At 42.2% G+C, this 144,179-nt stretch overlaps 1 protein-coding gene and 1 pseudogene across 1 annotated transcript; both read left to right on the top strand.

The window, feature by feature from the left end:
• Positions 1–27,581: 27,581 nt before the first annotated feature.
• LOC124593999 lies at positions 27,582–117,888 on the top strand. Its single transcript, XM_047132351.1, has 7 exons — positions 27,582–27,810; positions 107,937–108,154; positions 112,248–112,505; positions 112,600–112,723; positions 117,084–117,328; positions 117,415–117,663; positions 117,757–117,888. The coding sequence occupies exons 1-7, from the start codon at positions 27,582–27,584 to the stop codon at positions 117,886–117,888; spliced, it is 1,455 nt and encodes a 484-aa protein (XP_046988307.1).
• A 14,839-nt stretch (positions 117,889–132,727) lies between these two features.
• On the top strand, positions 132,728–132,845 carry LOC124597373 (annotated as a pseudogene).
• The last annotated feature ends 11,334 nt before the right edge of the window (positions 132,846–144,179 follow it).

The following is a 144,179-nucleotide window of genomic DNA, read 5'->3' as shown; positions in this document are numbered from 1 at the left end:
TTTAATCCTCTCTTTTCATTTCAAACCAGCCTCTCTTCTGGGACTCACAACCCATCCCTCTCCCATCCTTGAAGTAGGCTGCCTTCACATGAGTGTGATCTGTGGTGTGATCTGTACATATTGGTGTCAGGAAGGGGCCCAATGGGTGGCTATGCTTTTAGTTTGTTTCTATTATTGTGTAGTTGATTAGAGAGAGTTGTTGCTGTATTTCACAGTGAGTCTGATTGCTGTATCATGCCAGCCTTCACTGGGCATACACTGGATCTGCACATTCCAGTGCCAGGGCAGATTCTTCTGCTCCATTTGCTGCCTCATCACTTCACTGCCTGCCAAAGCACTGGATGAGTCTCAACGAGTGTGCAGAGCTGCATTGTGGAGCATGCCTAAATGCTGTGTTGAGCACCTGCTCATTTTAATGTTGTAGCCAACAGACCTTCTCACTTGGTGCATGCTAATGCTAAATAAGGTGAGGGGGCATGAAAAATATGTCTGTGCAATTTTCATGAGCTCCCCACCATTGCATGGGCAGAGCCGAGTGCACCATTGCTGTGTCCATTTGCCACAGCTCTCCTGCCACTGCCGTCACCCAAAGCCAGTACCCTCCAGCTGCATGTCATCCCTTCTATCTTCTCCTCCCCCCCCCCCCCCCCCCCACAATGTCATCCACTGGTGCTGCCCATCCATTCAGTGCAACAAGGCCTGTGAGCAAAGCTGCTTGCATAATGGGACACCAAGAGTGCTGCTGCCCAACTGTGTGGCCCATCTGCCAACACACCTCCAACAGAAACCACCCCACTTTCACTGACAGGCATCCTCTGTCAGCCACCTCCTTGGAGGCCTGTTGTCATTGCTGGGAGTCCCCTGCTGGCATTTCTATGAGGGTCCTATTCTCAATGCTGCTTCTACTGCACAAGCTGCAGCCATGTGGGCACTGCATGCATACGGTCTTCAACCACCTACAAAAGCCAAAGTCCTCAGCAAGCTGTTGTCCAGCCATCCCCCACTGCCCCCCAAGCATCACACAGCACTGCACTGATCCACAGTTAGATAAGTACCCCTGAACACTGAGACCGAAAAATTAAGTTTTGATGGACAGTGTTCATGATAATAGAGAACAGATTGACATAACTGTATTGTATGGAATTAAATACTGAATTCTGGTGTTAATTTGTATTAGCATAAAGGAACTTAAGTCCTGAGAGTGCTAACAATTTGTCTGTAGAGGTTTGCTTATTAATGGGTCCATGTTTAAGTCAATTTTATTAAGTTAATATAGAATGAGACATTGATTCCAGAGAATAGTAAATCTGTCAGATGGCCAAGTGGGCCACTTCATCATACAATGACTTGATTTTAAGCAGATATATGTAGGCACGTTTGTTTCAAAGGAAATGTGAATAATGATTTAGGGAAATGTTTGATTTTATTTGTAGAATATGAAGCTCTGTTATTATGATTTTTAAGTACATTTTTCAGCCAATCTCCAGGGACTTGTGGCTAGTACAATGTGATAGGTAGCCACAGAGTCTCACAACTGTTTGTGGTATCCTCCTCCACTTTGCATTCAACCCAGGATCCATCTTATTTCCTTTAATCTTTCCTATAAGCATCATTTCTGAATTTCTGGTGAAAAATGGGATCCTGCTCCTTGTTTCACAGGCATAAGCACCTCAAGGGCTCTGTAACCTCTGCAGATCCATACTGCATCTGCAAGGCCTTCAAAATTATTGGTGCACTAAATCATTTGTAACTTCATGGGAGTGTACTTTTGTTTCAAAACCAGGCACAGATGTGACATCCATTTCTAGGTTTTCAAAGAATAGCCACAAACAATAAAATTTTTTCATTTGCACTTCCTAATGAGATTAGAAGGTTATCAACCTGCAGATATCTGTGCAGTTGTTATCCACAATTAGCATCTGCAGCCACAGAAACCTCTAGCATGCTGTTTTGCCTGCTTGATTGTAAGACGAAACGATTATTGAACTTTCTCCACTTTCCCTTTCTTGCCTTTCTACATATGACTACATTCTCTCTCCCAACCTTGTATGCTTGTCTGTTTGTGTCTTTTCTCTGTAAGTGTGAAGTAGTTGCCTAACAAATGTAAAGAAAGCCACTTGAGAATTAAAATCTTCAAGGTTAAATACTGCTGGAACTCGACATGCATAGGAACATAGTGTGTTGCACATGAAGCGACGATTTTATGACTAGAAGCTTTAACAAGTTTTGAAGCATTTGGATACTTTAATTCTATGGATGATCAGTCTCTTTTCAAGATGTGATGCTGCCAGTAATTGTCAATACCTTTATTATCTACATCTGGGTCAGATTTTTGAAACTGTAGAACATTCTACCTGTCTACTAAGTAATCTTGCTGGAAAGCCAATGGCATCATTTTTGCAATCTTTAACGTATCACTGCAGCTTTTTCTTTCTGTTCTTTTGATGGAATCTAACAACCTAACATTTTTCAGTGGTGTACTTAATAAGCATGCCTTTTCCACCACATGTTTCCAAGCTGTGATGTAATGTTTTTCGGTATTCTTTAGACCCCACAACTTGTCATGTTCTGGTTTACTAAGTCTTCTATTGCTTGCCTGCTAACAACTAGTTGTTCACGAGGTAGCAGATTATCCAATGTAAAGGGTTCATTATGAAGAACTTCAGAGATACTCTCAATTTTTCTTCAAGCAGAAACCTTTCAAACATGAGACAAAAAGATCTGAAATAATACCAGAGAAGAAAAGCTGCTACTCACCATATAGTGGAGATGTTGAGTCATGATAGGCACAATAAAAAGATTCACACAATCATAGCTTTCAGCCATTAAGGCCTTTGTCAGCAGTAGACACACACACACACACACACACACACACACACACACACACACACACACACACACACACACACATGACGCAACTTGCACACACGTCTGCAGTCTCTGAGAGCTGAAACTACACAGATCTGAAATATGTTTTTTTTTTTTTTTAAATTCTGTATGAAACTTGAGAATCAATTTGAAAAATGTTGTGTGAAGTTACTGAATAGTTTTGCAGATGAAATATGAAATGACATTCTGTTTTCAATAAAAAAATTTATTTTCAAGCTTTCATAATAGTACTGTAGGATATGGATTGAACAGTGTCAGATTTTATTTTTAGAAGTATATCCTTAAGAAAGTAATATTGAATGCCATATCAATGTTCCAAAACCCAATCTACTGAAGGTGCTAAAGTAATCCACATTGTGGTTGTATGCACCAAAAACTTATGATGTGAAATGTTAGACTGAATTCCTTAAAATTCTTTACTGTGAGCAGGTGATCCATCAAAATACTGATAAATATTTAGCAGAAATTTGGATGCATCTTCACCTAGACATTGTAAAGACTTTGTATGGGCTTCCTTCTATTCTTTTATTTATTAGCCATTGACCACATGTAGCAGAATGGGCTTTGAATTGATATACAACAGCAATCACCCTATTCATTACTGTTCACATAGCATGATAAATAATTTAACTATATTAACCTGTTGAACAGAATTGTAATTATAGTCCTAAAACTCAATTTCCACACTACTAATATTCAGGAATTCTCTTAAATTGTAGAATGGATTATTTATTAACCATTTATACAACTTACTTGCAAAGTTAATAAAAAGTGTATTGATTCAGAATGTGGCAGTTTATTAAAAAATTTAAAACAGTTCACTTTGTGAGAATTGCACATTTTTGTCAGCCTATACCTAGGAATGTCAATACTCTTCTTGAATGAAATTTTCACTCTGCAGTGGAGTGTGCGCTGATATGAAACTTCCTGGCAGATTAAAACTGTGTGCCGGACCAAGACTCGAACTCGGGACCTTTGCTTTTTGCAGGCAAGTGCTCTACCATCTGAGCTACCCAAGCACAACTCATGTCCCATCCTCACAGCTTTACTTCCACCAGTACCTCATCTCCTACCTTCCAAGCTTTACAGAAGCACTCCTGTGAACCTTGCAGAACTAGCACTCCTGGAAGAATGGATATTGTGGGGACATGGCTTAGCCACAGTCTGGGGGATGTTTCCAGAATGAGATTTTCGCTCTGCAGTGGGGTGTGTGCTGATATGAAACTTCCTGGCAGAGTACAACTGTGTGCTGGACCAAGACTCGAACAGACTCGAACTTGGGACCTTTTGTGAGCAAGTGCTCTCCCACCTGAGCTACCCAAGCATGACTCACGCCCCGTCCTCACAGCTTTACTTCCACCAGTACCTTATCTCCTACCTTCCAAGCTTCAGCGAAGCTCTCCTGCGAACCTGGTTCACTTTGTTTATCACAGTGTTTGTGTGGTGTTTATGTCTCCCTGAGGGATTAAAAAAAAAAATTCAATGTCACAAGAACATGCCCATAAATATTAGTTAGACTCATTGGATCCTGTTTGTAAAGTAACTCAGTAACACTCCTTACACCAAAAAGCTTTCTCGATTTGGGTACGCTAATCATAAGCATTTCAATACAGATTTTCTACCACTTCAAAGAGGCAAGGGCTAATAGAAATGTAAAGAAAGTTTCAGTTGTCCACTAATGGTTTTTGATCTTTCAAGACCTTTAACCAAAACTAAATTATCTACTTTGAATGGTGTCATTTTTAATTTCTTATGTCTCTGGCTTCTAATTGCCCCTTGCTTCTCCATACTTGTTCTAATAATTTCTTCTTTCTCCAGTGGTATAATACTTTTTCATCCAGGATACACAGTAATCTCTGCTATGAGGTGAGTTGGTTTACTACTGAAAAAAATTTAATATGGGAAAAACTGGCTTTTTTTATCATGTGTTTCTGAAATCTGACCAAGTTTGTTTTGAAATTTTAGTATCCATTTGGTAATGTTCCTTTCAAATCTTAGTATTTACATGAAAAAGGTCTTCCGACATTTGACTGGTTAGTCCATATTCTGTTTCAGACATCAATTTTCTCAATTTTTCGAACATCTGTTGTAGCATGGACTTCCCTACCCTGATAAAACCATACCAAGAATTTGAACTAGTCCTGAAACATCCCCAGGTAACAGTTCATGCTTCATGTCCTCTTTCTCAGGTCGGTAACCCATATTGAAAAATTCAAGTAATCCAAATAGTAGAAAAAAATGACCATAAATACATGCTTGTTCATGTGTGAATGATGTGTGTATGTCTCTCTTTTACTGACAAAGGCTGTGGCCAAAAGCTTTATGTGAGAGTCTTTTAACTGTGCCTGTCTGCAAATTTGCGTGTCTCTTTTTACGGTAAGTAGCAATCTGTCTTTACCTACACTGTTGAACATAAACATATATAATCACAAGTAATGTTCCCCATACTTTCACAATGCAAAAGACAACATAAAAATTAATCAATTATATTTTACTTATCCTTGCCATATGTAAACAGTTGTCCACAGTTTAATCTTCAGAGAGGTTATCTTGCTCTCATTATAGTCAATACTTTTTAAAAAACCCATCATTGCTCTGATTAACTCAAATCTTCATAAATTATTCTACAAAAGACAATAAAAGCCATTATTCTCTGCAAAAATATAATCCTACTCACAGTACCAGTTGTGACAAGTCCCTGAATTCTCAGCTGGAATTATCATGTGCCATCATGCCTGACATGAGTTCAGCACTACAAACTCTGCTTCTAATCAAGAAATTTAAGGATAAAAAAATGATTAGCTTTTTTCTCAATGATGTCTAGAAGTTAAAATTATGTAGTTTGTATCTCCAGGTTTGCAGTGTTAGATTTTCAGGAATTTGTATAATTAATTATGGTAATTGCAGTAAATTATGACCCCAAAAAAATTCTATCCGAAGAAAACACACATGATGAAATTTGATACACGAACAATCAAAGAAACCAATCTGAAGGAGGAGTGGGAAAAGGAACCAGCTGACTCTTGGGAAAAATTTCGAACAAAAATTACAAAGAAGGCAAAAGAACTGATCCCATTGAAAAAGAACACAAAACACCCCTGGTGGGACTCTGGATGTGAAAAAGCGCTGGAAGAAAGAAAGAAAGCCTTTCTGAAGTATAACAGTAAAAAATCCCCAGAAAATCTAGCTCACTTCCACAACACCAGAAGACAAGTGGCAAAAACAATCAGACAAGTCAAGAGGAAGTACCTCAAGGAACAGTGTGAGTCTATTGAAGAAAATTTCCGTAACTATAATGTACGAGACTTCTATAAGACCTTTGCTGGGAGAATCAATGGATACGGCTCACGAAATCTATGTTTCAGAAAACCAGATGGAAAACTAGCGCTCACAAATCGGGAAAATTGTGAGGAGCTGGCAAGATACTTTTCCGGACTCCTCAATTTCCCTGAACCTTCTTCAAGATTCCCTCAAGAAACTGCTATCTACACAAATCCAGAATCCCCACCACCTACACTAGAGGAGATCCAAAGACATATTCATAGACTGAAAAACAACAAGGCATCCGGAGAAGATAATATCACTGCAGAACTACTTAAAAATCTTGGACCAAATTCCCTCAAAGAACTCACTCAAATCATCACAGACATTTGGCAGACAGAAAAACTACCAGAAGATTGGAAATGCGCCCTAATTCATCCACTGCATAAAAAGGGAGACATGGCAGATATAAACAACTATCGAGGAATCTCCCTTCTCCAAGTCACTTATAAAATCCTCTCAGCTTGTCTTCTTCAACGAACACAAGAACAACTCGAACACAGTATTGGTGAATACCAAGCTGGCTTTCGCCCTCACCGATCCTGTGCAGAACAAATTTTCAATTTGAAGACAACACTAAAATACAAAGCAGTCAGAAACAGTCCGATCATTTGTTCCTTTGTTGATTTCGCAAAGGCTTATGATTCAATCGATAGGCAATCTCTCTTTATTATCCTTGAAGAGCTAGGACTCGATCCGAAAACCCTAAACCTTATCAAAGAAACGCTCACAAACACAACTTCTAAGATAAAATTCCTGGGTGAAATATCAGAGCCCTTCCTGATCAAAACCGGCGTCAGACAAGGTGACGGCTTGTCTCCACTCCTCTTCAACCTTGTCTTAGACAAAGTCATCCGAGAATGGGAAAAAGAACTGAAGAATCAAAATTACTGGAAGCCTATACAACTAGGAAGATCTAAAGATGGTATTAAAATTTCATGCTTGGCATTTGCAGATGACGTGGCGATTCTAGCAGAAAACGAGACCACAGCAATTAAACAGATAGACATTCTCAAAGAATGCACCGAAAAAGTTGGGCTACAAATTTCCTTCCAAAAAACCAAATTCATCTGCTCAAAATTTGAAACTCAAAAACTGACTACAAAATATGGACAAATTGAGAGAGTTCCATTCTTTAAATACTTAGGCAAGGTCCTAGAACCCACAGGGGTAGAGAAAACTGCACAAAAAGTTCGACTGCAAAAACTGAAAAGAGCATACTGGAAAACCCACAACATCTACAATAAAAAGTGTCTCTCCATTCACTCAAAAATATGACACTACAATTCAGTAATCAAGCCCGAAGCACTATATGCCAGCGAAACACTCACACTCCATAGAAAAGGCGACCTGGAAGGCATCCTGAAAGAGAAACGCAAAATTATCAGAAAGATTCTTGGCCCAAAAAGAACGGAAGATGGATACAGGTTACAGTCTCGGAAAACTACAGAAAAATTATCTAACCTCGCCGCAGACATCCGGAAAAGAAGACGAAAATCTTACGGTCATATCCACAGACTCCCAACACCCAGACTCTCCCACAAAATTTTAATATACATTGAAAAATTGAAAACCATACCCTGGATACAAGAAACCAAAACAGATCTAGCAAATGCACAAATAAATTCTTCAGAAGTTATAAACAGAAATGTATACAGGCAAAAAATCAATAATTGGAAAGTACAACCCGACAATGAAGTTTGCAAGAGACAGGGGACAAAATGGACAGAGGAAAGAAAGAGAATTCATGGGGAAAGAATGAGAGAAGTTTGGAGAATTAAAAAATTGAATCGGAAAAGCTTTGCGTGATCCGTATGGGTCCAATCGCACATAATAATAATAATAATATAATGGTAATTGCAGTAAATTATGACATGTTCATTAGTTTTAATATTATTCATTATTTATTGGGGATTATTACTACATACATGTATTAGAACCATTAAGGCTGTGATTAAGTGCAAACAAAGTGCAACACTATAACAGAGTCAAAAGAATTTATACAAAATGACTGTCTCCTATCATATGTTGCAAGTGGTTCCCTGTCCATCTCCCTGTGACAAACATATCACACTTCTCAAAGCCAACATAATTCTTACATACGGCCTATCAATTTTTTTAAGCAGGTTACTGATAATTCTCGAAATTTAGGTTAAATATTAAACAAATATTGGTAATTTCAGCATAATATCTTCATTTATTCACAACAACAATAAACTCTAAAAACAGTATAAATATCTGTTCTTAATAGATCAAGGATCTTGATGTGGTGGTTGTTGTTGATTGTCACGTAGGCAAACTCACACTTTAAAATTCTCTTCTTTCTGAACATGAATTTGCAGGTTTTTTCTACTGTTTCCATGTTACAGAAATCCAAACATGACATTAGAACTATTATTTGTGTGAATTAAGTGTGTTTTAGAATTCTGATTTGATATACAGTTTATGTATTTAATACATTTAACACCCAGACTTTATCTCAACTTAACAATTTTGACACAGTCTAAAATGCAATGAGTTCACTTTGTCCTGTAAGTATATCAGTGGGATACCATTTATTGAAATATAATAACATTTGCAAATATACAATTCTTGAAGTTATTTTTTTTTTGTCAGATTATGTAGCAGTTTGTATTCTTGAATAGTTTGATAGATATTTCTGCTTTTTTACAGAAGACTTTGTCTTTGTCAAAGTGAATCAAGTATTAGCCACAGTTAAACTTCTTCTCAAGATATCGTCCTCAGATATGTACGTGTTGCAAACAGGATTATAATTACTGTTCATCAAAAACTTTTCTTCCTTTTATCAGCCTCTAAGAATATAAACTGCACATTGTGAACTTACATAAGTGTAAGTGTCAGAGAAAGTATTCTGAAGTGCATTTCTTCATTTATGGGTTTTATTTCCTGACATTTGAGTATGCAGACTCGTATTATAGTAACCAATACATAGCAAAAAGTGTTGTAGTTTCTGATACATGATCTAATTCATTATTGTAATATTTGATATGAGACTTAAAATATTATATAGTGTAAAAGATAACAGTGATTCTGATCCTGTGTGCATTAAATAAAGAGTAGTGCACCTCGGTATCCATATTTGATAAGTGACTTAAAACATAATATAGTGTAAAAGATAACAGTGATTCTAATCATACGTGCACCAATTAAGTATAGTGCTCCTCAGTATCCATATAATTAATTTTGATAAATACTGTTTCAGGAAAGCTGTAACTTTATTCCCAAAGGTTGAATCAACTCCATATAAGGAGCAAAGTTTTTAATAAACAAAGAAAACAAAATATATCAAAGAATAAACACCAGTCTCTGTTCTCCATAACAACGGAGCTCCTGGGACATAGGGGTACTTGTCTGCTATGCATCTGCCAGCTTTTGAAAGTCACAGAGGCCACTGTGGCTCCTCCTCCAAGGCTCTTGAATTCATTGCAGGTAGAGGGCTCTCCACCTGCATTGTCTCTTTGTACTGAGGTTCCAGTGGTACCTCTTCTGCATTGCAGTCCTGCCTCTCCTTCAAGCTTCACTCACCCTATGGAAATGGTTTGTTGCTTTCCATGAGTCTCTATCTTCATCAAGTGGCTCTCTCTTGCTAATACTTTGTATGGTCTTTAGTAAGATGGTTGCAGGGGTGGTTGTATTGCATCTGTCCATAACCAGACATGGGAATAGTGCTTCAGGTCCTTGTGCACAGTCTGGTTGCCATGTCCATGCCAAGAACCTGGTGTCGGACGTAATTTGGAAATGTGTTCTTGTACTTGCTGCGGAACGTAAGGCATGCCTCTCACCATTGCTTCCAATAGGGCAGCAAAAAATTCTGCTGGCAGGATTATGGCTTCTCCATAAACCAACTCTGCTGTTGAAGCTGCTAAATCTAATTTGCAAGAGGTCTGTAATCACAATAACACCTCTGGTAAGACTGAAGTGCAGTCTCGGCATGGTACATCAAGGCAGCCTTCAAGGTCCTGTGCCAATACTTAACCATACCATTACTTTCAGAGTGGCAGGCTGTCGTGTGGTGGTGCCAGAATCCACACAACTCCACAACTCCGTCAGCTCTAAAAATAAGGTCAATTGAATTGGCAGCCATGGTGTGTGATCACATTTAGGGCGCAACTGAAACGAGCAATACAAGTCACCAAAAACACTCATGCAGATGTCTCCACCAACATGTCAGCCAATGGAACTGCTTCTGCCCATCCTGTGAACTGGTCTACAGCAGTGAACAAATAACAGTACTCCTCTAAGGGTGGCAGAGGTCCTACAATGTCTAGGTAAACATGTGCGAACTGCTCCATAGATGGTGGAAGCTCTTCTACTGGTTTGTGCACATGTCATCCAACTTGGCATATTTGGCATGCCATACACATTTTTTCTCACCTATGGCAATCTCTCTTAATGCTTGACAGTATAATGTAAATGGATAGATAATGAATCTACTCACCAAGTGGCAGTAGGAGAACATACACAAAAAGGTTTAACTTTTACAAGCTTTTGGAGACAGTGGTTCCTTCTGGCAGAAGAGTTGAAGGGGAAGGAAAAGGGGTGAAAGAAAGGGATTGGAGACGTTTAGGAAAAGGGGTACAGTTCAGAATAATCTTCCAGAACCCCGGGTTGGTATGAGAAGGAGAGACTGATTGTTAGGAACTGCACCAGTCAAGATTTGAAAACCTGAGAGCTTAACGATGGCAGACAGGGTACTATGCAAGACAGAGATTACTACTAAAACATCATGCATGAATTACTAAGAGTCAAAAGCTAAGTGCATTGTATGTAACAGATGTGGGAGGGTGAAAAATAGACAGGTCAGGAAATGACAGATGTGGAAAACTAAAATGGAGTGAAAAAAGGAAAGAATTAATGTAAATTAAGGCCAGGTGGTTGGCAAGAATCAAGGACATGTGGTAGTGCTAGTTCTCACCTGCGGAGCTCTGAGAAACTGGTGTCTGAGGGAAGAATCCAGACAGCATGTGATAGACTTTCCAAAGTAGCTGATTAATACATTAAAGATGAGGATAATACTGATTGACAAGTGGTGTGCTCCAAAGAGCAGCACCAGGATTGGATGTGACAGCTTGGAAAATCGGCTTTTGAACTAGGCTGTTGAGGTAATTACATCCTGTAAAGGCTGAGGTGAGAATGGTGGTATATTTCTGTAAAGAGTCTGCATCCAAACAAATATGTTTGCATCAAATGCCAAGGCTGTATGGGAGGGAACGTTTGACTTGCCAAGGATGGAAACTGTCAAAATGTAAATGCTGTTGTTTGTTAGTTTGTTTAATGTGGATGGAAGTGTGAAGCTGGCCTTCAGTGAGGATTAGATTTACATCAAGGAAAGTGGCATGTGATTTGGAATAGGAGCATATGAAATTTAAATGGGAGAAGTTATTTAGAGATTCCAGGAATTTTAACAGGTCAGCCTGACCATGAGACCATACGCCAAATATGTCACCAACGTTCGGCCCTTTACATCAGCATGACTACCAGGCAGGTAGCAGTCAGGATGAATGGATGTAGGCAGAGGGTTATACCAGCAACACACAATATCCTGTTGCAAAGCATGCTCTACAACATGACAGTAATGACCTGAGTGTCTGTTTCACCACACACACCATCTGGATTCTACCCCCATACAACAGTTTCTCAGAATTCTGCAAGTGGGAACTAGCACTACAACATGTCCTCGGTTCCTACCACCCACCTGGCCTTAATTAAGGTTAATTCCTTCCTTTTCTCACTCCATTTTAATTTCTACATCCCTCATTTCCTGGCCTGTCTATTTTTTGCTGCCTCCCCCCCCCCCCCCCCTCCAACATCTGTTACATACAATGCACTTAGCTTTTCACTCATAGAATCTTATGTGCAATTTTTTAGTGTAATCTCTGTCTTGCAGTCATACTGCCCTGTCTTCAACTGTTAACCCTTCACGTTTTCAAATCTCATCTGGTGCAGTCCCCAAAAATCAGTCTTTCCTTCTCATCCCTTCCAGTAAGTCTCCCATGACCTGAGGTTCCGGGTGACTTTTCTGAACTGTAACCCTTTTCCTAAACCTCTCCAGTCCTTCTCCTTCGCCCCTCTTCCTTCCCCTTCAACTCTTCTGCCAAAAGAAGAAGCCACTGGTTCTTAAAGCTTGTAAAAGTTAAACCTTTTTGTGTGTGTTCTCCTGCTGCTGCTTGGTGAGTAGAGTTCGTATTTATCCATTTACATTATATTGTCAGTAATTGATTATTTTCATTTCTTAATGCTTGGCCACACAGAACGGTCCATCAGCAGTTTTACAGTACTGTTTGCACTGGGGTGTGCCAGCCTGTGGATGCTATTGAAGATCGCCTTCTGCAGCTTTTCAGGAACAAAAGGTTGAGGTTTGTCTTGTGACATGTCACACCAAATCCTAATCTTTGTCCCTGCTGACCTCACTTACTGAAGTTTTAGTCCAGTAGTGATGTCCTGCTGGTACACAGTTGGGTACCTGTGGTCTGCACAGCTGCCAAATGCTCGTAATCGCTTGTCTGTGAGATGCTATTGACCCTTGACCAGAAATCTACCACAATGTTTTACGCTCCCATAATACGACACAAATCTGTCATGAACTGGCCAATGAACTCTAGTTGTAAGGCTTGTCATGAAGAACAGTCATCATTAGATCTTCTGAATGCAAATTTAGTAGCTTTGTGGTTCATGTAAATAGTGAATGCTCAGGCCTCAGTATAGGGATGAAAATATTTTTCAGCTTCATACATTGCCAGGAGTTCTTTGTTGTGTGCTCTCCATTTGATCTGTACTGCTGTGAGTTTGTGTGAAAAGAAATCCAGAGGCTGGCAGTGGTTTTCTGGAAATTGATGGAGGGCTGCTCCTACTGCCTGTTGACTTGCATCAACTACCCTAGCCAATGGTGTACGCAGTATCAGTGTGCCAAGAGAACTGCTTCCTTCAGATCCACTTTTGCTTGATGAAGTGCCTTTTGTATGTCTGAGGTCCACTTCAGGGGCTGCTTGACAGACGTGTTTTTTTCCCACCAATGCTGCTGTCAATGGTGCCTGAATCTCAGCTGCCCGTGGCAGGTGCTGACAGTAGAAATTTACTGCTACTAAAAATCTTCCAAGTTCTTGGTAATTGGTTGGTCGAGTTATTTCTTTGATAATGGCTATTTTATCCATCTGGGTGTGTATTCCATGTGCCGACGCTGTGTGATCCAGAAGTGTCACCTGCTGCTGTCAGAAGGTGCATTTCTCCTCATTGATAACCATTCCATATTGCTTAATTCTTTCTAAAATGGGCCTTATGTGTCTGAGAATACCAATATGCCATCCAGGTTCACAAAACAAAACTTTAAGTCCCACAGTACCTCATCCACAAATGTCTGACACGTCTGTGCAGTGTTTTTAAGGCCAAAAGGTGCTCGGATGTACCCGAATAACCTGAGAGGTGCTGTGACCGCCATTTTTGGAATATCTGCCTCTGTTACTGGTGTCTGATGGTATGCCTTCTCATAGTCAATCACGCTGAAGACTGTTGATCCTGCAAGGACATTAGTAAAATTGCTGTGGTTGGGTGCTGGGTAATGGTCTTGAACTGTGCAGGCATTCAACTTCCAATAGTCACCACAACATCTCCAAGTACCATCCTTTCTTTTTACTAATTGTAACAGCGATGCCCATGAGCTCTTGGAACTACAAAGCACATCTGCTTTTAAGAAACCCTCGAATTCGGCCTTTGCCACTATAAAGCAATCTGGGGCTAACCTTATTGGTCACTGTGACACTGGCTGACTGGGCTTAGCTCTAATGTGGTGCACTGTGTTATTTGACACTGTTGGCTGAAGTGTCCTTGTACTGCCATTTTTGCCCTGTGCCACCTCTTCGTGAATGCAGCCTGTGGTGCGACACATGTCTCGTCCATATATATCTATGACAACTCCACTTTGTCATCTCTTTTAACCAGTGCAATACTGATATTTATCTAGATTCCCATATTGCACAGGAATTTGGTGACTAATAAGATCTCTTAACACCTATGCTGTCACAAAGTTCCAGTGGCAACTCTGTCTAAATCCTAAATCCACCTCCATATCACAGGTGCCATAAATGTTTATTGGGGACACATTTGCCACCATGAGATACACCTGTGAGGTTGTGGTGGTAGTCTGATAATCCTTGAATGGCTGTATGCCGACATCTGACCCCGAGTCAATCAGATAGTAACGACAGGACCCACATATTCAATATATAACCTCTGTGAAGGAATGGTTAACATTGACAAATTACTCACCATCCTTGGTCCCTTGTTGTGCTCACCTCCATGCTGACGGCACCTGTGCTGGTTCTCACAGCCTGCCATGCCAACAGCCGACCACCCTCGCCATTTGGGTACACACAAGGTCTTGTAGATCTCATTGTCCTGTCACTGAACTGCTGGTGCTACCAACACATCTTCTCCTGCTGTCTGCCACTGTTAGTCCTGTTGCTATCTTTCCTTTGACCGGATGGTCTCCTCCTGTGCTGTAACAAGTGTGACACTTGTTCTTGTAATGCGTCAGCTTGGCCCGTAAGTTCATGCAGCTCTCTGGCTAAATCTGAACATTGGCTCTTCTGTATTGCTGCAGTCTCTTGCTGCACACAACCTTATACAACCAGTGTCATACATGCAGTATGTGTATTGTCCATAGTCATGTTAACTTTGTCTGCTATCACTATCAATGTCTGGACATCATTTTTGAGCAGGTAACTACCACCACCTTGACTGCATTGGTCACCTGTGTTATATGGGTCATTCATGTGGTTTAGACATTCTGTCGATCAACAACTTTTTAAAAATCTGTATTGTCGTTCCATTGTGGGTTGAAATATGTCCATGGTTGTAATAGCAGCTTTGGCATCTAATGCATTTGCAGCCATCACATACCTCATGTGTTCATCAGTTATTCCATTTTGCTTGAATGAAAATTCAAGCATTGTGAACCAAAGTTCCAATTTTTCCAGCAGGAACTGCAGCATTTGTACTTTCATCTACGGCTTCCTACTCATTGTACATCTGCTGCCAGATGCCATATGTGCTCATCGCTGGACTATTTTGGTCTTCTATTGCCAACTGCAAGTCCCTGACTTTCCTTTGTAGCTCATCTTGAATGACTACTCAGTGTTTTTGTGAATACGTTTGCACCATCCTTGGACCTGGCAATATCAACCCACGCTGTATTTTTGTGTGCATATTTCCACTCATTTGTGGGGTCATCACTCTATAGCACGGCTCAGTACCCATATAGGCAATTTTGACAAATACTGTTTCAAGAAAACTATAACTTTATTCACAAAACTTGAATCAAGGCCATACAAGGAGTGAAGCCTCTGTCTGTTTTCTTTCATGGAATAAATAACAACATTCACTATATGCTCAATCTGGTGATGGCCATTCCCACAAAAGAAATGAAGAATTTGAGCTGAATTCTGATGTACTCCCCAGTATGTAAAGTCAAGCAGAAATGAAACATCAGGGGGAGGAGTAATGACAAGTAGTACTTACCATGAATATGTGATTAATAATTTGAGAGGTAATGAAGAAATAAAGACTGGATGTGATCCAGCTGATTATGATTTAGTACTGGATGGGTCTGATGATAATGCATTGGGGGGAGGGGTTGAAGAATATTGGACATGTAATGTTAGTATTGATGCTGATGTTGATGAGAATAATGTTGTCACTGATAAAGCTGATTATTCTGAAGATATTGATGGGTAGAAATTAAGGAACAAAAAACAGATGATAATGATTTAGGGTGTGGTGATGAAGAGGATGGGAAAAGTCAAATTAATGACATGAATATACTTTGGGGTCTTGCCAGTGGAGATTAACAGGTCATTAGTTATTTGGAGGTTGATAATACAATATTAATCATTTTGTTGAAGACTGTGGGGAAAAATAAAGATTATAGGTGTTTTAGAACAGTCTGGAAGAATTGGAGCCATCCTGACAAAGACAATCACTATGAACCATGGACCTTGCCGTTGGTGGGGAGGCTTGCGTGCCTCAGCGATACAGATGGCCATACCGTAGGTGCAACCACAACGGAGGGTTATCTGTTGAGAGGCCAGACAAATGTGTGGTTCTTGAAGAGAGGCAGCAGCCTTTGCAGTAGTTGCAGGGGCAACAGTCTGGATGACTGACTGATCTGGCCTTGTAACACTAACCAAAACGGCCTTGCTGTGCTGGTACTGCAAACAGCTGAAAGCAAGGGGAAACTACAGCTGTAATTTTTCCCGAGGGCATGCAGCTTTACTGTATGGTTAAATGATGATGGCGTCCTCTTGGGTAAAATATTCCGGAGGTAAAATAGTCCCCCATTCGGATCTCCGGGCGGGGACTACTCAAGAGGACGTCGTTATCAGGAGAAAGAAAACTGCCGTTCTGCGGATCGGAGCGTGGAATGTCTGATCCCTTAATTGGGCAGGTAGGTTAGAAAACTTAAAAAGGGAAATGGATAGGTTAAAGTTAGATATAGTGGGAATTAGTGAAGTTCGGTGGCAGGAGGAACAAGACTTTTGGTCAGGTGAAAACAGGGTTATAAATACAAAATCAAATAGGAGTAATGCAGGAGTAGGTTTAATAATGAATAAAAAATAATAGGAGTACGGGTAAGCTACTACAAACAGCATAGTGAACGCATTATTGTGGCCAAGATAGACACGAAGCCCACACCTACTACAGTAGTACAAGTTTATATGTCAACTAGCTCTGCAGATGATGAAGAAATTGATGAAATGTATGATGAGATAAAAGAAAGTATACAGGTAGTGAAGGGAGACGAAAATTTAATACTGAGTGTAAGATGTCGTCTGCCACTGAAGCTACAGAAGCTGATATTCTGGTTTTTAGTTCATCAATGTCACGAAGTGAGGGAGTAACGTAAACACATTGTTTAACATATCCCCACAGGAAGAATTAACATGGAACATCTGTGGTCATCAGTCCCCTAGAACTTAGAACTACTTAAACCTAACTAACCTAAGGACAGCACACAACACGCAGTCATCACGAGGCAGAGAAAATCCCTGACCCCGCCGGGAATCGAACCCGGGAACCCGGGCGTGGGAAGAGAGAACGCTACCGAACGACCACGAGCTGCGGACGGCATTGAGGAAACTGCGCTCGTAGTGACATCTAGCGGATTTTTTCTGAAACTCTAGACCATGCCTATTACATCTAGCACTGTTTCAGTTACCTAGTGACATTTTCCTCTAAAATCGGGTCATTCTTTTTGGGACGCCCTGTATTTTGTCGCTTGCAAAATTTAGTTTTTGTTGCATGACATGTCTCAAAACTGGCCAAGTAATTTTTATGAAAAATGGCAGTTTTGAATCTTAAACTCCACCCCTTTCTGGAAAAATTTCTGCCGGCGGCTATGGTACAATACTAGTCAATAAAGCATTTAGCGATGAATGACAGTGAAGATATTCTTAGCCCATCGCAGTCACATACGATTCCGACCACGCGAAGAGTTTGAGGAAAAAAAAATACACGATGTGACATGGGGCACGGAGTTAGATGTTTAGTAAATGCTTCAAATGTCATTTGCTTCTACTAACTGAGCAATATTACTACTGAAATTATAAAGGTCATATTCATTACTACAAATAAGCAACACATTTGAACACGAACGTCACTATAATATATGAACGGCTGTCATGTTCACTGGTGCCGGCGCAGTAGCGAGTTCTAGTTACGGTGCAATTTAATACACGTGTACTACTTCGATTTCTAGTGCCGACTTTCTCCAGCGAGTAAGAATCGATAAAAAATCCCTGGTAGGCGCCAGAACGCTGTTCCGACGCTTTTCGGCCGAAATTAAGTCATGGTTCAGTTTGTACACTACTGGCCATTAAAATTGCTACACCAAGAAGAAAAGCAGATGATAAACGGGTATTCATTGGACAAATATATTATACTACACTTGACAGGTCGTTACATTTTCACGCAATTTGAGTGCATAGATCCTGAGAAATCAGTACCCGGAACAACCACCTCTGGCCGTAATAACGGCCTTGATACGCCTGGGCATTGAGTTAAACAGAGCTCGGATGGCGTGTACGGGTACAGCTGTCCCTGCAACTTCAACACGATACCACAGTTTATCACGAGTAGTGACGCGTATTGTGACGAGCCAGTTGCTCGGCCACCATTGACCAGACGTTTTCAGTTGGTGAGAGATCTGGAGAATGTGCTGGCCAGGGCAGCAGTCGAACATTTTCTGTATCCAGAAAGGCCCGTACAGGACATGCAACATGCGGTCGTGCATTATCCTGCTGAAATGTAGGGTTTCGCAGGGATCGAATGAAGGGTAGAGCCACGGGCCGTAACATATCTGAAATGTAACGCCCACTGTTCAAAGTGCCGTCAATGCAAACAAGAGGTGACCGAGGCGTGTAACCAATGGCACCCCATACCATCACGCCGGGTGATACGCCAGTATGGCGATGACGAACACACGCTTCCAATGTGCGTTCACCGCGATGTCGCCAAACACGGATGCGACCACCATGATGCTGTAAACAGAACCTGGATTCATCCGAAAAAATGACATTTTGCCATTCGGGCACCCAGGTTCGTCATTGAGTACACCATCGCAGGCGCTCCTGTCTGTGATGCAGCGTCAACGGTAACCGCAGCCATGGTCTCCGAGCTGATAGTCCATGCTGCTGCAAACATCGTCGAACTGTTCGTGCAGATGGTTGTTGTCTTGCAAACGTCAGCATCTGTTAACTCAGGGATCGAGACGTGTCTGCACGATCCGTTACACCCATGCGGATAAGATGCCTGTCATCTCGACTGCTAGTGATACGAGGCCGTTGGAATCCAGCACGACGTTCCGTATTACCATACTGAACCCACCGATCCCATATTCTGCTAACAGTCATTGGATCTCGATCAACGCGAGCAGCAATGTCGCGATACGATAAGCCGCAATCGCGATAGGCTACAATCCGACCTTTATCGAAGTCGGAAACTGATGGTACGCATTTCTCCCCCTTCCACGAGGCATCGCACCAACGTTTCACCAGGCAACGCCGGTCAACTGCTGTTTGTGTATGAGAAATCGTTTGGAAACTTTCTTCATGTCAGCACGTTGTAGGTATCGCCACCGGCGCCAACCTTGTGTGAATGCTCTGAAAAGCTAATCATTTGCATATCACAGCATCTTCTTACTGTCAGTTAAATTACGCATCTGCAGCACGTCATCTTCGTGGTGTACCAATTTTAATGGCCAGTAATGTATTTGCCTCCATCTTAGAGTGTGGAAATAATCTTGTAACTCACATTCAGTGATTCCAGCGGTGCAAGCGCCTTGAATCTCGTCGTCAGTATACACAGCTAGTCTCACAGATTCTTAACAGTTTCCATCGCTTTTAGTTTCCATTGCTGATCAAAAGCATTGCCACAAAATGGAGATACATAAAAATATTCTGCTATCAAAATATGAGTAATACAAATATTCAGTGGGCTATTTTACCGATATAGATATACACCAGAGCGCCCAATGACAAGCATGCGTATCCTCTGCACTTGTCCACACTACGCAGGAAAATCGGCTGCTGGCCCAACTGGAGAGGCATCCAGTGCTGGCTCAGAGTTACCAACACTGGGCAGCCCCTCGGACCTGTTCCTAAGGCGTAGGGAGTCAGCCGCGCGACCTGCTCCCTGTTTCGCCTTTCGCCCAGTGATACGCGAACCCACCACCGTCTGCCACCCACCTCGAATGGTTGCGGATGGGGGGCTCTGAGCACTATGGGACTTAACATCTGTGGTCATCAGTCCCCTAGAACTTAGAACTACTTAAACCTAACTAACCGAAGGACATCACACACACCCATGCCCGAGGCAGGATTCGAACCTGCGACCGTAGCGGTCACGCGGTTCCAGACTGAAGCGCCTAGAACCGCACGGCCACACCAGTCGGCTGGGACGGATGGGTCAGATGTTGTGTATCAGAAGATGCAGCGGCACCAGGGTCAGCAGGGGATTCCAAAGGCACCATAGATGTCGCAGGTCTCGTTACCAGCGCCCCGATGGCGCCACAACTTGGATTTTTAGCCAGAAACATGTCGATGGTAGGCAACTCAGCTTCCAGCTGTTTTACAGACGGCAGCAAATTCGCTATGTGTCCGCTCACAACACGCATAGTCCCTAGCCATATCGTAGTGTGTTCACTTCCCATTGATATAAGACACAGTATCATCACTGACCAACACACAGTCTTAAGTAAAATTAATATTTTCATCCAATTTATCTGAAAACCATTCACACACCTGCATGCATGCGTCTATCGGGGTCATATTCATTTAAGTGATGCCGTATCTGCAACTTGTATGGATGAAGCCTCTCCTCATCCAGGATTTTGTGGATGGTTGACCTTGGATCACCCAACTTCGAGGATGTCCGACGAAGCGATTTCTTAGGGTTAGCATAAACCTTGGCAAAGACAGCCTCTTTCGTTTCGTCGGAAGTCTGTGGTCGTTCGGAAAGGGGCTTCTTCCAACGCACTGCCAGTTTCTTTAAACTTGGTGATTAATTTCCCGACGTCAGTGAAACACATACGTTGACGATAAGGGTGTAGAGGGTTAAAGTCTTCCGCCATTTTGCAATACGACCATCCTTCTCGTCCACTTAGGAGTATCAAATCCACTCGTTCTTCTTTAGATAAGGCGTCATTCAACCTGGAAAAAACAAAATTTATTAGAATTATTAGAATTTATAATATTATTATTTATTAATATTTATAGAATATGGAATATGCATTAGAATGTATTAGAATTCCTTATGCGCCCAGACTTTGTGGACACACTGTATGTCTTGTGATTGAATTTAGAAAACCACTAAATGAATGGAAAAATTTATTCGAAATAGTTTTCAGTGAAATTTATGTAGCGTATCTTGATTCATAATCAGCTGGAAGCGCCAGTTTTCGGAAAAGTGATCCGTTATGCGTTATTTGTCGCGAAATTTTTGCCAGTACGTGAAATCTTCAGCAATGTTCACCACGTTTCTTTTCCGAGGGAGATTCACACGAAGAAATGTCACCTGCCTTCGTGCGATGCTCGTGGCGTTAGGAATTTCTATATTCTGAATGTTTCTACGATCGGTATCTTCCTGACGAATAAACAGAAGAATATTCCATTAAGTTTCGGGTGTGCAGCCGCAAATATTAGAAGAAGAAGGAGATTTCTTGCGGCTGCACACCCGAAACTTAATGGAACAGTCTTTGCGCCGCCAAAACCTGATGATTCACATCAAAACAGAAGAATAAATACAACAATTAAGAATTTAAATAAGAATGAAACATAAGAATATGAGAATTTAAAAAGATTGTGATCCCTGACAATGTCACATACACAAATAGTATGTCATAAATATATGACAATGTGAAACCCAGCTGTAATTTTGCCATTAATATATCTCCTCTTGTGTCTCTTAATTTAATAAGAAACATTCGTGTGTGAACCTTATACGAAACTGGGTAGATAAATTAAAAAACTAAATAAATAAATAAATAAGTAGAAACAACAATCAGGTTTCAAACACGGGACACGAAGATACAGGCAGCGATGCTAGCCACTATCTCACATTTGGGCTGAGCTTGTCGCACGCTAAAAGGCATCTAAATTACGTTGAAAACTTTGACGGTCGTTTTATCAGAAACGGGTAAACCGAGACACGTGTTCGTTTATTTTGGCTCCATCTCCACTGAGAGAATTTTTGGGAAATCGGGTTATAGCACTTGCCGTGTTCTCTTCAGTGTATTGAAGATCACTTCAGATAACTGCAGTTGGTCCACATTCTTTCGCATGGAGGACCCAAAGCTGCAGTCAGCTGATTTAGTAAAATAAATAAATCACACTTATACCGCTTTTAATTGCTTTAATAAAAGGAAAGAAAGAACATCACAACAACAGCAGTTCTGATGGCATAATAAATCACCCAGCTACTTCTTTTTAATATTTTTGCATTATGTGACACTAAATTAAATATTTATATGCGTTGAAATGCAGACTTTTGGTTGTATACAACTCACAGAATTCCATTTTAAATTTTCTAGTCTCTTTCACATTTTGTATTTCTCAGTTTTCTGAGCTTTAGCCTGCTGCTGCATAACGTAATAGTAAAAACCAGCTCAGCTCATTTCGTAATTAAAAACACATTTTACTGTTGCTGTAATTGTTGATATTTGTAACCTTTTTCGTTTCTCAGTCCACGGGACATTCATGATAGAGAATACTCTTCCCACGTTAGCGTTTGTTCTGGAACGCTAAAGATTAATTTGCACCGATTTACTAATTGCGAACACTGCTCTCCGCGCCCAAATAAATAGGTCCATTTCTCATAACACGACTTACTTCACCAGTTATCACTATTCTTGCTGACGTGTGAGACAGTGAACTGCTTGAGGAAGCAAAACTGTCCAAACAATGATCGTCTACTGATAAACTTTTATCTTGCAGAAATATTACTGTCCTTATTACTTTACTCCAAACAGGCTGTGGGACCATTTCATTTGAAAACGGAAGATTATTTCAATTTCGTTGCTCATTTACACTGAAGCGCCAAAGCAACTGGTATAGGCATGCGTATTCAAAGACTGAGGTAAGTAAACAGGCAGAATGCGGCGCTGCGGTCTGCAACGCCTATATGAGACAACAAGTGTCTGGCGCAATTGTTTGATCAGTTACTGCTGCTACAATGGCAGGTTACCAAGATTTGAGTTTGGACGTGGTGTTATAGTCTGCGCACGAGCGGTGGAACTCAGCATCTCCGAGGTAGCGAGAAGTGGGCATTTTCCCGTACGACCATTTCACGAATGTACCGTGAATAGCAGGAATCTGGTAATAAGTCAGATCTCCGATATCGCTGCGGCCGGAAAAAGGTCCTGCAAGAACGGGACCTACGACTACTAAAGAGAATCGTTCGACGTGACAGAAGTGTAACCCTTCCGCAAACTGCTGCAGATTTCAATGCTGGGGCATCAAGTGTCAGCGTGCGAACCATTCAAGGAAACTTCATCGATATGGACATTCGGAGCCGAAGGCCCACTCGTGAAACCTTGATGACTGCCAGACACAAAGCGTTACGCATCGCCTGGGCACGTCGACACCGACTTGGACTGTTGACGACTGGAAACATGTTGCCTGGTCGGACGGGTCTCGTTTCAAACTGTATCGAGCGGATGGACGTGTACAGGTATGGAGACAGCCTCATGAATCCATGGACCCTGCATGTTAACAGGGAACTGTTCAAGCTGGTGGAGGCTCTGTAATTTTATGGGCCGCATGCAGTTGGAGTGATATGACACCCCTGATACGTCTACATACGACTGACAGGTGACACGTACGTAAGCATCCTGTCTGATCACCTGCATCCATTTGTATCCATTGTGCATTCCGACAGACCTGGGCAGTTCCAGCAGAACAATGCGACACTCCACACGTCCAGAATTGCTACAGAATGGATCCAGCAACACTCTTCTGAGTTTAAACGGTTCTGCTGTCCACCAAACTCCCCACACGTGAACATTATTGAGCATATATGGGATGCCTTGCAACGTGCTGTTCAGAAGAGATCTCACCCTCCTCGTACTCTTACGGATTTATGAACAGTCCTGCAGGATTCATGGTGTCAGTTCCCTCCAGCACTACTTCAGAGCCGGCTGCGGTGGCCAAGCGGTTCTAGGCGCTTCAGTCTGGAACCGCGCGACTGCTACGGTCGCAGGTTCGAATCCTGCCTTGGGCATGGATGTGTGTGACGTCCTTAGATTAGTTAGGTTTAAGTAGTTCTAAGTTCTATGGGACTGATGACCTCAGATGTTAAGACCCGTAGTGCTCAGAGCCATCTGAACCATCTGAACTACTTCAGACATTAGTCGAGTCCATGCCACATCGTGTTGCGGCACTTCTGCGTGCTCGTGGGGGCCCTACACGGTATTAGGCAGGTTTACTAGTTTCTTTGGCTCTTCACTGTGTTTAAATAAGCCGCAAATGTTGTGTATAACTGTTCAATATCAGAACGTACTTTCTGAATAACACTAGCTGATGCAACCTCTATTTTGTGCAAGATAGATGTCACTTTGAGTGGTAAGAATTTCTTCTCTTTACGCCGTCCTATCACTTCTACATGCTTCAAAATCACAGTTACTTCTGCAGTATTGCTACTGCCTTCTCGAATTTAAGTATTGGTCTCTGAAATACATTTGTCTGTAAATATGGCTCAGTTTGCGGATTCTGAAACAAGTTGTCAGAAATTTGGGTACTTTCTCATCTGAGAGGAAAAATGACTTAAGAGCATCATATACATTCCAAGATAAAGAAAGCTACGCACTACGGAGGAATTACCAGAAAGAGACGGAAATAGGTAGATGTACATGCTTTGCTTTTACTGTGGCATCAAGCAGTCAGGCTTGCAAGATGAGTGGTCTGCCAAGCGAGTGGATTTATTCTTATTTCTCGAGTAACATCAATGACTGATTATGAGCTCTAGTACCCACAATTAAGCTACAAATTATTCTCCCGTTTGAATATTACAGAACGGAAAAGGATAACGCAAACCTGACTATTAGGAATTTACACAACTCTGATTGTTCACTACGCTCTGGGAATACCACGTTTTCTTTCTTACCCAACGGCTTTGATCAACACGTGGCCATCGCACTGAATATGAATGGCGCACACATTATAAATTCTGGATATAATGACTACACACTATTCGAAGAACAAGGCCACCAATCTTTTTCTTTTCACTATCTTTTTTATTCCGATAAATTCTATTATGATTCAAAGATAACCTAAACACACCATTACATTTTATACAACAATTACACATGAGAAACTCCGCCCAGTGGGCATGGCTTTACATTGGTGATTCTCTATCTTATGGTCTCATAATTATCTAAAGCTACAGTGCACTTTCTGGATAGGATGGTGGATCTTTTGCTATATCTCACACTTCGACTCTCACACCCATCATCACGAAAATTTACTCCAGACCAAGTGGTACAAAAAGGAACATTCATAACCCACTGCCTCTGAACCTGTATTGCTACTCTCCCATGCAAACCACACATACTTAACTTACATGAAATACATCACACTGGCAACATAGAATACATCACAAAGAATAGTCACAACATTAGAATCATTTCACTTTCAGCTTTCCCACTTCAATTAGTATTCATCCCAGTTTCACCCAACACTGCCCCACTTCATAACTTTTCTTTCCTACTATGAACTCTGGAGGATATATGCACGTCTTCCGGTGCAATGCAAGCCAAGTGGCGTTGCTGGATAGACGGCTGACTCACCTTGCTTCTCTCTCAGAGTATTAGAGTTTGAATCTAGTGTCACACGGAAACATAACACGCAAAGTAATATTAAGATCATATGCATCACACACGCGAGTCCTCAACTGATACCTTGGACGAGTACTTCTCTTTATCCTTTCTCTCATACACAGTTTGAGACTCACACAGTACTCACCATGTGGAAGTGCTCGTCTCTAATTTCAAGTCCTGCACACGCCATTTCTTAAATATTTCCAACTTATAGTACACACGCCAGTAATTCAGCTTAACTTTAGCACTAGGAAGTATTTCAACTTAGTACTAGCACTCGCAAGTATTTCAGCTTATTGCTACACGTGGTTTCATTGTGACCGTTGGTCACTTTCGCAGATTACTACGATCCCCTTAATATTACCTGCCTGTCATTTAATTCTCCCCCCAAAAGTTCCTGAAACAGAGAAATAATTATTCCTAACTACTCTTAAGTATTTCACATGCATACCATTCTCTCTACTCTTTTGTCTTTACGGAGCACACCTAAGACAGGTCTTACCAACACAAGATCCAGCGATAGAGTGCTGAAACATGGCCGTTCTTCAGGTCATCTCGCACCTCCGCCGAGGTGAGGAAGCACCATGCTACCGTATTAGTCAGCCATATTTCAGGCGCTCAAAGCTCAGGTAAATTTCATCTCTTTGGTCCCACCAAAGGTGACCAAAGGACTGTCTCAAAGATGATCATATATTGCACATTCACTATCTGCAGTTAGCAGACGACCATACATTCATTCATTTCACAGATCTCACCAAATTGGATGTATGGATTTATTTTGTGGGAGCGCACATGTGATCAATTAAATAAACAAATTGTCCTTCTTTCCTACACTGGTATCCGGCTTCGGTGTATTAAGTGAAATTGAGTTATTATTACAAAAAATATGTTGTTCTGACAAGAATAACGAAGAGTGTTGTACCTATTTTCAATGTCGGGCGGTACTGCACCCTTTCAAGACAAATAAATGATTACAATTTCAGAAAAATTGGGTGATTCATTCAAGAGGAGGAGCTTCACAAAATGAACAAATCAGTAAAGCATTGGTCCACCTCGGGATCTTATGCAAGCAGTTATTCGGCTTGGCAATAACTGACAGAGTTTTTGGATGTCCTCCTGATGGATATCGTGCCAAATTCTATCCAATAGACGCGTTAGATAGTCAAAACTCCCGTGTTGATTAGAGGACACTGCCCATAATGCTCCAGAAATTCTCAGCTGGGAAGAGATCCGACGACCTTGCTGGCCAATGTAGGATCTGGCAAGCACGAAAACAAGCAGTAGCAACTCGCGCCATGTGCGGGGGGGGGGGGGGCATTATCTTGTTAAAATGTAAGCCCAGTATGGCTTGCCATGAAGGGCAACAAAACGAAGCACAGAATATCGTCGACTTACCGCTATGCTGTAAGGGTGCCGCGGTTGGCAACAAAAGTTGTCCTGCTATGAAAAGAAATGGCACCCCTGACTATCACTCCTGGTTGTCAGGTCGTATGGTGCGCGACAGTCAGTCCCACCACTGCCAAGGCGCCTCCAGACACGTCACCGGCCTGGAACCTCATTGACTGGCGTATTGGTGTCTTCAGTGATGAGTCCCGCTTCAAACCGAGCACCTATGACTAGCGAAGGCTGTCTGGAGAACTGCATCACTAAGGACAGCAGTTTGCAGCTAACCACAACCTGGGACCCAGTCATCACGAGATTGAAATGGGACGAAAACATTACCATATTTGGTAAGGAAGCGAGCATCAGACACATCACAGCCAGCAGTGCGCCTATATAGCGGCGAGGCAATGGCCGAGGAGAGCTCGATCGAAAGCTCGTGGGATTTTAATCAGTTGTCCTGCCACGCTGCCGGGATAAGAACATGGTTCCACTATTTGCCGTGGTGAGCTATCATTTCCAAGCAGCCAGAATAATCCAATTCAAACGGTCATGAGTTACCGGTTGTCCACCTGCAATTGCCAGAAGTACTCCCGGAACTAAATTCGGAATGGATCGATGCGGCCGCTATGGCACAACGGGCGACATCACAGAAGAGGAGCACAGAGAAACTGAAAGGGAAATTCATCGCGTTCTCTCAACAACAACCCGGGCAGAACGAAAAACAACAGAACGAAAATCAACAGAACGAACTGTTATCAATATGACGGGGAGAGATATCGACGTGGGTGCCATTTTGGCAGTTAAGGTAGGTCTTAACTTTGCACCAGAATCAAGAAGTATCCCTACCTATGATATTATAAGTGGGCTTCAGCCCGGAACCGCGCGACTGCTACGGTCGCAGGTTCGAACCCTGCCTTGGGCATGGATGTGTATGATGTCCTTAGCTTTAAATAGTTCTAAGTTCTAGGGGACTGATGACCTCAGATGTTAAGTCCCATAGTGCTCAGAGCCATTTGAACCATTATAAGTGGGATTGAACAAGCAATTCTCAAGAAGTCTGGTGAGGGTGGAGACGAAATTCGTTGCCGAACGTGTTGGATTATTTCAAAGCCTAAACTACTGCCCCTAGGTTGGATAGGGCTGAACGCAACGGACTTGGCACACTGCGCAATGATCCTCTCCTTATGGTCCTGCCAGCTGACAAAGGCAACGTGTCCTTCATTCTGAATAAAGCTGACTGATTCTCGAGGAGAATACTTATCGAAAATTGCCACGGGATCCAAAGTCAATATTAAGAATTTCCTCCCTTAGGTGCCGAGACCAGCTGTGCTTCATGTGCTACCAAAGGCCCACAAAACGGACTCTCCTCTCCGTCCCACTGTGAACGTCATTGCGTCATCACCTTACAGACTGGCATAACATTTGGCCAGTTGCCTTACAACGCATGTGGATCGTTGTGTGCATCGCATCAACAACGCTGACGATTTTATCAACTGATTTAAACATTTGCACCTTGGGCAAGGTGATATAACAGTCAGTTTTCATGTGGTCTCCCTATTTATGTAGTATAATGTCAGAGACTGTATAGATCTCCTTTCCCAGTATGTGTAACACGGTTGTTGGGCTGTTTAAGAACTGTTTGACATCTCCGTATTTCCTATATGGCGGCCAGTATTTCGACCAGTTGGGTGGTGTGGCCATGGGAAGTCCGTTAGTTCCATCCATTGCCAACCTTTTTACGGAGAAATTTGAAGACAGCGTCCTGGGCATGGCTCCGGTTAAGCCAATTGTTTTTATCGTTATATTGACTATAGGTTGCTGCAAGTAAGTGTCTGTGAAATACGCAGTACATTAAAGTTAACTGACAGCAGCATGTCAAGAGATAAAAGCAGTCATAGACACAGCTGGCACACCAAAAACGGTCCCAAGAAATTCAAATGGATAGAATAAGAAATACAGTTAACAAAAGCTCTAAAACTTAAACCAAGATATGTTAATGACATGTCATTTAAACTTAAAAAGCTAGTTTCTAGTTGTTGTCTGTGACGTATACAGCGCACAATTAAACGATCTGAAAACAGCATATCAAACCACAATTAAAAGGCAGCGGGCACAACCGACTCGCCGAAGTCGAGACAAGGAAACGTGAGCAGGACGAGGCCGGGAGGGGAAACGGAGGTCCACCAGTATGTAAGACGTACAACAACCTGTCATACGACGAAAAGTAGTCGTAGGCTGCAAATTCAGAAGTTTACAAGAGTGGTGTTTCCTATTCCTGTAAATCTCTGGTCACATACTTAGCAATTGCGAGGCACTGACGGGTTCGCTAGTAAATTACAAATGTAACAACAATTTTTTGTATCGAATTATTAACTTTAATGAGAAGGATGGCACTTTTGTGTCCTCAACAAGTTTTTTTAACGTTAGGAGAGTAGGTAGTTGCTGCCATTCGAAGACAGTTGTCCAAGTGTTCATCTGTCAGTCTGTATCTGCATTTCTTTCTTTTTTTAAATTATTTCCAAAACGGAAAAATAAACCTCACATCGATTATGTCGAGTTGAACATTGCCTTCGCTTTGAGAACAATTGCGACAAAAATTGGGTATTTTACTTTAGTAACCGTAGCCAAATATTTTCAGAACGTGAAGAAAGTGAAACTTTCAGAATGAGATTTTCACTCTGCAGCGGAGTGTGCGCTGCTATGAAACTTTCTGGCAGATTAAAACTGTGTGCCGGGCCGGGACTCGCACTCGGGACCTTTGCCTTTCGCGAGCAAATGCTCTATGTCTCATTTTGTTCGTTTTCGTTCTTTGTATCTGCTCGGTGCGGAAGTCGCAAGACACCCGTTTCAGTTTGTCGTTGACCCATTACCTCAGTTTTTTTATTACAGAGGGCGACTAAACCTCTGACCGAACACGCTGAGTTACCGCGCCGGCTTACTTCTGCCAGTATCTCGTCTCCTACCTTCCAAACTTTACAGACGCTCTTCTGCGATCCCTGCCGAACTAGCACTCCTGAAAGAAAGGATATTGCGGAGACATGGCTTAGCCACAGCCTGGGGGATGTTTCCAGAATGAGATTTTCACTCTGCAGCGGAGTGTGCGCTGATATGAAACTTTCTGGCAGATCTCTTCATGAAAAAAGTGGTTTTAAAGACAAACCATTTTGAAAACGAGTCAGTTCCAACTCAAATGCAGCATCCTCTTCTTGAAAATCAAAATGCTCCATGATACAAGTAGAACACTTAAGCATCAGCCGCTATTAAAAGCGACTTGACAAACTGTACAACAATTGAAATGCTTTTGAAATCTTCGAAGCATTTGTTGAAATGACTTCTTGAATTTCACTGTGTTGTTTGCTATTATAAGGAACAGCTTTACTTTTGATGAGTTCGTTTCAAACAGGCAAAGTATTTATATTCACTTTGAAGGACATTTTTTCCCCCACAGTCCAGTTTTCTTGAGAACGACGCAACATACAACATTGTTGCGCTAGTACCTTTATCCTTACCCTGAAGCTGCATGTTATGAATATTCAACTTTTCTATGATGTCCGCAAGAAAGGCAAAATCCTGCAGCTACACTGGACCTTCTAGTTCGTAGAAAGATTCGTGTCGATCTTTCAAAAATTTCAAAGGGAGTGGAAGCAGCTCTTAAAAACGTTGTAAAACTCTGCCTCTGCTGAGCCATCGAACTTCCGCACGAAGCAGTAGATTACCATACTGACAATCTAGTTCATCAGTCAGTGCTCTGAGTTGCACGTGTTCTAATTTTTTATGACAGTCTTCATTACGTCTTCCGTACTTCAAAACTTTCCGCACAGTGGCTTCTGGTTTGTTACACAATGGTAAGACAGGAGTTTCGGAAAGCTGTCGCCTTCACAACACAATGCTACGAATCCTTCATCTCCACCCACTATCGCAGGAGCCCCAACAGCTGCTAAGCGTGCCAACATCTTTACAGATAAATTTTAAGGCAAAACAGATCTCTAACAGCTGAGAATATATTTTGTCTTGTAGCGCATCCTGTTAGAGGTTAACCTTTAACAGCTCCTCTCTTATTTCGAAATTATGACACGCCATTCTTGCAAAAACGGCCAACTGAGCTGACTGTCTTCATTACGTCTTCCGTACTTCAAAACTTTCCGCACAGTGGCTTCTGGTTGTTCTGATCTATCCGCTAAGTAGTTGGGAAAATAGCTGGAGCGATCAATGCCAGTTTTCAGTCGTGAAGTAACATCAGAATTCTTAATATCAACCCTCCTCATTACTGTATTTGCAGAAAGCTGTATAGACTTAATAGCAGTCATTATCACAGTTTTAATATTGTCCGTCTTAAGGACCGGAAGCAGCCGTTTTTAAGGTAATCGTTATAAATATTTTAGCATACAACCACTAATATTAGAAACATAATCGACAGCAACACGTTTCCTGAGTCAGGCTCCCAACATCTGGCTGTCTAAGTTAAACCCACGTGAAATGCACTTCAAAAGCATACAGTCAGAATATAAAAACAAATAAAATTATTCGGACATGAAGTCCGCGTCTTACTTTAGGAATTGCAACACCAGATTCTCTTCTCCACCAAAGCAAGCGTTGCTCCCGTAATGCGGTAAACAGCGGTAACCTCAGCTGCTTCTCCGTGCTCCGCTAGTTAGTAAATTCCTAATATTACTAACTGTATCCTAAAATATTTATAATGGTCTCAGATTTATTTTTGAACCAGTCAAATAATGAATTAGCAGCTTCTAAGGCTGAAGTCTTAGTTAATTCACTGTCTTCTCATAGTTTATTATTCTGTGCAACAATTTTTGAAACTCGGGATGACGTCTCAGTTGCTGTTTTATTCTTCTATAATGGTTTTAAAAAGTTGATTGCTCAGCATTAAATCTGGATTTTAGCTGCCTTACATTTTCTTTGCTTAGAGCAGAATCCTGTGGTAAATCCTTTTCAGTCCACGAGCGAAATGACGTTCGACGTTCCCTTTCTTCCCAACTGCTAAACTTCTATAGCAGAGTAAGAACACACGTATGTCTTTTACCTGGGTGAAGAAGTATTCAGCTTCCCCACCGAAGGAGAGTGATAAGTGAAGTGGTACTGTCTGAGCTCATAATCAGGCTGAAAATGTTTACAATTTATATCGTTCCAACAATTTATACAAGGCACACACTGGTAACTTGAGCTCACTTAATTATTAATCTACGCACTCGTAAGACAATTATTGAATTGGTTAAAAGCGCCAATAAATAAATCAGATCCTATAAACAAGAAAATAGTTTAAAAGTCCCAATAACAACAATAGACAATTTGAATATCCAAAAACCTATTTAAAAGCGCAAATAAATAATAAGACATTGCAAACATAAAAATAGATTTAAAGGTACGTTTTATGATGGTCCTCTGGACATTACAAAAGTCAGGACATGGTTGGGTGTTTGATCGCTACGGACGGCATTACAAGTTCTGCGACGTGCTCCCATGGTGCCCATAAGGTTAGTCAGGAGTTCTTATGGCAGGGCGTTCCATTCCTCCACCAGTGCGGTTGACAACTGCTGGATAATAATTGATGCCTATGGAGGCGCTGCATTACGTCTCTTCAATGCATCCCACGTATGTTGGATGGGATTCAAGCCGGGGGAAACGGACAGGCCAGTCCAGTCGCCGAATAGCTGTTCGAAGCAGTAACGGATTGTCATCCACAAAATTTTCAAGGCCGAATGCACCGCTGAAAAGACGCACCTTGGGAGTGTGTAGTGTCACAATAACGTTGATCGATGAGTGTACCGTCTTCATAGATTTGGAGGCCGCTACACCTGTGCAACATTACGAGTTCCCACACCATAACATCTGGACCACCAAAACGATCATTTTATTTCTTTTTTATTTACACGTCTAGTTCAGTAGGACCAAACTGAGGAGCAAATCTCCAATGTCATGGAACGTGTCAGTACATGAAATTACAACATAAAAGTAATAAGAGATAAAATAAAGTGCTTATGAAACCGAAAAAAGTCAAGCCATAAGTTTGAGTAAACTCAATCAACGATATAACAAAGGAATCAGCTTAATTCCTCAAGGAACTCCTCGACAGAATAGGAGGAGTGATCCACGAGGAAACTCTTCAGTTTCGATTTAAGAGCGCGTGAATTACCGCTAAAATTTTTGAATTTTTGTGGTAGTTTATTGGAAGTGGATGCAGCAGTATACTGCACGCCTTTCTGCACAAGAGTTAAGAAAGTGCGATCGAAATGCAGATTGGATTTCTGCCTACTATTAGCTGAGTCAAAGCAGCTAATTCCTGGGAATAAGCTGATATTGATAACAAGAAACGACAGTAAACAATATTTACATTGACAGGCCAATGTCAGAGTACCCAAACTAGTGAACAGGAGTCGACAAGATGTTCACGAACTTACACCTTTTATTGCCCTAACTGCCCATTTCTTAGCAAAAAATATCCTTTGAGAATAGGAAGAGTTACCCCAAAACATAATACCATATGACATAAGCGAATGAAAATAAGCAAAGTGGATTGACTTTCGTGTCGAACGACCACTTCCTTCAGATACCGTTCGAATAGAAAAAATGGCACCGTTAAGCCTTTGAACAAGACCTTGAACGTGGTTTTTCCAAGACAATCTATCAGAACACCAAGAAATTTGAACTGTTCAGTATCACTAATCATATGCCCATTCTGTGAAGTAAAAAAAAGTTCGGTTTTGTTGAATTGTGTGTTAGAAACTGTAAAAACTGGGTCTTACTGTGATTTAGCGTTAGTTTATTTTCTACAAGCCATGAACTTTGAATTGCACTATTTGAAACAGAGGTAATGTTGCACACAACTTCCTTTATACCAAGCTAGTGTCATCAGCAAACAGAAATATTTTAGAATTACCTGTAACACTAGAGGGCATATCACTTATATAAGTAAGGAACAGGAGTGGCCCCAACACTGATCCCTGGGGCATGCTCTACAATGTTTCTGAGTGCATTGCGTGTTCCCGCCTCTCGCGATATGAGGCTACGTAATGCACCTGGGGACATTATCGAACATGATCGTTATGGTGTTCCACGGTGAACGGACCTCCAAATCTCTGAACATGGTACACTCGCTAGCCGATGTTATTGTGACGGTGATATCCTCCCCCACGTGCGATTTTCAGGGGAGCATTCGATCTCGACATAATTTTTATGGATGACAATGCGCTACCGCTTCGGACTGCGCAGGCGGAGGTGCTCTTGGAACAAGAAGATTACTCGATGAATGGATTGGCCTGCCCATTTCCCTGACTTCATCGAGCACATGTGGGATGAGGTGGGGGGACATACGCTACTGGCCATTAAAATTGCTACACCAAGAAGAAATTCAGACGATAAACGGGTATTCACTGGACAAATATATTATACTAGAAGCGACATGTGATTATATTTTCATGCAATTTGGGTGTATAGATCCTGAGAAATCAGTACCCAGAACAACCACCTCTGGCCGTAATAACGGCCTTGATACGCCTGGGCATTGTGTCAAACAGAGCTTGGATGGCGTGTATAGGTACGGCTGCTCGTGCAGCTTCAACACGATACCACAATTCATGAAGAGTAGTGACTGACGTATTGTGACGAGCCAGTTGCTCGGCCACTATTGACCAGACGTTTTCAGTTGGTGAGAGATCTGGAGAATGTGCTGGCCAGGGCAGCAGTCGAACATTTTCTGTATCCAGATAGGCCCGTACAGGACTTGCAACATGCGATCGTGCATTATCCTGCTGAAATGTACGGTTTCGCAGGGATCGAATGAAGGGTGCTTCCAATGTGCGTTCACCGCGATGTCGCCAAACACGGATACGACCATCATGATGCTGTAAACAGAACCTGGATTCATCCGAAAAAATGACGTTTTGCTATTCGTGCACCCAGGTTCGTCGTTGAGTACACCATCGCAGGCGCTCCTGTCTGTGATGCAGCGTCAACGGTAGCCGCAGCCATGGTCTCCGAGCTGATAGTCCATGCAGCTGCAGTCGTCGTCGAACTGTTCGTGCAGATGGTTGTTGTCTTGCAAACGTCCCCATCTGTTTACTCAGGGATCGAGACGTGGCTGCACAATCCGTTACAGCCATGCGGATAAGATGCCTGTCATCTCGACTGCTAGTGTTACGAAGTTGTTGGTATCCAACACGGCGTTCTGTATCACCCTCCCGAACCCACCGATTCCATATTCTGCTAACAGTCATTGGATCTCGACCAACGCGAGAAGCAATGTCGCGATACGATAAACCGCAATCGCGATAAGCTACAATCCGACCTTTATCAAAGTCGGAAACGTGATGGTACGCATTTCTTCTCCTTATACGAGGCATCACAACAACGTTTCACCATGCAACGCCGATCAACTGCTGTTTGTGTATGAGAAATCGGTTGGAAACTATTCTCATGTCAGCACGTTGTAGGTATCGCCACCGGCGCCAACCTTGTGTGAATGCTCTGAAAAGCTAATCATTTGCATATCACGGCATCTTCTTCTTGTCGGTTAAATTTCGCGTCTGTAGCACGTCATCTTCATGGTGTAGCAATTTTAATGGCCAGTAGTGTATTACAATACGTCGACATGCACCAATGACCATTCAGCACCTGTCAACCGCTATGGTGGAGGAGTGCAACGCCCTACAACAAGTAATTCTTACCATTCTAGAGGCCAGAACGAGAGAACGTTGTACAGCATGCATTGCAGTCCGTTGTGATTGTACCCTCTGTTAAGAACCATGTCCCAACTTTTGTAACATCCAGAGGACCATCACAAATCGCGATGGATTCAGTATAATTATTGCCATCGAATAAAAGTGTCATTTTTGTTCGTCTCACAGGGCGTATTTTTCAGTTATCTTCTGTACTATACTGTATGGTTTCCTTCTAAATGTGATCCAAGCTGCGTCGAGCTATGTTACTTGGCAGTGACATATGATGCAAAAGTTACTTTCGCCTTTACGTTTTGCACACCAGTGTATATACGAAGCATGTTTTGTGTAGACACCGTGGGACGGAAGGATGTTGAACACGAGAGAGGCGACGGGAATTGAGGGTACCTGCTGAGTCAACAAAGTGGCACGCCGTAACCGGGTGCTTTTGTCTCTTGCAGTGGGCTTCGCTACAAGTGTTTTCGCAGCTGCACAGGATTTCGCAACGTCGCGTTGACCGTTGCTCTCAGCATGTGCTCAAGCTCAGATAACAGCCTCTCGTTCCCTACACCAGACCAAGCAGACGACATGACTCCTTACTCTGCGGACACCTGAACGTCGTTGAGCTCTCAAGCAATGATATCAGTACCATCTCTGAGAAACTGTGTCAGTTGTAAGAGATTGTAAAGCGCACAGCGAAAAACAGTAGTGTGTAATGCCTTTTCTAAATTACAAGGTCCATTTGTTTTCCAGGACGAATCTTTCAGTCTGCATTGAGTGCTGATTTCAAACTTCCTCGCAGATTGAAACTGCCGGACCATAACTCGAGCAGGGAATATTTCCTCTCACGGACATTGCTCGTACCGTTTATCTACGTGCGACTCACCATCAGCTTTCACATTTGCATTAATTTTTGGGATAAGCGAGATACAGAGGTGAAACTGATGTCCGGTTGTTGTAGAACTAATATAGATAGTTGAACAACAACAAACCACGTCAGTAAATCTACAGAGATAACTTGGAACTTAGCCCTTCTAGTCTACAGGGCGTTCAGAAATTCCGCTACAAACTTCTAGGACTTGTAGAGGGGAGTGAGTACATAACATTTTAAATAGGAACCCATGTCCGGAAATGTACCGTTTCCGTTCTACGACGGTTTCAGTTCAGATGTTTAACTCGTCCGCTTATGCTTGAGGAACTGAATTGGGTATGACGCACTGTTACTAGTAGGTTATAATTCGAAAGTAAACATAACTAAACATCCATTTATCATTTAGGCACATTTGTTTGCCTTAACACTTAAACGTTACGTATTTACGCCATTCCTGAACAATAAAGAATCCAGAATACCGTAAGCACAGGACGTAGTGTTTGAGTGTTAATGCAAACAAATGTGTTTAAGTGATAATGGATGTTTCGGTATGTTTCCTTTCGAAATGGTGCGTAATAATAGTACTGCGTCATGCCTAATTCAGTTCCTTATGCAGAGGTGAACGAGCTAAACATCTGAATTGAAACAGTCGTATAAGGAAACGGTACGTTTCCAGACATGGGTTCCTATTCAAAATATTATGTGCTCACTCCCCTCTACAAGCCCTAGAAGTCTGTAGTGGGAATTTCCAAACACCCTGTATATTCTACCAGTAAAACCTCTAATCTTTAAAGAATCGAACACCAATGCATAAAACTTCTTCACACACCTGATTTCTTCACAAATGACGGCTCCCCCCGTCGGAGGTTCGAGTCCTCCCTCGGAACATTTTCAAGGTTTTTGGTCCTAAAATTTAAGGAAAAGGAAAGTTTAGGCAATTTAGCATTTCAGTAATTACCTCCAAATATCTTGAATGATTTTCAGTTTTTTAAAAGGTTATGGGTTCTGATGTTAAAAAAAAGGGAAATTTCTAAAGTTTAGAACTCAGTCGACATTCTAAAAAATTGGCGTGATTTTAATGCTTTAAGGATTACTTGCTTTAATGTTTAAGACAAGAAAGTACGAGTTTTCTGTATACCTATGAAAACTAAGAGAAGCAATGCTACTGCTCTCAGCTGTTTATCCTACTAGAACCACTGGATTCTAGCTTGACCAGCTCCAAAGCTTATTTTCCCTTTCGAAATCTTAAGAGAAGGTTCCAGTTTAATATGAGGCATCAATGCAGTACATCTACATACATGTCTTAGAGGTATAGGTACAGATATTATGATCTATGGTACCTTAATATGTAACCAATTCAGTGTGTTAATTGTTTATTTCTCTGCATCTAACAGTCTTACTGCAAATATATCACATATTTTACTACCTAAAGTTTTCTTCATGGTCGTAACTGCTCCTCGGACTACGCCTGCTTGTATAGATTTCCCGTTTTTCTTCCACGGGTGTACTTTTCAGTATCTAACTTTCTGCCCATTGCTCAACGAAAAATAAACACTAATGGCTCTGGCTGTGCCACCCGGATTTGGAGGTGCCAACCAACCTAAACACATACTAGTAGTAATAGGTAAATTATTAATCTGCAGGCCGTCCGTTGTGACCGGGCGGTTCTAGGCGCTTCAGTTTGGAACCACGCGACCACTGCAGTTGCAGGATCGAATCCTGCCTCGGGCATGGATGTGTGTGATGTCCTTAGGTTAGTTGGAACTTCCGGGCTGAGACGGGGTGGTTGATGTATAAAATTTCCACCTGACGTTTCCTCTCCATCTGCGGGAGACACCTTTTGAAATCGTCCGGCTTCTGCCACTGAGGCTCCGGGTACTCTCGCATTTATGGAGCGCATAGAGGGCACCACCATTCGTCACGTGATCCCGACGGTATGCCTATCTTTGGAAGGCGTCATCATTCTCGATTAAGAGTAATCGATTGTCATTCCGCTGGCGCAACGTCGACATCCATATTTTGTCCAACTTTAAAACTTCCTCTTTTCTATTACAATTGTTATGGTGTTTGTGAATTTCTATTGCTTCTCTATACATGCGCGCATGATAATGGGATGTTCGTGCTAGAACGCTTGTCTCATTAAATTTAATTTCGTGATTCCCATCTCGGAAAACATGCTCAGCTACGGCCGATTTTTCTATGTGTCCTAAGCGACAGTTTCTTTTATGTTCGGCTAAGCGGGTGTTTACACTTCTTTTCGTTGTTCCAATATATACTTGTCCACAACTGCATGGAATTTTGTATACTCCAGGTGTTGCTAGGGGATGTCGGGCGTCTTTTGCAGTTCTTAAATATTCCTTAATCTTCTTGGTGGGTCTGAAGATTGTTTCGATCCCATACTTGGCCAGCACTTTCCCGATACGGTCTGTGACCTTATTAATGAACGGCAGGAAAACTTTTCCAGTAGGTGACCGTTGTTGCTCTGGACTTCTGGCTTCTTTTCTTCTTTGATGGAGGGCTCGATTAATTTCCTTGCTCAGTGGCAGTAGCCGGACGAACTCAGAAGATGTCTCCCGCAGATGGAGACGAAACGTCAGGTGGAAATTTTATACATCGACCACATCCTCTCAGCCCGGAAGTTTCAACTGAAGACAACGCCGGCCGTGAAAGCCTACATTGTATGATTGTCCTTAGGTTAATTAGGTTTAAGTAGTTCTAAGTTCTAGAGGACTGATGACCTCAGATGTCAAGTCCCGTAGTGCTCAGAGCCATATTAATCTGCAAACGAAGTAAATGTTCAAATGTGTGTGGAATCTTATGGGACTTAACTGCTAAGGTCATCAGTCCCTAAGCTTACATACAACTTAACCTAAATTATCCTAAGGACAAAAACACACACCCGTGCCCGAGGGAGGACTCGAACCTCCGCCGGGACCAGCCGCACAGTCCATGACTGCAGCGCATCAGACTGCGCGGCTAATCCCGCGCGGCAAAACGGAGTAAATACTGATGTAATGTTGTTCAGTACAAAGCAAGAGAAATATGTGCACTTTTACCCGTGACAACCTGTACGTGTCCCGCAAGCCAGTTCATGATGTGCGGTGCGATGTACGTCTGGTATCATTGTTATTTGTTATTTTTACCCCCTCCTGTTCCATTTGTGAATGGTGAGCGGAAAGAACGGTTCTCGGTAACTCTTTGCGTGACCTCAGATTTCCTTGTGTTTCAAGACCATGTTATTTCGCAAGTTTTTTAAAGAGAGGAAATGATATGTTTCTGATTCTTGACTGGAACCGCCGCACTCAGAAGACGAAGGTATGCTCTGTAGCTGTAAGGTGCCTTTGCATGGTCAGTTCAAATGGTTCAAATGGCTCTGAGCACTATGGGACTTAACATCTGAGGTCATTAATCCCCTAGAACTTAGAACTAGTTAAACCTAACTAACCTAAGGACATCACAAACACCCATGCCAGAGGCAGGATTCGAACCTGCGACCGTAGCGGTCTTGCGGTTCCAGACTGCAGCGCCCAGAACCGCTCGGCCACCCCGACCGGCTCATGGTCAGTTACCATTGCAAATAACAATCGGAAAGGGTCTTAAAAAGCTTTCGTCTCATGGTGCTGCTTCACATCATTAAGACACGCAGACCACACACTGGGTGTTGTGTGATGTCCTTAGGTTAGTTAGGTTTAAGTTGTTCTAAGTTCTAGGGAACTGATGACAATATATGTTAAGTCCCATAGTACTCAGAGAGAGCAGACCACACACATGCTACTACATCTGCACCTCCGATTATGGACTATTTAAAACAAACGTCGCTAGAGTCGCTTTAGAAATATACATTCTTCTCATAGTCTGTCCGCTTGAATCTCACTCTTTTCCGATCCTCCCGTTACACACGAACGACAAACGACAGTAAACCAGTGCTCTATACAAATGTTTGAATTAGGCACTGCTGTAAATGACCTGAAGCTTGCTAATGCCAACGCTTTATTTTTCTAGGTCACCTAAGAGGTAACGATAGTGAGAAATTGCCCCCTGCACACAGGTAAACAATTCTAAAGCATTTCATCGATTCAACAATTCGATGACAATTTATTCTTACACAGACTTTGGAATTAAAAACCCAGAGGCGGCTGTTGTGTAAGAACACAAGAACGTGTGAACACCCTAACTTTTGACCCCTTGCGGATTTATTGATTAGTTTTCGTCGATTGCTGTTAAACGTAATGTAGATGCGGTAATCTGAAATACATGGCACTGAATCTACCGCGCTATACTACACTGCTCGGTGAAACTTGGCTCAGGGTCGCATGCACATCTTAAGTTGTCACGTTTTAAGGAGCTTTTGCGCATGCGCAACTGGCGTGACTGCCTTACAGGCCAGATACATACTTTGATAAATGACGTACAAGGTTCACGGCGTGCACACTGCACAGATAGCCCTTACTACTCACAAGGGAATCTCCCCATCGCACCCCCCTCAGATTTAGTTATAAGTTGGCAGACTGGAGAGGCCTTGAAAAACTGAACACAGATCAATTGAGAAAACAGGAAGAAGTTCTGTGGAACTATGAAAAAAATAAGCAAAATTTACAAACTGAGTAGTCCATGCGAAAGATAGGCAATATCAAGGAACGTATAAGCTCAGGGTTGCCGTGGTCCGGTGGTTAGCGTGAGCAGCTGCGGAATAAGAGGTCCTTGGTCCAAGTCTTCCCTCGAGTGAAAAGTTTAGTTTTTTATTTTCAGACAATTATCAAAGTTCAGGCACTTACACATAATCAAATTCGCTCTCCAGAATTCCAGGACACGTTCAGATTTGCTTGGACATATGCAGGATTTGACGCTCTACACACGGAAAAATTTGAAAATGTTAAAAACATATGTTTTGACAGAGCACAGGGAAAACTGTGCGACTGTGAAACTGTTGCATCCATTTGTTGCAGTTTATGTGACAAACTGTTATGTTTTCATCACTTTTTTTGGAGTGATTATCACATTCACAAGAAAACCTGAATCGGGCAAGGTAGAAAAATCTTTCTACCCATTCGCCAAGTGTACAAGTTAGTTGGGTCGACAACATATTCCTGTCATGTGACGCACATGCCGTCACCAGTGTCGTATAGAATACATCAGACGTGTTTTCCTGTGGAGGAATCGGTTGACCTATGACCTTGCGATCAAATGTTTTCGGTTCCCATTGGAGAGGCACGTCCTTTCGTCTACTAATCGCACGGTTTTGCGGTGAGGTCGCAAAACACAGACACTAAACTTATTACAGTGAACAGAGACGGCAATGAACGAACAGACAGATCATAACTTTGCGAAAATAAAGAAAGTAAACTTTTCACTCGAGGGAAGACTTGCACCCAGGACCTCTCGTTCCGCAGCTACTCGCGCTAACCACCGGACCACGGCAACCCTGAGCTTAGATTCTCCTTGATGTTGCATATCTTGCGCATCGACTACTCAGTTTGTATATTTAGCTTATTTTATTCATAGTTCCTCACAACTTCTTCCTGTTTTCTCGATTGATCTGTGTTCAGTTTTTCAAGGCCTATCCACTGTGCCAACTTATAACTAAATCTGAGGGGGGTGCGATGGGGAGTTTCCCTTGTCAGCTACATGTTTACGTCAATGCCGCCAGGTGGTAACACACTGCACAGGCTTTTGTCCCCATTTGCTTGGCATAACTCCTCCTGGTCGGTAGCACGTTGCTCACAAAAGATACGCCAATTCTCTCACTATATAGTAAAAGTAGGTATACGATGTTATAGTTATACTCATAGAAAAACCTATTTCGTGGGATTCTGAATGAGATAGAATATATTAAGTTTTGGATTTTGTCATACAGTAACCCATTTGAGGCACTGAGAACCATAAAACACATCATCGTTGATTGTGAGACTGTAGCATTTGTTATGCTTCTGACATCTGTTAACCTTATGGTGGTTCAGGTTTATCTGTACTGTAGGGCCACATTGTATGTATATATGAAGATCCACGAAAAGCTCTCATGGGTTTCGCTAATATTCACTTGAATGTGGAGTCGAAGACGGTGTGTATTCGGCCCTTATGGCTCTCAACGCCTCTTTTCTATTCTAGTCAAATAACCTTGTTGGTAGATACTACTTCTTGAATTTAACCATATCCGCAAACGACTATTGCCGGCCGCTGTGGCCGAGCGGTTCTAGACTCTTCAATCCGGAACCGCGCGACTGCTACGGTCGCAGGTTCGAATCCTGCCTCGGGCATGGATGTGTGTGATGTTAGTTAGGTTTAAGTAGTTCTAAGTTCTAGGGGACTGATGACCTCAGATGCTAAGTCCCATAGTGCTCAGAGCCATTTGAACCATTTTTGACAATTTGTTCAAATGGTTCAGATGGCTCTGAGTACTATGGGACTTAACATCTGTGGTCATCAGTCCCCTAGAACTTAGAACTACTTAAACCTAACTAACCTAAGGACATCACACACATCCATGCCCGAGGCAGGATTCGAACCTGCGACCGTAGCTGTCACGCGGTTCCAGACTGAAGCGCCAGAACCGCACGGCCACACCGGCCGGCCGACAATTTGTAGTTGGTTGTTTAATGTGCAGGAATCGGCTTTCCTGTGCAGGGTCAACATGAACTCTGGTTGCATCTGCTTTAAGTGCTAACAGAAAAGAAAATTACCAGGAAAAGTTAGCCGTAAAAGACTAGCGCCTCCCAGACCAGACCTGATGTCCGAGAAAGTGACATCAATTACGCGTGACTACAAACGAACATTTAACAAAGAAGTGTATAATAAGCGTAAGTTGTTGTGTGGGTGCAACGTAGGAATGATTTTCAGCCCGGAAGTTAATCCGTTAACTATACTTGTATTAGGGATACTGTACATTTGTCCAAAAAACAGAAAAAGCATGAAAACTCCCACTTACACAAAAATGGAAAACGGTGAGTTGTGAAAGCTTAAACACTATTTTGTCCTTGCCGTAAACTGTACTTAATCAAGTACAAAACATTATTATTATTATTATTATTATTATTACTGACAGCGCCTGAAGTCGTATAAATATGTTGATAAGCATAACTATTATACAGGATATGCTATAAATTTTACACTCCCATAATTATCTGAATTTAAAAATCTGATCACCCAGAACGTACGCTTACTAGCCGCCACTGTAAAAAGCTTTAAGCCATGGAAATGGGCATAAGAAAAGTAAGCACCATGTGAAAATGTCATTAAATACAGCTAAAGAAACCAAGGAGGAGTTGTGCTACGTAAACGAAAATTGGTACGCATGTTTCGACATCTGAAAGATGACATCTATTAAAATTTCGCGACAGTCGCATTAGTGCCGCTAGCAGCGCCACTATGAGGATGCAAATCAGGTATGTGCTAAATACACGCTGTATCGGTCGTGAGATTGGACGTGGTGAGTGATGTTGGTCAAGAATGTCTTTAAGGTGACAAAGATGCCACTATCAACACCTCACTGAGTTTGAACGAGGTCGCGGAACAGGTCTATGAGAAGCTGGATGTTCCTTCTGCGATAGCGTGGAAAGGGTTGGCAGGAACGTACTCACCCTACGTGATTGCTAGCAGCAATGGTCACGAGAATGTAATCACAAGAAGACCGGGCTCTAGATGGTCACGTGGCACTACCGAGAGGGAGGATCATGGCGTTCGGCAAATGGCACTGGCTCATCGTACTGCATCTGCAGCAGCAACTTGAGCAGCAGTTGGTACCGCAGTGACAACGAACTCTTACAAGTAGGTTATTTCGAAGACAGCTGAACCAGACGCCCTGTAGCGTGCATTCCACTGTCCGCAAACCACCGACATTCGCGACTTCACTGGTATCTGTTGTGACTTGGCAAGACAGCCAAGCCACTATGAGATAGCCGAAAGGCACGCGTTTAAGCTCACGCAGGCTGGCGTGAGGTCTGGAACAGTTAAAGGAATTGAGTCTAGTAAAAAAAGTACGGAGCTTATGGAATACTTAACTTTAATCCATAATTTGTGAACATCGGTCTGACGGTACATGCATCACAAGATAAATAGCAAATGATAATGGCGCCTTGCTAGGTCGTAGCAAATGACGTAGCTGAAGGCTATGCTAACTATCGTCTCGGCAAAGGAGAACGTAATTTGTCAGTGAACCATTGTTGGCAAAGTCGGCTGTACAACTGGGGCGAGTGCTAGGACGTCTCTCTAGACCTGCCGTGTGGCGGCGCTCGGTCTGCAATCACTGATAGTGGCGACACGCGGGTCCGACGTATACTACCGGACCGCGGCCGATTTAAAGGCTACCACCTAGCAAGTGTGGTGTCTGGCGGTGACACCACAGTATCAAGCAAGAGCTCATTGGAGGGCAGGGTGGAGGTCTGTTGCGTTTCTTACACGCAAGTGGAACACCGTCAAAAAGTGACGAGGAACAGATCGTTCTTAGCATTTTTAGCAGGTTTTCCGAGAAAATCACCCTTTGAACTTTTCTGAGGACCTGTATTTACTGAAATTAAGGAGCTTTTGAATACGGATGAATAGCTGAATCGTTAGCGTTATAGAATGATAATGCAGATTTCATCCCTTTATCGAGGGTTCAAATGTCGGTGTGGATGTTTTTTTTCGTTGAATTTTGAATAACTACATCTTTCAGTTGTAAAATTCATCGTATATGTTCTAATTAACTTGTATCTAATGATTATTTTAATTTGAACATTGTTAATAAAAGTTATTTATAATAAGGAAACATCAGTAATTAAATTTTTAGGACGAAAATGAAAATTAAATACTCTTTATTTGGACTGTGCCCACCGTTTTATAGCACAGATGTGATCTCCCACGAGCCAGACTGATAAACGTCGTGGAAACATGGAGAAAAATCACCGAATCACTGCAACATGAACTCAACAGATGTGATCTGGAGCCAAGTTTGTCGCGAGAAATATCAAGACATATAAGCTGCTAGACGTAGTGGAATTAATGAACAAAGCTTTCGCACACGTCACTATCAAACTGGCGGGATACAGAACGACACGCCATACAAGGAGAAAAGGTCGCGCTTTGTCGGCTTCTTTGATGCTGTTGTTGATTGTTATCAATGTAGCACATGACATTTCCAGTACTGAAATGTTTTTCTAGGAATCGGATATGGAAAGAATTGATAGACTACCAGACGACTGACAGTATACTAATGCCTTCAGTACTTAACTATACGGTGAAATCCCCGAGTACGCTTTTGCATAACACGTATCTCGCCCAGAAATGCTACCCTGGTTTTAAGAGATATTTTCATCATCTTTGTTTTTAATTAAAATACTATGATAGCTATGATGGAGAGAATGTTATGCTATCCTCTAAGTAGTCGCCGTATTGTTAGCGTTTTGCCGAATATTATTTCAATCTTTTTAAAAATTAAGTGGTATTCGAAGCTATATTGTATCTCTGCTCGTCTCTTTCTACGTCATAAGTGAATCTGCTCACGTCACTGCAGGTCAGTTGGTCCAGCTGGATATCCAGTGCTGTCCAAGTTAAATGCGTAGGTGTAGCCGTTGTTCCGTATTATCGCTCAGTCGATGTGCGCGTAAGGCGCAGCATAAAGCGTATCCTTATTATCGTACTCGACTGAACACTAGACAGCTTGGCGTCCGCTGCTTGTGAAACGAAACCCAATGAGATTCCAGCAAACGCGGAAGAATACATGGTGTAATGTTTACATAAGGTTTATTCTTATGATGAACAGAGCAAAGACACACTAGACCTACACCTGGAGCTATGTTCTGGGGTGCGATTTCGTATGACAGCAGGAGCACTCTCGCGGTTATCGCACGCACCTTGTCTGCAGACCTGTACGTTAATCTGGTGATTCGGACTTCCGTGTTGCAATCCATGAACACCATTGTAGGAGGTGTTTTCCAACAGGATAACGCTCACTCACATACCGCTGTTGTAACTCAACATGCTCTACAGAATGTTGACATCTTGCCTCGGCCTGCTCGTTCACCACATGTGTCTCCAATCGAGCACATATGAGACATCAATGGACGACAAATCTAGCATCACCCACAAACAGCATTAACCGTCCCTGTACTGACCGAAAAAGTGCAACAGGTATGGAACTCCACCCCACAAAGTGACATCCGGAACCTGTAAAACACAATGCACACACGTTTACATGCTTGCATTCAACATTCTGGAGTTTACTCTGGCTATTAATGTACCAGTACTTCACATTTGCCATGGCTTATCTCATGCTTGCATTAACCTGTAATCTTGCAATGTCAATCACTTACCTATGTTACCCAAACAAATGTACGAGGTGCTATCCAAAATTTTCGGGATTGGTGCTGCCATTTGTTGAAAACCTTACCTTTGGACTAATGGTCACCATCACCCTCGAAGTAGTCCCCATCCGCACGTACACACCAGTCCCAGTGCTTTTGCCACTGGTCAAACGTTTTCTGGAAGTCCTATTTTTTGAAGGTGTTTATCACCACAAGTAATGCTTCGTGAATCCTCTCTAGAGTGTCGAAATGACGGCCTTTCAACTGGAGTTTCAGTTTTGGGAACAGCGCGAAGTCGCAAGGTGCCAAATCTGGCGAGTACGGTGGGTGGGGTACAACCGCCATGTTGTTTTTTACCAAAAAGGTCCTGGTGAGCAAGGACGTGTGACAGGGCGCTTTGTCGTCATGCAGCAGCCAGCTCCCTTGACGCCAAAGTTTGGCCTGTTGTCGCCGCACGTTTTCACGGAGCCATCGCAAAACGTCACAGTAGAACACAGAATTCACTGTATAGTTGGCTGGGACGAATTCTTTGTGCACAATTCCCTTGAAATCAAAGAAAACGTTGATCATGCTCTCCACTTTGCTTTTCACCTGTCTCGCTTTTTTGCCCAGGCTCTGCCACTGGGACGATTGTTGCTTTGTCTCTGGGTCGTAACCGTAAATCCAGCTCTCCTCGCCGCTGAAAACCCGTGACAAGAAGGTCGGATCATCAGATGCGGTCTGACGAAGGTCCGTGCACACTTCAACTTGCTGTGCCTTCTGATCGGCAGTCAAGATCCTTGGCACAGATTTTGCGGCGACACGATGCATGCCCAATTCATCAATCAACATTCGTTGACGTGTCCCATAACCAATACCCACTTGATCCGCAAGGTCTTGAATGGTTCGACGTCGCCCTGCACGAACCAATTGTTGAAGTTTGGCAACTATGTCTGGCGTTGCGCGGCTAACGGGCCTTCCAGTGTGAGCATCATCTTCGACGTCTGTACGGCCGGCCCTGAGCCGAGGATGCCACTCAAACTCCCGTGTACGACTCATGCTCTGTCCCCCAAACACTTGTTGAATCATTGCAAGGGTCTCCGTAGCACTTTTCCCGAGAATCGCACAGAATCTGATACACAAGGGCTGTTTTGTTCGCGGATCCATCGTAAAATCACCACACACCAAACACAGAGTATTACGGAAATCACTGTGCACATGCAACACGTCCCCCCAGCTGAATGCCAGTCGCCACCTAGCGGTGCGAAGATCTACTACTCCTTCTTTCCAGATGGTAGCAACAGTCCCGAAAATTTTGGATTCCACCTCCTATTCCCTAAACTTCATTATTCTAGATTAACAGTTTTTTTGTTGCAATCTTTTCCATCAGTGTACATACAGTGGTGTCCAAAATTGAAGGACGGAAGTAACTTTCGCATGGTATTTCACTGCCAAGTAACATAACTCGATAAAACTTGGACCATACATAGAGAGAACTGTTACACTATAGTACAGAAAATAACTGTAAGAAAAACGTGATGAGGTGAACAGAAATGACACTTTTGTTCAAAGACAATAATTACACTGAAGTGTGGACATGGCTGTTAATAGGGTGTGTGATCACCATGGGCGCCAATGCATGCTGTGCAACGTGCTCCCATTCTGGCTTCAAGGTTGGTAAGGAGTTCTTGTGGAGTGGCGTTCCATTCCTCCACCGGTGAGGTAAACAACTGCTGGGTGGTCATTGGTTCATGTGGACGCACTGCAATACGTCTCCCCAATACATTCCACACGTATCAGACGGCGTTTAAATTGGGGAAACGGGCAGGTCAGTCCATTGGCCGAATATCCTCTCGTTCCAAGAGACATACGGGATGTTCAAAAAGTCTCTCCGCAGTGCCGTAAGATTGTTAGCCGCGCGGGCCGAATGATTGTTCGCTTGACTGGGTTACTTACTTTCAAGTGGACTCTCCCAGCATTCCACTGTTTCGTTTATCTCAGGCAGTGTCTGTTGTATCGGTGACGTGGGGATGTGGTGAAATGGCTCTGAGCACTATGGGACTCAGCTTCTGAGGTCATTAGTCCCCTAGAACTTAGAACTACTTAAACCTAACTAACCTAAGGATATCACACACATCCATGCCCGAGGCAGGATTCGAACCTGCGCCTGTAGCGATCGCGCGGTTCCACGCTGTAGCGCCTAGAACCGTTGAGGCCACTCCGTCCGGCCAGCATAGTCAGAAGCAGTTTGAAAGGCTTGTGACGGTTGTTCCTAATCGGCCTACTGGATTCTGGTATAATTGGCCGTGATAGCGTATGCCTAATGAAATTTTAAAGTGAGTAATGCCATCATTACCTAAGGAAAATAATACCAGTTAGTAGGAGGAAAATGTACAACAGACCCTTCTGAAGGAAGAACCTATTCTAAACCAAATCTAATACTGATGATAATTTTGAAATAGGTGGAAATTCAGTGCAATCGCTCACAAACCACACACAGAGGGAAAAGGATACCACGCAATATTTGTAATACAAAAAATATTGATAATACAAAAAGGCTGGTTAGCTAAAAAGGGATAATTAAACGCCGGCCGGTGTGGCCGAGCTGTTCTAGGCGCTTCAGTCTGGAACCGCGCGACCGCTATGGTCGCAGATTCGAGTCTTGCATCGGGCATAGATCTGTGTGATGTCCTTGGGTTTATTAGGTTTAAGTAGTTCTAAGTTCTAGGGGACTGATGACCTCAGATGTTGAGTCTCATAGTGCTCAGAGCCATTTGAACCCCATTTTTTTTTATTTTTTATATATAATTAAACGGTCGCCAGACCACTAGGACAATGAATCTGCAGAATCTTATGAAAGATAATTGCAACGAAATTTAAGCAAATAAGCGCTGGCTTGGCAACAGAAGGTTGTCACGCTCTTCCACAACACAGCAGTTCACGAGAAAATAACGAATCAGAAAGCACTGAGTTTGCAGTTGCTTATTCTGAAATACCAAATTTTGAAAATACAGTTAAATGAGGTTACTGGTTAGATAAATAACCGGCGTTAACTAGAACTTGATTACGTAAAAAATGACTTTCGTTAGCCTCTGTGTAACGGAACGCAAAATTTAGAAATAAGGCAAGCAATTTACTTCTGATTATTGAAAGATTGAATTAAATTTTCTTTAAGCAAATGAGCAACTGATTTCACTTTCAGTATAACAACAATAAAAACATAGCTGTATCTTTAGCTATTAGTTTTGGTAGTGAAATTTTACGTTACTGAAAGTGAATGAAGTTAATACTCAAAACTGCAAATTAGTGAAGCCTCTGTTATGCAACACAAGAATGAACAGTTGCCGAGGCAGAAAATTTAAGACTGAAACTGGTAATTATCAAACAAACAAAACTGGCAGTAAATAGTTAATCAATTTTCGTATTTTTATGATTCAGTGATTGCCGACGACAACGCTGAACTGCCGCTGTTGCTGCTTGAGAACCCCGAGTTGTCTCCAGATTCAGGGATAATTTTGGTTCAAATGGCTCTGAACACTATGGGACTTAACATATGAGGTCATGAGTCCACTAGAACTTAGAACCGCTTAAAACTAACTAACCTAAGGACATCACACACATCCATGCCCGAGGCAGGACTCGAACCTGCGACCGTAGCAGCAGCACGGTTCCGGACTGAAGCGCCTAGAACCGCTCAGCCACAGGGATAATTTGGGGACAGATAATAGAACTGCAGCTTCCTCTGCCTGTCCACTCCTACCGTGCTCTCAATACTTTCGGGCTAACGAATTAGGTGCGTCTACACTGGCGCGACCATGGCTGCACACTGCATCTGCGGGAGCGCCCGACGAACACTTCCGCATTCTTTCATGACTCAGGTGCTCTGCTTCCTTTCTGCTCGCAGCGCGACGGACTCTCCATATGCAAAGATACACAACGGCACAGCTACTGCCATTCCATCGTTGCTATCAATAGACTTAGCTATCACCCAGCAATTTTACAGAATTTACATTATAATTACAATTAATTATATACATTACATATTAAATATAGTTTCTATAATATAGCTTACAGACATACTTAGAAGTACAGCAAAAGTTGTTGATGGATATTGAACGGCGAAAAATTTTGGATGGTGCAGAAGCTACACTCCTGGAAATGGAAAAAAGAACACATTGACACCGGTGTGTCAGACCCACCATACTTGCTCCGGACGCTGCGAGAGGGCTGTACAAGCAATGATCACACGCACGGCACAGCGGACACACCAGGAACCGCGGTGTTGGCCGTCGAATGGCGCTAGCTGCGCAGCATTTGTGCACCGCCGCCGTCAGTGTCAGCCAGTTTGCCGTAGCATACGGAGCTCCATCGCAGTCTTTAACACTGGTAGCATGCCGCGACAGCGTGGACGTGAACCGTATGTGCAGTTGACGGACTTTGAGCGAGGGCGTATAGTGGGCAAGCGGGAGGCCGGGTGGACGTACCGCCGAATTGCTCAACACGTGGGGCGTGAGGTCTCCACAGTACATCGATGTTGTCGCCAGTGGTCGGCGGAAGGTGCACGTGCCCGTCGACCTGGGACCGGACCGCTGCGACGCTCGGATGCACGCCAAGACCGTAGGATCCTACACAGTGCCGTAGGGGACCGCACCGCCACTTCCCAGCAAATTAGGGACACTGTTGCTCCTGGGGTATCGGCGAGGACCATTCGCAACCGTCTCCATGAAGCTGGGCTACGGTCCCGCACACCGTTAGGCCGTCTTCCGCTCACGCCCCAACATCGTGCAGCCCGCCTCCAGTGGTGTCGCGACAGGCGTGAATGGAGGGACGAATGGAGACGTGTCGTCTTCAGCGATGAGAGTCGCTTCTGCCTTGGTGCCAATGATGGTCGTATGCGTGTTTGGCGCCGTGCAGGTGAGCGCCACAATCAGGACTGCATACGACCGAGGCACACAGGGCCAACACCCGGCATCATGGTGTGGGGAGCGATCTCCTACACTGGCCGTACTCCACTGGTGATCGTCGAGGGGACACTGAATAGTGCACGGTACATCCAAACCGTCATCGAACCCATCGTTCTACCATTCCTAGACCGGCAAGGGAACTTGCTGTTCCAACAGGACAACGCACGTCCGCATGTATCCCATGCCACCCAACGTGCTCTAGAAGGTGTAAGTCAACTACCCTGGCCAGCAAGATCTCCGGATCTGTCCCCCACTGAGCATGTTTGGGACTGGATGAAGCGTCGTCTCACGCGGTCTGCACGTCCAGCACGAACGCTGGTCCATCTGAGGCGCCAGGTGGAAATGGCATGGCAAGCCGTTCCACAGGACTACATCCAGCATCTCTACGACCGTCTCCATGGGAGAATAGTGTCTATGTGCCTGTGGTTCTGTCAGTGTGATCATGTGATGTATCTGACCCCAGGAATGTGTCAATAAAGTTTCCCCTTCCTGGGACAATGAATTCACGGTGTTCTTATTTCAATTTCCAGGAGTGTATTTTATCTGCATTTTCGTATTACAAGGTGTCGCACGGTAGATAGTGCGAGAAATAACTGAAGAAAAAAATTCGATACGTTGCACCGTTTCCGAGTTAATTAGTATTGAAGTTAGCCAGTCAGACCGTTATGCACGCAAATTTAAGCAACCCGCCAGAGACGGTATCGCGAAGTGCTCGTATATTCCTGGTCTGGTTTCGTAACACCGAACGAGAGAGCGATACAAAAATTGGACATGGGACATTAGAAACAATCGGTCCTGAGCCAAAGGCTGCGCTGTCACGTGCGCTATCATTTACGCTATGAGAACAACTGACACTAGTTGTATCTGGCGGACCGTTTGATTTTCCTAGTGCAACGGTCTGACTGGCTAATTAACTCGGAAACGGGACATAGTATCGAGTTTTTTTACCACTTATTTCTCAGGACAACTTAGCCTGCAACACTCAAGCTTCTCACACTATTTCTGACCACTCTGTATTTGGTTCTATTTTCATCGAACTATGTTGCTTGGCAGTCACGCATCATGCAACAGGTACTTGGTGCACACCAATATTCAGTTCTATCTGGTTCATAGATAAGAATGATATCCGCTATTTACTATTCAGCAAAGCAAGTTAGGAGACAGTTGAGAGCGTTTTCAGTACTGGTAAGACGGCCTTCAAGAGTGCAATGGCTTAAAATACACGCAAAAATCTACAACGTTATTAAAATATAGTAAAAACTATAAACGAAATATTCACTCCGTAGATGACCGCAATATCACAGTATTTTTAGAAGGAAGTTACTACATACGATGACATTCCGTCGCTTTCTTCAAACCTGTGGCACAGTTCGCGCTGCCACTGATTGGGGACCTACAGTTCAAGGTGCAATCCAAACAGTGACGGGACCTGACATTATCTACATAAATAATTGGTATTTTTGATAGTCACCTTGATTGCCAGTAAATACTCTGGGGTTAGCCGTGACTCGTACATCAAAACTTGGAAACAGCAGTGTAACGCTTTTTCGGAATGTCGTAGACGACTGGTTAATTACATTTTATTCCAGGTATGTGTTTTCGGTTTTTCCAACTCACCTTGCAAGCAGAGCTAATACAGGGAGATCTCAGAGCACCACGTCATAACTTCCGCTTGAAATTCGTATAGGTGAGGTATCTTCGGACATATGAAGTTTATTGCTTTGTGTTCCAACATCGGAACGAATCACATTGCTTACGCTGAGCCACTTGTTAAGACATTAAAGGGACCAACAAAAAGTCGGAGAAATAAGTTGCCTTCTCACTCTTAGTTCTGATATTGTTCACTTATCTCGGCAAAATCCGAGAAGATACTCACTCTGTAATAAAAGTCCCTCTCTGGTCACGTATGTGAGTCTCATACGAGAACATCAAATTTCCCCTGGTTTATCATAAGTGGACTTCTTCGAGCGTCTGAACTGAGCACTTGTACTAAAAGAAAGAAGTATATAATAATAGCTGGCGTGTGAAAGCCTGTAGGTCCGCGTCTGTGCCCCATTAATTTAACCTTGGCCACAATCTACCACTCCAGCTGTGACTGCCTGTCTCGAGTTCCAGGAAAGAAAATAAGTAACTGTGCAGGTGCAAATGTACTGTTACTAACAACCACACCATCAAACAGCGTTCTGGCTGTATCCCATTGCCATGGGGAATCTTTCTTAGAACGAAGGTACAAAGCCATCGTTCACGACGAGTTGTCTTTCGAATGATGACTTAAGCTCTACTTCTGCATTGTTCTTTCTTTGTCCACAATAGGTCTTTAAAGTTTTGGGCGGAGAGCTGACCTTAAAGAGATACTCTGAAGTTCTTCGTCATACCTGAGAAAGTAATTGAGGCTTCTGTGAACGAGCAAGTTTTGGTCGAGATTTAAATGTAACATTGCGCTCTTTCATATAGTAAAACTGTGGGATTTGATGATGATAGATTTGAGACGTCCTGGAACATCTCTGCAATTTTCGTCTGTGGCGGAAGGGGAACAGGATGTCAGATGGCAATTTATTTTAATGCTAAATATATTTTCCTCTAGGCTGTGTTCTGTATTTGTCTGCCTCCGTAATTTGAGTGGTGCGAGTAGATAGCTGCCACGCTAAAATACCCAAGTTCGATTCCCGGTATCGCCAAGGACTTTTCCTTGGTGGGAGGACTGCTGAGGTGTGTACTCAGCCTCCTGATATCAACTGAGGTGTGATTTGTCTGAGTACTACCACCTCGCCCGCCCGGGTAGCCGCGCAGTCTAACGCGTTAGCCGGCACGGCAGCTCAGCGTGTTCGGTCAGAGGGCTAGCTGCCCTCCGTAATAAAAAAACTGAGTTAATGGATCAACAACGAACTGAAACGGGTGTCTTTCGACGTCCGCCCAGAGCAGATACAACGAACGAAAACGAACAAAATGAGATTCGAGGTCTGGTGTTCCGGCCAGTCTGTGGATGGTTTTAAGGCGGTTTTCCATCTGCCTCGGCGAATGCGAGCTGGTTTTCCTTATTCCGCCTCAGTTACACTATGTCGGCGATAGTTGCGCTAACACTGTCTTCACGTACGGGTACACCATAATATACTCTACCACGCGTACATTTGGGGTACACTCGTCTGGTATGAGACGTTCGCGGGTGGGAGTGGGGGGGGGGGGGGGGGGTCCACTGGTGCCCCAACCGCACAGTAACCCTGGGTTCGGTGTGGGGCGGCGGTGAGGTGGGTGGACTGCTGTAGCCTGTTGTGGGGTTGTGAACCACTGAGGGCTGCGGCGGGACGAAGCCTCTCCGTCGTTTGTAGGTCCCCAGTTTCATACACAATACACACAATACTACCGGCTCCACGGTATGGAAGATCAGCGAAACAGCCACTAGCGCGGTTTGATGACCACATTCTGCTCCAAATCTCATCCGCGTGACCTTTCGAATCAGAGGATGACACGGCTGCCGGTTGACATTCATTTGGCCTTCGAGACATGCACTTGGAGCTCATTAGTTTTGTTTTTTCTATTTCAGTGTTAACGTTGTACTGTGATCAATTTATGAATTATAAAATTCTACCTTCAGGTATCTGTATGGACGCTCTGAGAATTCCCAAGTTAAAATCCACTAAAGGAACTGGAGAAGGTAAAAGTATTTAAGGATTCAGCATGTACCACGATCACCGCTAGGTCCTTTAAATGGTGGCCGCCTTCATCCCACATGGACCACAAATGTTACCTACGCCTATGTTGATGAGGGCAGTCATAAGACACATCATGGTTGGTTGGTTTGGTTGGTTGGTTGGTTTGGGAAAGAGACCAAACAGCAAGGTCGTCAGTCTCATCGGATTAGGGAAGGACGGGGAAGGAAGTCGGCCGTGCCCTTTAAGAGGAACCATCCCGGCATTTGCCTGGAGCGATTTAGGGAAATCACGGAAAACCTAAATCAGGATGGCCGGACGCGGGATTGAACCGTCGTCCTCCCGAATGCGAGTCCAGTGTGCTAACCACTGCGCCACCTCGCTCGGTAAGACACATGATGTGTAATACTTCTCGTCGAAGGGCGTCTACCTCGATAGCTACCAGGAACCGCAACTGGTGGCCACCTTGATGCCACTTGGACCAAAAGTAGTACCTTTGTTGGTGAGTGCAACCATATGGGCATAGAGATGTGGCAGTGTTCGTGGTACAATCCGAATCTGTGGATGCTTTCATTTTTTCCAGTCTTTTGAGGCACTTCCAACTTCTGAATTTTCGATTACTTTGAGCAACCTTTATTTTTATCTGAACATCCACTCCAGTGATTCCAAAATCGTTCGCTTTGCAATGTGAACATTGCGGCAGCTGAGTGGAAAATAGTTTTGGCACAAAAAATTTCAGTACTGTTTCGGTATTTCTTGATTTCATAACGGCTGGGTAGGCTGTGCGCTAACATTTTTATGCTTGATTACAGGGAACATCGTATCTTTTATCTTGTTCAAAATGGTTCAAATGGCTCTAAGCACTTTGGGACTTAACATCTGAGGTCATCAGTCCTCTAGACTTTGAACTACTTAAACCTAACTAACCTAAGGACATCACACACATCCATGCCCGAGGCAGGATTCAAATCTGCGACCGTAGCAGCACCGCGGTTCCGGACTGAAGCGACTAGAACCGCTCGGCCACAGCGGCCGGCTATCTTGTTCAGAAATGCCTGTTCTCCAATATTTTCCTTTTTCCTCTCGCCTTGCAAATCTCGGAAGTGCGGGAATCGTCATCAACTCGCAAAGTGAGTGGTGTCACAGCATTTACAAGTCACGTGCCCCGCCGAACACTTCCGCCACAGGTTTCAGTCGCAGCCTCAGCACATTTAGCGCCAACGGGCGCATTTCAGCAGATCTGCGTGACTACTGACAATTCACAGAATTGGGGCAAGTCGTTGCCCTGAGAGAGGAGAGGATGTTGTTCAAGTTGATCTGGCGTTGAAGGAGAAGTGCAAAATGTTTGTTTCCTTCCAGGAAAGCACTGTATGACTTGTAAATCTCCTGAAAATGAAGTACAACCTCTGATACGAATTATAATGCATTGAAAAGAGAAAAATATGAACTCGTTGCGGCTTCCTCTTCTCCTTCGTGGTCAGTTAATTCCACAGTCAGTAACACGAACTAGAGCAAGGTGAAATTAAAAATAGTGCTTAACACGTCATTGAAGCTAAGATCATTGGTCATGGAGGATTTGAAAGTTTCATATGTACTTGAATTCTTGTTCGTAAGTATCAATTTGGTATATGAGAAATATGCAAAATTTATTTTGACATCGAATTATGTAAATTTCGGTGCAAGGCAACAGAACTAAGAAAAAATTTAACTTTGAACGGAAATACACTCCTGGAAATTGAAATAAGAACACCGTGAATTCATTGTCCCAGGAAGGGGAAACTTTATTGACACATTCCTGGGGTCAGATACATCATATGATCACATTGACAGAACCACAGGCACATAGACACAGGCAACAGAATATGCACAATGTCGGCACTAGTACAGTGTATATCCACCTTTCGCAGCAATGCAGGCTGCTATTCTTCCATGGAGACGATCGTAGAGATGCTGGATGTAGTCCTGTGGAACGGCTTGCCATGCCATTTCCATCTGGCGCCTCAGTTGGGCCAGCGTTCGTGCTGGACGTGCAGACCGCGTGAGACGACGCTTCATCCAGTCCCAAACATGCTCAATGGGGGACAGATCCGGAGATCTTGCTGGCCAGGGTAGTTGACTTACACCTTCTAGAGCACGTTGGGTGGCACGGGATACATGCGGACGTGCATTGTCCTGTTGGAACAGCAAGTTCCCTTGCCGGTCTAGGAATGGTAGAACGATGGGTTCGATGACGGTTTGGATGTACCGTGCACTATTCAGTGTCCCCTCGACGATCACCAGTGGTGTACGGCCAGTATAGGAGATCGCTCCCCACACCATGATGCCGGGTGTTGGCCCTGTGTGCCTCGGTCGTATGCAGTCCTGATTGTGGCGCTCACCTGCACGGCGCCAAACACGCATACGACCATCATTGGCACCAAGGCAGAAGCGACTCTCATCGCTGAAGACGACACGTCTCCATTCGTCCCTCCATTCACGCCTGTCGCGACACCACTGGAGGCGGGCTGCACGATGTTGGGGCGTGAGCGGATGACGGCCTAACGGTGTGCGGGACCGTAGCCCAGCTTCATGGAGACGGTTGCGAATGGTCCTCGCCGATACCCCAGGAGCAACAGTGTCCCTAATTTGCTGGGAAGTGGCGGTGCGGTCCCCTACGGCACTGCGTAGGATCCTACGGTCTTGGCGTGCATCCGTGCGTCGTTGCGGTCCGGTCCCAGGTCGACGGGCACGTGCACCTTCCGCCGACCACTGGCGACAACATCGCTGTACTGTGGAGACCTCACGCCCCACGTGTTGAGCAATTCGGCGGTACGTCCACCCGGCCTCCCGCATGCCCACTATACGCCCTCGCTCAAAGTCCGTCAACTGCACATACGGTTCACGTCCACGCTGTCGCGGCATGCTACCAGTGTTAAAGACTGCGATGGAGCTCCGTATGCCACGGCAAACTGGCTGACACTGACGGCGGCGGTGCACAAATGCTGCGCAGCTAGCGCCATTCGACGGCCAACACCGCGGTTCCTGGTGTGTCCGCTGTGCCGTACGTGTGATCATTGCTTGTACAGCCCTCTCGCAGTGTCCGGAGCGAGTATGGTGGGTCTGACACACCGGTGTCAATGGTTTCTTTTTTCCATTTCCAGGAGTGTATTTGGAGCTCACGCTATACGGCGCGAAACTCAGACTAGCCGGTTCACCAAGCAATTCGTCCGGTTAAAGCAGCCTGTTTTCAATGAAATTCACGAACGCCGTTCGCCATCTGACTACAATACAAAATCTTCAGATTAAAATGTTGGCCCTGAATATTGCTTATCTTTATCTTTAGACTTGCAACAAACACTGTATCAATACTGTCATTATAATTACAAAGCAAAAGATCAAGTTTCATTTGCCATACTTGTGATGTGCGATACAAGACAGTATCTTATCTATTTTCATAAAATGCTTCTCAGTACACAACTCGCGATGTGCAATGCGAGTGTGCAAACAGTAATGAAAACAAAAAAAATGAAAATGGGGAACTGATGTTGACCACTGATAAATGAGAACAAAGACTCCAAGTTTAACTAAGCTTCATTAATCCATGACAATAACATTTTCATAAAGTTCTCAGACCTAGACAAGTTAGCAAAAATATTTCTTAATAACTCTCCTGTGTACAATTGCCTTCCTTGACACTTGTTTCAACTATAATACAAGGACATGTGCTTCATTACAACATTTCTACAGCAAACTTCAATCACACGCAATGTTCTAACAATAAGAAACTACACAAGTGCATATATAAAAGAATTGGATTACCAAAGGTAGGCTTTTATCATTCTTCCCTGAATATAATCTCATTCGCTCAATATCTTTCCTCAAAACATATTATTACAAACTCATTTACAGATAGGGTTGCCAGCTGTCTGGTATTAGACTAGACAGTCCGATTTTTAAATAAAAACTGTGGTGTCCAGTCGAACGTCCCGACCAGACGTCAAAAGTCCGGTTTTCGGGTCCCCCTTAAGCTAGGCTAAATTCGTATTTACTAATTTTATTTTTTAGAACTTTTTACAGAAGCCAAATAATGAAAACAGAGTCAGTTAAACTTTTCAGTTTGATTATTATTTGGTTTCAGTATTTTGTGTAAGATAGCGTCACAAGCTGGGAGCATTGTGGATTTGTCGCAACGAATTCCATTGTATTTTAATATACGTTGGCGCGTTCATTTGTTCGACAATCCGTGTCAAACAGGCTTTGTGTTTTTATTACACCGCTGTTTTCAGTGTCTTCCATTGTCGTCAAGTCATTTGGAGACCGCTCCAATAAGAAAGAATTAGGAAAGACAGACCGACAATAACTTGTATTTTTTATGACAGCTGCATGTCACTTCCATGTGAACAACGAAGCCGAGTTACAATATAATTTTATGTCTATTTGTTTTTCTGCACAGCTATATTATTTAGCGGCAAAAAAAAAAAAAAAAACAATAAGCCGTGACAACATCGCATTTTCACATTATCGGTGCTTCCAATGAAGACCTACTAATTTTGAAAGGAATCTCGCTTTCGAACAAATGAATGCGCCGAGTGTACCGATTGTTGCATGCGGCTGATTAATATAGTGAAGTATTTTGTCGTGGCCGTTAGGTGAAGCGCACTCGGCACGCGTTTAGTTAAAAATTGATGTGTTTAAGAACGGCATTGTAGTGACTGAGTGGTACATGTACGTATATAACATCCCATTATAGTGAGCTTCTCAAATGCAGTAGGCTGAAGAACAGCGCCGTGAGTGTCATTTCAATGACAAATGGCTACAAGAAACAGACTTTTCGGGGTGAATTTCGAAACGAGATGAGTATACCGGATATTGAAAACAGGCCGTGTAAGTTTTGCAGTGAAATACGACTCAGTGAAAACGATAAAGCATCATGCCAGTACCAAGACTCGTATTGATAAGGTGCGGGATGTATTAAGAAACTGCACTGTTCAAAGGTATTTCCTGCCATCGGGAACTAGTCAGGAAGAGGAAGCGTCAACAACGGAACTAATATTAGCATATCATAGAGTGAAACATTGTCACACTTACCTTTCACAAGACTGTGGAAATGCTCCACAATGTATTGGCTCCACATTCCCTGCAACGAATTCTGAAAAAGATTGGTACAACTCCATTCACGATTGCATATGATGCTTCAAACAAAGGAAATATTAAATTATTTCCAGTTGCTATCTGGTACTTCACTAAGAAATGTGAACGACTTCAGATTTTTACCAAGACGCTGACGAAACATTAACTTCTATACGCAAGAGGTATTGGTACCATCATTAAGACTGGTCTTTCAGGATCGCAACTAGTTGCTTATCGTGCGACAACTGTTCCGACAATTACGGGAAAAACCAATCTGTTTTCGAGTAGTTGAGAAAAGTGTTTGAAGCACCACATCTTGCTGCAGAGCATTGCTGCACAATACTGCGAAATATGGAGTAAAACTACCGTCATACCGTGTTGAATCGTTAGTGATTAAGGTATTTAATGAGCTTTCTTCAAGCGCGAAAGTTCTTGCAGTCATAGTACTCCTACACACCTTTTCACTCTTTTTTCCTGCTGTAGATAGATTGCTCCAGAGCTGGCCATTGTTGAAGTCCTATTTTCTAAGCCAGGATGAAACAATCCCGCCAAACTTCTTTGGATTTTCGTTGCCCATGAAAACGACAGTAAAGTGAACGAAGTAACACTCCAGGAGATTTACACTTACTTTGTCCAGAACGTTATGCATTTATTTACTACATCCACAAAACACGTTGAAAGTGAGTATACACAGATAACTGAAATATATTCTGTATTCCTGGAGTTGCGTTCAGAAGTTATTAATTATTATTAATTATTGGATTCAATGTATTATAAGAGGTGAAAAAATGTCCGCAATATGAACAAGCAAAAATTTGTCAGAGAAGCTCAGTAAGTCTATACTAGGGTTCTGTAATATCTAGAAAAATGGTTTGACTTCAGTGAAGGTTCAATTTTCAAGCTTAGCTCTCAGTTACATTTTGAAGAGCTCCTTACAGTGGAGAACATAATGAAACTTATAGATTATTTCACCATAAATATAAACGGTGTCTAACTATTTTCTGAAATATGTGCACTGAATGACGTCTTTCCATTCACTAAGGACTTACCAGACTCACACATTTCCAGCAAATGGGTGAAATTTTTTAAGAGATGGAAAGCACATAATTTGCTGAAAGTTATTCTACATGTGCTAACGGTGCCACCGTCCAGTGCGTTTATAGACCCGATTTTCAGTGTGATGCTAAATATCTGGAGCAATGAAAGAAACAGACTGAAAATGTAAATGGTGAAAGCTGAGCTATTTGTGGATTTTAGCTGCCGTGTGAAATGTGCTGAATTTGCTAAATTTGTCAAATCCGACAACGGGAAATAACTTGTTGAAGCTGTGAAATCAGAAAAGAAATACAACTTCAAAATATAACTAGCAAAGACACTAGAGGCCAGCAGAAATGGCTGGATTCGCAGTATTTAAGTGAGATCGTGTTAAAAAAATTCATGCTTCCTGTTGTAGCAGCTATAATGTTCGTATCGTGTGATGTATTGTGAATAATAATAATAATAATAATAACAGTAATAATAATAATACATTTTGGAGGTATCTGGTTTTGGCTCCAGTTAAGTTGGCAACCCTATTTTTAAATAACGCTGCCTCCAATACACGATGGGCCAGCTTCAACCCTTTTTAAATCAAATACGTTGCTGGACTGTCCAACACACTCTGGTGCTGCTGCTCTCTGACTTACTCCTACCAACATCAGTGGTCTCAAAACACAGTTTTACAAAGAATATGATTATATCGATACTACAGAGGTTGAGTACAAATTCGCTACTACATTCACATGTATGTCCAAGACTTCCTGAAATCCTCATGGCAAACAGGACAGTCCCCTTTCAGACTAAACAACGGAACTGCACCAACTTGAGCTCATACTGTAAGGAGGAAGAAGCACACGTCCTGCAACATATCAGCCCCAGTAATGGATCCCAGGCGAAAATTTGGGACATACTGCTGAGTAGGCAGTTACGACCTTCTGAATCTACAGCCTTCAAACATGCGCGCGCACCGCTTGTGTTCACTCTCTTCTCCCCATTACAGCTGCAATTTGGCCGAGAACAAAGTACTGTACAGCGAAGTGAGTAAGAGATTTGCGTTCATAATGTCGGTGAAACAATAATCGATAGTGCGGCACTTCCAAGACCGGTACGGAATGACAATCAAATTGCAACGTTTAAGCGTGAAAGAGGGAGAACTCCCGAAAGTCGCGTCTGGTAAGCGCTATTGTATACGGCTGTTCGTCTAAAGAAAGGGCATGGGGCTTTCTTTGAGTTATTATTTATACATTTCAGTTTCATTGCAGAAATGATAGACAATTTCACGAATGAATACGTGCTAGATATAAAGGAAAATAATGAACTGACATTCACTGCTTATTTATGAGAGGATGAAGATCGCAATAATGAGTCTATACTTTCACCAGTTACATTCGCAGAACAATATCATTGATACAACGCGACAATAATGTAAAATCGGGGTAGTAACGATGAAGTCTGCTTTGAAGATGAAATATCATCGAATACCACTGTGCTCCTGTCCGTAATGGAGGAGCACGTGGAATGAGGTTGCCTTTGGGAAAAGTGGAATGGAGGGAAATCAGTTTTTCAGGACGGTCAAGAGGAATTTTAAATAATTAAAACCAAAGATAGATCTATACATTTGGAGTAAATAGTTGAAAAGCGGGGTATGCATCTACAGAAGTTTTCCAAGATCAGCATAATCTGTCCAGATAAATTTAATAACGTATTCAGAACAAAGATGACAAACAAAAGGGAGGTGGTACTAAAAAGGTTTAAAGCATATGATGGGTGGGTTTGCGCTTTCAAGGAAAATACATGGTATTCTGTAGCAAAAATAACCTACGTTACTTCAGCTGTAGAGCTGGGTTACGGGGCAGCAATACTTAACTGCATGTGAAGAGTTCGTGGCAAGCACTAGAGCTATTGTAGAAATGGACGGTAGGCTGAATGTCTACAGTATGGATCAGAGCGGATTTCACTTGAGACGACAGACGTCGACACAATCCAACAGTCAATTAATACCAAGACGCACAGCGACACAAATATGCCAACCGTATCTGCACATGGGCGCTTGCTGTTACCTCTGTTTATAGTTCTACAAGAGCCGACTTGCACGCTTGGGCAATGACTCAAACGAAGTTTGTTTTTCACTGTCAGTATCATAACAGTGGGTTCATCTTTTGGAAAAGTCAACGAGGAACATTTACGGATGAGGCTACACAAGGTGCTTTCAAAAATCGTACAAGATGACAATTTTAATCGTGGGCTCGTTTTCCGGCTTCTAAAGCTTGTCAGCGGATGAAAAACATGGAGCAGAAGCCGCTGCAGCTTGTGCAGTGACGATACCACCAGGTGGAACAAGATACTGACAACCGCTCGATGTATTTGGCTTCCGCCTTTTCAAGGGTTTTGTTCGCAGGTTTACCAAATCGGTACGACTTGTGGGCGTCGATGCGAACTTCGCCCAGCATAACGGTATCCATCAAATGCAGTCTCTTTTTTAAAGACAGTTACGTGCACCAGCATTTCGGGCAGTCTCCAAGTACGCCTGGAATCGAAGCGGCTACACCAACGATAGGCCAGATCACGGAATACTACACACACCAAAAAAAGTTTTGCATCACGTCGGTTCCGAGAGTTCCGGAACCTGTACAAAAAATTGCAATAGAGATCAACATAAACATCATTTCCGCCCATTTTATTGCTGCACATAGCATGTTGTATCACCATAAAGCGAGACCTTCAGGGGTGGTGGTCTAGATTGCTGTACATACCGGTACCTTCAATACCCAGCAGCACGTCCTCTTGCATTGATGCATGCCTTTATTCGTCGTGGTCTACTATCCACAAGCTCATCAAAGCACTGTCGGTCCAGATTGTCCCATTCCTCAACGGCGATTCCCACGGAGTGGTTGGGGGGTCATGTCGTCCACAAGGACGCCTTTTCAATCTATCCCAGGCATGTTCGATAGGGTTCATGTCTGGAGAACATGCTGGCCACTCTAGTCGAGCGATGTCGTTATCCTGAAGGAAGCCATTCACAAGATGTGCCCGATGGGGGCGCGAATTGTCGTCCTTGAAGAAGAATGCCTCGCCAATATGCTGCTGACATGGTTGCACTATCGGTCGGAGGATGGCATTCACCTATCGTGCAGCCGTTACGGCGCCTTGCATGACCACCAGCGGCTTACGTTGGCCCCACATAATGCCACTGCAAAACAGCAGGGAGCACCCACCTTGCTGCACTCGCTGGACAGTGTGTCTAAGGCGTTCAGCTGATCGAGTTGCCTCCAAACACGTCTCCGACGATTGTCTGGTTGAATGCATATGCGACGCTCATCGGTGAAGAGAACTTCATGTCAATCCTGAGCGGTCCATTCGGTATGTTGTTGGACCCATCTGTACCGCGCTGCGTCGTGTCGTGGTTGCAAAGATGGACCTCGCCATGGACGTTGGGAGTGAAGTTGCGCATCATGCAGCCTATTGCGCATAGTTTGAGTCGAACACGACATCCTGCGGCTGCACAAAAAGCATTATTCAACATCCTGCCTCGGGCATGGATTTGTGTGATGTCCTTAGGTTAGTTAGGTTTAAGTAGTTCTAAGTTCTAGGGGACTGATGACCTCAGATGTTAAGTCCCATAGTGCTCACAGCCATTTGAACCATTTTTTTTTCTCGAAAGTATCACAGCAGACAGCAAGCAGGCAGTGACTAAGCTACATTTTTACTTTTGATTAAAATTTCCGAACAGTATTCAAACCGTTGCTTACCACATAATGCAATGTGGTAATGCGTAATGTTAAACCTTATTCAGGCGGTAGGATGGGGATTCCTGTGAAATGATATAGAAGACAAGAATTTTAGAATACATTATGTATTCAAAAAGACAGAGTAAAATTTCGCGTAATCTTCACACGTAACATTGGTCTGAACAGTACTATGCTTGTCAAAGTGAACAATGGTTTGAGAACGGTACGATGTTAACAGAGAATTTCTTTAAAAACCAAACGGCTTAATGAGTTGATAGCGCATGACTCAGGGCAGTTGGGATGTGTTTCTCTCAGCTCTGAGCAAATTAACTAGATGACATTAATCATTCCGACAATCTAGCTGCGCAGTACTGCGGTCTTGGCTCAAACTTCTTCTTATGACATTATTCAAAATTTACAAGCTTTTCGCCTTCCAATACATAAACATCACATTCATCCTTACTCTCCTTTACGATAACTCTTTCTTCTTCTAACAGATACAATCAGAAGTCAACATAGCGCTACTGAATACGTACATCACCCACCACACTTCAACTAAGAATGTATCAGACTGTGCAGAGGCAAAGACTATACTACAACAAGACCAAAGATTGCTTAATAGCAACATCACTTGCTCTGTCTCTGACGTGCATATCGTATTAGTGGGCCGCCAGCGGTAAAGACGAGAGCAGGCCGCCCAGCCCCTCCGAAGTCGTGCCAGTTAAGCATCCCCACAGTACTAATTATCCCTAGGGTGACCAGACGTCCGGATTAATCCGGACATGTCCTCCTTTTTAGCTCTTTGTCCGGGGTCCCGGCGGATTTTTACAGTGTCCGGCTTTTTCGCGAAAGTGGGCGTAATACAGTTAAATTTACAATTCGTCCCGTTCTATTACTCTTTTCTTAAGGATCGTCGATGTTATCGTTGATCAACCTATAAGCGAATGCAAATATCGATTATTTAAAATTTTCGTTTCGTATCTTCGCTTTGTATTGGCTTGGCTTCCTGTAGTGCAAGTGTGATTTGTGAGTGTAATTTTTAACCGAGTGAGTTACGTAAAATATTTGGCTATGCCTATACGAAAGTGTACATTTTCTGATGTCCTTTCCTGCAAATATCCAGCTTTCAAGAAAGGGAGAAATGAATTTGAAGCGGAGTGTAAGATTTGTGGAGCTGGAACATACGTCCCAGTGGCCAATAAAGGTAAGAAATAACTAGACAGATTAACTGTCATGGTTTTATTTCATTGTTTCATAGTCACTCAATTTATTTGTATTTGGAAGGTTAAAGTGCAGTTTACATGTCGTCAGCTGCTGCTTCAGTTGTAGACGTTGGTAGCGGTGCGTCGAATGAAGGGAGGTGAATGGTTTTTCGCTTTGTAAACAATTCTGTGTTGTTGACATAACAAAACAATTGACGCCACACTGTCACCACAATCAATGTCCTTCATTTTTTTATATTGCTCAGTTAACCACCACCTGACCATCAGTAACAATTAACTACTAGTTTTACCGGTAATTCCCGGCAGTCACGTGACTTGTCCAAAGCTGACGGGTGGTATCCTCATCTGCAGTTGACCCGTTTGATGTGTCCTCTTTTTTCTTCCTTTTTCCTCCTTTTTGAAGCTGCTTGTCCTCCTTTTTAAACAATTGCATCTGTTCACCCTAGTTATCCCCATGTTGTGATCCTGGGTGCATTAGGCGATGCTAGATGCCCTGCAGCAGTGTTCAAGTCACCCCCCCCCCCCCCTCCAGCGGGTAGACAACGACAGCGTCCGAAGACGTCTAGATGGCTAGGAGGCCGCGCCTCCCGAGCCAGATCATAGTCTGTCGATCAGTCTGTTAGCTGAAGTCGGTCGGAGGGCGGGGACTGGCTGGACCTGGGCTCCCAGCATCGACGGAACTTTCTCCAAGTCCTGTAGCCACCGCGCCGTATGTATGCCACGCCTTGTGCCGGAGTTCGATGATTTAATCTGTGGGAGCTTACCAGCCAATGTTCATCACCAAGGGCGTGTCGTGGATCACTGAACTCAAAAGCTCGTCATTCTCACTGGTTGAAAATCTAGACAAAACGGCGGTACGAGTGAATGCTTTGAGCCCATACGCTCGAGTATTTATTACCCTTACTAATGCGCTTCTGATGTAGTCCTGCTGGAAAGAGCGAATAAGTTTGTTTCATTGTACTTGTCCTGTCAGCTTTTCCTAGCTCGCTCTGCCCCGATCATGAACTGCTAGGGCTTGTTAAAATTTACAACGTGTGAGTGTCTCGGTAGCACACAAGTACACGAGTTACAAAATATTACTTCTGTCCTGGTCACACTATGTTAGCTATTCCACGCACTCGACCATTGACCGGTGCTGGAGACTCCCACCTGCCCGAAGTGTTTTGTTATAATGTCAACACGATCTTCCAGCAGTTTACTCGACTAACCCACCCGCCACGCTGCCCTCTACCGCCCGCCATGCGTAGGAATAAAACTGAAAAAATCATAATTCGCACGCCGAACTGCTCAGGGCGCAGCAGCAGTACCTGCCATCTACACATCACTAAAATACAACTTCTGGCATTTCCTAAACTCGAGACCTATAAACAACTAAATTCTGAGTCTCCATAGATTAAGCTACAAATCCAGCTTTGAGATTTGATAACATGACGAATTAATTAATCTGACCGCAGTCAATTCTTAAGAGTTTGGTCCCGGAGTTCACCTGTGCTGCCACGAAAGCGTACCAAGTAATAAGTCAGAACATGGTTTTATAAATAATATTCATTATGTGATCACAGTTCACGTTCTCAATTATAATTAACAGTTATCGGCCGTGTTTTTCCAGTGGTGTCAACCTAACTTTGATAGACAATTACAAAAAATACACCTAATGTCTGTCACACGACCCGTACGAACGTCAACTCGTCCTGAAATGTCGGTGTCATCATTTAAAAATTTATATATACGCATGCCTCTCCCCACCAGTTTAGGGGATGTTGAGGTCACAAAAGCTAAGTGTTAATGTGTACTTCATAGTAGAAGTAAGTTGGCTGATGGCAAGTGCTGTTTTAATTGATATTAGTTTTTACAAAAAATAGTTTGTCCCTTGTATATTACAGTAATATGTGTATTAATATGGTAGCAACAATATGCGTCACCTATTTATCGCGCAAATTGTTCTGCCATCTTAGTGAAATAAAATAAATATAATTCCTACGATATTTAAAACGACGTTGAAATAGTTGATTAAAATATCTCATCGTAAAGGAATTTTCCTATTGATTCCAAAACTAGCCTCAGAATTTGCGAATCCGCAGTATATCTGATATTATGGAGAATTTAATATTGTGATCGATATTTTATTAAAATAATAATTTACATGATGTGATTATGTTACAGTTGTTTGTGTAAAACATGTTCTTTAGCTGTCGATCATAGGCTGAATGAGCAATACTTTACAAGGCGGTCGTTTAACTGAATTCCGGTATTGCATCCTAAATCCTCTCCTTAATATTTGACACAGCTTTGGTATTAGCCAAAAGAATAAGTCACCATGCACGAAAACTGTTATCCTATTATGATCCTTAATCGTTATACGGTAGATCCTCGGTCTGTAACTAGTAAGCATTACAAAATAGGGGTGCTGAATTTATTTGCTTTCAATATTCAAAATATGGTCTTTTTAAATGAATCCTAAAACACAGTTTCAGAAGGATTTTACGGTGTCTATGGAGTCAGCAAGCAGTTTAGAAATGTAGTGCTGTTGTTATAAATAATTGAAAATACATAATATCAATATAGTTGAGGATCTAAGAGTCTGTTGCTAATGGTCGCGATCGACTTTACTTAATAATCATGTCGCTCGATGGCCTGGTTGGAGAATCGATGGAAGTTCGACTTGTCACATATACTCAATAGGCGGAATGTCTACGTCAGCCCACTTTTTCTCGTAGATATCCGAATACTCTTCCTTAGTATTCGTAATCCAGCTTTTTTTCATGACAACCGAGGAGTACGCCTCACGAGCGGTTTAACCACGTGCCTCTTGGCACATCTGCAGACCCTCCACCTGATACTTGGTCTGAGTCAGTCCTCTTGCCACCGACAAGTGTTTACGTTCACAGCTCGAATCTCAAAATGGCGAGCCGCTAGAGTAGGCGCTATCAGTCTCTGAATGTATTGGCACACCAAACTTCAAATATCTCCTACCTACAAAGAGACAAATAAGGTAACACTTCTCCTTGGATTTCCCCTCTCGGAATTGCCACAGTGTTCTTTCTCAGAGTCTCATTATTAAAGGATGTCTCATAAAGAAGGCAACTTTTGAGTGCACAATAACATACAAATTTATTGATGAAATTAAGCAGTTTACATATTATTGCAAGGTATGCCATCTGTGATTGTGTATGAAGTACGATATAACTCAAATGTCCTCCACGACTCATAGGTACACTTCCGTACTTTCGAGGAAATTTTCCAGAACTTTTCGATGTCCTTGCCTCGCTAGTTCTTAAATTACATACTGAATACTGGCTCTGAATTCTGCAGGTGCTTGTGGTTTGTTGACGTACACGCGAGTTTCAAACACCCTCACAGGAATAAATCACATAGTGTCAAATCAAAAGATCTGGGTGGCCAATTTACGTCACCCGGCCAGAGAATCATTTCTCGTAACAAGTCCATCGTTGCAATAGTTGTGTAAAAGATTGCGCCATCTTGTTGAAACAAAATCTCTTCATCATTCACACAACCCATTTCAGACCAAAAAAACGCTCCTTAAATATTGTGGTGGTATTCACCGTTAGTACGTTTACGCCGCCTTCTTCGAAAAAGTGCGGCCAGTTATTGTTCACGAAGCTATTCAGCAGAAAGTGCGACCCATCAGTGAACATTACTTTCATGATGAAATTATTGTCCGCTCGTAGTTCTGCAAACATCCAATAGGCAAATGCTCGGCGTTTGGCTTCAGCTACACACCTCTTTACGTAATTCGTTGCATGTGATTCTGAGGATCTCTGTATGTTGAGAACGTCGACGAATAGATTTCACCGGACTTAATGCAACATTATCACTCACGATGGCGATATTTTCCGCAGAACGAGTAACACGACGACAACCTGGCGGTTTAACGTCCACAAACTAACTAATTTTCTCAAATTTAGCAATCAGTCTCATCACAATCGCCTTACTCGGTGCACTAAATTGACCAGACATTCCACGGAGTTTGCGAACAGTTTCTGCACAACGTTCACCACATTTGTAATAAGTTTTCGGTATGACAACACGCTGTACCTTACCGAAGCACTCTATCGATAACAACAAAGACAACAGATAAAAATCGAGCAACGTTCTGTACTGCCAACCTACTAGAACAGAAATGGCGAACATTTCAGAAGTTGTGTTCTTTATGGGACATCATTTACTTTATAGACAGATTGAGAACATATTGAAAATATCCCTATGTCGTTCTGACACGAAGTCCTATTTCAGTTTAGTCTGTGTACTGTCTGTGGGAGTGACATACAGACTCCATTGGATAATTTCCAAGTAACTGCTCATAGTGGATACTCTACAGATGTGTCAACCTATTCCAGGTTGTTATCAGATCGGGTAGTTAAGAGAATTTGTCTGTGCTGGAGTCTGTAGACCAAACTGGTGCCCATAGGGCTGAGAGGAAGACCGTGACTGAAGTTCGTTCACTGATGTAGACAGTATCAGAAGTCACTTCTTCGACCGTTACGGCGATGTGAAGACGGCAGTAGAGCGAGATGGCAAGGTGGATAAGAGGCTGCCCCACTTTCAGGAGAACTGAGTGAGACAAAAATCTTCGACTCCTTTACCCAGATTTAGGATTTATAGTTGGTGTGAGTAATGGCAGCTTGCTGTAAATATAGAAAAACGTGAGTTATTGCGGATGAGCAGGGAAATCAATCCTGTGATGTTCGAATACAGCACACTGCCACATGAATTAAATATATAGGCATAACTTTTCAAACCGATGTGAAATGGAGTAAGTACATTAGGTTGTTAGTAGGGAAGGCCTCTACTTGACTTAGTTTTATTCGGAGAATTTTGGGAAAGTGTAGCTCATTCATAAAGGAGACGGCATATGTAACACTAATGCGACCAATTCTTGAGTACTGTTCCAGTGCTTGGGATCCTAACCGGTTCGGATTAAAGGAAGGCATCGAACCAGTTAAGAGACTTGCTGTTAGATTTGTTAGCGGTAGGTTTTATCAGCACGCAAGTATCACAGAGATGCTTCGGGAACTCAAATGGTATCCCTGGAGGGAAGACGACGCTCATTTCGCGGGACACAGTTGTGGAAATTTAGAGAATCGCCACTTGAAGCCGACTGCAGAACGATTCTGCTGCCGCCAACGTACATTTCGCGTAAGGACCACGAAGATAAGATGCGAGAAACAGTAGGCTTTTAGGCAGTCGTTACTCCGTCGCTCTCTTTGTGAATAGAATAGGAAACGAAATGATTACCGCGGTACGCGGTACCCTTCGCCATGCACCTTACGGTGGCTTGTGGAGTATGTATGTAGATATAGGTTTTCTGGGCCTTCTCTAAATCACATTAAGTAAAACAATTTCGGATTGGTTTCTTCAACAAGTCCTCCTTCCGTGCCTTAGCGTCTAATGACGTCAATGTCCATGGTAAGGTAAACTCTAAAATTTCTCTTCCCTCTCGCGAAGGCGAAAAACGTAGAAATAAGCGCCTCCGAAACTAGAAAATTAGGTAAGACTATTACTCCTACATCCTAGATATTTCCTGTTAAATTCGATGCACGACATACAAAAGATGAGATCCTCTGTCTTTTCCCGTCATGGCATATTGCTCAATCCCCTGTTTTTCCCATAGAGTAAATATCTCTGGAGTGAGCATTCACATGCGCAGAACAGATTTTGTGTTGTCAACATACATTGCCGGCCTGGTCACGTGATCTCGGGACGTCGTGTGTTTGTCCGTATAGCGCCCTGTATATTTAGAATGTCACTACTCCCTAGTACAGACGGATTCTTTTCGTACGTGTCGTGGATTATTTATATTTGTTGCGCAGACATTTTAACAGTATCCATTTGATACCGGGAATAAACCAGCTACGTAACTTTTAAGGGCAAGTGATATTACATTCTGCTTCTTTGCGATAGGTGTCACAGTTCAGATGCACTCGATTTTTGGTAGTTTTCGGTATGTTACGGCACTTTATAGTATTACGGAGCCTGACGTACATTTTTGCAGTGATAGTCTTGCAAAACGACTTGACAGTACGCTAGTACTTTTGCAAGTGTCCGAAAAACATCGAATTTGCCACACATTTGCGATTATATCCCTGCTAATTCGTCCTTCTTCCTGCTATTTCTGCGTATTTATTTTCTCGTTTTTGCGACCTAAAGCACAATTTTTCTTACTGTTGACACTTTTAAGTATTTATTTAACGCATTTTACGTACTTGGTCCCAGTTCATTAAATAAATAGTAGACTGAGTAATCTAAATATATAATCGACAAGTCACTGATTAATGCATGGAGGATAGTATTTGCTGATACAACTAACCATTCCCTTTCCTATTCCACTAACAAATTTACGCGAGGAAGCGATTTTTTGTAAGCTTTTGTACGAGGTGTAATATCGATTATATAGTCATGAAATCATAGAAAAATAGGTCTACAGAATCAAGCCTTAATTATAATGCGTCTCGAAATTTTTAAACATATACAGTGTCTCTTACTATGATAACTATAATTGGAGCTACATGGTACGTACCAATGAAAAGTTACTATCACTCCTTTCACATATTTTTCTTTGCATCCGTAGCAACAACAGTAATTCACTATCGCTATTACGCTATCAACAAACGGTGAAGCACAACAAAAACTCCTGATATCATAAACTTCAAACGCTGCAGAAAGCACACATGCACAGCGAAGTCCCGAAAACACGTGACAATCCTGGTTTAATGTTGACAACATGCGCAGAACTCAATGCTCACTCCAGAGATATTTACTCTATGGTTTTTCCATGTGAAGCGAGGGATGTTGCCAACACTTTTGTTTTGAGAATGGTTGTAAGTCTGGCACACAGATCTCCCTGTCTTTCGCTGATGTCAGTTTGCTGTTGGACTGTGGAATACGTTTCACATGTGATTACGGTGGCTCTATTAGAGGCTAATCATATTTCCGGAAGAAACCAACATGAACTCTATATTCGACGCCCAAGTTAAAGTCCCATAAGTACGACAGAAAAAAATCGTTTTGTTTTTCGTTCATTTTCGGTGTTACTTTTTTCTCAATTCAGCGTTATTTTATGCCGACTTGATGTTATGTTCTGACGGTTTATTTCTCAATACTATGTTCTTTATTTTTGTTATATTTTATTGTTTTGACACCTTATGTTGCTAAGTAACATATACCTATCAATTAAATTATATTTATTAACGTGATACAACTCATTTAGTTACATTATGAAGAAGTGCCCACAAACTTATTAAATCTAACCAATTCAGCAACAAATATTTTGCATAGAAACATTTAGGAAGCTTTTCAAAAGGAAACTTTCTTATAGCTTCAGGTTTTTTTTCGGAGACAATATGCCGTCAATTCTTTTATGTAGTGTAAAAACTGTCATCCAGAGTCTATATTTGATCACAGAAACTACTGGTATTGAAAGTTACTATTTCAGCAAATTTTGAATATCTTTAGAATATCTTTAGAATATCTACACTGCTGAAACCTGCCATTCCAGGTATACACGACAGTCTTATAGCCATGTGATCATTAACGGAGTTCGTCATCAATATCATCCTATTGTTGAAACAGGAACTTACTACTGTGAACACAGACTTGTACAAATATGTATCTGTGGCCTTGAGCGTTCACAGCCCAGTTTGAAGGTGCAATTCAATGGGTTTCACTGTTTCTTTCACCTTGCAACTGAACTCGGGCTCGTTTACTACCTATTTTTCACGTGGCTCATCTGTAAAGGGGGTTGGTAGTAAACGGTTGCATTTGCGCCCCTATTATTGAGTCTGATATTGGCTGGCTTTTGAAGAGCAGTGAATTGAACTATACACATTCAGATTGAAACTTATTTATTCAAAAGAAACACTTTAACGTTGTGGCCATGCAATTTTTAAGTTCACAAATAATAATCGGTGCAATTCGTACACTGTTTGTCTCACACCCACACACTTTCACTTTGTTCCTTCGCATACCCTGGCGTCCATGCTTGCACTCGCGGCACTTTTCCGCTCCCAACTCGCCACCACAACGGCCAACCACCAAAGACCTCGATTTTCCCGCTCACATCCACAGTCCTGAGTCGGGTCACATGACACCACAGTAGTCAAAATAATTGCTAAACATGGCCACAATTCGTTTACAGTATTTTATAATATTTAAATACTTAAATCTAAATACATTATATAATTTTACAAATTATCACCACACTTATATAATTCGTTGCAATTAAAAGAAAACCAAAACACTATCCAACGGAACTACAACGTCCATCAAAACACAAAACAAGTATTTTCTGGTCTATTTTGCCCAGCATATTATCTCTGCTGCTGTGCTTTAAATTTTAAATTACTTGAAAGAGTTCCATATTATCCCCTGTTACCTTACATACCCCCACTTCATGGAGACATTACCTTAGTAACGGCAACATGAAGTAGCACCAAATGGAGTGAACCCATATTACTTTACATATTAAACATTTTAATTATAACTATAATGGCACCAAAACATGTAGAACAGTGCTATAGCGGTGAGTTAATCAGTGTAAGTACTGTCATCAGAAAACATACATACATAATCCAACAATGTATCCAACTCAAATATACAATTGGATAGTCTCCTATTGAGTCTGATTGGGCAGGCAAAATAAATGCCCATGTTAGTCTATATGTAGGTTGCACACACACAGCACATTAACACTTCCATTTTTTACACAGTTGTTGCTGTAAGTTGCACAGAGTTGTTGTAACCAGATCCTTTTGTTCACAGGTTTATGCATTGGAATACAGTCTTTCCAAACTTGCCAGCCAACAGCACTGTGCTTCCTCTCATTAGCCAAGCCATCCTATCAAAATTTAATCAAATCCTCTTAAATCTTGGCTAGACATGCAGACCCACATTTCCCAGGAATCAGGCTATCCAAATCCTCCCTGGAACATCCTGTTTTCACTGATCAGTTCTTATTGAGGTTTGTACAAATGACAAACATGCACATAAATCAAACACAAACATGGCATAGTTAAATATATTCTATTTCACCCTTCAAATATTCCCAGATCAGGACCTCCGACACTTCTACCCCCACGCACCAGTATCAACTCCAGGTGCCACAGATACATTAGGAATTTTAATCAAATCTCTTTAACTCGACAAAAGTGTACATAGGAATCTCACTTCCTTAACCTTTATTCTTTTACCACATATTTTTTCAACTCCGTTACATTTCTCAGTCCAAATGGCCTTTTGGACACTGGATATACCAACCTATATGCATTAGGGTGTGGACAACCCGTTATCTCAAAGGGTCCATGGTATAATTCAAATAACTTTTTGATTTCGCCATCAATGTCACTGGATTTTTTCTTGTTCCTCACCAGCACCTTATCTCCCTCCTTGAACTTTGTTGTCTTATACCTTTCTCCATGCCTCCTCTGTCTCTCATGTCCTTTCTTTAACATTTGCTCTCTGGCCACCTGCATCTTCTCTTGACTTGTCAAGTCTTGAGATGGAGGAAAATCTATGTGTTCTGCTATTAGATTGTCAGGCTTGATATCTTTCATGAGCTCATAGGGTGAGAATCCTGTTGCACAACTCTTCACTGTGTTCATAAGATCCTCAAATACAGTTATATATTCTGCCCAAGTACTATGCTTTTTACTGCAATATGTCCTACATAGCCTACCCAGCTCCCTCATATACCTCTCAGCAGGGTTTCCCGCAGGGTGATACACTGAAATCCTTATATGCTTAATCCCAGATCTTTGCATAAACTTCCCCCACACACTAGATACAAATTGTGCTCCATTATCAGACAGAACATTCTCTGGTTTTATAACATTCACAAAGTAATCTTTCTCTAGCTTGTTAATTATATTCTGGCTAGTGGCCTTTTTCAGTGGATACAGCCTTACAAACTTTGAGAATACATCAACAGCTAAAAGAACATACTTTACACCCCCTCGGCCTGTTGGCAGCCTCCCAAATAAATCAATAGCCAGCAGTTCTCCATTTCTTTTAGGAACAATATTCTGCATCTCTCCTTGTACTGCAATAGTATTATACTTCACCTTTTGACATTTGTCACAAGAAGCCAACTGTGTCTTTACTCTCCTGGCCATGTTGTTAAAACTAACATAGTCCTGCAGTATTTCCAAACATTTTTGAGCCCCATAATGCCCATGGCTAAGGTGGATGTAATTTATTAATTTTTCCACATGCTCATCTGGAAAACATACCTTCCACTCCTCTTTGTCCAAATTTCTTCGTCTAAATAAAATACCTTTATAAATTCTATAATATTTAGCTATTTTTTCATGTTCTTTACTTCCAAAGTTTGTTTTGATAAACTTCAAGGTTTGGTCCCCATTCTGAAGTCTCCTCATGTCCTTACAGATGGATCTGATTTCCTTCTCTTCACCCACTCCTTTCATATACAATATCTGTAGTCCTTTCTCGTCTCCATTCGCTTCATGTTCTTCTCCAATGAAAGGTAATCTTGATAAGGCATCAGCCACATTGTTGTCTGTGCCCTTAATATATCTTATCTCATAGTTAAACTGCTGCAAAAACATGGCCCATCTCATGAGTCTATTATTTAACAGCTTACATTCTTGCAAATAGCTCAGAGCCTTATGGTCTGTGTAAACAATCACTTTCCTACCTTCCACATATATCCTGAACTTCTGAAATCCAAAAACTATGGCTAAAAGTTCCTTCTCTGAGATACCATACATCAATTCATGTTTGGACAGCATTCTACTTGCAAAAGCGATTGCCCTGTGCTCGGTCTTCCCATCTACTACCCTCTCCTGAAATAGCACTGCCCCTATCCCATAATCTGAGCTGTCTGCCCCAATACAGAAAGGCAAAGACAAATCTGGATAGAACAAAATTTTGCTGTTTTTTAAGCTATTCTTGATGGCTTTAAATTCCCGGTCACAGTCAGATGTCCAGCACCAGGTTACACTTTTCTTTAATAGTCTACATAAGTTAGGTGAATTCAGGCTATAATCACTTATGTACTTCCTATAGAATGAACATAGTCCTATAAATGATTTCAATTGTTTCCTGTTTGTTGGCACCTTGCAGTCAACAATAGCCTTGATTTTCTATTTATTGGGCAGAATGCCATCAGGAGTTAACTGATGACCGAGAAATAGTAATGTTGCTTGAAAAAATTCACACTTACTTAACTTAAGGGTCATCCCCCCTTTAGATATAGCCTTGAATACATCCTCCAACAGCTGACAGTGCTCTTGCCAATTGCTACTCGTAATCAAAATGTCATCTACGTACACTGTCAATTTTCTCATTAGTTCATCACCCAACACATGACTTAAAGCCCTTACAAAAACTGCTACAGATATTGATAAACCAAATGGCACAACTGTAAACATATAAGTCCTGCCCTCAAATAAGAAAGCAGTGTACTTTCTGCTCTCTTCAGCCAATTGCACCTGCCAGAACCCTGAAGTCAAATCAACACTTGACAGAATTTTAACATTATAAAATTTTTGCAACAGCTCATCCATGTTCTCTGGCTGATCATTTTCTTTGACTATTATTTTATTTAGCTTTCTTGCATCCAGTACTATTCTTATAGAACCATCCCTCTTTTTCACCACTACTATTGGATTACAATACTCACTCCTCCCCATTTCCAATATGCCCCACTTCAACATCATCTGTATCCTTGCCCTTACAGCCTCTCTATTAGCTATTGCTATAGGATAAGGTTTGGCCCTTATCACTTCATGTGGCAATACCCTCAAAACATAACTGAAATCTACGACTTTTCCAGGTCTGTCAGAGAACACATGCTTATGCTTACACAATAAACCTGTAAGCTGCACCTTTTGTTCCTCATTTAAATGTCCCATTTCATTCACTTTGTCATGTATCTGCTGTTCAGTGCAGATCTCATCACCTACCTCTTCTATCCTTTGTAAATGAGTAATAGTCTCACCTCCTTTTAATTCCCCTTTAAATTTTATTCTTCGTCTACTTCCACCAGCATCAAATTCTACCATTCTGTCCTTTACAAAAATGCTACAGTCATACTTGTACAAGAAGTCCATACCCAAAATTACATTCAATGCCAAACCCTTCACCACAAAGCAACTAATATCAAAACAATACTCATTACTATTAAATTCCAGTAATACTTCCCTGCTGATGGGCTTGCTACATGTCCCAGTTGCTGTCTTAATTTTGACTCCTGTAACTGGTAATTCTATTAATCCTAAACCTTTAATTTGCTGCCAGAAAGATTCAGAGATTGCAGATAAACTTGAGCCAGAGTCTAATAATGCTATATCTGCAACTCCTCCCACACTGATATCAATTATTGGCTGTATCACCTCTATTTCTACTCTGCTCAGCCCTGATTCCCGTAATAAATCTCTTTCTACTTCACTCCTGCTTTCCTCTTGCATAATGCAAATATCTTTAGGTCTTTCTCCAAAACATACATCAGTATCCCCTTCAAACAGATCCTTAATAGCAAACTCAACATTCTCCTCTTCACTTAATTCTTCCAATTTTCTGGCAATTTTAAATTTTATTTTACCCCATTCTTCAGGCATCAAAGCTTTATGTAATTTTGCATAGGACACCCAATCACTCAAATCATAATCAGCCTCCTCCTTTCCTAATCATCCACAATTAACATCTTTGAGGCTTGCATCATCAGTTAAGAAAACATAGGTTTCAATTTTATCTTCTGGGCAACCTACAGCAACATTCTCCATATCATTACACATTTCCATATCCACACTGAAGTCATTATCACTACCACAGTTAACACCTGCAACCACAAGCACAGTAACCTTATCAATAGGTGATTTAACAGCATTTTCCACATTGTTAAATACACCACTCATATTAGCCTTTACATCACACTGAATAACCCTCGCCTCACCTTTTCCACAATTCTCCATACTATTTCCAATAGACATCTCTACCCATTCATCACACCCATTATTACTGTGAACATTGCCCCTTAATTCCATATCCACTTCTGTTCCCCCTTTTGATGAAACTACCTCTGTCTCTGGTCTTTCAATGAATTTTGCTGCACACAAACCAATATTGTCCTTCTCTGCTTGTAATTTCTCTTCCCTTTTAAACATGTCATCAATGTAATACTCCCACTGTTCATTGCTGATATTAGCCTTGTTCCCTTTTTTCCTCTTATACCTTTTATCTGTATTTCTATAATTGTTAAAACCCCTCCATAGATTTTCATTTCCTAAGACAGCATCCATATGACATATCCCAATTTCCATATTTTCCTTGCTGACTTTATTACTCATCCCATCATGTCCTTGTCTGGCCCTGTTCACATAATTACCAGCCCCCCTGCGGACCTTAAGTGAGGCATCAATTAGTTTTTTGATTGCCTACCCTGTCCATTTGCATCTGGCATTCCTACCCTCATACCTTCTCTATCACTCCTCATCTGATCAAAATTGTCTCTTCTCCCTCCAAAATTTCTGTCATACCTTTGTGGCTTGCTTCTCCAATCTCTATCCTGATTATTCTGATCACTTCTATCTTCTCTCCACCTGTTATGGTTATTACTGTATTCATAATTAATACTGTTTCCCCTTTCATGATACCTTCCACTCTCCCTATGTTCCAGGTATTTAGGTCTGTAACACAATGCCCTGTCCATATTATCCACAAAATTAAGAAATTCTTCCACTGAATCTGTTGCACTGTGAATCAAATCCCATTGCAAATGCTCTGGTAATCTTCTCTTTAGTGTAGATATTTCTGTTAATACGCCCAGTGGCCTATCCAGATGATTTAATTTATTCAGTTCTCTAACACAGAACTCTCTCATACTTTCCTTTCCACTCTTGTAACTGGATCCATTCAAAAAATCGTTTTGCAATCTTAATTGTTTTGCTTGGCCCCAGTATTTGTTCAAGAACAGGTTTTCGAAGGTTTTAAAATCACAAAATCTATCATCATTTTGGTTTGCCCATGTTTGAGCTCCCCCTTCCAACTGCCTCTTAACATATTTAATTTTTGCCTGCTCACTCATCCCTGTCACAAAGTTATCCTTACACGCAGCTAGAAAATCAACTGCATGGTATTTATTCTCCCCATTAAAAGGTTTTGACAGAAATCCATGCCCCAGAGGATATCCCAACAATAAATTTCCATTCCCTGCTGCCACAGTATTAACTGTTTCCCTCAAGACATTTATTTCCCCTTCTAATTCCTTCTTATTGTCAGTAATTCCCTTATGGCAATCCAGCACTCCTATCTTAATGGATTCAATGTCTGCCTCTGTTTGTCTTTGAAATAATGTGCATTTCTGTTCCTGTACCTGAATCTGCCCCACAAGATTACTTTGCACAGTGTCCACCTTGGCTACTAGGCCTCTTTCAACCTCATCAACTCTCTCAATAATTCCCTCAACAATTTTAACTGTGTTTTCAACTTTATCTGTAATTTGAGTGAATTTGAGATCTAGCTGATCAAATTTTTCACTCACTGTCTTTATTTTATCACTAAGCCTTAATTCCATATCCCCTATTTTCGAATCCATTTCTCCAACTATTGCAATTTTTATATTCCCTATTTTCGAGTCTATTTCTCCTAATTTACTAGTAAGTTTTACAAAAAATGTGCCGAGGTCACTTCCTGGTATCCAGCCTATTTCTTTTGGCATGCTAGGGCTACTACAGGTACTCCTAACATCCACTGATTCACCTTCACTTTGAGATTCACGCGTCTCATCGGCCATGGCTAATGAAAAGGACACAATTTTGCAATGTAGCTGCTGGCTGTACTTATCTTTTAAATCCTCGTGTGACGCGACGTCTGCAGTGAGCTCCGCAGCACAGCTATGCAATGAATCTTAATCGGCGGCGTGGACACACAGCAAACTCAATCAGGAGCGAGAACACGTTGCGTAGGCCCTTGGCAGCATGTAGTCGTGTTGGTCGGTGGCACGGACGACGGCGTTGATCGTCGGCAGAACGTGGATACAGCTTCGACTGCTTTACCCGTAGCAACACATGGACGTGGCACGGACGACGGTTTCTTCTCGCGGCAGCACGTATCGCGGCACGGACGACTGTTTTACCCGCGGCAAACACGTGGTCGACTCATCAGACTGTGTAACTGACTGCTTCACAATCGTGGCGGCCTTATATCGGCGTAACCACGGGGCAGCGCGTATCTTGTCCAGCACAAACACTCCGGTACTGCTAATGCACCGATTTAGCTCAGAGCCCCCACACTGACTGTTCAAAAGCCTAACATCAGACGGACATTCGATTCCGAAATACTATGGAATATGGAAGAAAGTCCTATCCCGGACGAGCCCCCAATTGCAACTGAACTCGGGCTCGTTTACTACCTATTTTTCACGTGGCTCATCTGTAAAGGGGGTTGGTAGTAAACGGTTGCATTTGCGCCCCTATTATTGAGTCTGATATTGGCTGGCTTTTGAAGAGCAGTGAATTGAACTATACACATTCAGATTGAAACTTATTTATTCAAAAGAAACACTTTAACGTTGTGGCCATGCAATTTTTAAGTTCACAAATAATAATCGGTGCAATTCGTACACTGTTTGTCTCACACCCACACACTTTCACTTTGTTCCTTCGCATACCCTGGCGTCCATGCTTGCACTCGCGGCACTTTTCCGCTCCCAACTCGCCACCACAACGGCCAACCACCAAAGACCTCGATTTTCCCGCTCACATCCACAGTCCTGAGTCGGGTCACATGACACCACAGTAGTCAAAATAATTGCTAAACATGGCCACAATTCGTTTACAGTATTTTATAATATTTAAATACTTAAATCTAAATACATTATATAATTTTACAAATTATCACCACACTTATATAATTCGTTGCAATTAAAAGAAAACCAAAACACTATCCAACGGAACTACAACGTCCATCAAAACACAAAACAAGTATTTTCTGGTCTATTTTGCCCAGCATATTATCTCTGCTGCTGTGCTTTAAATTTTAAATTACTTGAAAGAGTTCCATATTATCCCCTGTTACCTTACAACCTCCGCCTGAAATATTTCTCCTAATCTTTTTCAACCGTTTGCTAGTTTCATTATTAAAAATTCCTTTTCCCATAGTAAACTTGGAACATTTTAATCCGCCGACACCATATTTCCCGACGCCTTTGCCCGACAAATCGTTCTAAAAGTGGTAATTTTTAGCGAGAGATATTTAAAGCTGCGCATCATTTCAACTGCGTATTTTCGTAATGCATATGTTTAAATACGAAAACCTCCAAATATGACATTGCAACTTCACCAACTCGTAAATCGATCGGCACCAACTTGGTTTGCTTCTATCGCCCAATCACAATCCAGTGACGTGATGGAAACATGTTTCTGGCGGTAGGAGAGAACGTGAGAATATTTGTTGCAATATTTACTCATTATTGTTTCTTCTCTTTCGTAAAATGAAGTCTGCGATGACAGCCCGACGTGCAGTGTAGCCCGAGTGACGGATGGAAACAAAACAAGGAGGTGCCACGTTGATTTACGTGTTTGGGTTGCTGTGTTTATGGGTATCGCTATTTCCTTGTCATCACAAAAATATGCAGTTTAACTGATGTATCGCATTAAAGATATCTCCAAAACACTACTTTTCACTGTGACTTGTTGCACAAAAGTATCGGGAAATATAACTTCAACAGATAAAACTCTTACCAGCTGACATCATATTTAGACATCAGTTTTCTAAACTGGAAAGAACCAACACTTTAAATATATGTATACAAGTATTAAAAATTAAAAAAATTTAAACAGTGGCTAAGGCCGGCAATCCATTGTTAAGTATAAGTATTATTAAGCATTATACAAAATTATATCGCTTGGTTTATTCAACGGCAGCAGATTCCTAACATGCTAGTTATCATCGTTAAACTCCTGTTCGTTTAACTGTAAGATGAACTGTATTGATGTCCATCACTTAATTTTAAATACATTTACTTGTTTCTTAAAATGTTATTAAAACATGTAGAATTTATGTAAGTCACACAGAGCCAGCTGCGAACGCCATCTAGCACGTCGAAACCTTGTGGCCGTCAGACCCCAAATCGCTACATTACCGGCCACACAATGTGTGTACTGTGTATATGGCTTAACGTTGCGTTTCTTAAACGTTCTGATGGGCATCTACTGGCATACTATTCACATGTACCACTTACAGCAACACGTATATGATGATCACTATTACGAGACAATGTAAATACTGATTGTGTCAGTTTCTAATTTTTAGCGGCATTATACAGTACCTTTCGTAAGACGATACTTCTTACATTTTATCATTTTAGTGGATGGTTCCTTATGCGAACATTGTTCTTTTATTTTCACCGCCTTTCCTCCATATTAATGTATATTTTTAGTTTTATGACCATCGTCCAATTACACTGGCCACGAACGATTAAAAATTGTTTTTAACTATGTAATGTATGGATGTTCTTATTTTGCTAAGTATTTTACGATGTGTGAAGCCGTAATGTCACCACCACTATTCAAGGATGTTTTATGGTGCGTTTTCTGTAATTAATTCGTGTGCATACTCTCGGACACAGCTAAGATATTACGTGCAGTTCTGTAAGTTGTATGTTGCTAACATGAAAAAAAACCTATTTTATATCTTTCTGAAGATGGCTAGATTATTAGTCGAAACCAGTAATCCGTCCAAATGACGAATATTTCATGTGTGATTTTGACTTCATGGGTTTTTCAATGCCTAAGATAAATAAAAATTTGCAACAGATCACGTATCTCTTGGTTGACAATATCAACAAAGTTGGTATCCCTGAATACTGATCATTCCCCCTGGGACATCAAGTATTAACATAAAATTTGGAAATTATTAATGTTTCTTGATGCGCTGTGGTAATCTCTTACATTCACAGAAAGTGTAAGCTTTTTCTCTTGTTGATTTCACTTCGTGCTTCGTTTTCAGTCAGTGTAGTGTGCAGCACTGTGTAACAATTTGTGGTATTTTACTGCTACCTGTCGAGACTTAAGAGTATCTCGCTAAAAATTCTTGCTGTCTGTGACACTGTTTTAACACAGAGCTTTTCCAATGAGTACAGAAGAACTTTGTGCATCTATGCAACGCTTGCGTAGAAATTAGAGACGTCATTTTAACACCTATTTTGAACACTGGATTTTTTGACAGTTGTGGAGCTAAATAAAATCATAACATAAAAATGTCTATTTGAATTTTTATGATCATCAGAAAAGCAATAGTAACTTTGAAATTTTCTCATTTTCATCCATAGCTCTGACTCAGTCGTTTACAGACCAGGATTACCTAACTGAAACTGATACATTTGCCCTTCTCCATCAACTCATAAAACCCGTATATGAACACCCTAGGGTTACTTAGATGAGGTATGCAGGAGCTTTATAAAAGGTATTTTGTGCCCGAGAGAACTTAAATATTGCAGCTCGCATTCAAAACGGGATTAAAACATAACGGAAAGCCGCTTACCAACGAATTATATAAAAATTCTTAAAAGCAGCAGTATTCTTTATAAAAAAAATAACGATATATTAATCCATCATTTTCATCCCTACAGTGTTGTGTCGGGACACGGTTTTGCGAAAGACGTAGGATGGTGACTATGTTCCAGGTGACTGAGATGTTTATCAGCTAGAACCAGATACAGGTAGGGGAGGATCATTGGGTACAGAAAGAGAGACGAAAGTGCTTGACGTTCAAGAATTTGGTGAGAAAAGTAAAACTTGGAAGGAGCGGAGATCCACGCAACATATGCATAGACGTGGATGGGGGGTTGGGGGAGGAGGTTAGGACATTGGAGGTAAGTATGATAGTATAGGGTTTTAATCCCCATCTGTGCCCAGCTAGTAAATTTTGACTATTGTGGGATATTTTTGGGATGGCAACAGATGTGGTCTCCAGTTTAGCTCTTGATCGAGTGTTAAGGCATTTTATTGTTTTAATCAGCTGAAATGGACGGTTTGGGACTGTGAGGTAGACATCTAGAGGACGAAAATCTCAGGTGGCTTTTTCTACAATTACCACGTGACTTTTTACAGGATTCTTGGAGAGGTACTACATCTTATACCGGGCGCTAAAATTAATGAGGCGGGGTTGAAGGTATCGATCTTACTTCCCAAACTTCAATCTTGCTGAACTAGTCCTGCTAGAACAAAGGATATCGCGCTGCATTGGCCATTCAGATAGTGGGACAGTACCAGGTACCTTGATGGACAGCATGTGGTCGTTGCTATCTTGCCAAAACGTATGTATTTCTTCGAAAGGAAGCATGACAGTGTGATTACTACGGGTTATAGCATAAGCAGCAAGGGAAGAATAAACATTACCGAAGTCACGTAGGTGGTTGCCTCACCCCGGCGTCAAGCTACACTCCTGGAAATTGAAATAAGAACACCGTGAATTCATTGTCCCAGGAAGGGGAAACTTTATTGACACATTCCTGGGGTCAGATACATCACATGATCACACTGACAGAACCACAGGCACATAGACACAGGCAACAGAGCATGCACAATGTCGGCACTAGTACAGTGTATATCCACTTTTCGCAGCAATGCAGGCTGCTATTCTCCCATGGAGACGATCGTAGAGATGCTGGATGTAGTCCTGTGGAACGGCTTGCCATGCCATTTCCACCTGGCGCCTCAGTTGGACCAGCGTTCGTGCTGGACGTGCAGACCGCGTGAGACGACGCTTCATCCAGTCCAAACATGCTCAATGGGGGACAGATCCGGAGATCTTGCTGGCCAGGGTAGTTGACTTAAACCTTCTAGAGCACGTTGGGTGGCACGGGATACATGCGGACGTGCATTGTCCTGTTGGAACAGCAAGTTCCCTTGCCGGTCTAGGAATGGTAGAACGATGGGTTCGATGACGGTTTGGATGTACCGTGCACTATTCAGTGTCCCCTCGACGATCACCAGTGGTGTACGGCCAGTGTAGGAGATCGCTCCCCACACCATGATGCCGGGTGTTAGCCCTGTGTGCCTCGGTCGTATGCAGTCCTGATTGTGGCGCTCACCTGCACGGCGCCAAACACGCATACGACCATCATTGGCACCAAGGCAGAAGCGACTCTCATCGCTGAAGACGACACGTCTCCATGCGTCCCTCCATTCACGCCTGTCGCGACACCACTGGAGGCGGGCTGCACGATGTTGGGGCGTGAGCGGAAGACGGCCTAACGGTGTGCGGGACCGTAGCCCAGCTTCATGGAGACGGTTGCGAATGGTCCTCGCCGATACCCTAGGAGCAACAGTGTCCCTAATTTGCTGGGAAGTGGCGGTGCAGTCCCCTACGGCACTGCGTAGGATCCTACGGTCTTGGCGTGCATCCGTGCGTCGCTGCGGTCCGATCCCAGGTCGACGGGCACGTGCAACTTCCGCCGACCACTGGCGACAACATCGATGTACTGTGGAGACCTCACGCCCCACGTGTTGAGCAATTCGGCGGTACGTCCACCCGGCCTCCCGCATGCCCACTATACGCCCTCGCTCAAAGTCCGTCAACTGCACATACGGTTCACGTCCACGCTGTCGCGGCATGCTACCAGTGTTAAAGACTGCGATGGAGCTCCGTATGCCACGGCAAACTGGCTGACACTGACGGCGGCGGTGCACAAATGCTGCGCAACTAGCGCCATTCGACGGCCAACACCGCGGTTCCTGGTGTGTCCGCTGTGCCGTGCGTGTGATCATTGCTTGTACAGCCCTCTCGCAGTGTCCGGAGCAAGTATGGTGGGTCTGACACACCGGTGTCAATGTGTTCTTTTTTCCATTTCCAGGAGTGTATATTAACAAGGTATGTCTTTCCGCGTTTTCTCTAGATCGGTTAAGGAAAACACCGCGATGGTTCCTTTGTAAAGAACATAGATTTCTTTTCGCTTCCTTGTCCATGCTTAGTTTGTTCTCCGCCTCTAATGATCTCGTTGCTGAGGCGACATTGAAAGATCCCTTTCCTTCTACTGCTCCTGTGAAGGGCATTCAGTCGCTGTCAGTCACGAAATCGAACTGAAGTACTGCTCTGAAACGATTTTTGACTACGATTTCGAAGAGTGTTTGAGGTTGTATCAATGCCTTGCAAAATTAAATTAGGCGTATTTTCATTTCATGATCAATCACTTTGGTCCTTCTTCTTGTTCTTCCTCTACAGGCAGTCAGTCTGTTTCATATCAAAGGCTATCTTCGCAGTAAGTTCTTGGACTCCCTATGGCTCAACGTCCTTCGGATCTATGTTGCAGAACTTGTTTGGTTAGTGTGGGAGGATCTAATCATTGGATGCTTTCTGGTCCCTGAGGCTTACAATCCTCCGTTTTGACGTTCAGCTTAAAAATGTCTAACTGCTGCATTATGCCTACATCGCTGACGTGATCTTTCAAGGTATGTCTGGTGATATGTGATACTCTCTTGCCCCCTGTTGAAACCTGTATAAAGCTTTTTCATTCATTACAGAATTTTCTCGAGTTTCCAGCAATCATTATCTGCGAATCCACTAAACTCCAGATTTAACGTTGCCGACTGCAACGAGAAACACTGCAGCCTTAGCAACCACCCCACTAGGGGTGGACAAAAACATGGAAACACCGGGAGTAATACATGCTTTAAGATACATGCAATTGGTAGACTGCTGGCTGCTGTTGTATATGATCACGAACGGCACCTGTGCGACGTCCTCAATATGTTGCAAGTGTCAGTCGTGGACGCAGCAGTGTTCTACGTCTACGTACACACTCCGCAAGCCACCATACGGTGCGTGGCGGAGGGTACCCTGTACCACAACTAGTTGTTTCCTTTCCTGTTCCACTCTCAGATAGAGCGGGTGAACGACAACTGTCTGTATGCCTCCATATGAGCCCTAGTTTCTCGTATCTAATCTTCGTGGTCCCTATGCGAAATATGTATTGGCGACAGTAAGATCGTTCTGCAGCCAGCTTCAAACGCCGGTTCTATAGACTTTCTCAGTAGTTTTCTTCGAAATGAATGTCTTGCACCCTCTAGACTTTCCCACCTGACTCCCGAAGCATATCCGTAAAACTTGGATGCTGATCGAACCTACGGGTAACAAATTTAGCAGCTCGCTTACGAATTACTTCGATGTCTTCTTTCAATCTAACCAGGTGCCTATCCCAAACACTCGATCAGTACTCTGAAACACGTATGTAACATAGCAGCGATGGCGAGGCATTGTAGCATCTGTGACCAGAGAGTATGCGCTTGACCGCGCGAGTGTTGCGAGCGGTTCTCAGTCAGTCAGTAGTCGTTGCGAGTCCGTCAGTCAGTCGTTGCGAGTCTGTAGCTCTGTTTAGTTGCAGAGCAGTTCGCTAATAGTCGTCATGCAGAGCGGTCGGTCAGTAGTAGCAGTCCAGTGCGGGTGATGTAGGCGGTCGGCAACACTGGTCAAGATGGTGAATAAGGTACACTGTTAATTAATATAATCATTAGATAATGAAAAATTTTATTTATTGTAATTATTGTCCAACAAGTCCCCCAATAATAATTTTTATTTCAAAAGCATTTTTTCAAAAATTTAATTTTTTATTGAACTAAAGATTTCGTTGCACTTCCCATTTCACTCTCACTTCTTTTAAAGAAAATTTTCAGTAAAATCACAAAAAAAAAAAAAAAAAAAGGAATATTATCATTTGCAATGCAGTTCCTCCAAGCCGTGCAGAAAGATAAGAGCAGAAATGTGACATCCATTTATTCTGAGGTAAGACTTTAATTTTGTTTGTTTTGCACAGGGCCAAAGACCGATATTTCGGTTTAATTGTATTTTCTTGTCACTGAACGGACTTTAAATTTTGTGAAGAATTTATATTTGAGTCAGATTGCGAATTTCACATTTTTGTTGCCATTTTCAATACCTCTCATTGTGGGCGAGGTTACGCTTAGTGCAATGTCCATTAGCATTCCTAAATAATATTGTCATTCATCTTTAAATTTTTGTGGGAAGGTTACACTCGGCTCCCATTTGTATTGAGTATTGTCACTTTATTTCTTATAAAATTACGGTGGGGAGGTTACACTTGGCGACACCCAGTCCAGGATCGAATTTCGTTGAGAGTCTTTTGAACAACAGTCAGATATCTGCTCTTATTTGCGTAGATATAATTAGGATTTGGCGCAACGCTTTTACTAATCTTGTGACTTTCTTTCTACAGGTCAACGGCAATTCGTTGCTCTGTTGTATTTGTGTGTTGCTTTTGCATTGTGCTTATTTATTTTCTGAAAAATTGTGACTATTGTAAAAATGCCGCGAAAGACTGTGAATAGTGTATCGCGAGGTATTTTGAATGAAATTACCGACTTAAACAGCGTGACCGATAGTAATTATGACACGCAGTGTGATGATGACAATCCTGCGTTCACTAACAATCAGTGCAATACAACCATTAATGATGACTTTCACCTTAATGATGAGCAAACGAACTCAATTGTCTCGTCTGTTAACTTGACGACAATTGATGACGCGGAGCGGTCTATAGTAATGAGCGCTGCCGAGCTTAACACACCCGATTTAGAAAATCTAAGTAATGTACAGACAAATTTGTCTAATGAAAATGAACAGGATACACAAGGTACGACAGATTTATTTAATTCCGAAACAATGACTGATAGTATACATTCGACTGACAAACCTTTTTGTAAATCTCAAAATAACCAAATGGTTACTGAAAGCGAAACAATTCCAGATCCACCATTAAACAGCACAGAGAATAGAAATGCTAATTTTGTGTCGGATCCACTTAAGGCATTGTTGCTACAAATTCTTGAATCAAACAAACAGCAAAGTGAGAAAACTAACAACAATCTCAAACAACTCAGTGAACAGGTCAAACAACAGAACGAAAAACAAGACAAACTTAATGAACAAGTCAAACAACAGAGTGTAGATAACAAACAATTTAAAGAGAATTTCAAACAACTTAGTGAACAGCTCAGACAACAAAATGAAAAATTAGACGACAATTCCAGACAGCTTGGCGAACAAATTAGAGCCGTTGCCGCGCAGTGCCACGACACTAAGGAACAGTTGCGCGTGGAAATTGAGGCTTGTTCACAAAAAAATAGCGAAGAAATAAAGTCTGTTGCGCAAGAATTAAGGCAAATGCAGACAGCCGCAACAGATACACTCAGAGACGAAATTAGCGGAGTCGCTAAACAATGCTCTGAAAAAGCTGTACAATTACGGGACGAGTTTAGAGCAATGACGGTAGAACTTTCGCGCACTATGGACGCAAAGATAGACGCGAAATTCGAACAGCAGAACACTCAGATTAACGAGCGCTTTAATCAGCACATACAGAACAGTGATACGCGTTTCCGCAGATTTATTCAGGATCAAAACAAAGTAAAACGACAAGTCATGGAGACAATCACTGCACAAAGACAAGAGGACAAACGTAAAATATTCGCGAAAGCGAAGACGTATGTAGACAATAATATTACTACAGTGTCCGACAAAATTAATACCATAGAACAATTGAACGCGGAATTACGGGATGAAATTTCTGACCTTAAATCAAAAACAGATACACACACAGTAAATATTCAAACAGTGACAGATAGATTCGAACAATTAGATCTAACACAGGATTGTGATGTTATCAAAGGTGATGTTAAAAAACTGAGCGAAACTACGCGCAAGTTGCAAAAACAGATTAATGCGTCTGATTCTAAAACCGATGATCAGGTTAAAATACTGACTGAAAAATGTGATGAATTGGCCAGTCGTATTGATGTTATCGAAAATACTAATGACAATAAATCAGACGATACTGCACCGGTTTCATTTAACCAAACACCTGAATTTCAAAATTTACAGCAGACAATTAATGAGATCGATTCATCTCACAATACGTTACGTAGGAAGTTGTCAAATTTACAACAAGAAGTAACAGAGATGAAAAACATTTCAATTAATAACATACCGCAACAGACGCCACTTTATGAACATGTGTCAGACTCACGCAGCGCGTATAATTTGGGTAATCTACAGAGAGTACGGGACTTAGATTCCGATCAACCACAGTTCAATAGATTCTCTTACGATCCTGAACCTGTTCCATCACACAGAGATGATAATTTCGACTACAAACATTTTCTGTCAGTGAGAAAGTTTAAAGTTCTTAAAAACGATAGAACGCAGATTCACCCACTGGATTGGATTCAACAATTTAGCTTTGCTCTTCCACCGAATTGGCCTGTAACACACAAACTTGAATTTATTTGCAGTTTTTTGGAAGGCGAACCGGCAACTCGTATGAGACCGATCGCGAGGCAATGCTACTCAGTAGAGGAATTTCAGAATGCTTTTCTGTCAGCGTACTGGTCGAAGACGACACAGCGCGGAATTAAAGACCAACTAATTAGTTTGCCGAATTACGAGAACTCAAATTTTCCCAGTGTGACGCAATTTTTTGAGCACATGGTAGAACAAAACCAATACCTGAGTGAACCGTACAGTGAATCCGCACTTATACAATTATGCATTTCCAAATTACCACGGTCATTACGAGTGTCACTTCTAACGGGTCAGCAAAAAGAAAACATTTCAGCATTCAGAGATCTTTTACAGCTCTTGGAGGTACAGCAATCTGATTATTCTTTTGTAAACAAAAACTTTTTGAGTAACAACCAAGGTCAACAGCAGTACTGCAATTATGATCAGGGACGTAATTCCAATCGGAAAGATAACAGACGTTTTAGGAACGACAACTACCAAAACTTTAATAACAGGCAAAATTCTAATTATCAATACCGTCAAAATTTTCAGCAACAGGAACAACACTTTAGTAACAATAGAGGTGTCTCACAACAACAACATCAAAACCAGCCGGTTAGCATACCTAACCAACAATGGAATACACAAGGTCAACCAGGCTTTAATGTTTCGCCGCGTGGACGTATAGCCCCTGGTCCAACAAATAATAACGTACGGCGTCAAGGAAACAACTACGTACAAAGAAGACAGTATTTCAATTCCTATCGTAATGCACCGTATAGGAATGACTATTACGATAGACGTAAAATTAATGAGGACAATTTTCAGCGAACATCTAACAACAGTCGGTCATACCAACAGCAAAATCATACGCAAGAACATATTCTCATGAATGAACCCGACAGTAGGTACCATCCAGAGCGTAACACGTCTGGAAGAAGTAATAGGACAGTTCAAATAGTCGAAATGCCACAGAATCCTCCTAATAATAATAACACGTCAGATAGAATCTGACTAGATAATGTACAGGACGCATCTTCCAATAATACAAGCACTACCTTAGACACGCAAAATGTTGTTCACGAAAATGTAATTACTTTTGACGACATCAGAGACACACTTTTACAGGAAAGACCAGTTATTCAGAAAACCATTTCACATCCTGTTATCGAAATTAAAATTGGTTCATCGAAATTTTCAGCAGTAATCGATTCCGGATCACCTATATCAGTAATTAATGAGGAGACTTTCAACGAGTGCAACAAAGAGAATACTTATCCGACGTTACCTTTAGGCAAAACAAAAGTGAAAGGAGCAGTATCGGGTAAAGGTGTAGACGTTAAATTACAGACGCATTTATCATTTTGTATTGGAGGTCATACTTTTCACTCTAATTTTTGGATTGTGCCTTTATTGACAACAGACGTTATTTTAGGTACGAATTTTCTGGTACAACACGACGCAGTCATTGATTTTCAGAATTCTTATTTAATGTTAAAGGATGAAAATGTACAACTTGCTTTAGAATTTCAGCACTCATTATCTGCGGAAGAACAAACAATCAACCGCACAGAGGTCATTTCCGCAACACGTGACATAGACTGTAATCCCACATTGTTAACGGATACGTACGTACACAACTATAATACTCCAGATGAAGCTGACTACGACGTTATGCAGTTAATTTCTGATAAGGTTAAAGAGAGCAGTGCAACTACAGACGACGAACGAACGCAATTACACAAAATTCTTTTACAGCAAGCTCCAGTTTTTGACAACATTCCTGGTACTATGTCCGGCTTTATGTATGAATTTCAAGTCAAACCGCACGACACATTTAAAGCTAAGCATTATCCTATTCCGTATATTCATAGAGAACAAGTTAAAAAAGAATTGCAGGATATGCTTGATCAGGGAATTATTGAACCAGCAGTTAGTCCGTACATAAACCCGCTACATATTGTTAAGAAAAAAGATGGCTCACTTCGCCTTGTACTTGATTCACGTCACATTAATGACATTATTATTAATGAAACAGATCGACCACAGACACTAGAGGAACTTTTACAGAAATTTCACGGTACAGCTATTTATTCTACACTAGATTTGAAATCGGGATTTTGGCAAATTCAACTTCATCCGAATTGTAGAAAATATACAGCTTTTCTCTGTTTTGGCGACTGTTATCAATTTTGCAAATTACCATTCGGCTTAACTATTTCTTCTGCAGCTTTTATTCGCGGTTTGAACACAATACTTCCGACAGAAATTAAAGACAGAATTACGACGTATGTAGACGACATTCTTATCGCAGAAGCTAACTGGTCTGAACACAATGTGATTTTAGAACGTCTGTTACAAACTTTCCATGCACAAGGACTTACAGTTAATCTTAGTAAATCGCACTTTGGCAAAACTTCTATAAAATTTCTTGGACACGTAATTTCAGCAGAAGGCATTGCACCTGATCCGGAAAAACTTCAAGCTCTACGTGACATTACTGTTCCTACAACAAAAAAGCAATTACGCAGTTTTTTGGGCTTAATTAACTTTTTTCGTAAATTTATTCACCATTCTGCTTTAGACACGCCTAGACTATGCCAATTAACGGGTAAAAACACTATTTGGTCTTGGGATAAGCAAGCACAATCTGAATTCATGAACCTGAAACATGCTTTGTTGAATGCACCACTATTATCGCACCCAGATCTTACTAGAAATTTTTCCATTGCCACCGACAGTTCCAACACCGCCTTAGGCGTACATATTTTCCAGGAAATTGAAGAAGATGGTTCAATAGTAATCAAAAACATCGCATTTGCAAGCCGCATTCTGTCACCTGCTGAGCGAAATTACTCCGTTACAGAACTTGAAACATTATGTGTTGTATGGGCTTTTACGAGATTTCGGCACTTTCTTTATGGCAGACATACCACCGTTTACACAGACCAAAGAGCGATACAATTTTTACTTTCGGCCAAATTCACTCATGACAGATTAAGTAGATGGAAACTTTATTTACAAGAATTTAATTTTACGATTGTCCACATTCCCGGCACACAAAATGTTATAGCAGACGCACTATCGCGTTCTCTGAGCAACAATCAGCAAGACGTAGCAACCAACTTCTGCAAAACAAATTTCAGTGTCATGTACATTCAGCAAGTTGCATTTGAAAATTTTATTTCATCGTCATTACAGGACATAGCACAAGAACAAAATAAAGACAACGTGTGGAAAGAAATTAAACACCTTTGGCAAGATAAGAATAATGTTACGATTAGAAACCATTACACTGTACGCAATGACATTTTGTTTCGCCGCTCTCATCCTGACAGCAACAATTGGTTATTATGCATTCCTGACGAATTGGTCAACAAATTAATTTGGTACACTCATTTAAGCTACGCACATTACGGAGCACGAAAATGTTTTCTTATACTGAGACAGAACTGTTATTTTACTAACATGGAAAAACGTATACGACGAGTTTTAGCGTCTTGTAAAATTTGCCAGAAAGCTAAATCAGACACCACTTCACATATTCCTCCATTACATCCCATTATACCTGTTAAATTAAGACACATGGCCGCAGTAGACATTTTTGGTCCGATTCCGAGAACTAACAGAGGTTTTTGCTACATTTTTGTCGCTGTTGAGCTCACTTCAAAATTTGTTACTTTCACTCCATTACGCAAAGCTACTGCTAAAACTGTTTCGAAAGCATTTGTAAAACATTTTCTATTTCATGTAGGGCATGTAATGAAAGTAATTTCTGATAATGGATCACAATTTCGTAGTAGCGTATGGACACGCATGTTACGAGCTAGAAACATTTCTCCGATCTATATATCCAAGTACCACGCTTCTTCGAACCCCTGTGAAAGATTAATGAAAGAAATTGGTAAGCTGTGCCGAATATACTGCCACAAAAGACATATTGATTGGGATACACACATACTCTCATTCCAAGATGTAATTAATTCCATTCCAAATGAATCCACTATGCTATCTCCGTCTGTTATACTGAAAAACGTTGAACCACCTAACAAAATTAAAGAATTAATAACATTTCCTACATCTCGTCGATTACGACACCACGAAATAATTGACATTGCACTGAACAACATCAAACGTGCCGCAGAGCGCCGGAGAAGACAGCAAAAACAGGTTTGTACACGCCGCGACTTTCACGTTGGACAGAAGATATTGATACGTACACACTATTTATCCAGTAAATTAAAAGGTAAGTGCAGTAAATTTGAACTTCTATACGCAGGTCCGTATCGGATTCGCAGCATCCCTCACCCCAATGTTGTACACGTCGAAACTTTGAGAACTAGAAAATCGAAAGGCAATCACCATATCTCAAACATTAAACCGTTTATTGAGTGAAACCACTGTATGATTCAACACACTATGAGGTCATTTACTAATGCAATTAATTCACCTGACTAATTACTGATGATTATCGTATTTTTTCTTGGCAAGTGCCCGGCAAGGTAAGGTTAGCAGGTCGCTTTTCTTGTCGTTACACATCAGACCGTGCACATTTTCCACTTTTTTTGTGTATATGATTGTACTCCAGTTTTGTTTGTATGTACTGTGAAATAGTTAAGATATAACACACACCAGTTGACTTTGACATTTTTTGTTGCCATATGACACCTCAAGATCGTGACTGTTTAACATTTTTTTTTTTTGCTACTGCATTGTATTATTCTGTGTACATTTTTGCATCTGAACACTGTCAACGTCTTTAACATATTACGTTTTCTGTCATGTTATGCTGTATGGCTAATTGTGTCACCATAAACCAGTCATTATTTAGTGGGTATATGATTTAAATGCAAGACATTAATCTCTGCTCGTCAATTTCAGAAAGAAATGATGCATGTAAGAAATAAATTCAACAGAAATGGGAATTTCACCTACGGGATAAACGAAAGGAGATGCAATAACTTTATGAGGAAGAGTAAATGGATCAGGATTAACAAGCATTAACAAGACTATACTGTACTCATCACAGAATAGCAGTCTTAACTAATTTTTTTCTTTCAGATTACAAGGTGATTGATGCAGGCTGTCAGACTGAACTACACATCTTAGTTTTAGAGATGAAATATGCTAGAGATAAGGAATAATTGTATAATGAGTAATGAAGTGATTTTTTGCAGATGATAATGAATACTGATGAATAATGATGAAGGATATGATGTTATGAATAATGAAGTTTTTCTTTACAGATGATGATAATAGTGAAGTTATGATGATATGGATAATGAAGTTTTCTTTACAGATGAGGATAATGTTGAAGTTATGTATTTATGTTATGTAGTTATTTAAGTATTTGTTGCAGTTTGCTTTGACAGCAGGTGTTACATTGCATAGTAGGATGACTGAAAGTTTTGGAAAGGACAGCTATGGAACACATTTTTATACGCACTTCACTGCCTGTTAATTCGAAGTTCACTACTTTTCAGCATAGTGTGCGTTTCTTCTTTCAGGTCAATAATCCATTTTGTAATTTTTCCAGGAGAAGTTTTTCATGATACTTACTAAACCTGTTACTTATTATACCTGTTCTAGTACTTGCATTTTTATATTTTTACCCATTTGTGTCTATCGTTTATAAATGTGATCACATGTACTGCCTTGTTACATAACCTTGCTACAGCTGACTCATGACGAATGACGTTACCTATCCTCGTTTGCAGCAATAGGTCAAAAGCAAATAGTGTTATGCCTCAGCAATTAATTATCGATCCCAACGCAATGCATTGCTAACAAACAAAAAAAAAAAAAAGGGTATTACCAGTCCCAAATAGTGACACCAGTTTGAGACAATTCTGAATAATACTGATTAGCTCTGAATAGTACGTCACTTGAGTAATGACCTCTTAATGAGACTATATTCAAAATAATGCTTTGTCACTAGCTAATAACTGACACTGTTTATTGTAATGATACTACTTATAATGCCTGTGATTATTAATGATTTGACTGTAATTAACTGATTTTAATAATGACTTTGTAATGATCTGAATACTACTGAAGGAGGAACACTGTTTATTGTAATGAGTACTTGTAATGCCCATGATTATTAATGCTATGACTGTAATTAGCTGATTTTTAATAATGACTTCGTAATGATCTGAATAATACTGAATGATGAACTATGTTTTATTCTATTCAATACTTGGTTAATGGCCAATGAGTGCCAATAATTTGTATCACTCAATGTATTATGTTAATGCTAGGCCAATAATTGACTCTCCTTTTCAACTAAGACTTCTGATGAACATTATTCTGTCATACTAAATATACTTTGTAACTGGCCAAGGACCGCCCCTGTTTATTGTAATACGATTACCCATGATGCCAGCTAGTGATTCTTAATAGATTGTAATGACACATAATTAATTAACTATGGTACTGTTTAATAATGCTTTGTAATTAATTAAGGCTAATAATTCTTACTATATTGGAATGACAAATGATTAATTAATTAACTGTAATTAGACAAATGATTAGTTAACGACAGATGATTAATTAATGACAAATGATTAATTAACTGTAATTAGGAGAAGGTTAATGATTCTTAATTATACTGTGACAAAAAAGAATGCGATTATTTCATAATGCTTTGTAACCAGGAAAAGAAGGCTACTGATTCTATGTAAAACAATTAATGAACATTTTTCTGTAATACTACATACTTGGTACAGAAATGTTCAATAACTAGGCTATGAATGCCACAAACTATCAATGAAGACTGTAATTATCAATATTATGTGACTTGATGTCCTTCACCTCATAAGCTGACTACCCTAAATTACTGCAATGTCCATTTGTCCTGTTTATCCTAGTGATCATGGAGCACTATAATTGGTTTTTGCACTAATTCTACGTTGGTGTGCCTTGTAAGAGCGTGGTGTTGACACGACATGCTGTCCACCACCGTGAGCAATGAAGACGTTATTATGGTCCCACTGTTTGGTGTACCTAATGTACTGCCAAAATGAAAACATGGAACATTACTACGACAGTTCAGTGTCTTGGCTACACTGATAAATTCTGATGGGAAAAGAACTTCAAGTTGTGTCACTTGGTGTTGTACTTCTGTGGAAAGATATGGACTTTCAGAACAGCTGTGTGCAATCTAAAGTGCTACAACCATGATGCAATCCTTCCCTTTCCTATCCTAATTCTTGTCACATAAGGAAAATAATTTTTTTTTTGGTTAACAGCATTTATGTTCGTAGGTTATACATTTTTTTTTTTCGATTCGCTGAACTCCAGTGCGAGTACACTTATGTCACTGGTCGACATGATTTTTTTGCCATTATGTTTATTTGTTGTGAAAATGCTAAAGACATTTTTCAGTGCGTGTGCACTTTGGACATGATTTTTTGCCATTATGTTTATTTATTGCGAAAATGCTAAAGACATTTATTTTTTCGATTTGTTCTGAAGTACAGTATATGTACACTTTTGTCTTTTATATTGTATATACATTTTTTATTTTCTGAACTACAGTGCATGTGCACTTCTGTTAGGTGTTAATATGTTTTCTACTGAACTTCAGTGCCTGTACACTTTTCTCATTTTTCAATATGATTTGTACTATTCTGTACATTCAATACTTAATTGCGTATGCACTTATGTCATTTGTTACTAATTGTATATACATTTCATCATTTGTTGATATGTTCTCAACTGTAGTGCATGTGCACTTATGTCACTTGTCAATGTAATATTTTGCCAGTCTGTTTATTTGTTCTGAATATGCTAAAGAATTTTTTTTCAGTGCCTGTGCTCTTTGTTTTCTGTCAAATAATTTGTATATACATTTTTCTGATTTGCTACTATGTTTTGTACTCACATCTTGTCTTTGTCTGATATATTTTGTACTTAGTGCGTGTGCACAACATTTAAATAATCTGTAAGTTGTAGAATTTTGTTAATTAAAGAAAAATTTTGCCGCGCTTGGCAAGTCCAAATGACTCACCATCGCTGCCAAATTTTTGCCCCCCCAGTGGTGGGTTATGAAACACGTATGTAACATAGCAGCGATGGCGAGGCATTGTAGCATCTGTGACCAGAGAGTATGCGCTTGACCGCGCGAGTGTTGCGAGCGGTTCTCAGTCAGTCAGTAGTCGTTGCGAGTCCGTCAGTCAGTCGTTGCGAGTCTGTAGCTCTGTTTAGTTGCAGAGCAGTTCGCTAATAGTCGTCATGCAGAGCGGTCGGTCAGTAGTAGCAGTCCAGTGCGGGTGATGTAGGCGGTCGGCAACACTGGTCAAGATGGTGAATAAGGTACACTGTTAATTAATATAATCATTAGATAATGAAAAATTTTATTTATTGTAATTATTGTCCAACAAGTCCCCCAATAATAATTTTTATTTCAAAAGCATTTTTTCAAAAATTTAATTTTTTATTGAACTAAAGATTTCGTTGCACTTCCCATTTCACTCTCACTTCTTTTAAAGAAAATTTTCAGTAAAATCACAAAAAAAAAAAAAAAAAAGGAATATTATCATTTGCAATGCAGTTCCTCCAAGCCGTGCAGAAAGATAAGAGCAGAAATGTGACATCCATTTATTCTGAGGTAAGACTTTAATTTTGTTTGTTTTGCACAGGGCCAAAGACCGATATTTCGGTTTAATTGTATTTTCTTGTCACTGAACGGACTTTAAATTTTGTGAAGAATTTATATTTGAGTCAGATTGCGAATTTCACATTTTTGTTGCCATTTTCAATACCTCTCATTGTGGGCGAGGTTACGCTTAGTGCAATGTCCATTAGCATTCCTAAATAATATTGTCATTCATCTTTAAATTTTTGTGGGAAGGTTACACTCGGCTCCCATTTGTATTGAGTATTGTCACTTTATTTCTTATAAAATTACGGTGGGGAGGTTACAACTCAAGAACAGGTCGCACTTTTGTCCTATATTTGGTCTCGTTTACAGATGAACCACGCTTTCCTAAAATTTTCCCAATAAACCGAAGACGACAATTCACCTTCCCTACCACAGTAGTGCTGGTACCTGTTAGTGAATTATGTCAGAGCTAAGTGAATTCGAAAGTGGCAAAACTGTTTGTGCTATTATAGTGGGTGCTTCTGTAACCAGTGTAGCCGAGGCGTTTCAAGAGGCACAGCATCGAAGATTTATACCGAATGCAAGGAAATCGAAAAAACACTGTCCAGTAAGTCACAATACAGACGATAGTGTGTGCTGAGAGGTCGTTGACGGACGGACATTGAAGAGGATTGTGATGAAAAATGAGAGGGCGAAAGCTGCAAAAGTCACTGCAGAATGAATGTCATAGTCGCGAACCCTGTCACCACCAAAACAAAACAAAGGGAGCTCCAGGGAATCGCAGGACGCGCTAGAATTCCAAAAACGCTCATCAGTGATGGAAATGCCCGTAGCAGGCAAACGTGTTGCTGCAGCCTAAAACGTGAACTATGGAGCAATGGAAGAATGACATTTGGTCGGATGCGTCTTGTCTCACACTATTTCGAACTTCTGGACGAGTTTATGTTCCAAAAATGCCGCGCGGGGTAGGCGCGTGGTCTGGCACCGTACCACAGTTCGCGCAGCTCCCCCCCCCCCCCCCTCCCCCGCCCCCTAATGGAGGTTCGAGTCCTCCCTCGGGCATGGGTGTGTGTATTGTCCTTAGCTTAAGTTAGTTTAAGATAGATTAAGTAGTGTGTAAGCCTAGGGATCGATGACCTCAGCAGTCTGATCTTGTAGGAACTTACCACAAATTTCCAAATTTTTTCCAAGAGTGAAACATGGTTGGGGTTCAGCGATAATTTGGGCAGCTACATCGTGGTATCCCATGGGCCCGATTGTTCCCCTGTGAGGAAGCATTACTGCCAAGAATAATGTGACCATTTTGGCTCGTTCATCCAATGGTAGAATATTTGTTCCCCAGTAATGGTGCTGTGTGCCAAGACGATAGGGCCTCTGTTCACACAGCTCGCATTGTCCAGGACTGATTTTGTTAGGACGAGGATGAATTTTCGCCTCTCCTCTGGCCATCAGTCATCAGATCTCAATAGTTTTGAGCCTTTGTAGTCTGCTTTGTAGAGAAGGGTGCGTGTTTGCTATCCATCATCGTTGCCGGGAATGAAGGTGTAAGATTTCCTTGAACCCCATACAGGGCATGCATTTATCCATTCCGAGATGTCTGGAAGCTGGTTTGAATGTCAACGGTTTTCCTACACCGTATTATTCGTGATAAGTGTTGTTTCTTTTTGGTGTTTCCACGTTCTTGTGCACCCGCTGTATATCTTGGGTGAACTCTATTCATGGGAAATTATTCCGATTCCTTAGTGGAGCTGCGAATTCGGCGCTGATTTGCAGGCTGCGTGGATACGAACCTTTACAGAACTGTGGCAAATTAAAGCCTTCATTCTTTTCCAATCCCTTCCCCGTTCAGCCCTTACCGAGCTGAAGAACGAGGCCGTCAAACGCGCTGGCGCACGGTTTCCACGGTTTCCATCGCCAATTCTAACACATAAACAAGGCGGCCGTATAGGCGCCAGACTTCCGTCCACAGTTCCGTCGAGGATCCCCTAGTCATCATTTGACTGTGGAAAAAGAATGCCCATAGTGGACTGCTGATTCTTCATTCACTTTTACACGACAGTTCAGTAATCTCTCAGCAACACAGCCATGTTATGTTGTAGGTTCTTGCATCTACACTTAAACCCAAATACATCTGTTGAAAAAAGAAAACATCATTTTCTGCACCAAAAGAGAGCGGAAAAATGTGAAATTTCAAAAGGTGCGCTTCAGGAACGGCACCTTTTCAATGTGTGCAACATAACGCCACGTGAATTCACAGAGATACGAATTCTTTATTCCAGTTGGAATGCTACAGAATAACGTTATAAACTGGAGAGACCAGGATTACTTTAGTGTAGTCGTAGGCTGCTAAAAGATGTGTCTTCTGGTCAATTTTTGGACGGTTTTGGGAGATTTCCCACATTCATGTGGCCTTATAAAGGACCTGCGCTACGCTTTACGTAATTAACTCTAAAAATGTGGCTTTCAAAACATATTTTGTTCAACTTCAATATGGTCATCGACACTATATGAAGTTAATTCAATAAATCCATTAAAGTGAGCAGCTGTGAAATTTTATAAGCAAATAAATTGTTACAGATGGCATGAAAGTTCAAAACAATGGTTCAAATGGCTCTGAGCACTATGGGACTTAACTTCTGAGGTCATGAGACCCCTGGAACTTAGAACTACTTAAACCTAACTAACCTAAGGACATCACACACATCCATACCCGAGGCAGGATTTGAACCTGCGACCGTAGCGGTCGCGCGGTTCCAGACTGTAGCGCATAGAACCGCTCGGCCACATCGGCCGGCAGGCATGAAAGTTGATGAAGTTTCTCAACCGTGTTTCATGGGGTATTAGTGTGGTATTTCTGTTGATATCCAGCAAGATTTTCACCACCATTCTGACTTTTTTCCTATTTCAGATTTTTTATTTTGCGTCTCAATCCAACATGATGGAAGTCTGAATAAATTATTTTTGTGAAAATTTTCTAACTGTATTTCAAATCTCTCTGGATACCCTAGATTTAATTACATGAGGATCTAATTTCAGATCGGTGAATCATGAAGGTGGCATCCATATTTATATTAATAAGATAAAAAGATGTACTTTGCGTGTGCTTTTGAAGTATGCTTACTGTTCATGCACCAACGTACTCCATAAAATTATTCAGTAGATAACTATCAGTATTTTGAGATACAGTAAGTTTTGTGCACTGTTTGTCAAATTTAGTTCTTGGGGCATGACACGTTTTGAAAATCACCAAATCAGTCATATCGAAACCGGCGAGTTTTTAGTTTTTCCCCTCCTGGAAAAATTTCTGCAAACGCCCATACACATTTCTGTTTTGATTTTATATATAGCGTTCGTTTATTCATTTGTTTATACCGCAAATCCTCTCTAAACCGGAGCAGGTTCAAATAAAGCTGCTTTTCACATGCATTTGCTTGGTCGTCCACTCGGCTTCTGCTATAGTGTTGACTACATTTACGTCCTTCGACGACTGGAAACATTACACGTATGTTGCTTAGTTGTTTCTTAGTGTCTGTAGATGTTTGTCTGCGTTTTTCAAGGGAATATACATATTTTTGCTATTTAGAGCAATTTTATCCATTTTCGTAACTCTCTGCATGTCTAGGAAACTCTTTCAATTATAAAATGTTCAAATGTGTGTGAAATCTTATGGGACTTAACTGCTAAGGTCATCAGTCCCTAAGCTTACGCGCTACTTAACCTAAGAACAAACACACACACCCATGCCCGAGGAAGGACTCGAACCTCCGCCGGGACTCTTTCAATTATAATTTAATGTCACGACAGCCGGATAATAAAAATCAGACCTGTGGCAGCGAAACCCCACAAGAAACTTGGATTCATGTAAGCACTTAGTATATCGTTTTTGAATGCTGGTAAAATATCTCCTTGCTTGCAATTGCGAGTAGACAAGATACATTCACTGTGCGATGCAGCAGTGTCTTCTCACTAGCTGCTCACAATAATTTGTTCTGTTTATGCTAAGTAGACTTGAGTAGCCAGCAGTGACGAAGTGATGTAAGAGCATGACGCTAATGTTCGGCCAGTGGCAGTCATCTCCCATATCCTATAGTCTGTTGTTTTCCTGTTTGCCTTTTCAGTGTACGAATTAAATAAACGAGGCGCATTCCAAAGCTAAGGTCCGTCTGGTCATACAAAAAGAAAAGCTAATGAGAAATAATTTTTATTGACAGTAATATTTTACTACATATCTGCTTTACTTTCCACATTATCGCCTTTCACGTCTACGTATTTTCTGTAACGCTGCATCAGCTTCTTTAATACCTCTGCATTGAAGTCAGGCCGCCTGGGTATTGAACCAGTTGGTGATGTCAGTCTTGACTTCATCGTCGTTTTGAAATCGTCGTCCACCCAGCCACTTTTCCAAATGCAAGAAGAGGAAATAGTCGCTTGGTGCAATGTCGGGATTGTACGGAGGGTGCTCAAAAAGTTCCCAACGAAAAACGTGAATCTGCTCCTTGATTCTGGCAGTGGTGTGAGAGCGTGCGTTGTCATTAAGGAGTATTATGTCAGGCGACACTATCCCCTGCCGTCGATTTTGGATCGCACGTCTCAGTTTGGTTAGTGTTTCACCGTATACGTCATGTAACTGTCAACCTACATTCCATGAAATGAATCAAAAGGACGCCCGTTTCTTCCCAGAAAACGGTAGCCATCATTTTTCGATTCGAGAACGGAGATTGGTTAAACTTTTTTGGTTTGGACGAACTGAAACTGAGCCACTGCATTGACTGTTGTCTAGATTCTGCGCTGGCGTACGATATCCCCGTCTCGTCGCCCGTAACAATGTGGGAAAACAAATGACCTTCGTCTTGTCCATAGCGCTCTAGAAACTGTCGTGCTCTACGCATTCTTTGCTCTTTCTGCTGATCAGTGAGCATTTTTGGAGACCACCTCGCACACAGTTTTTGATATCCAAGCTGTTCAGTGACAATCCTGTAAACTGAGGTTCGAGGAACATTTTTGAATTGATTAGCCAGATGATTAATCGTAAATCGCTGATCACTTCCAAGCTTTTGGTTCACTTGCCCAAAGATGTCGTCGATCTGAATACTGGGCTTGTCACTCCGATGTTCATCGTGAACATTGGTGCTGCCATTTTGAAATTCTCGACAGCACTTTCAAACTTGTTTGTCACTCATTATTTCAGGTCCAAACATTAGGCGTAACTCAAGATGAATTTCAGCAACTGAAGATCCTTTTGCCAGCAAACATCTCATCACACCACGCACTTCACAACTGGCGGGATCTACGATTGTCTCTGGCATTGAGGTCTGCTCTCACCGTCTGGCAAACGACTACCTAATCAAACCAATACTGCCCGCATCTCGTGGTCGTGCGGTAGCGTTCTCGCTTCCCACGCCCGGGTTCCCGGGTTCGATTCCCGGCGGGGTCAGGGATTTTCTCTGCCTCGTGATGGCTGGGTGTTGTGTGCTGTCCTTAGGTTAGTTAGGATTAAGTAGTTCTAAGTTCTAGGGGACTTATGACCACAGCAGTTGAGTCCCATAGTGCTCAGAGCCATTTGAACCAAACCAATACTGCAGCAGTTTCCGAAAGAGTCGGTAGACAGCGCTGCACGCGTGAAAATTCATTCGGGCCTACCATCAGTTAAATATTGACCACCGCACCTTAGCTTTGGAATATGCCTCGTAAATAATGATATTGAACAAACTCGTCTTACATCTTTCGCGATTTAGACATCTTACTCCACTGCGTCAGTGCCGGCTACCCAAGTTTGCCTTGCGTAAACAGAATGGATTGCCCTTCTGCCCATGTATTTGACCACAAACTGCCTAAGAATTTAAAACATTTCATTCCCTCCATGTGGGTAGGATACGGTACAACTTCCCATCCAGCCAGCCGTTTTTAGGTTTTTCGTGATTCCCCTTCGAAAGGACTCTGTAGTCTAATCTTCATCTTCATATACCGATACTCAGTTTAAAGCGGACGCCCCGTGTAGAATTCTGGAAAGCCTGAGGGGACAGAACTATTTAGTCAGCAGAAAACTGAGTATAAACGTCCTGGGAATGCACATACGTGACTGCCACAGACTCTGATATCTCAGCTGAACTACTCAGGCCACAGCGTTTGATTACACACTAGGAGTACCATTAGGCTCTCCAGAAGTGACTCTTGTCCCTCTTCAACCACCCAGAAAAGCCAAGGCGATTTCCACGCCACTTCTGCAAGTTGCAAGAGCATCACTCTTAAGATAAATGGGTATTATAAATTGAGCTCAACTAAGGGCAAGCGGCAGGCATTTCGGCATCACGCAACGACGTGGGGGAGTGCAAGGTAAGTGAAATGCGCATATACATTTACTGTGTTCGTGGAGATACGTTTCGATTTACTGTGCCATGCACTGAACATACTGTAAGTATAAATTCAGAAAATAATTCAGTATTGGTAAAGCGATGCCTAATGTGTTTTTCAGATGAAGTACCTCATTCTTTTCGCCGTCATCGGGTTTGCTGCAGGTAGAGTATACAATTCAAAGCAATCACTTTGAAAGTATTTGTGTTTCCTTTTTCTTGTTGTTGAGGTTGAACTACCGGCTTGTGTTCGCTCCTACGCAAAATTTTGTCTGTATATTTAACCTCTGGAGTGATATTCGCCAGTATCCCTTGTATTTCCGCTTATAAACTTGCCTTGTGTTCGTTACAGAAATAAATCGTTTTATGGTTCTCATTTTCTTAGTAAAACGTAGTGACACGCTGAATTGGTAATCTGTTTTCTGCTGTCGGTCATTGACTTTTATGGTTCCTGTGGATCACTCCAGTCGAATCGTGGTACATTTTCAGTGTCGTCTGACACATCAGATTCCTTGCCCTATCTTTGTCAAATGTAAGGGAGAGACCCACTTATGTAGCGACATCTTACGTGGGAGACGTGTTTTCTGTGCTTTTTATCAAGTGAATAAAGTTGTCCTGGGTGTGAAACTTCGTCTTTTCTTTTTGTCTTCTTATACAGAGGTTTTGTCTTTCCCAGTGGGATGTTATTTTGTGAAATATGAAATAATTAAATGGCCTGTAGAGTCAGTTACTTAGTCAAATGTTCCATAGATGGTTTGAACGGTTCTTTTCTCGAAATAATGTGGAACGAGTCAGTTTACAGATGTACATGATTAGTGTTAACACTAAAGGAGACATTATTGTTTTGAGTTCACTAAATTAATGTTCATTTACTTCTGAATAAATTGTAAAGAAGATGACAACAAATCTCCCGAAAGTATGAACACATTGCGTCGCTAGTGTTGGAATTGCTAACGCACTGGAATTCGTTGTACAAGATATTCGACAACAGACTTAAAAATTTATTTAATGTCTTGATTTTCACTTCTGGATTAAATATCTTAATAAAGTATGCAGAGATTGCCTCGAAAATAATTCATTGGGGCATCATAAGATAAAATTGACCAATCTTAATGGGGCACCTCAAATAACTATCAAAAATAGTTGACATCATTTTGATAATATAGGCACAAGCGTTCAGTACGTGCATATATCATACTGACATTACCTAACATTTCAACTTCCGCAACATTTCAGGGAAAGCAATTCCTATCCCACTAACGGCCGCTCACACGCGCAGCTTAGAAGATGACTTCCAAGACTTCTTCGACATCATTCCTATGGACCAGGTCCGTGCCATAGTGCAAGATCACCTGGCAAATGACACCGAGTTGCAGGCGGTCGTCGCTTTCGTCAAGTCTGAGGACTTCAAGGAGACGCTCCTTGCTCTTGAAGAAATCCCGGAGTACATTGCGGTGAGTACAGAGCAATCCGCGAAATAAAAACAAAACCAAGCAGCGACCAACGAACTTGGTGATGTTGTTGGCTCACATATTGTCCAGTCACATCAATGTTGTAAGTGGGCTGCTTGTGTGTTGGCAGCGCTGTGTAGCGCTTTGCATTGGATCTCTGGCTGCGCTTTCTTTGTAAGAGACTCTGTAGCTGGTCGGACTAGTTGTTGGAAGTTAATCGGCAGTAGTGTTGGGCAGCTGGAAGTTAGTCGCCAGCAGTGATGGAAGTGCTGTTGGACAGTTGGACGTGAACCGCCAGCAGTGATGGATGTTAGATGTGAGAAGTTAGCATTTATGGAGGGTAGAGGTCTGAAGTTTTAGCGTGGGCTAACGATCTGCACATGTTCGACTAGGAGATTGAATATTATTCATGATTACATTCCTTTGTACTAGATGTCAATGACGATTTATATTCGTGTTTGAACTGGATGTCACATTATTAAGGTAAAAAATACATTATTTGGTTCGCAACAAAATCTTTCCTTTGCTAACCACATGCCTATTAGTAGTTAATGGCTTTAGTAGTTAGAATTTTTTTATTTAGCTGGCAGTATTGACGCTCGTTGTATTGCTGTAGTTCGCGTAACGAAGATTTTTGTGAGGTCAATGCTTAATGAAATGTATAGGTTATTGTTCGGATTTATTTTTAATCAGGGCCATTCTTCTGAATTAATTATTTGCGCTAGGATATTTTGGGTCTCAGTCATTCAGTAATTTAAGTACAGACTCACACATTTAAATAAAGAAGTTTCAATGTGACCTCCTGTCAAAAGCCTGAATAACGACGTTTTGCAGCAAAGTACAGCGCAGGAAAAGAGCCAAGGATGTTCTGGAAGGTACCGACAGGGGCTTGGAGCCGTGTTGACGCCAGGGCGTAGCCGGCTGCTTTACGTTCTCGGTTGAGGATCCATGGCACAAACAGCTCAATAGATTGACCCACAGATTCTCGACTAGGTTTAAATTTTGGGGTTTGCTGGCCAGGCAAATATGATAATCTCATGCTGGTGCTCTTCGAACTACGCACATACATTGCAAGCTGTATAATATGTTGCATTATTCTGTTGGTAGATGCCACTGTGCAGCGTAAGACATAAATCGCTTGAAAAGGCCACCTATCGGCACACGGTGGACGTTCAGTTGCGGTACGGGCGTGCAAATTCCAGTCTTCGTCGCCAACGTAACAGCAGTCAGCACGGGTGAGTGACAAAGGTGCCTTCCGCAGAGGACCATACGCAGCAATGTTCACTGAACGGTCGTTGAGGAGACGCTGTTGTATTCTCTTGGTTCTTTTGGGTAGTCAGCTGTTCAACAGTTGCACGTCTATTCACCTGTGCACAATTCTGCAGCTGTCGTTCACCCATGTCACCTATTGCCCTTGGTGCACCACAGATGCTTTGGCGCCGGTTTTGGATAGCGCCATCGTACCATGCGTGGTATGCTTTAACAATGGCAGCACATAAATAGTTTACAGACTTAAACGTTGCGGAAATGCTTCCACTCTTGGCCCGAGTGCCAATGATCATGCCCTTTCGGACGTCAGAAAAATCGCTCCGTTTCCGCATCACAAGCACGACTGCACTGTTTTCCGCGTCTCTCGGACACTCTTTGCGTACCCTACACTGCTATTGGTGCCATCTGCTACCTGTGAGAGGTTACTGCAAAAAATGGCTCTGAACACTATGGGACTTAACTTCTGAGGTCATCAGTCCCCTAGAACTTAGAACTACTTAAACCTAACTAACCTAAGGACATCACACACATCCGTAACCGAGGCAGGATTCGAACGTGCGACCATAGCGGTCGCGCGGTTCCAGACTGTAGCGCCTACAACCGCTCGGCCAACCAGGCCGGCGGTTACTGCACGTTGACTCGAACGTAGCCAGCGGTCGCATTAATATGACTGGAGCACGTATTTAACCTTCAATGCAAAACGTTCTTTCCAACAATGGACAACGTGGCGCAGAAGTTGGTTGCAGAGTTTTGCAGTTTGGCTGTTCGGGAAACGTTCCAACGTGATAACCCCCTCGGCATAATTCTAAAAATGCGTGCTAGGCATTTTTTTCCTCATCTGTGGACGAAGAAAGACGTCATAATCTGTTGCCACCACACGATGGTAATCCCAAAAGAGTTCAAATGTGTGTGAAATCTTATGGGACTTAACTGCTAAGGTCATCAGTCCCTAAGCTTACACACTACTTAACCTAAATTATCCTAAGGACAACCACACACACCCATACCCGAGGGAGGACTCGAACCTCCGCCGGGACCAGTCGCACAGTCCATGACTGCAGCGCCTTAAACCGCTCGGCTAATCCCACGCGTCAATCCCAAAAGATGCTCAGCATAACTTTGTCTGGCGATGGTTCTTTGCCTTTTTAGGCTCTACTCCTTCGTCTCGGGATGACACCGATATACCCAGCAGTTGTTCAGGTGAGGCGGCTGAAGAGGGCATCTTGACTGGCCAAAATAGTTGCAACATTTCCGCTGCCGCCTTCGTTCGATGATCTTGGGCAATCGCTAAACCCACAGGGTGACCACATTGCTCATGTTCGGAATGTTGAAGCCTGATCCACAACTGAACTTCAGTTTTTACACTATCGTCTCGATTGTGATACGCTGGTCTTCGACCGTTAGGGCCTCCTCTTCTCTTGCGTTCCAAATTCTCCACAGAGAGGTCGTCTGCTTCGTTCTTCGATATTCAAAATTGTACGACCACACTGCAAGCGTCTGTGCCACCTAACGAGCTCATAATAAACGGTTGAGTCACATTGGTGTGACCACCACCTACGTTCGACGTCAACGGGCAATAACCACTCAGACGGCATTTGGCAGCACTAGCAGCGGAGGGCATATAAAGAATGTCAGAAGGAAGCGGAAAACTTGGCACTCGTCGTTGTAACGAAGAAACGGAGCGGTTTATCAGACGTCCATAAGGATATGATCATCGTCTTTCGGACCAAGGGTGGAAGTATTTCCAGAACGGCTAAGTTTAGAAACTGTTCGCGTGCCACCGTCGTTAAAGTATGCCGTCTATGGCAAAATAGCGCTATCCAAAAGCGGCCCTGTGGCAACTGTGGTGCACCACAGGCCATAGATGACAGGACTTAACGACGGTTGTGGTCCTTGCACCCGTGCTGACTGCTGTTCATCGGCGTCAAAGGCTGGAATTCTCCACCAATACCGCAACTGGACGTCCACTGAACGAAGATAGTTGGCGTTTTCAACTGAATCATGTTTTATACTCCATTGGACAGATGGCCTTTGGCGTGCATGACCCTGCAACAATCGTGGGAAGAATCCAGGCCAGAGCAGGGAGCATTATGGTCCAGTAAATGTTTTCGCGGCATTCCCTGGGTGATTTCGTCACTCTGGAAAGTACAATGGATCAGCACCAGTATGTGTCTATCGTTGAAACTATGTCCATCCTGCATGCAATTTGTTTCTGCTCGGCACGATGGCATCTACCAGCTGGACAATGCAACGTGTCACACAGCTCACAATGTATGATTGAAGAGCACCAGAATGAGTTTAGCGTAATCCTCTGGCCACCAAACTCGCCGGATTTCAATCCAGTCGAGAATATGTGGGAGCACCTCGACGGGGCTGTTTGCGCCATTGATCCTCAACGAGAAACCTAGCACACTGGCCATGGTTTGAGTCTCCATGACTCCACATTCCTGTCGTACACGCTGCAAAAGGTGGTTGTTCAGGTTTTCGACGGGTGGTCACATTAACGTGACTCGACAGTGTTTCATAATGCGCTATTGCCGTAGACTTCCATCAACTCAACATGGATTGTTGCAGCGTTGTTGCGCTTCAAATACTGGAAACGAATCACTGCACGATACTTCGTTATATCGGTGAGCTGCGCCATTTTTTTTTTACTCTCGTTACTAGTACAGACATTTCAGTGGGTACCACGACAGCAAATTGCAGCTACCAGCAAAAAAAATTATGTACCTATTTTTTCCGCGGCGGTAATTATAACTTTATGACCTGTAGTTCATAAAAGAGCGCACATCCACCCTCCATGGTAATCAGTAATCTTCTGTTGCAGTTTCTCAATTACATGTATGAGTCTGGCCTCGACGTCTACTACTATATCAACTGGGTGCACGATTTAATTGGCATACCTCAGTTAACACCACCTTCTGATGCGACGCCATCTACGCCATCTCGAAGCCTGTCCAGTATGGTCGACGATATCATAGCCATCCTTCCAGAGGAGGAGCTTGAAGCACTTTGCCAGGAGAAGCTCCAGACCAGTCCAGAATTCAAGGAGATGTACGACAGGATGACATCCCCTGAGTTTATGGTGAGCTACTGCCAAAAATCTTATTCGCTGGTAGGCATTCGTCTGTTTCACATTCTTTAAAGTTGACTCTTCCTTCATTCTGTGTCCTTTGCAGCAAGTCGTGATAAACTTGCTGGCAGTGCCAGAGTACCGAGAACTGAAGCAGCATCTACTGGACAATGGCGTCGACGTGGACCAGCTGCTGCGGTTGTTCCACGCAATGATCGGCCTGCCATCAGGTACGTACAAGTCCAGAATGTTCGACACTACAAACTGACCAGGCCTTCGGAATTTCAGTTGAATTGTCTTTGTAGGCAAAACGTAAACACAAAGTTTAAAAACTGTTGCACTGGCATAGATTAGTTCTATATTCAAATCTTACAAAGAAATTTAGTAATTTTGCTGCTCTGTCATAAGACATTCTTTCTTCCTCTTCTTTCGTTACAGCATTTGTAGGATCACAGGATCTCCTTCATGCATTACACTTTCTTCTTTTCCTCCCAGAACATCTTCATCCTTTCTCTTTTTTCTCTTGTCCTTCTTCCGAGATCTTCAGTATCCTCTTCCCTTGAATGTTGCACTGGTGACTTTTATGCTTTTCCTCTATCTTTATCTGTCGTTGATCTCTGGCACATTGGTCGTGGTGTATTTGCTTTTTCAATTCTCCTTCTATTCCACCTTGATCCCTAATTACGACCAATTCCCTTAGTTCAAAAACCCGTTTTTCCCTTACTTCCTCTTGTTCTACCCTTTGTTTTATATACTGTTTTGGTCGTTCTATCCATATTCATCGTGATCTCAAGTCCCAAAAATTTTGACCTTTCCAGTTTGATTTCTACAGTACAGTTCCTCACTAGGTCTTCACCTCCATCTCTCATCATCTCTTTCTTCCTCAGTAGTTTTCTAATGTCCGTATATAGATGTAAATGTTCGTTTATAAAATGTACATAACCAAAAATGTAAACGTTAGTATGTTCAAAATCGTAAATTTCAGAAAGTTTTTAATCGATTACCAACCTGCTGGAGTGCCATATGGCATGTGTAAATATATGTCACATATTAAAGAGAATACGTTTTTAGCAAAAATCTCAAGTTCTTTGTTCAAAATCTCAAATTCCTGAAAGTTATTCATTGATTCCTTTAAAATATTGACACGACGTTGCTTTCGAATTCGCGGATGTTTTTGTACACCTGCTTGAGTCCCAAAAAACAATCGGTGAAGAACTTTCGGAGATTAACGATTTTTTACAAATGAATATTTACTTTTTTATTGATTTCCTCTATAATTAGTACATATAAATATATTATATGTGGCATTTTAGCAGGTGTATAAAATCCCACACATATTCGAACGCAATGTAGTGTTATCGTCTCAGCCGCATATGGTACCGCATTCCCCACCCTTGCCTTGTCTGATTTTGCGTCTACAGATACATTATTATTATTATTATTATTGTATACCAGCTGTTCCCAGACACTCGTTGCCATGGCTCAGTCTAGTTAAATGGAAAAAAAAGAAAAGAGAAAGCACACGTTTCTAATATGTATGGGAATTAGATATTCGCCCCAGCCTCCTGCTCTCCCTTGTCTCTGTCATCTCCTTCTGCGCCTCCCTTTGCCCATCTCCTCCTCCTTATCCTTCTCTCCTTCTGTCACCTTAAAAAAAAAAAAAATGGTCCAAGTGGCTCTGAGCACTATGGGACTTAACTTCTAAGGTCATCAGTCCCCTAGAACTTAGAACTACTTAAACCTAATTAACCTAAGGACATCACACACATCCATGCCCGAGGCAGGATTCGAACCTGCGACCGTAGCGGTCGCGCAGTTCCGGACTGTAGGGCCTAGAACCGCTCGGCCACTCCGGCCGGCCTGTCACCTTCTCTCTCCATCTCTCTGTCCATATCTTTCTCCTCTTCCCTCATCTCTCTCCATCTTCTCCTGCCCCCTCTCTCCGTCGATCACCTCCTTTCCACTTTCTATCTCAATTTTTTCCCATCCCTCAGTCCATATACTCTCCCCTTCCCCCTCTCTCTGACCTTCAGTCTTATTTATTGTTTTGCATATTCAGATTCTGTAGTAGAATTCCTTTCAGAAGCCGGTAAACCTTTAATACAACTTCCTGTTCGCTAACAATGTTTCACTATTATATACACAAACGTGAAAAAATCCCAGTACCTACAAGTAATTAGAGTAATGGAATTTCGGTAACACATTTGTCTAGGTAAAGTATTTCAGTGATTAACATTGCGAGATCACAGGTTAATGTACGCGCGAGATAAGCCATTGCAGATGTGAAAAATGATTCAAATGGCTCTGAGCACTATGGGACTTAACTTCTGAGGTCATCAGTCCCCTAGAACTTAGAACTACTTAAACCTTACTAACCTAACTACATCACACACATCCATGTCCGAGGCAGGATTCGAACCTGCGAACGTAGTGGCCGCGCGGTTCCAGAGCAGATGTGAAATGCTGATACATTAAAAACTGGAATAACTGCCAGAATGTTGAATGCAAACATGCAAACCTGCATGCATTATATAGCACTAGCCACGTATGTCAGTTGTGGGATGGAGCCCCATGCCTGTCTCCCCTTGTTGTTCAATACATGAATGGTTAATGCTGGTTGTGGATGGCGCTGGAATTGTCGTCCGTTGATGTCCCACATGTGCTCAACTGGAGACTGATCTGGTGACCAAGCTGGCCTAGGCAATATGTCGATATTTTGTAGAGCCTATTGAGTTACAACAGCGGTACATGGGTGAGCGTTATCCTGTTGGAAAACACCCTGGAATGCTGTTCATGAATGGCAGCACAACAAGTGGTGTCACCAGACTGACGCACGAATTTTCAGCCAGGATGCACAGGATAACCACGAGAGTGCTCCTGTTGTTGTACTAAATCGCACCCCATTCCATAACTCCAGATGCGAGGCCAGTGTGTCTAGCGCAAAGACAGGTTGGTTGCAGGTCTTCAACTGGCCTCCTTTTAACCAGCACATGGATGACATCGACGCAGAACGAGCTTTCATCAGAAAACAGCACAGACCTCCCTCCACCTTGGCCTCAAATGAGCTCTCGATTGACACCGCTGAAGCTGCAAATGGCGGTGGTTTGGAGTCAGCGGAATGCACACTCCAGGGCCTCTGGCTTGCAGCAGTCCATTAAGTGACTGATTTGTAGCAATTCGTGGCGCCACTATTGCGCCAACTGCTGCTCAGATTGCTGCTGCAGATGTAGTGCGATGTGCCAGAGCCATATGCTGAAAACGATGGCCTTACATTTCAGTGGTACCACATGGTCGTCCAGAGCCCAGTCTTCTTGCAGCCGTACACTATCGTGACCGCCGCTGCCAGAAATCATGCACAGAGGCTATATACCGGCTAAAAGTCTTTCTGCAGCATCGCAGAAGGAACATCCAGTTTCTCGTAGTCATGTTACACGACCTTTTCTGTACTCAGTGAGATGTCGATAACGGCGTCTTCGTCGCCCTACAGGTATTCTTGACTAATGTTAACTCACCACACCTAATCTAAGAGGTAAATAACGCTCACAACCGTTACAGCTTGTATTTAAAACAAATCTGATTTGCATCCTCATAGTGACGTTACTAGCGCCACTCTTGTGCGACTGACGCGAAATTTGAATAGAACAGACCTACCAACTTTCGTTTTTGTCGCACAACTCAGAATTTTTGATATTTTTTGGAAATAATGTTTCTCTTTTATATGTTACGTATTTATTTATTTGTAACATATATTGAAAATGGTTTATAAAAACACATGCGTATTCGAATGCAACGTTGTGTAAAAATTTCTAAGCAATCGATGAAGAACTTTCGGAAATATGCGATTTTGAACAAACGAACCTTTATATATTTTTCTATGTAGATGGGCCCTACCTAAGATACATGTGCGCCTTTGGTACTTAAATTTCCTCTTTTGTTGCTCTCCACTGTCTGACCACTTCTTCCAGTGCTATTATGAACAAGGTTGGTGACTGTATCTTCTTGTTTGACGAATGTCTTTATCTCAATCTCTACTGATGGTGCTCCTCTGAATCTTACGCTTGTGTTTGTGTCTGTCAGAATTCCCATTATCATTTCTCATGCAGTACCGTCTATTCGTCTGTTCTGCACGCGAATGCAATGCCTATAGGCAGTTATTCTTCCTCTATCGAACTCTGAAACGTGCTCGAAAGATGCTTGCTGTCTTCAGTGAGGCTACATACGCAAAACAACGGCATGGAAGAACTATAAAATTCCAATACATCCACACAGCCGTCTGTTCCCCCTTTATATGGCGCTTCCAGGTGGCGCTATTGGCGCCCGTAAAGAGTGCCTGTGCTGAAATGATAATCATGTGAATCCTTTGTCGCCTCTAGCGCATGTTGCAAATTTTACGTTATTTGGATACTGCAATTGCATATTGGGTGGCCGGCAGTATATTACTCCTAACACAGTGTTAGTAACACAAGTATATATGGTCAGAACTGGAAGATGTAAAGCATGCGTATGCATCACTGTCCTCCGAGAACGTTTGCTGGTTGTGTAACATTTTAATGTTAGCTGTGAACAACATATCTTCATTTCCTGTCACAGGTTCTGACAAAATGGAAGGACTTATCGATAGCGCACCTGCAGCCAAAGTGATTACGAGAGACGAACGGACCCTAGAGGATGACTTCCAAGACTTCTTTGACCTCATTCCTATGGACCAAGTCCGTGCCATTGTACAGGATCACCTGGCCAATGACACTGAGCTGCAGGCAGTCGTCGCCTTCGTCAAGTCTGAGGATTTCAAGGAGACACTCCTCGCCCTCGAGGAAATTCCAGAGTACATTGACGTGAGTACACGGCAACTCATGTAAGCAGCAAGAACAGCATAAGCTTCAGTCCAAGCACAGTGATCCATTAATGTCTTCCTTTGCAGTTTTTGGACTATATGTACGACTCGGGCTTGGATGTCTACTACTACATCAACTGGGTACACAATTTAATTGGCATTCCGGAGCTAACACCGCCTTCTGACACGAAGCAGTGTCGAAGCCTGTCTAGTATGGTCGACGATATCATAGCCATCCTTCCAGAGGAGGAGCTTGAAGCACTTTGCCAGGAGAAACTCCAGACCAGTGCAGAATTCAAAGAGATGTACGACAGGATGAGAGCTCCTGAGTTTATGGTGAGTTGCTATCAAAAGTCTTATTTGCTGGTAGACATTCGCGTGTCCCATCCCCACCAAAACTAACTCTTTGCTTTTGTTTGCCTTTTGCAGCAAGTCGTACTGAACTTACTGGCAGTGCCGGAGTACCGAGAACTGAAGCAGCACTTACTAGACAACGGCGTCGACGTGGACGAACTGCTTCGGTTATTCCATGCTATGATCGGCCTGCCATCTAGTGCGTAATGTAGAAAGAATACTCCAACTACAGCTACTGATAACACCATCAACGCTGTACTATATTTACAACATGTCTGAAAGAAATCCATTGTGGATATAGGGTGTGATCTAATTAAGTACGTAATTAGTACTGTAACAGCAAAACCCACTTGGTAGATTTAAATCGTACCAAAGTACCCTGGTTTTTGTTTGAGTTAATTTCGTAGTTTTACATCCTTGTTTCTGTGAACTGCTGAATTAAAATATACTCTAGTCATGTTCTTATTTCACTGTAAGAATTCATTAAATACAATGAAAAAACGTAGTGTCAATATGATGCTGTGGTATTATTACCGACCTAGCTTCACTGCTGTCTTAATTAGGTACCATTAAACCCTGGACACTTTGAAGAGTCGAATTCCCGTGTGTAAAACAGCTTCAAACGTCTGATAAGTTTCGAAGTGAGTAAATGTGTTAAGTATTCGACGTTAAGCGTAAGTAATACGATAGTTTGAGGGGGGGGGGGGGGTAATACATGGGGGTATGCAGTGTTGCAGTATGCTTAATGTTTTGGAAGACAAATGGCGACTTGTAATTAGCCAAAAAAAAATTTCCAGTTCCGAAACTGTTAAAAACCTACGTATTTCCGTCCTTTGAACCATTTTCTCGAAAGAAAAACATCTGACTACACTAAATGTTTTCCTTTCCCTGAAAGCTAGAGGGGAGGGTTGACCCCGTCTGCTCCCCTGGTGTGGGCACCCTCGTCGGTTTGTGCGCAGTGAGTGACTTGTTCTGCCTACAGGTATATACACAGTTCCTAACTGTAATACTTGGCTTAGTCTGTTAAAACCTTAAAATAAGTTTAGCTCTCTTAATGAGTGTATTACGACGGCATTTCAAATTTTTAAATTTGGTCTATAAGTATGTGACACACTAAGCATCACACATTTGTTGCCCTTGGAAGCTGTAAGACAGGCAACCTACAGTTGGAGTTAGGTGACCATGCCCCAGATTAGTTGCTCAGTAACAAAGATTGTTTTCTGTACGTTAAATCTGCATAACAAAGAACTTCTATCGAAGAAGCAATATTGGATGTTGTGACCTGATAAATGAAAGCATTAGTTTTATATGATATACTGCCACTCTTTACAAAATGGATAACGCTTCTGGAGAGGATACTACTTACGAGAAGGACGAATACTCACACACAACTATTGAAAAAATATTACGTTATTTCTATCTTCAGAAACGTGCATCACCTTTACTTTTTGTCTCACACCCTGAGTTTCACTGCGCTGGACAGATAGCTGGACCCAAGATCACCCTCAAACAGGGCTGTCTTCAGAGATTTTATCACGCCAGGTGAAAATTTCGAATGGCTCCCGCACCCCTTCTAACATTTTCATACCTATTCAACCTTTTTCACAATGTCATCCATGATGTCACACTCAGTCACACATATTTTTGACGTAATGCGTCTTTAACACGAGAGCCAGGTCTTGACACCAGTCAGTGAAACTGAAGTGGACGTTTACAATTGAAATGGTGATAATTATGGCCTCTTAATTCAGCCAGGAAGGGAAACCGGGAAGGGCTCGACCAGTAGAGATTTTAAATACTTCATTCACTAGTGGAAAACAAATTTATTTTCCTTGTTTCAATCACATAACAACCAGTTAAGCTTTTATTTAGATTTTTAATTAATTAAAAGCCAAGCAATGAGATTCTCATTTAAAATTCAATATCAGTTTAAATAGTTTACAGAGAATTTAAAGTTAACTTCAACCCAAGATGATTTAATATTCTTTGAGGCAAGGCACGGACCATACAAGACACAAAATGTAATAAGGGTAAAGCCGTACTAAAGGCACACGTAAATCTAAACAATACCAAAACAGATCAGAATGGCATTAATCACCAAATGCTGAGAATAAAATATGATTTAAACTTGACTGATTAAAAACCTAAAACCATACTTAAAACAATGAAAAACAATTTAACACCAATATCTAGGCAAGATAATTTTAAACCCAGAAACACACATCAATTGAAGATTTAACATGTTTTCCAATAAGAAAAGAATAATTCATTTACAACAGTTTAAGTTATATGTTGGGACCCCAAGGCACATCAAAATTTGCTTAAGCTAAGGATAAAGATTCAGAATTATTCCAAGTATAAACTTAACTTGAACAGGAACATTAAGTAGTGGAGCTGCGGTTGGAGGAAATAGCGCCGACAGACATACAGCAGCGAGAGCTGCCGAGTGTATGCACCCCAAATAACGTAAACAGCCAACTAAGCAAGCCGACGGGAAGTGAATAAGTAGGGTCCAATCCTGGGCAACATGTACCAGTAATGAAGTACAAGAGATCATTAACAACAGTTTCATGAAGCACAAATAATTTTCATAAGACAGAATTCCAACACAAACCCGTGCATCACGTAGATAACTCTTAGGGTAGAATAATTTAATCTGAACTCTTACGCAAAACCATGACAACTGCTTTTTAATAAGTTAACCAAAGATTTAAGAAACCAGTTACAAATATTTTTAAAAAATAATTTCAGCAATAAGGCAGCAATGTGAGAAATGTTCCTTTCTAGCAAACCATTAAAACAGCCACAAGGACACTCGCATGGCATTCAACGCTTATGAGTACAAACATTAGTCCATAGCAGTTGGGAGAGAAGTGCGTCCTAAAACAGATTAAAATTTATCTGAGTAACGTGAGTAGAACAGACGCACTTTATAATATTTTAGACAGCATAGACCTCTAACATTAGCTTCAATGAAACCAGAACAATAGAAGCAAATTATAAACAGGCCAATAAATTAGCAAAACAGGCACACATTCTGACATGAATAGTTAATCGTCCGTGGTAACTGGTAATACTAAACATTTCATGGTACCTCCAGTTGAAAATTACGAGACCAATACTTTAAAAATCAGAAGAATTAAGTGGCGGTGGACAATAACAGATAACTCATATACACACATCAAAAAAAGTATCGTATAACCCCGGTCCCCAGAACTCCTGAAGACAGACGTTGACTGAAGGTATTGTATCACAGACACAGTCTCTTTGACTGTTCAGAGATGTCACTAAACCCGCCAAAACACCCACGCATGAGCAGCGCCTATTAGACGGAGGGGGTCCGACAGCCGATGAGTTCCAGTCATTCCACCAAGAAGGACGTAGGCGACTGAATGCCGGATATTTGCCACACCGGACATTTGCTACGCCGGACATTTGCCACACTTGCCCCTTCGCCAGGTAGCTTGAGTAGCGATCCCTCAGGTAAGGGACGCCCTTTCCCGCACTACCTCTGTCCGCTTTCAAACCGCCATCTCCACATTTTACTCGATACAACCAGTACGTAAGGGACCTTCTTGGCCAAATACAGAGCTTCTTTTCCGAAATCGAAATATTTATAACTTTTGGGAAACGATTTTGTCAGTATGTAATTAGTTCTGCCAAGTATAAATATAGATTCCTCTGTCTGTACGGTAGCTTCCTTTCACGCTTACTGATAGCGATAGAAACAGTCCATCGGCATGAGAGCAACAAGAAAGGAACGATGAAACGAGAATGCAAATGTACGGTAGTCATTTCTTTTTTATCGCTGCATTTATGCCTACTGTAATTACTACAACTGCATACCCAAAAGACAACAGGGAAAGAATAAATGGGTTTGTGAATGTTTGCAAAGAAGAACGACATACTCCATATTAATTTACTCTCTAAAAACATTAGTTAATAAAATTGTGGCGACGTCATTTATCCACTGCGCCAAAAACAGCGGGTGAAAGCTGCAGCTGATAGATATTTATCTTTGCCGTAGTCGGCTTGGTTACGAGTTTTTGATCTGTGCTTGGAAAATAAAATGTTTTCTCATCTCATGAAAAAGCTGTTACTTCATAAAATATAAAGGCTCCCATAGTGGTGACCCCGAAAAATCGTAGCAGATGCATAAAGAAAATATATATACCGACGAGAATAATGAATTCAGAGACAAAAGCGTGGGGCAGTGGAATCAAGATTGAAGACTACAGTCTGTTCAACCAAGGATCGCGGTCCACGCCCTTTGATTCGCCACAAAACGGAATGACAGATGTTAACGCAAAAGATGAGAGTACCTACGCGCGACACGGAAATGTTAAGCTTTCCGCGTTCTGGCCGACGCGCCCCCAGCTTTGGTTTACGCAGGCTGAATGCATATTTCGGCAGCGTGGGGTGTCTAACAACACTGACAAATTTAATATAGTGGTTTCACATCTAAATTTAGAAGTGATAGAGCAAGTAGAAGAAACCTTGTCGCAACAAAATTACTTTGTGCTAAAGGAAGCTCTCATACAGCATTATACGTTGTCACCAGATTTGCGACTACAAAAAATTTTCGCATACGAAGATTTGGGCGACAAGACTCCGTCACAAGTACTCAAAGCCTTACGTACATTAGCCGGCCCGGAACTCCTACCTGAAGAGTCTTTACGTCTAATATGGCTTCGTAAACTTCCTGCCAACATCCGTGCCGTCATTGCAGCAGAAACAGACTTACCATTGCAAGTCTTAGCAAAACCGGCAGACACCATCGCAAACACCTTAACCGAAGTTTCTGCGTGTTCCGAATTCAACTACAGCCAGGATAGAGGCCCAAGAACGTGTAGTGTGATGGAATCTGACGTCAGTGAGCCAGGAACATGCAATAATACTTCCCAACAGCAGTGCTCATCGACCGAATCCACCATACAGCAACTGGCAGCACAAGTGGCAAAACTCAACGTGCAAGTAACTTCACACCACCAGCTGCTACGAAGTCGCAGTTGGAAAAGACGAAGAAATGCTATCCAACAGGATTTGACAGATCAATGGTGCTGATACCACAGACGCTTCGGTAACACTGCCGTCGATGTATTCAACCCTGCAGCTACCCAAACTTAAAAGGCGGGCGTTAAAGGGCGCTAACGTTCGTCAACAACAACATAGGCGCCCGAGTCATAGCGTGATTCAAAGAGGTGAAAACGCCACGGTATCTGCAGTCAACCAATCACACCGATTGTTCGTGTTGTACCTCTCTTCAGGTGAGAAGTTTCTGATTGACACAGGTTCAGAAGTCAGTGTTTATCCAAGAAAGAGAGGTGATATACTCACGACAACAACGCAACATGTGCTGACTGCGGCAAACAATTCCAGAATATCTACCTATGGTGAGAAACAGTTGGCATTACATCTGAATTCCAACTTCCATCCAAAACGGACTTTTGTGGTTGCTAATGTGCCGAGTCCTATAATTGGAGCGGACTTTTTACGGAACTACCGACTTATGCCCGACCTGGTTAACCGTCGTTTGGTGACAGTTCCCACAGAAGGGATATTGCCTACTGCGTCTTCCGCGTCGGTTCAAGTGCAGTGCGATGTGCCCGTGTCTTTCCGCACGAAGATTTCCGGCTCCTCTACCGCGTCATCCGCGTCGGGATATTATGATACGATTTCGTACCCGCAACTAAGCGGGGCGCACACGTGTGCGTCACGCAAGAAGACACCCGACAGTCGTAACGATTCGTATACTGTAGGCAATATTAGAGCACTGTCGGAGGAATCACTTTTTCGTAAACTGCTTCAAGACTTTCCAGCACTTATCGAACCCGTCAACGCAACCAGGAAATGCAGACACAATACTCAACACCACATCAGCACGACCCAAGGTCAACCCTTTGCCTTCCGCCCGCGGCGTCTGCCTCCAGAGAAGCTGCTCGCGGCGCGAGCTGAGTTCGACAGACTTCTAAAAACAGGTATTGTAAGTCGGTCTGATAGTTCATGGGCATCTCCAATTCACATGGTCCGTAAAAAAGACAATTCATGGAGAGTATGTGGAGACTACAGGGCGCTTAATGCCCGCACAATTCCCGACCGCTACCCAGTACCCAATGTGACTGATTTTAACAGTACGATTAGCAATGCCAAAATATTTAGTGTGATTGGTTGCGCCAAAGCATTTTCCCAGATTCCCGTGGCTCCATCTGATATTAAAAAAACAGCAGTTATCACACCATTCGGTTTGTTTGAGTACAATTTTATGCCATTTGGCCTCAGAAACGCTGCCCAAACATGGCAAAGATTCATGCATGAGGTGCTTCGAGAATTACCATTCGTATTTTGTTATATGGACGACATTTTAGTATTCTCTGGTTCTGTATATCAGCATGTCGAACATCTGCGGCAGTTTTTCCGCCGTCTGACAGAGTGTGGCATAATTATTAACGAAACAAAGTGCACGTTTGGAAAACGCAAGGTTAAGTTCCTGGGATATTTGGTTTCAGCAGCAGGCCTGTCACCTTTGCCTGAGCGGGTTGAAGCAGTACAACAGATGCCCCTTCCCACAACTTACGAAGGACTTCCCAGATTTTTAGGCATGCTCAACTATTACAGACGTCACTTACCTAAATTAGCTGCCGCCCAAGAGCCACTCACAACGTTACTTGCAGGTAAAAATACAACAGGAAATCGTAAAATTCCATGGAGTCCAGATGCTGAAGCAGCTTTCCATGACTTAAAGAAATGTCTTTCTCGGGCAACACTACTGGGACATCCAAGACAGAGCGCTCCTTTAGCGCTCATGGTTGATGCGAGCCAAACAGCAGTGGGTGCAGCGCTACAGCAAGAAGTTGATGGCAGATGGCAGCCGCTCGCATTTTTCTCTAAAAACCTGACTCGACAGCAGCAAAAATGGAGTGCTATTGACCGTGAGTTGCTTGCTATTTACTTAGCCATAAAGCATTTTCGCACGTCTGTCGAAGGGAGGCACTTTGCAATTTTTACCGATCACAAGCCGTTCGTAGCTATAGTTCAACGAGACACAGAGCTCAATTCACCACGTCAGTGCAGGCAAGTCGAGTACATTGCACAGTTCACAACTGACGTGCGTCACATTTCAGGAAAAGACAACCTGGTCGCAGATTGCCTGTCTAGGAATTGTGCCAGTTTAAATTCAATTCGTTGGACCGAGTTAGCGTCTAAATAACGAGAAGATCCTTTCTTGCACCGTCTAATAGAGGAACAGAGAACTGCGCTGCAGCTCAGACGTGTGTCTGGCCCAAATGTTCCAGACGGAATTTGGTGTGATGTAGCAAAAGGAAAGGAGCGACCTTACATACCAGAACAATATCGTCACGAGATTTATAGTGCACTACATAACCTATCACATCCAGGAGTACGAGCTACAGCCAAGTTAGTTTCCTCCAAAGTAGTGTGGCCTGGAATACAAAAAGATTGTCGTGCATGGGCGCGTGCATGCCTAACATGCCAGCGTAATAAAAACAACAGACATGTCTTTACACCTATTGCTGACTTCCCGACGCCATCTGCAAGATTTTCACATATACATGTGGACATTGTGGGCCCGCTATCATGCTCTTCAGAACAACGCTATTTGCTCACAATCATTGATCGTTTTACCAGGTGGCCAGAAGTAGTTGTAATACATTTCTGCGGAGTCGGTTGCAAAAGCACTGTTGCATTCATGGTTCTCCAGGTTTGGCGTTCCGCAAAACATAACAACAGATCGCGGAAGGCAGTTTGAAAGCCAACTTTTCAATGAACTTTTACTACTGTGCGGTTGCAACCACCTACGCACCACAAGCTATCATCCAGCTAGTAATGGAATGGTGGAACGACTACAGCGCACGCTCAAAGCTGCATTAATGTGTAGTTCCACTTCATGGCCTCAAGCACTACCGCTGGTCCTACTCGGATTGAGAACGGCCGTGAAGGAGGACTTACAATGCTCTTCCGCAGAATTGGTTTATGGCGAGCAATTGAGGGTTGCTGGAGAATTTATCGTTCCAGCATCTACACAGCCGTTCGCCCCTGAGCTATGCACGCAATTCGCGAGACAACTCAGCATTTGAATGTGAAACATCAAACCCACTAACCCTGTCAGACATGGAGACCGGAGAGTGTTTGTACATAAAGACTTGCAAGCAACGCCAGGGATGATACGGTGCGCCCGCCGCTTGTTTCGCCTTACTCTGGACCATACAGGGTAATCACAAGAGGAAGCCAAAGCTTCAAAATCGATAAGGATGGTAAAGAAGAGACAGTATCAATTGAGCGGCTTAAACCTGCTTATACCGAAGAGGGTACACTCCTTCCTCGGTCTGCCTGCAAAATCACCCTCAAACGTGGAGGCCAAAGAAACAGCAGATAGTCTCGCCGAGCCCTCGGTTTCAGAAGAGGACAACGAAGCAGCAAGTGCAGAACAGGAGCAGCCATTGCCTGCACCAGATGTTTTCACGAGAGCTGGTAGAAAAATCAAGTGCAAGTTTCCCCACATACCTGGTGCACCCGGTTTCAAAAGGAGGGGGGCTGATGTGGCGACGTCATTTATCCACTGCGCCAAAAACAGCGGGTGAAAGCTGCAGCTGATAGATATTTATCTTTGCCGTAGTCGGCTTGGTTACGAGTTTTTGATCTGTGCTTGGAAAATAAAATGTTTTCTCATCTCATGAAAAACCTGTTCTTCATAAAATATAAAGGCTCCCATAAAATGTAGCGGGACAATGTTCAAAACAACTGAAAACACGTTCACTAAATAGAGATAAGAACATCTATGATTGACATGTCATCTAAAGTCGACTTACAGTTTTAAAATGTTAGAAATAAGGAAATGAAGTAATACAGAATGCTACGCTTGTAACGTACGTTGTTGTTCTACATTGTTCAGCTCTGGTATTTACAGGGTCATAGAGAAAGCATCTTAGGTTCTGGAGGGAAAAGCCGTAATTGTAATTATCTGCGCTACAACAGAAACAAGAAGGACAACTTAAAGAAAAATAATGTAAGCTCACAATCGACTTTGAAGCAGATAGTTCCTGTGACTTAGTATGGATAGACATTATACTCGACAACCGAAATAAATTAATAACTGGCTCCTTTTACCGACCCCCTGTCTCAGCTGAAACAGTTGCTGAACCGTTCAAAGAAAAGAAAACTTGAGTCTCGTCACAAATAGGTAACCTACTCATACAATTATAGTTGGCAGTTACTTCAATCTACCTTCCGCATGTTGACAAAACTACATTTTCATACCCTATTGTAAATAGAAAACAACTTCCGTAACTGTTCTAAATGCTTTTTTAAAAATTATTTTTAACAATTAGTTGACGAGGCCAATCAAATTGTAAATGGTTACGAAAACACACTTGACCTCTTAGCCACAAATAATCCTAAGCATCACGACGGATACATGAATTAGTGAACACGCAGCCGTAGAGAGGCTCACTTCCGTAACAAAGAAATTCACCAAAACTAAACGCGAAATATGTCTGTTTATAAAAGCAGCTAAAAATTCAGGTGACGTCTTTATAAGAGATAGTCTCCAATCCTTCCAAACTATGTAAATGGAGACCATATGTGGCTTAAGTTCAAAGAAATAGTATCAACAACACTCGAGATATTCATACCAAATAAATTAATAAGAGACGGAACTGATCCCCCATGGTACACAAAACACGACAGAAAGCTGTTGCAGGAGCACCGCAAAAGGCACGTATAATTTAGACGAACGCAAAATCTCCAAGAATGGTGAAGTTTTACTGAGGCTCGAAGTTTGGTGCGGATTTCAATGCGAGATGCATTTAATAGTTTCCACAACGAAACTTGCTCTAGAAATGTGGCGGAAAATCCAAAGAGATACTGGTCCCATGTTAAGTAAACGAGCGGAAAGGCTCAGTAAGTACCTTTACTGGGCGACAGCGACGGTAATGTTACTGATGACAGTGCCACTAAAGTGGAGTTAGTAAATGCATTTTCCGAAATTCCTCCACCAAAGAAGACGAAGTAAATATTTCAGAATTCGAAATGAGAACAGCTGCAAACATAATTTAGAAGTAGATATCCCTGGTGTTGCAAAGCAACTGAAATTACACTGTCAGTGACAGAGGAAATGATCAAATATATTTTCAAAAAGTCTCTAATGTATAAGAAAAGTAGGTCTAATACATTTGTTTCTGATGTTATTTAGTAACAATTAATTTTCAATAGTAAGCTCCTTGCTTTTACTGACCTGTTTAAAGATAATCAACAATTTAGTAAGAAATTTTAATTTTTAAAGGACTATATCTAAATGTTCTTAAGTAGATCTACATCTGCTATAAATGTTTGCAGCTAAACGTAAATAAAAAATATTTGAGGTGCCAAAATTGTCTACCTTAGCATCAGATCAGTTTTGGGATGTCAATTTTAGGTGCAATTCAAAGGTTCAGTTCCCATTTTCCTTTACGAAAGCGTATACTATCAGTTTAACAAACCATGATATTTTAGGTGATAGTTGCGATTCTGAAGCTACAGAAAATTATTTTAGAACTTACAATTATTTAATAGTATGGCCATAATATTGGAAGGCAGGAAAAAGTTATCTTAACGCGACAACAATAGGGATACTTTTGTGAGGCTTGAAACACTTTTTAATTTTTACATTAAAGGCAGATTCGCATCACACTTTGCACAGGCTTTGGACCGTGAAAATAATAAATGACCATCTACCATTCTGGCGTGTGTAAAATCACCCTAAACACTCTGAACTAATGTACACTCTATTTACAATTACAACTTAATATTAGCTCCGATAATGCTGCTTCAATGTTTTAATAATTTTATGTCAGTAACCTGCGAGGACTCGGTGGTCTTCATAGTTTTTAATACATTATTTTTAACGTATTTTAGTCCAGTTTCTGAACATGGGCAATGGTTTTTAAGCAAGGCCTAATGTTGCCAGTCTCTCCATAATTCTTTACGATTCTCTCTATCCTGTCGTCCAGCTTCAAGTACTTCTTCTTCCTCTTTTTACCTTCAAGATTCATTTCCAATTTCATGTACATGCAGTTTGTGAGCTCTGCTTCCTTTTTCAACCACTCCACAAAATAGTTGGTTTTAGGGTGAGGGTTTCCAATAATACTATTTATTTTGTTGTGCCACCCTTCAACAGCATTCGTCGTTCGGTGCCATTTTCAGTAACAGTCCCACATTTCTATTGCGATATCCTCATTCTCTAGCCAGTTATCCACAAAGTAGTCAAAAAATTGAGAGAACATTCCGTTATCAGGAGCTTCTGCATGAATCTCAATCCATCCATTGCTTATGTCGTCCGGTTTTACAACTGCCAGCGGTGCACACATGCTGACGTGAAGTCTTAAATCCTCGTTCTAGCGGTACTCCTCAGTTAGACCGAGAACTCGAATTCTTCTCCATAAACTCTTCTTCATATGGAAATAGAATCCATTTGTTTCAGTTGTGGGAAAAACTTGACGAATGGCCGATATCGCAGCTGCCTCAAAGTCCATCTTTACTTGTTTAGGACACCACTCAGAGACTACCTGTTTTATCAGACGAAACAGACGAACATATGTGTCTTTCTTCTTATTAGGGAGCAGTGCAAATACAGTAGGAAGAATGTTTGTTTCTTTAATCGGTCCTCCTAAGTCTACGTGTATGGTGTAGATCTGTGCAAACTGCTTGCTGCATCTCTTAAATGTTCCATCCATAAAAAAATGGGAACATGTTTTTAAACTTTCTTTTCCTTTGCTTCCACTAAAAATCATTATTCTCACCTCTACTATATCGTCTTCCAGAAGAAAACTACTGCCATCTCCCATTTTTAATAGATCTTCATGAGTTTCAACTTCATAAGAGTTTTTAGGCTCTTGTTGGTTCCCCCACTCTTGACTCCATCGACGACGCATGGTTCTCTTCATAGATTCTGAATTAGGCATCTCTGTAACAAAGTCATAAACTTTATTATGTAGATTTCCCATTTCATTCGCGTATATCTCCGATAACTGTGTAGTTTCTTCTCGAGACCTTCTCTTCGCTCTTTCCACTTGCTTTCTCACTTTCAGAGCTGCATCGTCAGGTGTTCCACAGAGATGTTCTAATACGCTCAACACTTCTCCGTTCCTCGAAAGCAGCTTTCCCTTGCAATGATCCGCTTTTCGGCGTAAGCACATCCATGTAACAACACCTTCTTTAGATTCCCTCTGTTTAAGATACGCCTAACCATTGTAATGAGCAGGAAGCCTGCCCTTGTTCGTTGCACTCACTTCCATACTGATGGTCACGTTAGGAACTTCGAAAGCAAACTGGGCGGGCGAGTGAGCAGGAGGAGGAGGGGGAGGGGAGACAAGGGGCCGAACCCTTTGGAGCAGGTAAAACCGTGGCAAATGTCCGGCGTGGCAAATGTCCGGTGTGGCAAGTGTCCGGACACCATGCGACTCGTGTTGTCTGTAGTTCAACCATGCCTAGACGGTCAATACCGCGGTTCAACCGCGTCCACATTGTTACTTTGTGCTCTCAACAAGGAAAGTGTCCAGGTGTCTCGGAGTGTACCAAAGTGATGTTGTTCGGACATGGAGGAGATACAGAGAGACAGGAACTGTCGATGACATGTCTCCCTCAGGTCGCCCAAGGGCTACTACTGCAGGGGATGACCGCTACCTACGGATTATGGCTCGGAGGAACTCTGACAGCAACGCCACCATGTTGAATAATGCTTTTCGTGCAGCCACAGGACGTCGTGTTACGACTCACAGTGTGTGCCATAGGCTGCATGATGCGCAGCTTCTCTACCGACATCCATGGCGAGGTCCATCTTTGCAACCATGACACCATACAGCGCAGTACAGATGGGCCCAACAACATACCGAATGGACCGCTCAGTATTTTCATCACGTTCTCTTCACCGATGAGTGCCGTATATGCCTTCAACCAGACAACCGTCAGACACGGGTTTGGAGGCAATCCGGTCAGGTTGAACGCCTTAGACGCACTGTCCAGCGAGTACAGCAAGATGGAGCTTCCCTGCTGTTTTGAGGTGGCATTATGTGAGACCGACGTACGCCGCTGGTGGTCATGGAAGGCACTGTAACGGCTGTACGATAAGTGACCGACAGCACAACCATATCGGCAGCATACTGGAGAGGCACTCGTCTTCGTGGACGACAATTCGCACACCCATCGTGCACATCCTATGAATGACTTCCTTCAGAATAACAACATCACTCGACTAGAATGTCCAGCATGTTCTCCAGACATGAACCCTATCGAACATGTCTTGGATGGATTGAAAAGGGCTGTTTATCTACGATGTGACCCACCAACCAATCTGAGGGATCTAAGCCGAATCGCTGTTGAGGGGTGAGACAATCCAGACCAACAGTGCCTTGATGAACTTGTGGATAGCACGCCATGACCTCTTGCATCAATGCAAGAGGACGTGCTACTGGGTGTTAGAGGTACCAGTGTGTACAGCAGTCTGGACCACCACCTCTGAAGGTCTCACTGTATGGTGATAGAACATGCAATGTGTGGGTTTAATGAGCAATAAAAAGGGCGGAAATGATGTTTATGTTGATCTCTATTCCAATTCTCTGTACAGGTTCCGGAACTCTCGGAACCGAGGTGATGCAAAATGTTTATTGATGTGTGTACTAACGCACACAGCCACCCTTCAGAATAAACTTTCTTCTGAAACACGGCAGTTTACACTGGCTATAGGTTCGCTGGCACCACGGTTACATAAGGTTAAGACATCAGCCAATGAATCAGTCTAAAATGTCTACCAGATCTTGCAATCACATTTCCCTGACCACGGATACATGGGCGTCCATACCCAACAAACCGAAGAAAGACAGGCTAAAATGACAGTGAAAACTGCCCTGACAGCTCAGCGCCCTTCTGATAAATCACAGCATAAGCCACGTCGGTACTTAATAACTTACATGAGGTAACATGACCCCAATATTGGTCACCTGCTAACAGCTAAGAGCACAAGGAAGAGGCCTCACGGAAAGCTTTTTACAGTTGCGTTCCTCAGCTCATATTGACCTCCAAACTTGCCACCACGTCCTGAGCCGCCACACTAGAAGACGCTGCGCCCCAATGGCGACATGTTAGTCAAAGATCATAAGAAGAGTGCTACGGATACATTGCGAAAAAGCCACCACGGCTCATCTGTCCCCACCAAAGCTCCTATGTTGCACACTAGTGCGGTTTAGGGCTAAAACTCACAACTTTCCTTAACCTGGCTAACATGTATCCTAGATAACTTACCAATCCTAAGTTTACACACTAGTAAACCGACTGGGCTCAATAACTGAAAAACCCGACAAGGGCCCACGAAGTGAGGGCTCAATTTATCACAAAGTTCTACCTGTCGTCTTTGGCCTATGGCAACGTTACATATACATTACCACCAGTTTTAACATTACAGGGGTACCTGCTGTGGCGATATCGAAGATGCTGCCTTCGATGGGCTAAGTCGATGTTCTTCCTAGCTTTACTCCGGTAACTTTCTGTAATGTCCGATTCGATCTTGTCAGGCAAAATTTCATCAAGAAATCATAAACTGACCAAAGGCGAGTTAATAGGATAAGACAACATCAATGAATCTTGGTTGGCTTTATAGCTTCATGCTGAGCGGTGTTAAACGCAAAATTAAGCCACAGGACGGAATTGTCTCACTTTTTCTCGGCCTTGGCATAGAAGATGATAAATTACAATTTAAGGCTTCTATTAACCCTCTCTTCAGACGATCCTTGGGGATAATAAGGAATAGTTTTAACATGCTGAATGTCATTTTGAAAACAAAATCTTCTGAACTGCTTAGAGACAAATGCGGGCACATTGACATTAACCAAGCTCTTACGTGGAACGAAAGCAGAAAATGTCTTAGACAGATGTTGAATAGTCACTCCCCGACTAGGAACCAACTAAGTACAACGGTTAAATGCATCTACTACCACAAGAATATAACGCTACCTTTTCCTAGTACAAGGGAGGAGGCCTACTTAATCAATATAATTTTTGTCCATGGGGCCATACCATGTTGAATATACTGGTTTTCATCCGATCACTGAAGCTAAGCAACATCGGGCCCGAATAGTACTTGGATGGGTGGCCGCCTGGGAACACCGGGTGCTGTTGGCTATAATTTGCTCGCGTGTCATGTCTTTTATCGAAACCTAGAATCTACTCTGTAAGAATCAACATGGATTCCGGAAACAGCGATCGTGTGAGACCCAACTCGCTTAATTTGTTCATGAGACCCATAAAATATTAGATACAGGCTCTCAGGTAGATGCCATTTTCTTTAACTTCCGGAAGGCGTTCGATACAATTCCGCCCTGTAAGAGCCTACGGAATATCAGACCAGCTGCGTGGCTGGATTGAAGAGTTCTTAGCAAACAGAATACAGCATGTTATTCTCAATGGAGAGACGTCCACAGACGTTAGACTAACCTGTGGTGTGCCACAGGGGAGTGTTATGGGACCATTGCTTTTCACAATATATATGTAAATGACCCAGTAGATAGTGTCGGAAGTTCCACGCGGCTTTTCGCGGATGATGCTGTAGTATACAGAGAAGCTGCAGCATTAGAAAATTGCAGCGAAATGCAGGGATATCTGCAGCAGATAGGCACTTGGTGCAGTGGCAACTGACCCTTAACATAGACAAATGTAATGTATTGCGAATACAGAGAAAGAAGGATTCTTTACTGTATGATTATATGATAGCAGAACAAACACTGGTAGCAGTTACTTCTGTAAAATATCTGGGAGTATGCGTACGGAACGATTTGAAGTGGAATGATCATATAAAATTAATTGTTGCTAAGGCGGGTGTCAGGTTGAGATTCATTGGGAGAGTCCTTAGAAAATGTAGTCCATCAACAAAGGAGGTGGCTTACAAAACACACGTTCGACCTATACTTGAGTATTGCTCGTCAGTGTGGGATCCGTACGAGGTCGGGTTGTCGGAGGAGATAGAGAAGATCCAAAGAAGAGCGGCGCATTTTGTCACAGGGTTATTTGGTAAGTGTGATAGTGTTACGTAGATGTTTAGCAAACTCAAGTGGCAGACTCTGCAAGAGAGGCGCTCTGCATCGCGGTGTAGCTTGCTGTCCAGGTTTCGAGAGGGTGCGTTTCTGGATGAAGTATCGAATATATTGCTTCCCCACCTTATACCTCTCGAGGAGATTACGAATGTAAAATTAGAGGGATTTGAGCGCGCACGGAAGCTTTCCGGCAGTCGTTCTTCCCGTGAACCATACGCTACTGGAACAGGAAAGGGAGGTAATGACAGTGGCACGTAAAGTGCCCTCCGCCACACACCGTTGGGTGGCTTGCGGAGTATAAATGAACACGTAGATGTAGATGATCTTTTGTATACTCTTTTTCATTTAACGCAAGTACAGGGCTATTACAAATCATTGAAGCGATTTCATAAATTCACTGTAGCTCCATTCATTGACATATGGTCATGACACACTACAGATACGTAGAAAAACTCATAAAGTTTTGTTTGGCTGAAGCCACACTTCGGGTTTCTGTCGCCAGAGCGCTCGAGAGCGGAGCGAGACAAAATGGCGACAGGAACCGAGAAAGCGTATGTCGTGCTTGAAATGCACTCACATCAGTCAGTCATAACAGTGCAACAAAGATCCACCAACTGCTAACTCCATTCGGCGATGGTACGCGCAGTTTAAAGCTTCTGGATGCCTCTGTAAGGGGAAATCAACGGGTCGGCCTGCAGTGAGCGAAGAAACGGTTGAACGCGTGCGTGCAAGTTTCACGCGTAGCCCGCGGAAGTTGACGAATAAAGCAAGCAGGGAGCTAAACGTACCACAGCCGACGGTTTGGAAAATCTTACGGAAAAGGCTAAAGCAGAAGCCTTACCGTTTACAATTGCTACAAGCCCTGACACCCGATGACAAAGTCAAACGCTTTGAATTTTCGGCGCGGTTGCAACAGCTCATGGAAGAGGATGCGTTCAGTGCGAAACTTGTTTTCAGTGATGAAGCAACATTTTTTCTTAATTGTGAGGTGAACAGACACAATGTGCGAATCTGGGCGGTAGAGAATCCTCACGCATTCGTGCAGCAAATTCGCAATTCACCAAAAGTTAACGTGTTTTGTGCAATCTCACAGTTTAAAGTTTACGGCCCCTTTTTCTTCTGCGAAAAAAACGTTACAGGACACGTGTATCTGGACATGCTGGAAAATTGGCTCATGCCACAACTGGAGACCGACAGCGCCGACTTCATCTTTCAACAGGATGGTGCTCCACCGCACTTCCATCATGATGTTCGGCATTTCTTAAACAGGAAATTGGAAAACTGATGGATCGGTCGTGGTGGAGATCATGATCAGCAATTCATGTCATGGCCTCCACGCTCTCCCGACTTAACCCCATTCGATTTCTTTGTGTGGGGTTATGTGAAAGATTCAGTGTTTAAACCTCCTCCACCAAGAAACGTGCCAGAACTGCGAGCTCGCATCAACGATGCTTTCGAACTCATTGATTGGGACATGCTGCGCCGAGTGTGGGAGGAACTTGATTATCAGCTTGATGTCTGCCGAATCACTAAAGGGGCACATATTGAACATTTGTGAATGCCTAAAAAAATTTTTGAGTTTTTGTATGTGTGTGCAAAGCAAGGTGAAAATATCTCAAATAATAAAGTTATTGCAGAGCTGTGAAATCGCTTCAATCATTTGTAATAACCCTGTATTTTTAACATTGCTTTTGACTTGTATGTAACGCTCGCGGTGTAGCTTGCTGTCCAGGTTTCGAGAGGGTGCGTTTCTGGATGAGGTATCGAATATATTGCTTCCCCTACTTATACCTGCCGAGGAGGTCACGAATGTAAAATTAGAGAGATTCGAGCATGCACGGAGGCTTTCTGGCAGTCGTTCTTCCTGCGAACCATAGGCGACTGGAACAGGAAAGGGAGGTAATGACAGTGGCACGTAAAGTGCCCTCCGCCACGCACCGTTGGTTGGCTTGCGGAGTATAAATGAAGACGTAGATGTAGATGATCTTTTATATATTCTTTTTCATTTAACGCAAGTATTTTTAACATTGCTTTTGACTTGTATGAAACACTCGCGGTGTAGCTTGCTGTCCAGGTTTCGAGAGGGTGCGTTTCTGGATGAGGTATCGAATATATTGCTTCCCCCTACTTATACCTGCCGAGGAGGTCACGAATGTAAAATAAGAGAGATTCGAGCATGCATGGAGGCTTTCCGGCAGTCGTTCTTCCTGCGAACCATAGGCGACTGGGACAGGAAAGGGAGGTAATGACAGTGGCACGTAAAGTGCCCTCCGCCACACACCATTGGGTGGCTTGCGGAGTATAAATGTAGATGTAGATGTAGGGGCGGTCTTCGCCAGTAGATTGCAAAAAATGCGTCTGAGAAGTGGGATTAGGCTTAGCTATTTTGCATTTCCGCACTCCCCCAACAAATGCCGAACATCCTTATACAAGGAAGCTAGGTAACAATAGTTTTATATAATCCCAAGTGCCCCCCCCCCCTATAACGGAGTTATGAAAATAATGAAACACGGCAGGTGTTAACTCACTAGGGAGATAAATCCTTGCCTTGGCTATCCCTAGAACAAACAATGCCCTTGATCAGAACAAAATCGTTTACCTGCTCTCCCTCTTGTAAGCGACGTTTAACAGCTGAATAATTGGGTCTTGGTCTTGCTTAAGTTTAAGATCAGGAAATAACTGTGAAACTTTCGTAAGTACGGCTTCTGTCTGCTCGACTTCATGAACAACATCCCCTGGCTCAGTATGGTCACGTCCTTGGGACATTCTGCTAAGGGCATCGTCGACTTGTTTGTCAGAGCCTTTAATGTGCCTAACCGTGAACTTAAATGCATTAAATGCACATGTAAAGACAGCTCGACGGGCGATCTTTCCCGTTTTTCTGGGTCGCCACACAATAGAGCTTAATGCCTGATCATCTGTTTCAAGCTGAAACTCCCTGTGCTCTAAATAAAATTTGAACTTCTCTAGGGAGTGCGAAGAGAACAATGAGAGCTTCCTGTTCATATACCAAATATTTTAATTCGGCAGGTGATAATCCTCTCAAGGCAAAAGCTTTAGGACATCTTTGCCCCTCAAACTCCTGAAACGTACAGCTGCCACACCGGAGCTTGAAGCATCGGTTTGAACAATAAAGGTAAGTTCAAAATTAGGAATTCCTAAAATGGGAGGGTTAGCCAGGGCTTCCTTAATGGCTTCAAAGGAGGCTTGTTGGCCTCCACCCCAAACGAAGACTTCTCCTTAGGGGAGCGTCTAGCTGAGCAAAATTTAGGACGAATTTCCGAAAAAAATTGCCCATGTCAATAAACCTGACTACACCCTTCTTATTCTTAGGTGGTGGAAAGTTATGTAGGTCATGCGTACACTCTTGATCTATTCTGATTCCATCAGCCAAAACTAAATGACACAAAAAGGACACCTGCAATCTAGCTAAGTTGATCTTGGACTGTTTGACCATAAGTCCTACCTCTCTAAAATTAAGTAACATTTGCTGAGGATGAACCAAATGTTCATTTAAGCTCGCACTGTAGCCACAACATCGTCCAGGTAGTTGTAGACGTACTTAAATTTAATGTTTCCAAGCAGATTACCTAACAAGTGAGACAATACCAAGGCCACGGTGGAAGGCCCAAATGCAGTGCATAGTTGCTGTCCTCAATTACGAGTATCTGACAATAAGCTTGGCTCAGAAAAAAATGGTTCAAATGGCTCTGAGCACTATGGGACTCAACTGCTGTGGTCATAAGTCCCCTAGAACTTAGAACTACTTAAACCTAACTAACCTAAGGACATCACACACATCCATGCCCGAGGCAGGATTCGAACCTGCGACCATAGCGGTCGTGCGGTTCCAGACTGTAGCGCCTTAACCGCTCGGCCACTCCGGCCGGCTCTTGGCTCAGATCTAAAACAGTAAAATAATGCATCCCCAAAAATTGAGTGAAACAACTGTGTAGACTCGGCAAAGGAACATGCTCTAAGACGACCTTTTCATTGAGAAGCCTATAATCGACAACAGCCCGTGCCTCTTGGGTACCAAAAAGGCAGGGCAGGGGGACGCCCTAGTAACCCCTTTATGAATCATACCATTGATTATCCCCCTAAGAAATTTCATTTTCGGGGGGAATAATCTATAAGGAGCTTGCCTAACAGGTACATCATCTTTCAAATGGATCTTATATGCAGTTCTACTAACAACACCAAGTCTGTCAGTTAGAACATTCAGGAAACCCTGAAGGTCCTACAACAACTGCCTACTTTGGACAACATCCAGGTGAGCAAGATTGAAACCACGACCTTATTCGTACACTGTATTAACAAGAAAATGCACCAGACAAGCGCGAAGAGGAATACATGCACTAGGACAAAACTTGAAATAGAACCTGTGACCCCCATAAACAAGGACAAATCCTGTATGGTGTATAAAATCGCACCCCACAAGTTAATTAACAGTGAGACCATCAACTACTAACAGATTAATGGACCATGATAACCCCAGGATATTAAGTTTTTCCCCACACTTCAGTTATTAGAGGCAACATTTGCCCATGGACTGCATTACATCCCCAATACAAAGCCACAAGGAGGGGAACTTGTGAATGGTGTGAAAATTGAGATACCATTGACAATCAAGCAAGGAAAAGTTACTACAAGAGTCAAGAAGAGGAAAAACATAGTCTTGCATCGCTGGTCTAATATGGGCGCACTGTTTAGGAGGTTTAGGGGCATTACCCACACCTGTGATCTTCTGGCATCAGCTGCTTGGATGTGGACCCCACTTGGCTCTGTAACCTTGCACAAAATGCCCTAGATTACCACAATGATAACAATTCCTGACTTTAGGTTGAATCTAAGGAACTCTTTCAAAACTCTCAAGATTTCTGGCAAACACTATGATAGACATTCCTGGTTTTGTCTTGTCATTCATTGGCCAACTGCATTTCTTCAATAAAGACAAGCAAATGATCTAGCTCAGCCAGAGAACAGGTTTGATGGAAAAGGTAATGTGCAGACAGTCCTCCAGTTTCATCCTCCACAAGAACATTATAAACAATGTGTAACTCCATGACCAGAAGCTCTAAGGTGGTCACAGCAGTGCGAACACTCTCAATATAATCAGCTAAGTTCTCATCAATAGATTGTACATGCCAAAAATGTTCATTCTCCAGTTCTCTTTTAATTCGAGGCAGTAATTTAAAGTGTATCTTCTTTTCCTGAGTGAACTTAATGAAGCTTGATTTGAAAGTACCTCGGAAAAAAATCCTAGTTAACAACCCCCTAGTTAATGGATATAACAACTCCATAATAATTTTTTTGAGATGCCTATTGTGTCCACATGATGTTCAAACTGGACTGTTAACCACAAAAACTCTCAAGCTGGATAAGTTGTTCTACTCAGTGACCCTTCTCAGTAGCTCAACCAGAGGATTCAGTAACTTAGCATACTCTTTATCAACATACCTACTTGTCAGTAATTCTACGACATCAGTGGTACTCTGTAAAACCTGTCTAGTAATTCAACACTGATCCTGAATAGCCCTTCCTCCCACTTCTAATCAAAGAGGCCTAACCTTAACTTGCAACTCTTTAATTTGGCTAAGCATTTGTTCCACTGAACTACCCTGCTCAGCTGTTAGCTCTTATTGCTTTAAGTCAGACATTTGGTTACTCCTATGCACCAATTGTATTTGCACGCAACATACCTGTCTACATGTAGGTTGATTGTCATTAAGAAAGGCAGTATTTTGAGCAATATCTAAGAAGGCTGAAGAGTAAAAAATAATAGTTGAATCTACCTCACCAATGTTGTCAGTGGCAATGTTCTCTGGGTGTTCGGTTACCCGGTCACTTATTTTTAACTCATATTCAAGTTGCTCAAGGTGAAGCGGAGCTATTCCAGGACATGCCCGAGCCTCCATGGTGGAATAAAATCTACCTGAAACAGTACAATAATTAATACAAATTTTGATAAAATAAAATAAAAGCAGTGAATGAAGGTGCTTAGGCAAAAAATTTTCACCTGACCAGAGCGCAACCACACTCTGAGTAAACCAGTTGAAATGGTGATAATTATGGCCTCTTAATTCAGCCACGATGGAAAACCAGGAAGGACTCTATCAGTGGGGATTTTACATACTTCATTCACTCATGGAGAACAAATTTATTCTATATATTTTCAGTCACATAGCAACAAATTAAGTTTTTATTTAGATTTTTAATTAATTAAATTTAAAGTTAACTTTAACTCCAGATGACCTAATATTCTTTAAGGCAAGACATGCCCTATATAAGACACAAAAGTTATCAGGGTAAAGCCTTAATAAAATCAAACATAAATCTAAACAGTACCAAAACAAATCAGAATGGTCTTAATTACCAAACGTGGAGAAAAAAAACATGATTTAAACTTAACTGATTAAAAACCTGAAACCATACTTAAAACAATGAAAAAAAATTTAATACCAATATCTAGGCAAGATAATTTTATACCCAGAAACACACATCAATTGAAGATTTAACATTTTTTCCAATAAGACAAGAATAATTAAGTTACAACAGTTTAAGGTATATGATGGGATTCCAAGGCACATCGAAATTTTTAAGGTGAAGACCACTAGCTAATGGATAAAAATTCCAAGTATAAACTTAACTTGAACAGGAACATTAAGCAGTGGAGCTGCAGTTGGAGGAAACAGTATGAAAGACATACAGCAGCGAGAGCTGCCGAGTGTATGCACTCCAAATGACATAAAAAGCCAGTTAAGTGGCCCAACGAGCTGTGAGTAAGTGGGATACAATCCTGGGTAACATGTACCAGTAATGGAGTACAAGAGATTATTAGCAACAGTTTCATGAAGCACAAATAATTTTAATTAGACAGAATTCCAACACAGAGCCATGCATCGAATAGATAACTCTTAGGTTAGAATTAATTAATCTGAACTCTTACCCAAAACCGTGACAACTTAACTGCTTTCTAATAAGTTAACGAAAGATTTAAGAAACTGGCTACAAATATTTTTAAAAAATAATTTCAGCAATAACATAGTAATGTGAGAAATTTTCCTTTCTAGCAAACTATTAAAACAGCCACAAGGACACTCGCATGACATCCAAAGCTCATCAGTACACACATTAGTCCACAGCATTCAGAGAGAACAAGTGCATCCTGGAACAGACCAAAATTTAACTGACCAACTTAAGTAGAACAGATGCACTATATAATTTATTAAACAAAAAAACAAAAAAAATGGCTCTGAGCACTATGGGACTTAACTTCTGAGGTCATCAGTCCCCTTTTTATTAGACAGTACAGCCCTTTACCATTAGCTTGAAAGAAATCAGAACAAGAAAAGCAGACTATACATAGGCCAATAAAATAGCAAAGCAGATTCACATTCTGATATGAACAGTTAATCATCCATGGCAACTGGTAATACTAAACATTTCACTGCACCTCCAATTGAAAATTACATGACCAATCATTTACTTTAAAAATCAGAAGAATTAAGGAAATGTGGACAAGAACAGGTAAAGCATTTACTAATGCACACCGCCAACCTTCAAAATAAGCTTTCTTTTGGAACACAGCACTTTACACTGGCTAAAGGTTCACAAGCACCAAGGATACATACAGTTTGGACATAAAACAAGTTATGATGAGATATCAGCCTATGAACTAGTCTAAAATGTCCACCAGGTCTTGCAATCCCCCCCCCCCCCCCCCCCCCCCAGGGGCTGTTTGGTGGGTTTGTGCTTGGCTACTACAGGGCCCTAGGCATTGCAGCATCTTTTCTCTTCTGTGCTGCATGTCTATTCTTTTGCTATTCTTTTCCCCCTCCCTTGGGGAACATGTCTGCGGAGTTTCTGGGAATGTTCTGCACTGTCTGTAGCTGACATATGAACAATCTCACCACTGTTTTTTGTTTCTTTTTCATTTCTTCATTCACCTTCTCATATCCTTCTTCTGCTTTGGCGTTTGAGGATCATCTTTTTTCTTCTTCCTTCCTGTGTCCTCCTGAAGGCTGGGCCACACATCTGATGTGTAACAGGTGACTGGCTAACGCTTAATCCCCAATCCTGGGCCAACAGGTAGGGTTTGCATGGTACAGGCCAGGCCCAGGGAGGGGTGGTTGCCTGAGCTGCTACCTTACCAAATTGCCAGCTGGTCGCTCTGTCAGGTGTTTGGGAGGTGTGACCTGAGGTGTGAACAGTGACCTAAGGTGGTGCGGCCCCTTGTGAAGTTGGAAGGAGCGCGCCATTGGAGACGTTGACAGTCATGGTGGATTTCCTCCTAATGAGCCACTTACCATCTTTGCAGTCAACATCTACCAAATGTAAATGGAATGAAGCTTCCAATTCAAAGACCCTCCCAGCTGCACCGTGGTTCCTCGTGGTTTCAGATATGGAAGACGAACAATCGTTTGCAATGGCAGATTTGTTTATTATTCAGAAAGGTGTTGATGCAGCTACCAACCCTTCGAAATCCTGCTCTCATTTATAGAGTGGTATTTTGCTTTTGGAGACTACTTCTGATTCTTGAGCACAACAACTGCTTGCTACTTCACTTCTCCATGGCTATCCTGTTGGTGTCGAGGCCCATAGAAATATGATTCTTACCATGGTGTTATTTACGCTAGGCTGCTTGATGGTATGACTGAGGCTGAAATTCAAACTTACATCTCTGAGCAGGGTGTCACTGCCATCCATCGAGTTATGAAAAAGGTAGATGCCTCTTTAGTGCTGACAAGCACTCTTTTTCTCACCTCTGATAGAATGGTACTTCCGTCCAAGATCAAAGCAGGCTATGAAGTTATCACTGTCTGACTGTACATTGCAAACCCAATGTGCTGCTACCAGTGCCATTGTTTCAACCACACTCGAATGTCTTGTCGACACGTGGCCAAATGAGTAACTTGTGGTAGGGATGCGCACGAGGGTGATAGCCCATCTCCTTCTCACCACTGTATCAACTGCAATGGTGAACATGCTGCTTCCTCTCGATAATGTCCTGTGTATCTCAATGAGTGGGCTGTCCAGGAGATCTGGGTAAAGGAAAAAACACCTTACCCTTCACTTGCAAGTTACTGGCTAGTTGCAAACCCTGTATTCTACTGTCTGGCACTTATAGTACTGTTCTTGCTACATCTCGTTCCATGAAGGACATGGCCACACATATGTGCGACCTCAAATTCAGCCCTGAGGTTGTGAAATCACCCAGTGTCATGGTAGCATTGTTGTCCCCTCGTCCAGCTGTGCAACAAGCCACCAAACTCTCGCCTCACAGGGCGAAGTTATCAGCTACACAACAGGCAGGCTGGAAAAGACAGGAGTACTCCAATGAAGATTTCCAATATCTGTCCACCCAACCAACACCTGAGTCTTCCTCTGCCAACTGGAAAGGCTCAAAGAAGACCAACAAACACAAACAGCCTTCTCCTTTGCTGATTCGAAAAGCATCTTCGATTGTGTTGCCATGTGATATCCTCACTCGCCCAGCCTCCATGTCGCTGGTGTGCACCATCAACCGTTTTTCTGTGTTGGTCTCCGCAGGCCAACAGCAGAAGAAAGCTGACGCTCATGGAGCAGGATCCTCCTGCCTCTGTGCCTAGTAGCAGCAAGTCTTTGTGGGCTGGCACTCAGCAGCCACCGAGGTGACACCGCTTCATTTTTTCCTCATCATGACCCTCCTCCAATGGAACGTTCATGGCCTTTGATCCAACAATGAAGATTTACAGCTGTCTTTAGAAGTGCAGTGTCCACCTGTACTCTGCCTTCAGGAAACAAAACTGTGTCCTCGTGACCGCTTTGAGCTTTCACATTTCTTCCCGGCCGTTTTGACCTTCCCGCAAAGGTTGGCATTATATCTCATGGGGGAGTCATGTTGCTCATATGGGATGACTTCCATATTCAACCCCAGACTACCCATCTTCAGGCTGTTGCAGTTCGCCTTTTCCTTCCTCACTTGACCTTTTCCCTTTGTACCATTTACATCCCTCCATCATTCAGTGTCACCAGGGCAGACTTCCTCCAGCTTACTGGGCAACTACCTCACCCATTTCTGTTGCTCAGTGACTTTAAAGTGCACCATCCCCTTTGGGATTCTCCCAGAACCTGTCCGAGAGATGTCCTCTTGGCTGACTTTAATCAACTTAACCTCATCTGCCTTAACACACAAGCACCCACATTCCTTTCCCACTCCTCGAACACCTATTCCCGTCTGTACTTATCCTTCTGCATTGCCCAGCTTGCCCATCATCTTGAGTGGTCCGTTCTTTCTGAGGCCTACACTATTTTCTGTGCGCTATCCGTTTGCTGCGTGCAGATCCAAATGGCAGCTTACTAAGACCAACTGGAGGTTTTACTCCTCCCTGGTGACCTTTGATGAACAAGATTTCCGCAGTTGTGATGACCAGATGGAATATC

Source organism: Schistocerca americana, chromosome 2 (assembly GCF_021461395.2).
Source record: "Schistocerca americana isolate TAMUIC-IGC-003095 chromosome 2, iqSchAmer2.1, whole genome shotgun sequence".
NCBI classification, from domain to species: Eukaryota; Metazoa; Arthropoda; class Insecta; order Orthoptera; family Acrididae; genus Schistocerca; species Schistocerca americana.
The sequence above is the reverse complement of the archived record's forward strand: the minus strand, read 5'-3'. Positions and strand labels throughout refer to the sequence as shown.

Excerpts from the sequence above, each read along its gene's own strand:
- LOC124593999 (XM_047132351.1), top strand. The coding sequence starts at position 27,582 with ATGGATCGATGCGGCCGCTATGGCACAACGGGCGACATCACAGAAGAG. Across the intron at positions 108,155-112,247 it reads AAATCCCGGAGTACATTGCG|TTTCTCAATTACATGTATGA; the intron begins GTGAGTACAGAG and ends CTTCTGTTGCAG. Across the intron at positions 117,329-117,414 it reads AAATTCCAGAGTACATTGAC|TTTTTGGACTATATGTACGA; the intron begins GTGAGTACACGG and ends CTTCCTTTGCAG.